Source organism: Lissotriton vulgaris, unplaced genomic scaffold, assembly GCF_964263255.1.
Source record: "Lissotriton vulgaris unplaced genomic scaffold, aLisVul1.2 SCAFFOLD_4287, whole genome shotgun sequence".
Classification (NCBI taxonomy): Eukaryota; Metazoa; Chordata; class Amphibia; order Caudata; family Salamandridae; genus Lissotriton; species Lissotriton vulgaris.
The window spans coordinates 11,406-155,584 of NW_028253656.1; positions in this window are offsets into that span (position 1 = coordinate 11,406).

Genomic DNA, 144,179 nt, shown 5'->3' on the forward strand with positions numbered 1-144,179 from the left:
CTAAAAGAGTACTTGGAGGAGATGCTGGGAATGGGATTTATTCGTCCCTCTTGTTCGCCTGTGTCCTCGGCGATCTTTTTCATTCCGAAGAAGGAAGGGACGTTGAGGGCATGTGTGGACTACAGGGCTCTGAATAAGGCTACCGTGAAGAATAGGTACCCTCTTCCACTTATCCCCGTGTTGTTGGACCAACTCCGCAAGGCAACCATCTTTACCAAACTGGATTTGCGGGGTGCTTACCATCTCATTCGAGTCCGACCCGGGGATGAATGGAAGACGGCGTTTAAGACCAAATTTGGCCTATTCGAGTATTGTGTAATGCCGTTTGGCTTGTGCAACGCGCCAGCGGCATTCCAATACTTTATTAATGAGGTTCTCCGGGAACAACTAGACAGAACTGTCATCGTCTATTTGGACGATATATTGATTTTCTCAGAGACAGAGGCTGAACACCATGAACATGTCTCTAATGTATTGCTAAAATTACAGGAGCATCATCTGTACGCCAAATTGGAGAAATGCCAGTTTGGCGCAGAGAAGGTGGAATTCCTGGGGTTTGTCATTACAGCTGAGGGTATCCGAATGGACCCCAAGAAGATAGAGGCTATTGTTACCTGGCCCATACCATCCACTGTCAAGCAGATCCAGGCTCTTCTGGGGTTCGCCAATTTCTATCGGCGTTTTATCCCTCACTTCTCTGATGTCGTATGCCCACTAACCCGATTGCTAAGAAAGGGGGTTCCTTTTGTCTGGTCCACTGAAGTCCAGGATGCTTTTCAACTTTTGCTGCGATCCTTCACCTCAGCTCCGGTTTTGGTGCATCCCGATACTGCCTTACCATTTTTTGTGGAAACGGATGCCTCATTGTGTGCAGTAGGAGGGGTGTTGTCCCAAAGGGATGCTGAAACGGGTCAGATGCACCCCATTGCCTTTTTTTCTAAGACCTTGTTGCCTGCTGAGCGCAACTACACGGTGGCTGAGAGGGAACTACTGGCGGTGAAATTGTCCTTTGAGGAGTGGCGTCATTACCTCTGGGGCGCCCGACACACAGTCACGATCTATACCGATCATAAGAATCTTGAATTCTTTCGATCTGCTCGGGCGTTAACACCTCGCCAGATGCGGTGGGTCTTGTTTTTTAACGAGTATGACTTCGTCATTACTTATCGACCCGCCGCACAGCAGATAAAATCAGATGCCCTTTCTAGGATCCATGTGGAGTGTAGGGAGGAGGGTCCAGTGAAGGAGGAGAGGCCTATGATCAGTGAAGAGAGGATTATAGGGGCTACACACAGTGAAGACTTTCCCTCTCTTATCAAGGGGAATTTACGACAGTTGGATTTGGCCCCTTGGATGGCTTTACCCCAGGTATTGAAGCAGGATGGGCTGTTGTATCATGGTGATCGGTTGTTTGTTCCCCCAGCCTTGAGGCAGATGGTATTGGAGTGGTGTCATTCCTCCTCCCTGGTAGCACATCCGGGGGTACAAAAGACGAGGGAGATGTGTTTGCGATGGTTTTGGTGGGACTCGCTGATTAAGGATATACAGGGGTATGTGGCAGCGTGTCCCGTGTGTGCCACTAGCAAGCCTACCCATAGTAAGCCATCTGGTCTGTTGCATCCCTTAGCGGTTCCTCCTGCTCCCTGGCACACCATTAGTATGGATTTTGTGACTGATCTGCCCTCTGTGTCTGGACATACCACCATAATGGTGGTAGTAGACCTGTTCACAAAAATGGCACACTTCATTCCGTTACCTAAAGTTCCTACTGCCAGGGAGATGGCTTTGGTTTTTATGTCCTCCATAGTCAGGATCCATGGATTGCCATCTGCGATTGTTTCTGACAGGGGAGCACAATTCGTGTCTCATTTTTGGACGGAATTGTGTTCGGTGCTGAAGATTGATGTACGATTATCATCGGCGTACCACCCGCAATCAGATGGTCAGACCGAAAGGACGAATCAGACTATGGAACAATATTTGAGGTGTCTTGTGTCGTCATTGTCTTGTGATTGGATGGTGGCTCTTCCTATTGCGGAATTTGCCTACAATAACAGTCTGCATTCCGCAGTGGGTATGACTCCCTTCTTTTGTTCATTAGGTTACCATCCTAGGGCATTAGCCATTCAACCTAGTGGGTATGTGCCAGCCATAGACGATATTTGTAGGTCTTTGGGTGGAATTTGGGACAAAGCACGTGAACAGTTGCAGGCAACCAAAGTTACCATGAAGGCCCAGGCAGATAAACATAGGGTTCCTGCTCCTTCTTATAAGGTGGGTGATCAGGTGTGGCTAGCTTCGCGCAACCTTAGGTTGCCGGGGTCTCGTAAATTGCAGCCTAGGTTTGTGGGACCATTTGCTATTTCACAGGTGGTAAACCCTGTGGCTATGAAGCTTGTCTTACCTGATGAGTACAGGGTCCATCCCGTGTTTCATACGTCACTGTTGAAACCCTATATACCAACTACACAGGTTCTGCCACCACCTCCTCCTTTGCTAGTCAATGGGGAAGAAGAGTTTGAGCTTCAGGCTATTATGGATTCTAAGCGGAGGAGAGGGCGCCTCTTTTACCTTGTTGACTGGAAGGGTTATACACCTGAAGACCGGACATGGGAGCCAGCGGGTAGTGTGCATGCGCCGCGGCTAGTTCGTTTGTTCCATAGACAACACCCCTCTAAGCCCCGTCCGGTGGGAAGGACCCTTGGGGGGAGATACTGTTAGGAACGAGGTCTAGTCTCTCTTCTATGGCCATGCTCCACCATCACATGATTGGCTTTGAGGGTATTTAGGAACCGCCCTTACCTTTGCTCAGTGCTTGGTATCTTTTAGCTTTGGGTTCCAGGTTCTGGGTCTTGTTATCCACGTAGTAAGAAAAATTGGTTCACGGGCTTGTGTTCCTATTTAAATTATCCCCTTTGTTTCTTTAGTCCTGGTTTTGCCTTGCCCTTGCCTTGCCCTTGCCTTGCCCTTCCCGTTTTCCTGGTTGTTCCGTTTTTTCACTTCAGTTAGAGGAGATAGGAGAAGCCTTAATCCCACCCCGCCCCCTCCTCCCTCCTTTGCTCCCACTTTCCTTCGTTTTTTGTTTTGGAGCTGTGGTGTTTGGTTTGTAACTCGAGGGACCTGGGGCTCCGGTCCCCTCGTTTCACGGCTCCTCGGAGAGTCAGGGATACTTCCCCTAGGGACGCCGGCCGGCGTGTTTAGCTGCGTGGAGTCTAAGCAGCATCCTCTACTTCCGTGTTTTTTGTAGGCTATTCGCCTCATTGTGTGCTGTTTGGGCGCTTTCAGTCGCGCTGAGAACAGAGGAGCTGCAGTCTCCGGAAGAAGGACCCGATTGTTTGTTGTGTCCCCCGCCTTGATTTTAGAGCTATAGACACTTACAAGGACATCAGCTGGGGTTTTTTATGCCGAAGTTCATGGCTTTTTCCCCTTGACAATTCCGTTTTTGGCAGACATTGTCCTCGAAGTGTAATCCCTTTACCCCCTATCGTTGTATGGAATTGGAGGCTCTCACGTTTATGGAATACTCATCCTATCAGCTGCCAAAGACCTCCCGAGGCTAATCCTGTACAACACTCAAGTAAGGAGGGGTTTTTTCTTATTGTATGGTGGAGTGTGGTTATGGGAAGGAGGGGTACTTCTTGGAGTGGGACACAGTAGTAATTGTGTTTACATTGTCTCGTAGGTACAGAGGCATGGAGGTGGTGGTCGAGTCTCATTGTCCAGTCCATCTCAGGGGTGAAGCTTTATTTGACGTCCCGTTTATTTGAAATCCTGTCCCCTGCCCTGGGCTCGGGTGTCCTCGCATGGTTGTCTACTTCATGGGAGGCATTTGAGTCGGGGTAGTGGATTTGGTCGTACCTCGTTCCTGCAGTGTCTGGGCCCGTGGAATCCAACAGTTATGCCCTCAATCCCTATGTTTTGGGATTCACGCAAGCCATACCTCCCTGAATTCCCCTGGGTGTCTAGTTTTCAGAAATGTCTGGGTTTTGGTAGGTTTTCCTAGTTGGCTGAGGAGCACGAGACCAGAAATGCAGGTGGCCCCCTTGCAAAACCAGCTAATAGTGAGATAGATAATTTTGATGCCTCCAAAATACGTTTTGGGTCCTTCCCTGCCACGGGTACTTGGCCCACCCACACAAATGAGGTATCATGTTTAACAGGAGACATGGGGAAATGCTAGATGGTAGGAAATTTCTGTCAGCCCAGTGATCTCACAAAAATGTGATTTTTATCCAACTATATTTGAGGTTTGCAGGAGATTCTAGGTAGGAAAACATAGGAGAAACACTGCTAGCCACACCTCCCTGGACTCCACAGGGAGTCTAGTTTTCAGAAATGTGTGGGTTTGGCACCTCTACCTTATACTAGCCTTCCCTCAGGGCACCTCAGCCTGGGTGTCCAGACTGAGGATAAAAAGAACTAGGATCACTGGATGCTTGGACATGATCGATACTGGAAGGACCTATGGCAGATATGTTGTCTTTTTCTGTACACATACAAATGAGCCAGAAGACATCCACAACAACATACATGCACAGAACCTCCCAATAAAGACACACCTACCACTCACAAAAGATAATGTCTCTCTAACCGTCCTTTACCAACCAAATCGTATCCAGAACTACAAAACAATCCTACATACCCCTGAACCCCTCCAGCCACATAAGGGTCCACTCTCTTCTACACAAACCACACTTCTGGCCAACACCTAAATGCAAAACAACTACACCTATGATTACACTACCCTACACAGTACACATCCATACTCTCCTTAATGTCACACACCTCCCTTTCTCAAAAACACTTTGCACACCTATGTGCCAACTCCAAATATTGCCCATGCCAACACTCTCAATCATCTTTCATAACTCCTCCTACAAAACCCCTCACTCTTGTTGCGGCCCAACATCCAGGATAACACTCATCCAACACTCCTCTTTAACAGTAAACCCATCTCCCCCCCAGTCACCCAATAACAAAATCTACTAACCGCTGTTTACCTCCCCAGAAACACCATTATACCCCTTACCTTCAACCTCCGTAACACCACACTGCTTCATATTCAACCGTACATCTCAAGTAGCTATAGCCATATCACACAATATTAATCAAACAAAACAAAACACCTGCAGAACCTTTCTCTGTAAAACAACCCTGACATTCCAAAATTCCCACTTATCCCAAAACATTAAACACATCTACTATGCACCTAATGCCAACACAAATAACTAACATTCTCACCAATCTTTACCTGAGAGTTTCCATGCAACAAAGCAGACCCTCATGCTCCACCAACTCCTCTCACCCATACCCCTTCAACGTTTGTAAAATAAACCTCTCCACCACACTTCCCGACTTTGCCTCGCTTTGCTCATCACACAACAAAACCACTATTCAAAGACAACTTCACAGCTTATACCCACAATTTCATCCAATTCCCCCACCAACTACACACCGAGACCCTATTAAATGCCTTTTAAGACTGTTGGCTAAGGATAACGGCAGCCAAAAACTCACTCATGTTATATCCTACTACTGCAAACACAATGCACAATAGCATATCACATTTATTCTCCAGGGAGTATACTCACTTGTCCACAGCACAAAATCACATCACCTCCAAAACACCTTCTTCAAACTACCTACAAATAAATGCCCATTCTATGTCCTAGCTAGAGGAGGTACTTCATCTTTGAACTACTGATAGACACACATCCTTACTTACTCTTTGTAATTGAATCAAGGCTTGGGAAATACATGGTCCCAATATCGAACAAAGTATTATCCAAAATTGTATAGGCAAAAGAGCAGGTGGCTTAGCCATCATATTTAAGAAAACAAAAACTCATTCCAAAGATGAGGATGTTTCCCTGGAAGGCTGTGAGGTCCAGCTTGTCAAATGCAACCTATACCAATCTTTTCCTCTAAATGCCTCCTTCTTTATAGACCACCAAACAATGGGACATTTCCAGTCACCTTTCTAGGACAAGTTTACAAACCTACTTACACAAATACTCAAACCAATGCATCCTTGGTGACCTTACTATGTAGTTTAATAGACCGAATATGCCCTACTCTCACCCCCTCTTCTTTACCATCTACATGAAATAATTTCCAGAACTGATCAATGTTTTTAAGTTGACCGGCTATAACTATGGATGGCATGGAGAAGTCTCAAAATTCAACACCTTCAAAACTAAATACTCACCTGTGGTGACTTCAAAATATATTTTTCACTCAGTGCCTGGCATATTGGTGTAGGAAGGTCTTTGAGTTATTATGAACTTCAAGCTCACTATCAATACCCAATTAGAGAAGCAATCCAGATCAAGATTTCTTACCATGAAAACATTGTGTTGCATCTTCTCGCACCTACGATTTCCCCACAAATAACAATTTCTCTCAGCCTCTCAAACCTAGATTAGGCTAATTATCTATATCATGGCTCACCTTAACAACCATGAGGTGATTAAAGGGAATTCAGACCTCTGCTGCCAAACTATCACTATATGTATAGCCAAAAGCCCATAGCTCCACCCCCTCAGCAGCCCTTCCCTGGTTACCGGTTGCCAATTGATCCCCCTTCAAGCTGCTTTATATCACTGCTATGGCAATGCATGCACATGACCACTTTTCATTCACAAAATACATCCAACAAAGAAACTACACTCTACATTGGCACCCCATCTCAACATCTGAACTTACATGGGTGGAACACTTATATCTGTGCAGGCAACTAAACGTAACCCTGGGAGGAGTTCACGTAGCCGCACTACGCAAGGCTACGTGAAGCGGCACAACAACTCTGCAATGCTACGCAGAGTTACATGACCAAGCGTAGTTGCTTGTTTCCGCATGCTCACGTGTGCTCACGTATGCTCGCGGGATGTTGTTGACGTTCGGCAACGCGGATTGCATGTTCGGGGGGAAATATCGCACAAACTTAGTCGTGGCCATCATGTTTTCCTACTCTTTGCATGGTTCTGGAGCCTGTTTTTCATCCCTCTCTAATCTTTTCAATCCTTTGTTTTCTACACTGTTTTTCTGAACTTCTTTATTTATTTTTTATCCCTCTCTGTCCCTAAGTGTATATTTTGCCTTTTATTTCTACTTTTACTGTGTTTTTTGACTATTTTCTACTATTTTATATTACTTGCTTTTTTACTTTCCTACTTCTTCTCCTGGCTTTATTTTTTACTCCTACATTTTATTTTCCGCCCCGGCACAGCCAGAACCATGGCTAAGGGTATCTCTAGCGCCTCTAAGTCTTAGGGGAAGGGGAAGGCCCCTGTACCCACGAGCCGCCTTCCTTGCGGCAGAGTGCACTTGGAAGAGGTGCAGGCCTGGTTACTTTTTACTGAGGCGGAGGTGGCCGCCCTGTTTTTTTTTGTTTAGCGCCACCTCCCCTTGACCTTGGCAGCAGGCGGCAGGCACACTACCCAGGAGCGACACCGCTGGTGGGCGAGGGTGCACCGGGCAGTGTTTCGCTGCACTGGGGTCCGGCGCTCCCATAACCAGCTGACCCACCGATGGTCAGACATCTTGTACCGGGAGCAGGACCTGCTGGACCTGCTAAGTGTTGAGGTCGTGGGTCTTGGTGAGTAGCTAATACTAGTAGTATTGTGTGTTACTGTTATTGCGAATATAATTGTTTGCTAAATAGCAAGAATGCTGCTGCTTACATTGCAGGTAAATTAAGTTTAAAAATCTTCTGTGAATGTTATCCTTCTAGACACAGGTGCTCAGCGCTACTAACTTTACTTGTTTGCAACTTTGCGCTCTTTTGGGCTGATTATGTAGGAGAGTTTTTACTTTAGTGGACTTAATTTAGGTAATGCTAGAAAGACTCTAGTTCTTTCTTTGTCCTCCTGTCACTAAGATTGTGGTGGATTGATAGGTAGTTTAATTACTTAGTATTATTTAGTTGATAATTTTTTTGCGGTGTGCGGGACGCATCCTCTGTCACGTCACATGCTGCTGAGTGCTTTTTACTCCAGTCCTTACTAGAGCCTTTTGTAGTTTGTTAGTGAGTTAGTAATAGGCTTAGCACAACATCAGCAGCAACCAACAAACAATTTAATGTATGCAAAAATGTATGCATGCGTCCTCCAGCTATGCATTTTGACTTGAGGACTAAAATAAATGGAAATGCAGACTTAGTGAAAAATTGGCCCGTCTGGGATGGGCGAGCTAGGTCAGATGGTGCTTAGGTTTAGGATTCTAGAATAAGAATGGAAAGGGGCGACCACTCGGTCCCCCCGAACGTATGGTGGAGTACCCCGATCCCCCCGGGAAGCCATTTTGGGTAGGAGGCGAGTCTCGGCTGGTATGCCCGAAGCGGCGTAGCCGGGGCGCGCCTTTTCCCGCCCAAGAGTGGGCTGTCCTAGACACTGACGCCGATAGCCACGCCCCGGAGGCGGATTGGAGGTGGGTACACGCCCGCCCGAAGAAGGATAAAAGGAGCGACAAGCCAAGAAAGCATCCTCTTGTTCCTGTGCTCTGAAGCTGCACCTCCCCGTTGCACGTGAGCTCGAGACGGAACGAAGAGCCAATTTTGAAGGATTTAATTTTGTGTTTATTCTTTCAGTGAGTCGGAGTTTCTTGCCTTGGACCTCGAAGATCATACGTGGACGATGCCTGGCAAGAAGATCGGAAAGAGGGTCGGGACTGATCAGATGCTTCGTATGCTGGTAAAGGACATGGCGGAGATGAAGAAGCAGATGACGGCAATGAATGGTGAGGGCGGACCTAAGAGAGTCGTCGGACCAGCATTGCCGGGTGTGGTCCCTAACGGGAGAGGTAGAAGGGCCAAAAAGGGAGCGTCGGGTGGGGAGGCCCCGGTTCCCGAAGCACTCCCGGCGCACCCGGTCACACCGATCGAGGCCCCGACCCCGGTCCCGAACGGGGGGCAACCAATCCCTGTGGTAGTCACTCCCGTGAACGGGGAGGATATGCCTCCTGAGCTGGCTGCCCAGTTGGCGGCATGGTTGGGCAAAGAGAACGAGGGGGCCACGGCTGATGATGCCAGGGCGATAATGAAGCAGTTGCGGCAATCGAAAGATGCTGCGAAGGCACCGTGTCCTCTTGTTTCCCCGCAGGTTCCCGTGGAACAACCAGTATCGGGCGTTGGTTCGGCAGGGACTACGGTCACAGCTACCAGTTCAGGTAAGCAGCCGTTGCCGATGGCGGGGGAGGGATCGGTACCTTCAAGGAGGGAGAAGGTTGTTCAGCATATCCCGATTGAGGTAAAAGAAAGGATATGGGCTGATAAATATGTAAACATGTTTTCCTTACTGACCGATCACTATGAGATTGAGCACATAAAAGGTCAAAAGGAGTTTCTGCACCCTAGTGTTTGGCGCGCCAAGATGGCTGCCTTCAGAGTTGATGAATCGATAGGCAATTGGGGCAGAGCGTTTGGAATGTTTACTGTAATTATGGGGGAACGTAGGCCCGAAATGTTGGTGGAATTAGCTGTGTATCAGACACGTATCATGGAATTTTCTGAGACATATGGTGGTAATCAATGGTTTTGTTACGATAGCATATTTCGTAAGTCCAAGGAGTACGACACATCTCTGACGTGGGATTGTTTCGACTCCATTTCCTGGCAGAAAATGGAGAAGTCAGGCATGGCGAAGTCGCCATCATTGGGGGGAAACGGGGTCGAGTTTTCCCGCCACTCGTCTGGGGCGCCCTTTCGGGCGGGATCAAGCAATGATCAGCACACAAAGAATAATGGCAACACAAGTAAAAAAGGGGCATGCTGGAGCTTTAACAGAGGCAAATGTACTAGGCCCCAGGGGTCATGCAAGTTTAGGCATGAATGTACAGGGTGCGGGCAGTCCTCGCATCCCGAGACCATGTGCAGAGCCAAAACGGGTGACACGGGAAGTAGAGGGGGCGCCAAACAGGTCTGAAATAGTCCGAGGGGCGCCTCTCTCTACCCCTGTTGATACCATGGCAATGATTCCTTGGCTGAACGAATACCCGGATCATAGCTCCGCTGGGGTGTTGCGAGATGGTTTTTCGTATGGTTTCCGCATCCCGGCGGGGGATTTTCAGGGTGAACCACAATGTAGGAATCAACTGTCGGTCCTGCAGAATACGGCAGTAGTACAAGCAAAGATTGGGAAAGAGGTGGCCCGAGGTCGGGTTGCTGGACCATATGACATGCCGCCAGTGGCTAATTTTGTTTGCTCGCCTCTGGGAGTAGTCCCAGGGGAATTCAGGTTGATACATAATTTGTCAGCTCCGAGGGGTCTTTCGGTGAACGATGCGATTGACCCGGGAGTTTGTTCGGTGCGGTACGCATCTTTTGATGAGGCCGTCGCCATGTTGAATCGCCTGGGGCCCGGAGCGCTGATGGCCAAATCAGACATCGAGTCAGCGTTCCGGTTGCTCCCGGTACACCCAGATGATCAGCGTCTCCTTGGTTTCATGTTTCAGGGACGTTATTACATGGATAAATGTATGCCAATGGGTTGCTCCATCTCTTGTGCGTATTTTGAGAAATTCAGTAGTTTACTGCAATGGGCGTTCACAAGAACAACGGGGTTTGCGCATGTTATGCACTATCTGGACGATTTTCTGTTCCTGGAGGCAGCCGGGGACACGGAATGTGCACAGGCTTTGAATGAATTTTGTGATCTCATGACTCGCTTTGGCATGCCATTGGCACCGGGTAAGACAGTGGGGCCGTCTACTTCGCTCGAGTTTCTTGGAATAGAGCTCGATTCCGAAGAGGGGTGCTTCCGGTTGCCCAAGGAAAAGGTAACGAAATTTAAGGCCTTGCTGGAAACATGTATTAGCGAGACGAAGGTAAATTTGCATCAGTTGCAGCAGACTGTGGGTCAGCTGAATTTCGCCCTTAGAGTGATACCAATGGCTCGCCCTTTTTCCCGCTCTATTGCTCAAGCCATGGTTGGCCTTAAAGAGGGGCACCACCGCACAAGGCTCTCGGCAGAGGTTCGCCAGGACATGCGCATATGGTTGGCATTCCTGGCGGATTTCAACGGTCGTGTCGTGTGGAACAAACCAGCGGTTTCCTCCGAGGAGCTGGGGTTGTGGACAGACTCGGCAGGGAGTGTGGGCTTTGGTGCCATATTTGGTAATCACTGGTCAGCACGAACATGGCCGTCATGGTGGCACGTGAGTGGGCTCACAGGTAATATTGGTTTTCTCGAACTGTTCCCTATTCTGGTGGCCTTAAAAACATGGCCTGAGGGGTTTCGTGATCGCTCTGTGGTGTTCTGGTCTGATGATATGACCGTGGTTGAGTGTATCAACAGTCAGGCAGCACGCTGCAAATGGATTTTGAGATTGCTGAAGGAAATTGTTCTGCTGTGTATGAGACTAAACGTCCACTTTAGGGCAAGACATGTGCCAGGGGTGTTAAATCAGGCAGCTGATGCGCTTTCTCGTTCCCGCATGCAGGCCTTCTGGGGTTTTCTGCCCACAGCGGACCCGGTGGCGGCACCATTTCCCGAAGCTCTCTTGTCTCTCGGTGCCCCGGACTACAAGACCTCGTGGGAGAGAGTCTAGCACCCAGGACAAGGAAGGCATATGAAGGGGCGTTCCGTTCCTATTGGTCCTTTTTGGGTTCTGCTAGGGGGGAGCTTTGGGGCCAAGAGGAGTATGTCCTGAAATTTCTGTTATCGTTACATCAGGCAGGCAAATCAGTGGCTACGGCCCATAGGCACCGGGCCGCCATTTCTTTCATGGCACGGGCTCATGGTATCCAGGACCCCACAGCGTCTTTTGTGGTACAGAAAGCGCTGCGTGGGTGGCAACGCCTTGAGGGTCGCAGAGTGGATGAAAGGCACCCGATAGGTCTGGAAAGGTTGGCCCTGTTACTGTCCGTACTCCCTGCAACATGTTCATCTCAATCAGAGACGGTGCTATTCCGGGCCGCTTTTGCATTAGCATTCCATGGGGCTATGCGGGTAAGCGAACTGGTAGCGAGGAACAAGCAGGATACGGGGGGAGGTCTGTGCCAAGAGCACATCCAAATTAAGGGGGAGACGATGGTAGTCTCATTTGCCAGGTCCAAGACCGATCAGGGAGCGATCGGGGACAGTGTAGTAGTCCAGCGGATTCCCGGATCTCCCATGTGCCCGGTTGCATGCTTTGAGGAGTATTTGGCGCAGAGGGCGGCATCATGGGGGGGAACCTTGCTGAGGCACGCCGACGCCACCCCACTGACTAGGTTTCAGTTCCAGCAGGTGCTTGCGATGGCAGTGGTAGCTGCGGGCTTGAACCCGTGCGATTTTGGGACCCATTCCTTCCGGATAGGGGCTGCTACAGAGGCTACAGCCAGGGGTCTGAGTGTTGAAAAAGTGAAACAGTTGGGGCGTTGGTCCTCGAATTGTTATAAAAGGTATGTGCGGTTGCACATGTTGTGAAGCTAATGTCATGCACTCACGCTTCTTGTGTTTGTTTGGTTTTACAGTTTCGCAAGCTTACGAGGCGGGGCAGACTGTGCAGTCGACCCGACACCTGGGAACCAGCGGTCAAAGATCACCGGCTGAGGAGAGAGTGGTGTGGGTCGTGGGCCACTCATACGTGAGGCGTGCCGCAGACGTATTCAAAGCAGGTGACATGATTCACATGGCTGGGGAATACGGGTACAGGGTGACCTTCTACGGAAGGGGCGGGCTCTGTATTGACCAGTTTCAAACTTTTATGGAGGGTTTGTTAGGGCGGACAAGGTCACCGCCATCTGTAATCATAGTGCATCTTGGGGGCAATGATTTGGTGACCACTGGTCGACGAGTACTTCTCGAGTTGATACTATCCACTGTAAGTTGGTTAGCGAGAAGGGTGCCGGGGTGCACGATTGCATGGTCCCATATCATTGCACGGAAGGAGTGGCGGGGGGCTAACTCTGTGTCTGCTGTAAACCATTCGGTGAAGAAAGTGAATAACAAACTTGGTAGACTGTTCCGTACAAGTACATTGCATTCGATTCCTCATGGGTGTATCAGGGGGGACCATATGTATCTAGAAGATGGGGTTCATTTGTCCAGGGTGGGGAATTCTTTACTCATAGGAGACCTCGTAGCCTGGTTAAAGAGTTTGCAGCCATGACCTTTAAGTAGGAGTCTTTGTGGGGGGGTCCGGATAGCCGGTCAACTATCCGGCCTGTGGCGGTAAGGTCATGATCGGTGAGCAGTAATTTATAGATCCCTAGAGGTGGGGCGTCACCCATTATGGATGGGAGCGCCCGGGGGGAGGCGGCCATTGGCCCCTCAAACGGGGAGGCGGTCCCCTCTAAGGATGGGGACGCCGAAAGGGAAGGCGGCCATAGGCCCCTCCCTGGGGAGAAGGGGCTGCGGGCCCCTCCTGGGAATTTCCCGGGGCCAGGACATCTGCGACGGCAGATGTGGTAAGTTGTGTGAGGTGGGAGGGGGGTCTACGCTACCTTCTAGACACCTCACACGAGTCCTCGGACGACCACTAAGATGGCGTCGAGTTAACACGGGGCCCCCGTCAAGACAAGGGAAATTGGAAATAGGCACAAAGGTACAGTCCTCTGTGCGACCGCACCTCACAAGTGAGGGGGAGTTCAGGTTTAGGGATCTGACACCGGTTACGACCTTGCCGTTGGCCCGTAATGTTAGGATGTACAATTTCAATTTTGAGAAATGCATTTGCAGGATGTTTAGTATCGGCTAGGAGAACCTTTGTATTAGAGATGTGTTAAGGTCAGCCAAGAACATCGTAATGTGGAAATGAAATTGTACATGATATGAAACTGTTAATTTTAATGTTTTAATTTTTGTTTCATATTTTAATAAATACGGCCGGGAGGGTAACTCCCTCCCGCCTTCCAAAAGTTCAGAACCGTTTCCGTATTCCCATTCTTGGGGATAGTGTTGAGAGGGGGTGGCGGGTATCTCAGCCATATGGAAAGGGGCGACCACTCGGTCCCCCCGAACGTATGGTGGAGTACCCCGATCCCCCCGGGAAGCCATTTTGGGCGGGAGGCGAGTCTCGGCTGGTATGCCCGAAGCGGCGTAGCCGGGGCGCGCCTTTTCCCGCCCAAGAGTGGGCTGTCCTAGACACTGACGCCGATAGCCACGCCCCGGAGGCGGATTGGAGGTGGGTACACGCCCGCCCGAAGAAGGATAAAAGGAGCAACAAGCCAAGAAAGCATCCTCTTGTTCCTGTGCTCTGAAGCTGCACCTCCCCGTTGCACGTGAGCTCGAGACGGAACGAAGAGCCAATTTTGACCCACCCACCAGCCCCTGATGACAGCGAGTTGTTTTGAATAAAGTCGTGTGACGTGGTATTGTTTTTCTTACAGGTTGTTTTGAATAAAGTTGGTGATTTGGGATGAATTAAAGCTGATAAAATTTCTTTTTCAGCATGTTTTATTCAGCAAAGTAGTTACACCAGAGTTAAACAGTGATGTTCTGTAGAGTTTATACTGTGAATTTCTTAAGTATATTTGTCTTTTTCTCCTCTTTAGTCTTATATTGTCGTATTTATTTTGGTCGGGCGGTAAGGTCATGATCGGTGAGCAGTAATTGGTAGATCCCTAGAGGTGGGGCGTCACCCATTATGGATGGGAGCGCCCGGGGGGAGGCGGCCATTGGCCCCTCAAACGGGGAGGCGGTCCCCTCTAAGGATGGGGACGCCGAAAGGGAAGGCGGCCATAGGCCCCTCCCTGGGGAGGAGGGGCTGCGGGCCCCTCCTGGGAATTTCCCGGGGCCAGGACATCTGCGACGGCAGATGTGGTAAGTTGTGTGGGGTGGGAGGGGGGTCTACGCTACCTTCTAGACACCTCACAGGAGTCCTCGGACGACCACTAAGATGGCGTCGAGTTAACACGGGGCCCCCGTCAAGACAAGGGAAATTGGAAATAGGCACAAAGGTACAGTCCTCTGTGCGACCGCACCTCACAAGTGAGGGGGAGTTCTGGTTTAGGGATCTGACACCGGTTACGACCTTGCCGTTGGCCCGTAATGTTAGGATGTACAATTTCAATTTTGAGAAATGCATTTGCAGGATGTTTAGTATCGGCTAGGAGAACCTTTGTATTAGAGATGTGTTAAGGTCAGCCAAGAACATCGTAATGTGGAAATGAAATTGTACATGATATGAAACTGTTAATTTTAAAGTTTTAATTTTTGTTTCATATTTTAATAAATACGGCCGGGAGGGTAACTCCCTCCCGCCTTCCAAAAGTTCAGAACCGTTTCCGTATTCCCATTCTTGGGGATTGTGTTGAGAGGGGGTGGCGGGTATCTCAGCCATATGGAATACTGGATTAGTGTTCATAAATATATTAATAATTAGTTGGTCACCGAATCCCGCAATACTACTTGTCGATGAGATTAGATAGGTCAAATTTATTGCAAACGTTTTTGGGAGCATTTTTAATTTTTTTTTATTTGTTTCACACCAATCATCAATGTTTGTCTCTTTCTTTCTTACATCTTACATGATCAGCACCCAGGAGCAAGAAGACGGGGTCCGAGTCGGCGATAGCTGGACATGATACCTTCCAGGGGGCAGGACAGCTCCTCTACTGAGGGCTCTGCTGCTGGCCCCAGTAAGTCCTCCTGTTGTTAATATTAATAATTATATTTCCCTAACTTTTACTGGACCTTATTTTTTCCAAACTAATATCTCAGTTTCCTAATTCTATTTTTTACCAAATCTTCTTCGATCTACACTATCTGTTTCTAAATTCTTGTTATCACTGCCTTTAACTGCCTCTGTTCTGACTCTCTGTACTAGTACTACTACTTTAGTCTGTTTGTAGCTAAGCTTGTCCAGTTGACCACTCTTTATTCAAAAGGTTTTAAAACTCAGATTCACCAAAATCTCTAGCCACTAAGTCCAGTCTTTTGGGTTGTCCTCCTCTAGTCTTCTGAATCTTGAGAGGCTTTTCGACAATTCCCAAAAAAGAACTGATCTCCTTGACCAAACAGTATCTTGTTAAAACACAATCACTAATATTGCAACCAATTATTGAATACCATATTCAATTAGTACAGTTTAAAAACATTTTATTACAAAATGGTTTTATGATAAAAACATTAAAAAAAACATATGATATCACAATTATGACCAAATACACAATTTAAAATACAATTCCTATAATGCAGAGGGAAATTAATTAGCTCAAAATACACATATCATTATGACCAGCACAACGGAGACAACAACACAAGTAAGACAGGGCACATTGTCATTTACTGATGCACATCATATGGGACAGAATTTCAAAACACAGCTAATGATACACTGAATTAAACTGTATCTACGCGTCTGTGTTCATCTTTAGATTGTGCCTACATATGCATTGACGCGTTTCGATGGTTTAAAACGTATATTTCCATCTTTTACAAGACACAACATTTATGTTCTCCCACAATATCAGTCCTGGTTTCACTCCCCTTATTTGTTGGATTATATGCATTTTCCTTATTCTTCAATTTCAATCACTCTTACGTGGCAATTCCTTAATCTTTCATGAATTCCAGACGTTCTCATTCCTATCATGCGTTTGTTTTTTGAAAGGTAAACAATTTTAAATTCTTGGGGTGGTCCGTAGATGCAACGTATATATTGTTAAACTTCTGCACTCTCTTTTGGGTCTTAGTACGGTTTATGGTGGCCCCCGTGTTCGACTTTCGGGATTATTTAGACTGCGATAGGTCGTTGTGGCTTTCAATCCTCTTTTTGATCGAACACTCTTTAGGTCTCTAACATTCCACCAGGGATTTGAGTGTCAGGGTTTGTAGTGTGTTCGAGGTTTTCGACAATTCACACCAACAAAATGCCAAACCAGATATTTTACTATTTTTGATAGGATTGGACATATTTCTACTAGTGTCTACCCTACACGCCTCTAGTACCCAATTTGTACTAGTGATGTATGTGGTATATGATGTGTATGTAATTTTACTTTTTTTTTTCAATCTTGCTAGTGAAAATAGGGGGAGGTATATATGGCATCTAAAAAATGTGTACCTGGTAATGTTTTTTTCTAGGCGTAACGTCCACCAGTGCCGGGGCCAGCGGCGAAGGCGATGCCAGTAAGTAGGGAACAGAAGATGCGGCAGCTGCAGGTGGTGAGCCAGCAGCAGTGCGGACGGTGGTAAGTTATATTCTTTACTTATTGACATTACAATTGCTGCAAGGGTGTACACTGTATTGATGAGAGAAACTAACTTGTTGTGAACAACGATTGAAGAAGAAGACACCCTTTACTCAGATTTAGAGCAATAGCATTTGCGGCGGGAGTAGTTCAGTAACTAATAGCTGTGAAAGTTTTATGGAGAAGACTAAGAGTCAGATGACCTTGATGGACGGGTTGAACGAAAAGGGAAAGAAGGATGGAAGGAGGAAGGACAGGCCAAATTTAATATATATGACCGGCAGAGAAGGATACGTGGGATGCATAGGTAGCTGATAGGAATCAGATGCATGGGTGGTTGATGAAAAGAAACGATGCCTGCCTGGGTGGGTGGGTAAAACTGTATGAGTGATAGCAAGAATCCTCCGGGGTGTTTCATGGGTCAAACTCAAAGGTAAGCAAGGAAGGCAGGACGCATGGGTGATGGTTTAAAAAAAATGTTTGTTGTTTGTGAAACAAACTAAGGTTTGCTGAGAGATTAAGATGAATGATAGACATGTTTACTTTGAATGGATGGATTCCTGGATGGTATTCAATCATCATAATATAGGTGGAGACTGAATTAAAAAATATAAGGCTAGAAGAGCAATGCAATGATTGATAAATGGAAAAATCGCTGGAGAAGAGAAACACGTGACTGTTATTTTGCACGTTTTTTCATTCAAAGTTGTATTTTTGGAATACTCCCTTGACTCATAGTAGTTTGCAAGCACAGCATATATATTGTGTATGTATGTTGTTATCAAGCTCCTCCCTCCGAGGCCCAATCCCTACCTATGTTAATTTATTTTCGACTGTGTCAGCCTCCCATGGGTGGCATATCGGCTGCATGGTTGCACAATCAATCAAAACAAACTACCTCATCGTCCCATATATAATCAATGATCATTTGGATCAGATATCATCTGCCTTGTTGTAGTAGTCAGGGCAGGGTGAAAATGAAATTGAGCTGTTGCCCTTGATGTAACAGAGAGTGTGGCCACCCATAATAGAAAAATATGATGATTGTGTAGTCAGTTTTCCGACCTGCTGACAGTAGTAAATAAAAATAATGTGACATGAGTGTGGGTTATGGGTATGTTTGTCTTAGGCGCAAGCTGACTGAGCTGGCATGCCGGCTACAACAAGGTTACTTAATTTAGCTAAACAAGAGAGAAGAAGAAGACTGGTGTTCTTGAGTCCATAGTGCTAGTATGATGCTTGAAACTCCCACAAATGTTGTAGGCCGAGGAAGTGGGAAAATACAACAAATGTTATGTATTGTGCTTGCTAGTGCTACTGTGCCACTATGTGTAGCATTAATTTGTCTTACTGTTTTGCTAAGAGTATATTGGTTACAATAGTCTTTTTTCTTTCTTGATATAGCTACTCTTTCCCAACCAAAAAAAACCAGACCGGAAGGAGTTGGCAGCCATGGCCTGCGCCAGAAGACGGAGGCCATCTGCACTAAATATCGGCGGCTGGTGGCTCTGGCGGAGGAGGAGGAGAAGGCGGCAGCAGCTGCAGTCTCCTCCAATGCCCCGGGCCCCAGCCAGGCCTCTCCAGTGGTACGGCGCTGTGGTCTGGCAGCCGCCCACCACACTTCATTCAACACTGCTGCCCCCTGTGGATGCAATTCTTGAGCGTTCAAGCGCTGCATGCTCCTCCGAATGGCACGCCTAGAGGAACAGATGAAGGAGGTCCTGGCGGGTAACAAGTGATCCCGCCAATAAGAGATCACGTTGGATGGCCCCTTTTTTATTCTTTTTTTGGGGGGTGGGAATTGGGCGTACGTTGGAGGAAAGTGGGGGTTTATTTATATTCATGGACAATTTTTGAATCCAACGGACATTGGTTGGGGTAAGGGAGAGGGGTGGGCCAGGTGTTGTGGGATTTTTTACATTAGTTTATTTTGTTAGGGGATTACATTATATTTATACTTAAACTTTACATACAATGTAAATGTTTTGTGGGGGGGTTATTCTTTTAAATCACACAGTTTCCTTTGCTGCTGCAGTTCTGCAGCCAGTTTTAATTGTTTGTAACAAATATACCATCACTGAGTGACTTGTCCTACTAGTACTATCAGTCTCTTCACCTAGTCTATGCAGTCTGCAACTGGACTCGGAAGGGTGCGGGTGTGTGAATTAATGAGTTAATTTCCATTATTAATTATGCCTCCCCCAAACTTCTTCTCTTAACTGTGATTGATGTTTAAACTTAGGCACAGCGATGGCTGCATGGGGATGACGTTTTGGTTTCCCAAGATGCCATGGTGGTGGTGGTAGGAGTAGGCAGTAGCATTTTCAAAAAAATAAGAAAATGAGACAGTCAGTCGCCTGAGGGAGACTCTGGAAGGAGTAGTAGAACTAAGTACAGTACAAGACACAAGTAGAAGACTGCCAAAAAAGAACCCATAATAATGCTAAAGTAAAATAAAACATAATGGTGGCGGAGATAGCCTAGTACAACAAGTAACAGTTACAAGCTGCAGTTGACTCGAGTCACTCAATAGACATATGCAGTGGACAAGCGTAACCTTTAGTGCTGTATAAGGATGCTGAATCCAATGGATGCCGGCAATTAATTATAATTTATGATGGATTATGTACCTTTGGAAAAATAATTGACTTGCAAAACCTGAGCATGGATGGGCAAGCAGAAGAAGATCCTCATCCTGCCTAGTTGAAATTGAATTAGTGTTGCTTTCACCACATCCGCCCCAGCAAGTGTGTGATCAATTATTGGTGTAACTTTAATTTAATAACACCTCAATGTAAATCACACAGCCCGAGGGAAGAGGTTTAGGGTCTGATGAGTGGTTGAGAAGGGGTATTTGAGGGTAAGGATTGACAAAGACTAACACTACACATGGAAAACACAACACACACAATCTTTGCAGACGACCATCATATTCATAAATCTGTTAAGGGAGAAAAAGGAAATGCATGCATGATGATGACTTGCTGGTTAATGAATCATGATAAGTATTACTTACTAACTAGACCAGTAGACAGTACAGGGCAGCAGTATATTAATATGTATTATTATACAATTTGCCTTACCTGTTGTACCAGGCTTCATTTTAAAGCTAGCAAAGAAAATTAAAAAAAGGCTGTAGGGATCAATTATAAGCAAAGAGCAAACATAATAACAACAACACACAGTCATAATGATTGAAGAGAAACAATGAATCAAATTAATTAAAAAGATGATGAATGATACTAAAGTTACTGTATTATCCTGGTAAATTTGGGAGTTGCATCTCAGCATTCCTCTTGGTCCTCCTTTCCATGGATGCTGCATCCGTCAGTCTTGGGTGCCACTGCCTGCCTGGCAGATGCGGATTGGTAGGTGAGTTGTTTTTCTCTGTTTAGCACAGGGTAAAGGCCGGCCTGTAAGTGTAGATCGAAAAACAAAAGGGATATTGAAAAATCAAGGAGAAAAAAATGCATAAATTACGGATAAGTGCAAGCACTTTCAGAGGCAGCTTGGCTAAATCATTTCTACTCTGTTTCCAGCATTAACCTACAACTGCAACAGGACAGAGCAGGCCCATGGCACCCACCCAACCTCAACTTAGCTTAGATTTTGACTGAAACAGACAGAGCACATATATACAGCAACATAGCATTTTCCAAATTAAATAACTAACTAAATCAATGCACCGCTGTCAGTAATGTCAACCACTACACTCGACTTCACCACTACACAGACATGTAGGTCTGCTGTGGTTGTTGTTGACTTGTTTACCTTTGTTTTATGCCACTTCATGAAATTCGCCGAGTTATTCCTTCAATCATCTCTGATCCTACTGACTGACTGTGAAGAGAACTGGTCATCATCATCATGGTGCAGTGTACTGAGTGAGTCCAGATTCCACATTCAAAAATGCAATGGATCGGCCTGCAGTAGAAGTACAATTTTGTTATTAAACAACCAGAAGGGAAACATTGACTTGAGTCACTTTTAGTGTGCAGATTAAATACTAGTACACTTCATGGACCACAACAACAACAACACAAACACCAATCACTCAGAGTCAGCATCTAATGCTTGCCATCATTCATTACCTTTTCTCGGAAAGGAGGATAGCTATAGTCATGTTCCTCTTCTTTTGGAGTGACTTGATGAGGCAACATTTCTTGTACTATTCTCCATCCAATGACTGGCTTGAGGTAAATGGATTTAGGGGCAAGTCAGGATGGATCAGGAGTCGGAGGAGTAGACTTCTTTAATTAATACACAGAGCTGCAACTCCAATGCCTCAATAAAGACAAGACGGTGGGGATAGATTTGTTGTGAATGTGATTTGAACCAGAAAGACAGAGACACACACAAAAAATAAAAGTAAGAAAGGAAGAATGAAAGTAACAAGCTGAAAGCCTGGTTGTCAGGGAAGTAGAGCTCATCCTCAAACTCTGGTGGGTCAATCAGAAGTAGGTCATCATGTAACACACTACGTATGTCACAAAAGGTGCTGTCCTCATCTTCCTGCTGTGCTTCAAGTATTGTGTAATTCTTTGGTATAAAATGTACCAGTACAGCAATAGCTTTGGTCAATGTAGACCTCTGTTGGGTCATTCAGATAGGCTTGGACCATCCACTCAATGCTCAGGGGTGCTCTGCTTTGCTCGGCCTCTTTTGCCTTTTCATCAGCACTGGGCCTAACAAACCCTTGCTGTAGAAACCATGCCTGTGCCGATTTTACTGGGGCCGATGATCCAGTTCTTGCTGTTGTTGATGGTTCTTTTGACTGATGTGAGCCACACGCACTGCCCTCAGGCTCTGAAGTTAAACTTAATGTCCGCTGCCCTGCAGTACTTGTGGGCTGGAGTAGCGTGTCTCTAGTTCCCAGCCGTTCTTTTTCAAAGTCACTGGCTGCCTCAGCTATCCAAGTTTTTTACTAGGCAACATCCACTTCTGAAAAAGGAATTATTGTCTTAGTGTTCAGTACTGCTTTGTACCGTGGATCCAGAATTGTGGCAGAAATGTAATGTTTGGCTGACACAATCTTAGTTTGCACCCTTGTATTTTCAGCTAAGCAAAGGCCTAAGCTTTGGACCAACTCATATCCTTCCTTTTTTTCCTCCACACATACCTGCGTACATTGCAGACACCACCTTCAGCTGTTGCTCTAGCATGTGCAACAATGGGATAGCTTGGCCCATAGTACAGCCCTCCTTGCTGACTTCATGTGTGAAGAGCTCGAAAGGAAGTAGCATCTCTGTGAGGCATTAAACTAGGATCCATTGGTCCATCTCAACGGTCATGCCTTTCAAAGTAGCATCCTCTAGTCCTTGCATGGCATAGTCATTGATTGGTCTGCACTGCTCAAACAGATGATCAAGCATGTCATAATTTGAGTTCCAAAGTGTTGGTACCTCCGGGATGAGTGCTTTCACTGGCACTCTATGCTAACGTTGAATGATCCTCAGCTGCTTCCGGGCTTTAAAAGAATGGCTGAAATGTGTGCATATTCTTCTGCAGGGGGTCAGTAAAGTTGCTGACTCAGCCTTCTTTTTTCAGAAAGTCTTGAACAAGGATGTTAATGCAGTGCGCCAAAACAGGACCCTGAAATAGCCACCCGTGCACATGGCCTTAATTATATTACTGCCATTGTCCATGGCAACAAACCCAATGTTAAGGTCTCTTGGGTGCAGCCATTCAAAGACCTTGCTGTTAAACTCTTCCAAAATGTTTGCAGCAGTTTGAGATTTCTCAATGGCGAAAATGGCTACCGTTGCATGTTTCCGAGTGACATTAAAATTCTCAGCAGTGTTCACACCTGCAGATATCTTTTCTCTAAGCCCCACAAAAGAGATCCAGTTTGCAGTGAAGTACATGTAATCAGTGGCTTAGCAACTGGTCCACATGACTGTTGCCACATGGATACTGTGAACAGCACACTACTGCAAAGCTTGTCCAAGGAATTCCAGCATGTCGTGGTGTACTGCTGGAACAGCAACTTTTGCAAAATAGGAACGTCTGGGAACGTTCAATTTTGGGCAGATGGCTGTCACAAATTCTAGAAAACTCACCCCTTCCACAAAAGAAAAAGGGAGATAGTCCAACACTAACATTTTAGTCAGCTTTGCATTATACAAAAGTGCCGCTGGGTGGTTGCGTTCATACTTCCCCTCCGGCCTAAACATGCTGAGAATGGTAGGCTGGATATTTTTTCTTTCTGGTGCCACTGATGCAGGTGACTTCTTAAACCCAGATGTTGTACCTGTTAGACTCAACCCCGTACTTTTTGTCACTGTGGTACTCTGTTTCCTTAGTGTCTCAGCTTGACTCTTACTCTTGTGCCACTGAGATTTTGCTGAGGCTGATGAGGATGTGGGTGGTACCACTGCACTGCTGGGGACAGGGCTACTTTGTGTACCAGAGAAAATGTCTCCCTCTTGTTCACCTTCCACCAAACTTGTACCTTCTTCTACTTTTTCATGCCCACCAACAGCAATGGAATGGATGCAGTTTTTTTAGCCGCTAAAGTGCGCCTCTCACTGGATCAAGTTGTGTTTTTTCAGATGGGTTGTTTGACCTCCGGTACCATAGTTTGTACCAAGCCTATCCCGACTAACACCTTGTCCACAAATTGAGCATATAGCAAAGTTCTCCTCCTTACTGCTAACCGAAAAGAAGTCCCAAGCTGGGGAGGTGAACTTTCTGGCACTGCTGGAGGTGCTACTTGCAATGCCGGATAAACTGGAGGATGGGCGTGGAATTTGACTCTGTGGCTGTGCACCACTACCTATACTACCTACGTCTGCCGGGCCTCTGAAAATGCAAATATGGAAGCCGGAGGTAGTGTTGATGTTACCTGCAATTTGGGATGGGGTAATGTCGGTCTCCATCTCCACTGGGGCAGGAGTGATATTCATGAAGACTGGCTCGTCATCATCCTCCGCTGCTACATCTACCTCCATAACCCTAAGGGTTTCTGGAACCTTCCTTTTCCATAGCCTTGTCTCGTTGTGTCTCTCTCACTCTCAGACTGAGGTGGTGGCTTTCAAGTGGCATCTAGATCATCAGAAGGTGGGCTTGCAGAAGAACTCGAAGGACTAACCCCCCATTTCCTTGCTGGGGATCTGGAAGAGAATGAATCTTCTGAAAGAGTGACTTTCTCTTCGTCCTCTGCAGGAAGCTCGATTTCCTGAACTGCCCCTACTTCCGGAAGAACAACTTCTATTGTGGGCGGTGGTTGCGGCGGTTGTTGTCCACTTATCTGAGTTTCCTGCATTTATTGGGTACTACTTTGCTATAAAGATTAGTCAATTTCAACATTGCTGCTCGTTGGCGTTGTCGTGAGAACACAAGCTCCCTCTTCGACAGACATAGGCTTGAGCCTAGGATGGTGAGGTGAGCACACTGATGCGTGGGTGCTGCTCTCAGTTTGATTCCCCAGACTGCAAGCACACTTTTTGTTTCCCAAAAAGATCTTGGTCGAAACACCAGAAGTAATATGTGGCACTTCCTTCTTCTTCTCACTGGCAACTTTCTTGGAACTGGAGGACCTGGTACCTTTCTTTGGGGCCATCTTCCTCAGATGCCAGCAGCATGCAGTGGAACAAGTTGAAGAGATATCTGTGGTCACATGTCACATGACGTCGTGAGCAGCAGGTCTTCTGTCTGGCAGTACAATGGGTGATAACGCCTCCTCTTCTTTTGTGCACCGAAATGCAAAGAAGAACATCAATGAAACATGCCATTTATTGTTGTAGTTCAATTTACTACTGTACATATAAACAAATATAAAATATCATGTAGTGTGTGGTCACACTTGTTAGTGTTATTTAATATTAATAAATTGTATTAACTCAGTTTAGTTATTAGTGGAGAAGCGTGGCTCAGTGGTTAGAGGCGGCAGACCCGGAAGCTGAGATCGGCCGTGGACCAGGGTTCGATTCCCCGCCTCGGCAGGTCTCGGGCTCAAAAATTCCACGGAGTCGACAATTCTCGCTCCGGTGCCTACTCGACTCACGGGGTTACACTCTGCGACTCTGGGCAATAGCTTGCTTAATCTCCACTACGGCCCCTCGCGGCGGGATGCCTGGCTTTCACCTTGTGGATACCCGGCTGGGATATCTCACAGAGGAATACCAGGATGGGTTCCCTAAGCAGGCGCCTTAGGACCCCTGGGTTAAAGTGCGCTATATAAATCAAAACACATTTACATTACAAAAACATAACAGTAGTTTAGCTATTAGTGATACTTTGACAACAAGGGCTTTGTTTCATCACTCAGGAAGGATAGGAAAGAAGAAGAACAAAAACAAAAATACAAATACAAATGTAATGGAACCTGTTTGGCAATGTGAGTGTGATTGTGCACCACGTGGGATGCAGCATCATTCAGGAAGCTGCAGCTGGCAATGGGGATGGAAGCTGTAAGCCAAGAGGAACAAAGGAAAGACATGCATGCCTAAGGCAAAAGCAGCACACTAACTACTACCACAAAAAATTTACAAAATGGCCACCAGCCACATGGTCACTCACACAACAACAAGCAGAAGGCCTGTAAAACAATGAACTCAAGCAGGCCTATATAGCCAGAAAAAGGAGGCATGCTAAACAACAAAGCTTTAATGCAACAATGAAAATCCACAGGACTAAAAAAGGTTTGCAAGTTACACAACTACACTAGACACACACATCCAACAAAGGCATTTATTTAACACACATGAAAAAATTAAAATACCCCAAAAACACATTTTGCAATTCAATCCAATGCCGTAAATGATGTTTAAATTCAACAGACATCACAGAAATAGTTGTTTCATGCACACATGAGTAGCTCTGGACCTGAAAAAGGCCAATTGACGGACTAGGCCACATAGCGAATCAGTACAAATCAGGAATATTGCAAATGTATTAGAAAACGTAGTAAACTGTCCTGCATTTTTTTGCTGGTTAAAAAGAAAAAAATAGCATGCAAAACAACAACAAGAGCAAGGCATGGCCACCACAGAGAAAGCTTGCAGGCCTATGGCAAAAGCACACTGGCTGCCTGTACAAAATCCGCCAGCCACATGGTCAGGCCACCACAACAAGAAGAAAGGGAAGACAGGCAATGCTAGACAATGCAGGCCTATGGCAAAAGCACACTGGCTGGCTGTACTAAATGGCTGCCAAACACAAGGCCAGGCCACCACAACAACAAGAAAGGGAAGACAGACAATGCAGGCCTATGGCAAAATCACACTGGCTGCCTACATAAAATGGCCGCCAGCCACATGATCAGGCCACCACAACAATAAGAAATGGAAGACAGACAATGCTAGACAATGCAGGCCTATAGCAAAGCACACTGGCTGGATTCACAAAATGGACACCAGCCACATGGCCAGAGGCCACCACAACAACAAGAAAGGGAAGACGGACAATGCAGGCCTATGGCAAAAACACACTGGCTGCTGGTACGCAATCCATGATCTGGAATCGCCCAGGGATTCGTGCCGTGCCGTACCCTAAAGGATTTTTCCTGTAAGCGATCCATACCATGTTTTCGGAGAGACAGAGACGAGTCGGAGGTTCTGCAATACTACTGCTCTGCAGCGTGGTACAGTCTGCCTTGCCTGCCCCGCCTCCCCTGCCTGCATTGCCGCTGTGAGGGAGAGAGCGATAACGAGTGATAAGAACGGTGAGGCGAGGTGAGCTGCTGCTCGTTAGGAGGTGCCATGCTATCACCATCGCCGCCGCTCACTGCTTGCTTACCGACGCCTTCTGCTTGTTTGCCAACACCTTCAGGGGTACGGTGCGGCCAGTGGTCTGCGGTTTTCCTGCCTTGCCCTGCCCTGCTTTTCTCTGTCAAGGGTGGAGGTGGAGGCAGAGAGGTGGCGAGGTGAGCTGCTGGGCTCATTAGGCAGTGCCGTGACTGCCACCGCTGTGCCATTACCACTGCTGCTCAGTGGCTGTGGAGTGGAAAGCTACCATCACTAGAAAAACCTGGGAAAAAAACAACAGCTGCACAACCAAAAGCCACGCTATGATACTGTGACCACGACTCTCTGTCATGAGGTTGCAGCTGCAGCTGGAGCTGTAGCTGAGAGCTGTAGCTGAGAGATGAGCACCAGGAAAAAGCAAGTGGCACTTCTACCTGATCTGGGATCTGGGTTCACACCACACATAATACTTCACCCCCACCCGTTGTGTATTATAGACGGCCAGGAGCACTGGGAGAGCAGGCAAGCCGTGAGCCACAGGTGGCAGAAGTGGGTTGAGAGAAGGGACTCAGGAGACACGCGGCATTCCACCCAGTACCACTCAGCGTAACTTCGGGCAGTTGCCTGCTGCCTTTGCAGAAGACCAGCTTGATACCCAGCTGTGAATCTAGCTGAGCCAGTGCAGGTGCTGGTGTGGGGTGGCACTGGGTTGTGCTGCTTTTGCTGGGACTGCTCATCTGCACCCACACTTGGGGAAACCGGGTCTCGCCGTTTTCAAACGACGATTTGAATAAGTTAGAAGAGTGTGCGGCTCAACCTTGTTCAGTTAACTCGCTCGCTCCCTGTCTCGCCCCGTTCCGTTGAATTGGACCCTACTCTGACCCCGCTTGGACCCCGTTGTTCCTTAATAGACTCTTTATAGACTCTCTATCAACCCTATGTTAGCCCTGCCACTTAAACTCCTTGAACTCATCTGAAGTGGTGAAAGTGAGTTAGGAGCTGCAGAACCCCTAAAAAGCAGCTCGCAATCTCATACGTTGCCTGTCAAATTGACTGCCTGCACAATCTACACTAACAAAAATATGGGAATGCAATCAGGCAGGGTGAGGAAGGCTCCAGGAGAGATAGTAGCCACACAAAAAGGCCTTGCGAAAGAGAAAAAAGGCAGCAAGCCAGTAATAGCAACAGCAAAGGGGGGTACTTCTACAACAAAGAGCCCACTAATCTCTCCTATTGCTTCTATGTTTGAAAAATCATTACTAAATAAAAAATGATGCAAAACTCAAGACTTCAATATTTAAAGGATCCTGCTTCATCTCTCTGTGCTAAACCAGGAGAAACATTAGGCCTAATGACCCCTTTAGGCCAGCAAAAAATATCGCAATGGGTAAATCGGGGGGGGGGGGGGCATGGGGAGGATTCAAACAAAAAAAACATCTTAACAAAATTAGCATAAATCCCAAATCAAAATTTCATTGAGACATTAGACTTAAGTAAACTAAAGGAAGTAGAACTTCGAGACAAAAAAAGTCCAATAGGAACTCACCCTTTAAGTAATATCATCTTAACAACGGCAACAGTGCACGCAAACAGAAGTGACACCAGTGATACTAGCATTAATTTGGAACATCTACACTGTGATTCACCATCAGCTTCAATTACAATTTATGGCGAAGCACTCCCTACAGCACAGCTATAAAGACAAGCAATGACCTTACACACACAGCTGAGCATGGTCAAGAAGCTAGCCTATATAAGTTGCACTTAAATATAGATGAATCAGCGCATCAATGGTCGAGAAATGAGCAAGTGATAACCAACCTGGAGGTCTTAAGTTCGAGTACATGTGTGGAAACTACGCACGTCTCAAAACTGGAAATAGACAGGAACGGACAGGACGACGAGATGTTGCCCACCTCATGGGAGAGTATACTGGTGGAGGATTTACATGTGGAAACCGGTGAGGAACAGGGGCGAGAAGAAAGAAATGAGCAGACGACAAGTCCAAATGATGTGGAAGGAAAAGGCAAAATCTCAGACCAGGGATTAAAAACCAAACCAATTGTAGTGGATAAACCGGGACAAACATTAGAAACAGGGACAAGAAACATCGAAAATAACAAAAAAGGACAAACTGAATTAATCTCAATAGCCCTACACGCACTTCAAATGTCTTCAGCAACACTGATAATGCAGTCAGATAAGCTGGATATACAGATAGACCTAATGAATATGATTGTATCGCACCTAGCTGGAAGAAATACAAAACTTGAAGACTTGACAAAATTAATAAAAAGAGTACAATCAGTTTACTCACTGCAGGAATCAAGCAGTACATGTGGACCCAAAATAGATAAATTAGGTTTTTTTACCAAAAATAATGGAACAGATACTCTGTTTAAACAAGCGCTTGGTTTTACCAGCGGAGAACCTGGAACCCACGTTTACACCAACAATTGAGTAAAATACAATTCAAAATAACATGCAGGAACTAGCAGGAATCAACCATGATCACACAAAAGAACCTTAAACTAACACTATTGAGATGGAGAAAGCACAGCAAATTAATCAGAGCGCCATCGCTGAACAACCAGAAAATCCAAGGTCACAATCTAGAAGGCAAAAAAAGAAGAAAAAAAAGGCAAGAAACAGGGTAAACAAATTTAACACCCATGCAGATAAAAAGGTATACCCCATCTTTGTCACAACAACAGCAGATAAACCTCAAAAGGAACAGCCTCTAGAATCAACTCAGGATGCTGATACAAGAGATGAAAACCTTCTCTATAAAGAAACTAAGGATACTATTAAAGACAAAGTGGAAGCCTCTGGGAAATATACCAATAGGATCACCACAAGGGAATCTGGGGATTGCATACCAGAATCATCAAAATGTCCTAAAAAAACGAAGTCAATGGAACAACTTGTAGCTGCAAAAGTAAAGCAAGAAGATAGCAATACATCATATAATGAATTAAACAACGTAGCTAATAGCAATAAGCCAGGGAAGGACAATATGCCTTTATTGATATGGTTACACAAAAATAAAAATAGAACTGAGAAGGAAGCCGGTAAGAGGATGGACAACAAAGAGGACATTCTAAATGTGTCAAAAACTGGAGTTAAAATAAAGCAAGCCACTATGCCCACCACCCAAGAACAGAAGGCTTTAGTGGTAACCTTCAAACCTTCTAACTCTAACGATTGGAACTCTGAAGTAAGGAGAATTGTGGCTCAATGGTTAGAGCGGCAGACCCTGATGCAGAGGTCTGGCATGGGACCAGGTTTTAATTCCCACCTCGGCTGGTCTTGTGCTCAATTTCCCCAGACCTGATAATTCTCGCCTCGGTGTCTATTCTAATCATGGGTCTCATTCTGCAACTCTGGGCAACAGCTTGCTTAATCTCCACAACAGCCCCAACAGTGCTGGGATGCCTGGCCTCACCTTGGGGTTGCCCAGGATTGGACACGTCACAGGTAAAATCCAGGAAGGGTTCCACAGCGGTATGAGTACAGCACCAGGATGCCCCCCTGCTGGGGCAGCAGTGCACTTTACAAGTACAAATTTATTTCATTCATTTCAATTACATATGCTGAGAAAGTAAATTTGAGGTCCTTAACTTGCCATTTAGAAACGGAGAGAACACTCAACGTTCTCTGGCATCTCCTCAAAATCCTATACAAACCAGGCAGCAATGTCTTGAAGGCGGCCAACTTAGTGTCTGCATCCCTAACCAAGTTAAAACTCAGATTAAAAGAATGGAGGATAAAGATACCATAATAGGAAGAACAACCAAAGACCAGGTAGATCATCAGCTGATATGGACTCCGGAATATCAAACGCAGGAAAACTGTGATACTTCAAACAGAGGTAATATCTTGAAGCTCCTGGCAGAAATACAGGAACTAAAGCATATAAATACGTCTGATCTTGTAACAGTGCAATTTCTCCCAGGAGAAATCAACACAACAAAAGAACGAACATTAACAACATGGCAGACACCGGAGTTAGCACCTCTAATACTAAGCAGCTCTAAACAATTCTCAGCCTGGGGCATTCAATTAGAAAAACCTGGAAGACCGCGTTATCCATTCCCATTGAGAGAAATCGAGCAGCAGGGCATACAAAGGATAACAAATCATAAGAAACATGTGGTACAGGTATATTCCATTCTACATAATGCAAAAGGCAGTAGTGATGCAGCTCAGACTCCGGTAATATCAATAAAAAGAGAACATAGGTTAAGTGACTCAAATCAAGATGAATGGAACTGGCTACCCAGCCCACTGAACAAACAATGTGTCTGACATAAGGGAGCTACGGTTTCCACTGCAGATATAAATGTAATACATATGATATCTTGGAATATAGCAGGAGCCAGTCGACTACTTGATGCAGGCCTCCGCTCAAGGAGTGGGCGGACTGTGACATTATAGCCCTGAAAGAAACTTGGTCGCAGAAAGGCATTCCTATAGCAAGCTACGCCTCCTACACAGTAGCTGCGGAAAAAAGCAAGCATTACGGCAGGGCAATAGGAGGATTGACTGTGTATGTATTGACAGCGCTAAAAATATCAACAGAACTGTCAAAATCCCCGGATCCCAGTATACAAATTGTAAAACTTTCAGACCAAAACTCAAAAACAAATAAAACGATAATATTAATCAATTATTATACTCAACCAAAGCCTCAAATAAAAAGGAAGAAAAACGCCTTTCTAATTAAAACAATATCAAGACTATGTTGCGATGACCCGACCTGGAATATAATAGTAACAGGTGACTTTAATTCAAATTTGATATTCACGCCAGACGAAGATGACATTTTAACTGCAGACAACTCATTTTGGTGTGTACCACAGCAACACAATACAGGGATAAATCAGACGGACCGTATTGGTCAGCAACTACTCACAGATATTGAATTTCAAGGTGTGCGGGTCCTCAATGGAAGAAATGACGAAGATCGCCCTCCGGAAAAAAACATATTACGGTTCTAGTGCGCATTCGACGTTAGACTTCACACTTGTAACCCTTCCCTTATTATCAATATCAGCTCGCTTTTATAAAGAGTTTACCCCTTTGAGTGATCATTCAATACAGCATGTCATCTTCAATCTAGACACACCCAGACATCAACCTACTAATTTTCCTGAGGGTGAAATTACCTCAGATAATCTAAGACGCCTGAAATGGACAAACACAAACAAAATAGACTTGTTTTTAACAACAAAGAGCATCTTGGCCATATTAACTTCAGAACCCATTAACAGAATACAAGCTTGGTCGCTATTTCTAAATAAACTAGCAAAAACTATGAAAGTGTCAGAAATTGGGGTCAAAAGCATTGACCAGACAAGAAATCTACCAAAAGATCTGCAAGCGTTAAAGAAAGAACTAAGAAAAGCTCAAAAGGTAACTGCGACATGACAAATCCAAGGGCGTATGCTGGAAAGCATTTCAACAAATGAGAATACAATTAAAAATAGAATATGGGAATTTAATAAAGAGAAAGAAGAGAGTTTGTGGTCTAAACTAATTTACAACTTAAGACATTCAAATCTAAATAGATTCTGGCAGACAATAAACAACTTGTGGTGACCTCGAAACCTCTTAACATTGCACAAACAGGAGCAGGAGTGTGTTAACTTTCTCAGGGATAAATTTAAAGAAGAACAACCCCATGACATGGACAATTACCATTTATCAACTGTGAAGTACATCAGTGAAAATGGAATGAAAATGCAGACCACTGGAGCCAAATACACAACAGAAGAAATAACAATTATAATAAAGAAAGGCAGAAGTGATGGCACGCCCGGCCCAAATGGCATTCCCCAGGCTACTTTTAAACACGACTCGGAGTATTGGAGCCTGATCCTAGGGAAACTCTACACTGATATAGAATTCATTATTCAAATCCCAGAAAGTTGGCAGGAATCAATCATTATCCCTATCTACAAAGGTGGTGACAGGTGGAGTCCAAAAAAATATAGGCTAATCGCATTACAGGGTGTTGAAGCTAAATACTTTGCTTCGAGTGATATGGCTAGCGGTAGTGGTAGCATCGAGGAGGGGAGGTAAAATTTGAGTCACAACACAGGGAGGGAAGAGGCACAGTATGTACCCCATCCGCAATTATTGGGTACCCCAGATGACATAACCTTGAATAGCAGTTTGGGTAGTGTACTTGGTGATAGTAGCCTTGAAGAAACTCCAGATGATCTAGAGGACGAGTATGTGCCACTCATAAGTACTCTATCCCATCTCATGAAGTCTCTACTCTCGCCCCTGGAGAGTAGACTCCAGGGCATAGAACAACAGATTCAAGCTCTTCATCATGTACTAAAATCTCGAGATAGTAACCACATCCAAAGGGCACCCAATGCATCGGTCCCTGCTCGTAATCTTCCACCCACTACCAAGAACCAATCTGCAGGGAAAAACGCTACCCCCAAGACCTGCCCTCCTAAAACTCCTACTGCCAAAAAATCCTACTCCTAAGGGTAATAAAGTTAGTGCTAACAAGCCAGCAACTAACACGCTCATTAAACCTCAGAATGTAGCTGGCCCAACCACCTCTATACCTAAACCCTCTTTACCCCATCCCGAAGAATCTAAGACACCTAGGAACATTAATCTACTACCCGACGCCTGTCCCTATGTGCTAGTTCTAACTGGTGTCCCCGAGCTTGCCCCTGCAACACTTGAATCCTTCTGGGCACTCAAAAACAAAGTCTGTCATTGGCTAAACAGTAATTCTCCCCTCCCTCCTAACATCAATAGCAACATTCTTATGGTGGAGAGAGCACCGTGGGTGGGTGAGAATAAGAAAAGCCTACAGGGGGACTGTGTTGTCATTACATTTGAGGACCCACGCTTGGTGGAGCATATTTGCTCCGGGCCCCCATGTATCAACAACTCCACGATTAGGGTTAAACACTTGTCATACTTTTACATGCGTACGGAACATCATGACAATAGGTGGAGTTGGTTGAGGGTTCCTAACCACACGAGGAGGGGGAGGAGGGGTGAGCCATTGAGAGACTGGAACACAACTAATTGGTAGGGGGCGATGATGGAGGTTGGAACACAGTAGGGAGAAGAGCAGGGAGGTTTTCTCCAGGTGACACCCACTTTATTGGGGAATGGCATGGCCCACAGCTCGACTATCCCCTAATCCCCAGCTATAATCGTTACAGTGGATTGGAAGCAGTCGACTGACTCCCAACCCAGCCTCCTGGACAAATGGGAAAGAGGGTGGTGGCAGTTGCCCTACGGGATGAAACCAAAAGCGGTAGGGAGGGCTTAGCTAGCTTGGGAACTATTAGCTCTAGTCTGGGAGGAAAAGAACCTAGTATCTCAGTTATAACCAAGGATTTATCTGAAACCCCTATTTCCATTAAGATTCTGTCTTGGAACATAGGGCTAAAAAAAAATCTTGCTAACCCAGAATGGTATGATTTTATTAACAAATTCCACATATGTATGTTTCAGGAAACTTGGTCATTGACCCCACAATACAGAAATGGGTATTCTACTTATTTTACGCCAGCAGTCACGGTGGGGAAAGGTCACCCTTCAGGTGGCCTGCACATCTGGGTTAAGGTGAATTTGAACTGCGTTGTTACCACCCACAAAGTCCATTCTAATGACATCTTGCATATTTCCCTAAAAAGTCCATCCGGGGGCACCATTTTCGAACTCTTTTGTGTCTACGCAAGAGGCTTACAGGGGGGTTTAATCTCGCCCACAATAGAGTTGTTGGATGTGAGATTGTCAGATCTTCCTACTAGGTCTAAAATACTAGTGGGAGGGGATTTTAATTGCACATTTGAACCCCTGGATGAAGAAGATAAATTAGGTTTTAGCTCAGAGGACTGGAGGCAGACCATACCCCCCTTAACCCTTCCCCCCATCTAGAAATGGACTGCCAGAGCTATCCAGTTGAATGCTCTGGCTCTAGAACATAATCTACTGGCCCTTAATGGGCGGACTATCTCAGACCGGGATGGGGTAATGACTTATAACAGGATAGGTTGCCCTTCTAGAATTGATTACATCCTCCTGGATATTCAATCTTGGGTAGGTCTAATGGATATGGAGGTTAGGCAGTCCTCAGATAGTGATCACAACCCATTATGTATGGAAATCCACTGGGCAAATAGGATTGGCAAGAGCAGAGGTTCCGTGATGATTACTAAAGAGGTCTTGCCCTCCAATTGTAATCGGAAGCTAAAATGGAACTTGGTCAAGTGTGAAGAGGGGAAACTTAATAGTATTAAAGAGATAGTTTTAGCGGAAACTTGTAGTCTTGCAGCTGTTGCTTCGGCAGCGCCTCATCCTCCTGGATCAGACCTACAAGTTTCGTATAAGAAGCTAACAGATAAAATAGGAGAGTTTTTTCTGAAGAGACCACAGGAGAATTCCAAACCGAAACAAAAACCCCCTAGGGTAATCCCTGGTATACGGCAAACTGCCGAGGTAAGAGGAGGGCCATAACGCAAGCTATAAGAAATAAGGATCCCCTAGCAGTGAGATTAGCAAGAAAAGAGTACCATAGAAGCATTACCGTAGCTAAAAAGGTTGGGAGGAGGAGCATTGGCAGCAGCTTAAGGCTGCAGCTAGGGGAAAAAACGCCATTGAGTTTTGGAAATTGATTGATGTCCTTGATAGAAGGGGGGGCGACCCGATTTTAAATCATATAAACGAACATCAATGGTATTCCCATTTTTTAAAATTATACTGCGAGGAAAGCGTGCAAGGTCATTTAATATCTTCAGTAAAGGATACACTAAGCATTCCTGGTTTGGAGATAGGATGCAAGGAAGAGTCATTCTCTCCATGGGAAGTTCAAGATGCGATCTCGAAAACATTACCAGGGAAGGCGGCCGGCCCAGATGGCCTCCCGGGGGATTTACTATTGCATGACCCCAAAATATGGGCAGATCTTATAGTCTTTCTAATGAACTTAATCCAGCATGGCCATCCTGTCCCTGAATCCTGGAAGGGTGCGGAGGTCATCACCATATATAAGAAATGTGATAGAGACGACCCTGCCAGCTACAGACTGATAAGTTTAATTGACACCATTCAAAAGGTCGTTGGCAGGGTCATCATAAACCGAATTGAGACGTGGCTAACAGATGATGGTATTCTGACTCACTTTCAGGCGGGGTTTAGGCGAAACGTTGGTGCAATGGACCAGGTATTCCGGTTCTGTGCAGTCTATTGGAAGTCAGTGTCTATCTACAATGGTAGCCTGTATCTGGCTTTCATAGACTTGAAAACAGCATTTGATGTCATCCCCGCGCCAAAATTTGGGAGGTTTTATTAGACATGGGTTTCCCTATTTATCTGCTGCAATTTATCATCAAGCTTCATGAAGATCAATATGCAAGGATTCGGTGGGGGAGCCAAGGTCAACTGACAGAGAGGGTACCAGTCAATAGAGGGGTGCGGCAGGGATGTGTGATGGCGCCGACATTGTTCTCCCTCTTCATAAATGGGGTAGTGGACCATTTACGGGAGGACCCTGCAGATGCCCCTGTCCTAGCCGGAGAGAAAACCCCCACACTCCTCTTCGCGGACGATACCCTCCTGATGTCCAAAACCCCTAAGGGTCTTCAAAAATTGCTCGACCGTTTTAGAATCTTTTGTAAAGATCGTGGGTTAACGGTTAACTCCACAAAAGCAAAACTGATGGTATTATCGGCTAAAAGGAATCTGAAGAAAGTTTATCTCTCCCTGAATGGGACCCCCCTAGAAGTGGTGGATGAATTCGACTAACTTGGGGTCAGGCTTTGTAATAATATGAGATGGGACTCCCATATATCCAAAATGGTTCTAAATCTTAAAAGGGTCTCCGGAGCCATATTAAAGAACCAGCGCCTTTCCATCAGTAGACCAGTAGCCCCTGCCTTGGCAGTTTGTGAGGGGAAAGCTTTTGCCTCTGCAGTATATGGCTCTGAACTATGGGGTGCGGAGAATAGTAAGGCACTGGCTATTGCAGAGAATGCGTTCTTGAGAGACCTAGTTTCCCTTCCTTCCTCAACCCCCTTGAAACCACTATTCCATGATATGGGCAAAAGACCAATTCCAGAAATAGTCCAACTACGCCCTTTGCTATTCTGGGTGCGACTTAGAAGGACCCCAGAATTAGCAAAATATGCTCTAGTGCTGGACGAGTTAATTACTTTGAAAGCATCCGGCAAAATAAGGTGGCTCAACAACCTAAAAAAGCTGGTGGAATCTATAGGTCTGGCTGAGTCGTGGGCCTCACAGTCCCCTCCCACTAAACAAATTGTTAAAAAACTATACTGGGAATGGGCAGAGGGCACGGACCTCAACATCTCAAGTTGGGGACCTCTGATGAATAACTGTCTTGATCATAAACCTTCTAGAAAGTTGGAACCATTCCTGGACTTTATCCAGACTCCCCGAGATAGAACTTTGTTCCTGTAACTAACATACGGTACCCTCCCCCTTAAAAAATTTATGGAAGGGTGGAAGGTCAGGAGGATTCATCACCTAAAATGTCGAGGTTGCCCTTGTCCGGAAGAATCCCTTGGCCATTTTTTGTTTGCATGTAATGCCTATAAACAGGTCAATGTAAAATGGCTGAAACCTGTGTGTAGGGAGATGGGAGTTAGAGATCATAGATCAGCTCTGCGCATTATTATAACCAACACTACCTCTATGTACATAGTTTGCGGGGTAGCTTAATATCTGGCCAGTGCTTGGTTTATTCGGTCTAGGCTACTTTTAATGTCTGACCAGATTCACTTTTAAGAATGTATCTCTTTTTTTTAAAATCTCTGTATACTCTTCTCCACATTTTAAATCGTCTGTAGTGATGCTTTCTATTCTTAATGGAACTGTAGTAATACTTGGTAAATTGTTTAATGTGCTTTTATGTCTGTACTTTCATTATATTTTTATCGAATAAAGTATTACAACAGTAAGTACTTTGCCTCACTAATCCTTAAAGATCTAGCTGATTGGTCTAGTGAATGTAAACCTAATACCAATTAATCAAACTGGATTTAGGGGGGGTATTGGACTAACTACAAATATTCTGTTGCTTTCATTGATCGCTGACAGATGCAAAAATAGAAAACAAGATCTCCATCTGTGTTTCATTGACCTAAAAGCTGCCTTTGACAGCGTCGATCGGAAACTCATGTGGTCCAAACTAAAATCCTGGGGCATACCAGACAGAATATTGAAAGGTCTGCTACTATTCTATACAGATACCTTTGTACGCATGAAACTTGGAAATGGAGCTAGATTATCAAGGAAAGTGAATACCTACATGGATCTAAAGCAGGGCTGCGTACTAGCTCCACACCTTTTTAGTTTATTTATCTCAGACCTCTCGAGACAGCTAGATGGAATTAATTCACACTTAACGAAATTAGGAAAACTTCAATTATTGCATCTTGCCTACGCAGATGATATGGGTCTCTTAAGCTTGACTAAGGTAGGCTTGACAAGATTATTAAACAAACTCTCCCAATTTCTGTCGGTAAATAATCTGGAATTAAATTTCTCAAAAACTAAAAACGATGCTTATTACAAATCGAACAGCCTCGACTCAACGTATTAGATTAAAGGGTAATCTCCTGGAGAAAGTGTCATGCTATAAATATTTGGGATTTTTCATTGATGATAAACTTTCATTTTGTGAGCAGAAAAAATACATGAGACAGTGAGAAGGGGCTCTAACATTCGGCCTCAAAACACTTACAAAGAATCTGAAGGGTCCGTCCTTGAAACCATTATTAACGATAATTTCGGCTAAAGCTCTGACAACACTATCATACGCCAGTGCTGCAATGCATGGTAATGATGCAATAACCTTAAACAATCTAATAACGTGCATTTACAAAAAGATTCTTCAACTCCCGAAGACTGCCTCACCAGCACAGATGCGCTTGGAGTTTGGACTAGTGAACGAAACATTGGGCAGGCTATACACATACATTAAAGTATGGTATCAAATAAAACAAAATGTTGAAAAAAACAGCCTTAACGAATCCTTATGGCAGGAAATGGAACAAGAGAAACACTCACCTGCATATACATTTTTGGAACATTCCATAAATATTACATGCACAAGGGAGCTGTGGAGTAAACAAATGTCTTACCAAGCATTCAAATTACCAATAAATAGGGCTGCAAGGTTCCACTCATTACTGGCTAATAAAGACCTTTTTCATACAAGAAGTCACTCGTGGACATTGATCAATACTTATAAAACCCTGAAACAAGCGGCCTACTTGGAGTCCACCTATTCCATTTATGTAAAGAAGAAAAAAATTACATTAAGGTTCAGACAGTTCCCTACCCTTGCGGATGCCCCTCATTGGAAACTAAAGGAAAATGAAAATTGCTGGCATTGTGGTTATAAAAAGGAAGATTTGATTCATCTTGTATGTCACTGTAAGACATTGCAACCAGCACGAACCACAATATTACGGCGAGCATTTCAGGATAGAGGCATAAAGTCGTGCAGGACAGCTATCATAAGTGAATTAGACTCCACTGACCCTCAAATGAACTGTAAATTGATAAAAAATGTACGCATTCACGAACAAAAACTGAAAGTTAAATATGAGTAATGATTAAACATGAAATGTATTTTATAATCACACATTTTAAGATTTGATGTTTTTAAAGACATGTAACTTTTATGCAAAGTGGTTCTTTTAAAATTAGAGTTTGTTATGGTTTTAACTAACTGAACAATAATAATGTCATTTAAAAAAAAAATCTCTGGTTGGCTTCACAAAATGGCCGCCAGCAACATGGCAAGGCCACAACAACAAGAAGCAGTAAGCCAAGAGGAACAAAGGAAAGACATGCAGGCCTAAGGCAAAAGCAGCACACTAACTACCACCACAAAAAGTTTATAAAATGGCCAACAGCCACATGGTTACTCACACAACAACAAGCAGGAGGCCTGTAAAACAATGAACGCAAGGAGGCCTATTTGGCCAGACAAAGGAGGCATGCTAAACAACAGAGTTTTAATGCAACAATACAAAAACCAAAATCCACAGGGCTAAAAAAGGTTTGCAAGTTACACAACAACCACACCAGCCACAAACATCCTCAAAAGCCTTCATGTAACCCACCCAAAAAAAATGAAATACCCCAAAAAACACATTTTGCAATTCAATCCAAAGCCATCTATGCCCTTAATGATGTTTAAATTCAACCAACACCACAGAAACCGCTGCTTCATGCATACATGACTAGCTTTGGGCCAACTGGCTGAAAAAGGCCTATTGGCAGACTAATGGGCTAGTGATTTAAATAAATGTTGCAAATTGATTTCAAAAGTTGGAGAAAATGTAGTGAACATTGCAACATGTTTTCTTTATAAAAGAAAACTAGAAAAGAATTGCATACAAAGAAACAACTAGGCCCCTACTGAAACTATAGGCCACCAACCACAATACCTTGAAAAAAACAATGAAATAGTACAAAGAAATGTAGGTGCAATGTCCCAATCAAACAAAACCAACTCCAACTTTCCAACTTACTTGTGAAAACTCAAATACAAAAGTCCTCCAAATCCAATTATATATGATGCAGCAGACAAAAAAAGGGATCCTTCCAGCTCCAAATCCAAATGAAAAGAGAACAGGAGAGGGACAAAGCACTGGGAGAAGCCTGCTGGACAGGAACAGGAAGTTGGAGACACTGGGGCACGTCCTTCCTCTTCAAAAAATGAAAAAGTTCTCCTTGAACAAAAAAATACAGCCAAATGTCAATCTGAGGAGTTTTTTTTATCCAAATCATCATTTTCAAGAAGGTTTTATGCTGTTCGAGAGATATTCTTCTCCAGCTTGCAAATTCTGCGTGTTCAGCATCACGATCTTCACGAAACTCCACCGGAAGTCTGATGGCGCATCTGAATGACGTGTCCACAATCTTAGACTCTCACGGGACCATGCGGCCATCTAACAAAATCTTGTGGTGCACGCGAACGGATAGGAAATCTCATCGGCAAATGCAGGCCTATTGTAAACGTATTTTGAAAGCGCAAACAAAAAAAAACACCGCTCTGTTGCAGACCGCGGAGTTTTTGGTAACTCCGTGTTCTACACGGAATGCAAAGTTGCCAAAAATCCACAAATTCCGCGAGCGGAATGGATTTTACCGCCTAGGGTTAGCTAAACTATGGAATTCCTTACCACCAAAAAACAAGAACCATTCAGAATTATCGCAGCTTCAGTAGACAAGTCAGAAGCTGGTTCTTCTCTACAAAATAACAATACTCACAACACAACAATGTACAAAAAATGTAATCTCTGCTATATATGTAACAATACATGTGTGTTTATACATGTATTTGTCCATATTTAGAGAAATCAGAATGGTTACATACATATGTGCTGGTACACATGTATAGGTACATTTGTCTGAGCGTATATACATGTATATCTATATATATCTATATCTATATATATATATATATATATTCACTGAAAAAACCATAGGTTATAGACCATATATAGTTAGGGATTAGCATTTAAAAAACCTTATTTTATTTGCACAAAACCATTGAAATTCCATATATAGTTAGTTGCACTAACTATATATCGCGGACCCGCAATCCACTGCTAATGATGTCACATATTACATCATTCATGACATGGTCAGTGACATCACTGATGACATCGCTGATGACATCTCAAATGACATCACTGATGACATCACTGATGACAACACCCAGTGACTGTATGTTTCTGTAAAGTTAAAATATGTCTTACATATTGAAGAATGAGTGGATGTATAAGTGTCTGGATGAAGGATTTAGTAGGTGCATGACTGACTGTATGAGAGAATGATTAAATGTGTCTCACTGAGTGCATGGGTTAGTGATTAAAGTGTCTTAATTTGGCAATCATTATTTATGTTCTTCTGTAAACTGCTGCATGTTTAAATCAGTAGCTATATCAGTAACTATATGGGTTATTGAATGGTTGCCCAAGTATTTGTATGGGAGACTGAGTATGTGTGTGGGTGGCTGGGAGGTGTATAACTCTGTGCATAGATGTGTGAGCAGTTGATTCCCTAGGTGTATGGGTTCAAAAGTGCATGTAGAAACAGCTGTATGGACAGTTGACTGTGTGCATGAGTATATTGGTGAGTGAATGGATATCTCAGTTCTTCATGTCAAAGTAAGTACATATGTAAAACACACTCCATGTGAGAGTTGACATATATAAATAACTGAACATAAGAGCCAGTGAATGTGAGAGTAGCTGTATGAATCATTGTGAACTTGTATCAAGGATTGTATAAGAGAGTAAATATGTGTTAGTATATGTTTGAATAAGTAAGGTGTGTATAACTGTATAGTTGAGGAAATGGAGGTGTGATTGATTCTTTGCATGACTGACTAGGTGTGTGAGTAACTCCATGGATGTGTGACAGTCTGTGAGTGCCTGTTTACACTGAGTGTATCTAAGGTTATATTAGAGTCTGAAGATGTATTATCACATAAATGATATCATCAGTGATGTAATCAGTAATGTCAAATGAGATGTCAGTGATGTCATCAGTGATGTCATTTGAGATGTCATCAGTGATGTCATCAGTGATGTCATTTGAGATGTCATCAGTGATGTCATCAGTGATGTCACTGACCATGCCATGAATGATGTAATATGTGACATCATTAGCAGTGGATTGCGGGTCCGCGATATATAGTTAGTGCAACTAACTATATATGGAATTTCAATGGTTTTGTGCAAATAAAATAAGGTTTTTTAAATGCTAATCCCTAACTATATATGGTCTATAACCTATGGTTTTTTCAGTGAATTTTCAAGGTTTTGTAAATGCAAATTCCTAACTATATATGGTCTATAACCTATGGTTTTTTCTGTGAATTTCATTGGTTTTTTAAAAGCTAATATCTATAGCTGTAAAATATATTCTTTATTAAGTGACGTATCACGTAGCCCGTGAGACGCCTCATGATGCATCGCATAACCGTGACGTATCGTCTCTGCAGCGCAAACCAAACCCAAAACGTAAGTGCGCCAGAACACGCTTAAAGATATATATATATTTTTTTAACCTAAATTAGACAAAATCCACACGTGCACATATCACAAACGTTCAAAAAACACAATATGTCGGACTCCCGTTACGCTGCCGGTTAGCTGCCCGGTTAACGTACCAGGAAGCACCTTTACCGCGAAAAATCGCAATTTTTTTTTTCACCCCCCAGGGAACTTCAATAGCCCCCTCATCAATCCTAGGGGTTCAGGAGGGGTCTGCCTTACCCCTTTCATTCATTTACACCTTTTTTTTTCCACCTCTTGTCTCTCGATCCCACAGAGAGACAAGATGGCGGCCGCTCCAGACTGTTTACAATGATAACAGCCAATCAGCTTCTCCTCAGACTCCCGTTACACTGCCGGTTAGCTTCCCGGTTAGCTGCCCGGTTAGCTGCCCGGTTCGCGTACCAAGACGCGTCTCTACGGCGAAAAAATCGGAATTTTTTTTTTTTTTTTTTTGGGCCCGGCGTGGCTCTATAATATCCCCCTCATCAATCCTAGGGGGTCAGAAGGGGTCTACCTTGCCCCCTTTCCTTCATTTCCCCCTTTGTTTTGGCCTCCTCTTGTCTCTCGATCCTACCGAGAGACAAGATGGCGGCCGCTCCGGACTGTTTAGAATGTTGACAGACAACGGAGAGCCAATCAGCTTCGCTTCGCAAAGTTCCGATACGCGAAAAGTTCGCGAACCGGAGCGCTGCCCGGAGCGCTGTTACAGATATATATCTTGTTTTAAACGTTAATTTCTCAAAATTCACTGAAGCACATATATTGAGACCTAGCAAAGGCACATCGGGCTAACAGTCCCTACAATTTTGCCAAGTTTCGTGGAAATCCATTCAGCCGTTCGGGCTAAAAGTGAGGCCAACTGCCCTATGGAAATTAACATGGGAAAAACGCGTTTTGGGACCCCCCTTTTTTCTCGGCCCCCCCTTGACGAACCCCCCCCAATTTTCCAGGAGCTGCTCAGAAACAAAATGTGCCATTTTCCTGAAAATTTCAGCCGATTCCGTCCACAAACGCCAAAGTTATTAGGCATAGAATTTTCAAAAGTTCCATAGAGAAAAAATCCTAACTATATATACCTACTGGCTATCGCCAGTAGGTAATATATATATATATATATATATATATATATATATATATATATATATATATATATATATATATATATATATATATATATATATATATATATATATATATATATATATATATATATATATATATATATACACACACACATATATATATGTCCTTCACTTCCCGTTATCTTTGTTACATCCCACAAGGGACTAGGCGCAGACACCAGTCAGTTTCTTTTCGTTTATTGATTTCGATCACAGCCGTGACCTTGTTCACATAACGCGATGCGCTTTCGCTGACCTTTAAATACGGTCACATGTTTTTCCTCATCAGGAGGAAAGACTATGCATTTCAAGTGCCCTGTTGGGGACACTTTTTCTTTTCTCTTTTCTTTATTCTTCATTTTTATCTCCCTTGTTTTTATATTCATTTATCTGCATCCTTCTTGCATAGTCCTCATCTATAAGCACGATTTACAATATGCCGCAAGCAAATTTTTTACAATATATCACCTGAACATTTCTGATATCCCATGCCGTTTTATAAAAATTCTTAACTTTTCATGTTATTTCAGATTAGTTATATTTCTTTAAATATAATTACATTCATTCACACAATTATGTTTTGTGCATTAATGTATCAAACCGTAAGATTAAATCAAATAATAGTAAAATGATAATCAATTAAAAAATCTACAAGAATGTTCTCAGAGATAACACTATGCTCCCCTATGTACTAGTATCTTGAGTTTTTGCTTAAATGCATGATTATTGATGAATTATAGACTTCATTGATAGTTCGGCATTATTCCTTAATGAAACTTTAGTTTTTCTTGTGTATTTTTGGCAAAGAAAATGTATATTGTATTAAGGGAAAATAGATCCTAGTGTGCTGCCTGAATGTCGTATGGTTACTGTATGTACTGAGAGAGCAGCTCTTGCTGAACATGGCTGTCCTACCATAAAGTAAGATGAAATGTGATGTCTACTTTTAGAATTAATTTGTACAGCCTTTCGATATATACGGTTTCTTGACACCACATCCTGGTATAAATCCTTATTTTAGTGAGTCACGTTGAATTCTTTATTTTTATATATTCTCTTGTTACCCACCATTTTATTTTGCATCCTTAGGGTTCCCACTACCCCATATGTTGCTCTATCCTATCCTTTTTTTGTAGGCATTACTTTGGAATATGTTGATGTTTGATCTGTCCTTGTGGTAGGGTGTATCTCATAAAAATAGTGTGTGGCTCTAGTAAAGAGATTTGGTTCTTTTCCCTTTGAGATTTTGACTCTTTTTGAAATTTGTAAGGGGAAGCCTATTCTTCTTCTTTCATAAAAATCAATGTAATTTCTCCTCCATGTTTAAATCATTCGGAAATTTCGTGTTCAAATTAACAATGTCTCTACTCTCGATTTTCTCTTCTTATGGAGTTTGGGACAGCATCTTTCACATAATATGATAGAAATTCTGCATCATTGTTGTCAGGGGTCGCACTCCGCAGTATCAGGATGTAGCAAAAATGGTCCACCTCCAGACCTCACTAACACTCTGATAATATATAAATACAGAGTATTTGAGCGATCAGGCGAGGGAAAAGGTAGGAAGGGGACAGCAGGGAAAAAGGACCTGAAACGAAAAGACACACATTAGTATTCACCCACATAGAAATGCTACACTCATATGATCTCGCTAATACATAATAAGCACATAATAAGCACCTTGAGGAATCACCCAGAAGCGTTCTGCTTAATCATCCAACAACATAAACACTCTTGGGTTTCGAAAGACCTATATGTTACTGATGCAGGGACTGGTCAACTCAAGACTAGATTACGGTAACATCCTGTACCTGGGAGCCCCTGCATCAGTCATTCAAAAACTTCAGGTGGCCCAAAACGCTGCAGCTAGAGTCCTCACGGGAACCAAAGCACGGAGCTCGGCGAAACCTGCCCTCAAAAGCCTACACTGACTCCCAGTGAAGGAGCGCATCACATTCAAGACGCTTTGCATAGCGCACAAAATCCTGCATGATAAGGGCCCCCCAATACTCAGATCCCTGATGAAACCACACAAATCTAACAAACACCTAAGATCTGATTCACTTGCCCTGGCCTCCATCCCTAGAATAAAAAAGGCAAGATCTGGCGTCCGCAGGTTCGCCTACAACGCGCCAAAGCTCTGGAACTCCCTCCCACTAGCCATGAGAAGTGATAATAATCTACTATCCTTCCGGAAAAAATTAAAAACCTGGCTCTTTCCCTAAATACCTTCCTGCACTGACCCCTTTTGGAATAAACTAGGTCCTCTTAGCGCTGGGATGCCCAAGGGTAGCTATGCGCTCTATAAATCCACTTCCAAATTCCAAATTCCAAATATATTGCACTTGAGGAATACCTCAGTATTTAAACATAAACCTTTCCCCCTCTCTGGTACCTCTAGCAAAGAATTACTGCTTCCCCACTGTACGTGAAAAGGGCTCCAAAAGAAAAGAACCAACACTAGGATAGTGTTCCCCAAAACCAACGTTGCAATAGTCACAAAAAGGGGAGTACGGTTGCTTCACCTATACCAACAATCCCTCGATAATCGTTGCCTGTTCCTCGTGTCACTATGTTCTCCAAACACGGCAAAATGTAAGTGTTGCCACCGCTTTCCGCTTTGGCACTTATAATCCACAGTCAGATCCATGCAAAGGAAATAACTCTTTCCTGCTTCGTAACGGTAGTGCGTGGTTCCTACCACCGCATTCCGCTCACCTTAACGTACAGCTATATCGTTATTGTTTGTGCCGGTAATACGTGGCTGACCAATACCACCATATTCTGCCACACACACACTAGTCGTATTTCCAACCTTCGTGATGGCAGTAAGTGGAATCACCACAGTACTCCGCCACCTAATCACGGCAATATTGCAGAAACCTCTGCAAAAAGTCTCGAACACAAAACAGAGTTCCGGGAAATATGCTTCCGAAAAGGATAGCGCTGCTCCACTTACTAATCACCTTTTCTCTGGAAAACGATGAGTAGACCCAGACAGCATCTACTGGAATGGCGAGCGTGAGCCCAAGCGCGCCGGTGCTGGAAACTTGCTCGAACGGAATCCCAAAATGAACAAACCGGAAACTTCAAAAATTACGCACGACGTGATGTGCGTCTAACAGGATCATATGAAGGAACCCCGGCCACCAGCATCATGGGAGTTGTAGTGTATGGGGGCCAGGTAGGCGCGGTATGCTAGACCCTGACAATTGTCATGTACATCATGAATGTGTCTCGCTAATGATACAACCAATCTTTATTTTTAACTGCTCTAAAATGTTGCAGTATCCTGCAGTGAACCCGTACAAGTATGCTCCCCACATAAGACAGACCACATCTGCAGGATAGCACATACACTGCAAATTCAGTTTTGCAATTACACACTCCCTTGATTGCTATGGATTTTGTGTTTAGTGGTATGGTGTATTCTCTAGTGTTCGCTCCCTTAGTATATGCCTTGCATTTTTGGCATTTGTAAAACCCATTTTTGTTTGTTCTAACCAGGATCTTGTGTTGTCTACCTCTGGACTGCTGCGTACTAATGCATCATGCATGGATGCTGCTCTTCTGAAGATTTTCTGAAGGGTTTTATGCATAGAGGGACCCACCACTACATGTCCCTCTACCAAATGCCAGTGTCATTGCAGGATTTTCCTAATAGCACCTTCCTGTTCACTGCAGGTAATTATCATCCTTGAAAGACAATAGATTCCCTGTTTTTCAAGTGGACATTGGTTAGGGCTGCTTCTAACACTGTGTTCGAGTATCCTCACTGTTTGAAAATTCTACCATTTCTTCTTTCCCTACATTCCAATCATCTATCATGCTGCTGTTTCTTTTTATTCTCAGAAATTCTCCATAGGGGAACTGACTTTTAGTTGGAATGGATGAAAACTTGCTGCATGAAGGGTTGAATTCCCTGCTGTCGCTTCTCTGAATAATCTAGTTTGCAATTTGCCCTCACTAACAAATATCTGTAAATCTAAGAATTCTATTTGTGTGGTGCTGATATTTCCAGTGAAGTGCAAGTTCAAATTGTAGTGGTTATTGTGTTGAATAAACTCAGTGGCTGATTGATGCAACCCTTACCAAATTACAAATAAATCATCAATAAACCGCCGCCACATTACCACATGTTCATCCCACAATTTTCTGTAGTCCGCCATAAGTACCTGCTCCTCCCACCAGCCCATTTGCAAGCAAGCATAACTGGGGACGAAGCAGGTACCCATTGCCATTCCACTGACTTGCCTGTACACCTGATTTATTAATAGAAAGAAATTGTTGTTGAGACACCACTTGATCATTGAAATGAAAATGTCTGTATGTTTGTAGAGTCTTAGTGGTCTTGTTTGAAGGAAGTGTTCAATCGCTCTGATTCCTTCAGTGTGATTAATGCTTGTGTATTAAGTTGAAATATCTAGTGTCATCAAAATATATTTGTCACTCCATGGCAAGTAATGTATTTTTTTCAAAAAGTACCAAGTCTACTTGATATATAACGGTAATTGTTTTACCTAACTTTGTAGGTGATAGTTAATGCATGTCAAGGATTTTTCACACAGGCTTTCTTTGGCTGAGATGATCGGCCGTCCTGGTGGGGTTCTGGCATCCTTGTGAATTTTCGGTATCAAATATTTTTGGGAAGTCTCCGTTTTAAGATAGCGATATTCACAAGTCATAAGTCTAGTGGCTTAGTGGACTAATGCATCCACTTCAGGGCCTGTGTTCGACCTCATGGTCACAGGTTCAAATCCCGGCAGGTTCATTCAGCCTTTCATCCATCTGAGGTCTATAAAATGATTACCATTAAATTGGGTAGCAATAAACATCTGTTATTAAGCTCCCTGAGATCCATGGGTGATAAGTGCACTTTACAAATACAAGTGTTATGTTATGTTTTATCTTGATTGATTAGTTCCATGTCTCTCCACTCTGTTCGTTTTTCATGATAAGTTAGCTTTGTTCTTTTGATGCGCCCCATATTGCTTTTCTCGTAGCACCTGTATATCCCAATTGTTTTTGGGCCTCTGTGGTGTATAATCTTATGGGCCCAAGGACTATGTTACCTCATTTTTCTGAGTTGCATATCACTATCTTGTTCTGTGCTGTCAGTTTTGTGACCAATTGTGATATGTTCTCATTTGAAAATCCATCTTTCCTTGGTTTTTGTTTGTACTCAGATATCAATGTTTGATTTCTCCCACCACGATGTTATGAAATGCATTTATGGTGTCTCTTGGTAAAGTTGGAACACATGTAGATGCTGGTTTAAAGGATGTTTCTCAGTTGCCGGAAATATCCATATTCGGTTCAGCCATTAAATGTTCAATATTTGGTGGTTGTCTGTTATCAATGTTTTCGTTCCCCAATTCCCGAAGCTCTACTAGTAATCTTGCATTTGTTTCCTGCAAGTTAGATTCCTCTTGATGAGATATCTGTTCCATGGTCAATTTCTTCTTTTTCAACTTATGGTATTTAACTAATTTGAGTTTTCTGATTAGTTTCTATAGAGCTATTCTTGTTTGTGCATAGTTCATTCGGATTGTTGGTCAAAATGATAATCCTAACAAAATAATTAGTTCTTCTTTGATGGTCAGTTTCATGTCTAATAGGTTGATGACCATCGTGGTATTGTTTGACATTACTTTCTCTTCCATTTCTGTTGTTGTTTTGGTTTGGTGCCTCCTGATGCATTTCCTTCCATCTTATCTTCTTTTGCTCCTCCTTTGTCTGTTGTCATTTGGTGTCTTCTTGGTCTCAAGGTTTGTCTTATGTCTCTGTGTAAAAAATCCAATTTGTCTATCAGGGACAAATTGTTCAAGGTTTGCATCCCTCCTGCTGTTCCCTTTCCATCATCGGTGCCTATGTCATACTCCGAGCTCTATTCAGAGCCTTTCTCCACTGTCCTCTTTTCCAGTGATGCTTGATTCTTGCCTTCTGCCATTCTTTGTTTTCTCATGTTGTTGAATCTTCTTGCAAATGTGAAGATCTGTCCTTGTTCGTGGCCCATTTTGTCCCATAAAAATGTGTTTGCTCTATGCTCTTTGATTGTATCCTGTTGTTTCTTTAGCTGATCTCATTTAGTGACACGAGACAAATAAGCCAATTCTCCGGCCATCCTCACTTCTATGGGAGATCATGTTGTAGCAGTACATGAGCCCATCGAGGGCACTATGGTTCAAATATGCTGTAGAAAGTGAATTTTATAAGCCAGTATTTACAAGGCAAAAAGAACATTTGATGGATAAAATGCAGAACAATGTCATACATTCACCCCAGTACAGAGATCTAGGCTTAAATCCATCGTTATTTTGCTCCCCATGCCATTCCAGTTTGGACCTAGTGATATGAAAATCAGTCTTGACCCTGCACCCAATGGGTATAGTCCAGCCGGAACTGCCAGGCCAGGTCCTCCCTGGACTGGAAACAAGCATCCTAGGACCGGTTTTGGGCTTTCATCCCTCATCAGCGAGGATAGCTTGACTCCAGAGGCATGGGTAGCACGGGACCCACATCTGGGCATACTCTTCACACTTAGGGCAACAAATGTCAAAAACAGTTGATGGATGGATTGCTGGACAATACATACATCCACCACCAGTCACAAAGGTCTGGGTTTAATCCATCATTCTTTTGCTTACTACACCACTCCAGTTTGGACCCAGCCATATGCAAAACAGTCTTGACCCTTTCCTTGTGAGAAACAGTCCAGCCTGAACTGTCAAGCCAGGTCCTCCCTATAGTTAGTGTATACAATTGGGTTAATGGTTGAGGGGGGTGAAACCCTACTCAGGTAAAAAACACAGTCTTGTCAGGGTAAAGTCACAAGCAAACCCCAAATTAACCAATGGTATGAAAACCAGGCTTAACTTAGAGGCAATGTATAAAGTTCTTATGCAGCACTTCAAACAGTAATAAAGTGAAACACAACACAAGAAAAATTCCACACCAATTTAGAAACATGGAGTAATAGTTCATAAATAATTTAAGAACAAAATAACAAAAATCCAACTGGTAAAACCAGAGATATTCAATTTTAAAGATTTAAGTGGCAATAGTGCTAAAAAGCACAAAGCGCCAACTGTGGTTATCTGGTCACTGTGGACCAGACAAAGTACCATGTTCAGGCATACCATAATGGAGGGATGTACAGCAACATGGACCAAGGAAAGGTCCACAGAACAAAGTACTTTAAATCCTGATTTATGTTTGTGTTAAGGATGCATCACACATCCTTGATTCCTATGAACTACAAGGCTGCAATGTGAGGTCTTGCATTGTTGTTGAGGATACCATCAATGAGTTGCTTGTGATTTAAAGTCCTGCGTCAAAGATGTATTGTGCACCAGCTGGTTCCAAATAAGCTAAAGGGCGTGTGATGCGGAGTCCTGCATCATCGTCGAGGATGCTGTCAATGAGGAGCTTGCGATGCGAAGGCCTGCATCGAGGATGCATCATGCAACAGGTCTGATGTGGAGTTTCATAAGGTGATGTGGTGCCCAGTGGCTCTGATGCAATGTTTTGGGAGCCGCTGCATCATGCTACATTAGTTCTGCTGGGACTGCAGATGAGCTGGCAGAGCATCTTCAGGCCACTGACAAGGGCCCATCACTTGGGTGCCACCGCTTGTGATGGCAGTGCTCACAGATGGCAGATTCCATGTGATGGGCTCAAGATGGAGGAAGCCTGTTCTGTCTCTGAGGCGTCTGATCAGAAGCCAGCCAACTAGCTCTTGGAGTCACTCTGGTGCTCCTGGGTTCAAGATGCAGGTCCAGTCCTTCTCATTCAAGCAGGTGGGCAGCAGGACAGCATATCAGCGCTGCAGAGTGACAATCTATCTTGTAGAATAGCAGCCCAGTAGTGTTTCTTCTGATTCTTTTGCAGGTCTAGATGTGTACGGAAGAGCTGGGTCTGAGGGTACAATATGTACACTTGGCATCCATTTTGAAGTAGTCGAAGATTCTAGAAACTTCCACCCCCCTGAGATGTCAGGCATACCCCTAACTCCATGCTCTGGCCCGACTTGTCTTATGATGCAAAAGACTGGTGACAAACCCTTTGTGAGGGTGCTCAGACAGTACCTTTGTGGTGCGCAACTGTGGTAGATGACAACTCTTCCTCATTACTCTCAGAGTGGCCCATCCTGCCAACACCTAGCTGCAGTTTATTAAGTATGGGCGAAATTTGCGAATTCGCGGTACGTGAATTTACGCGAAAGCGAATTTGTGGTCCGCAAAATCCACGAATTGTGCGAACTTGCGGATTTTTTCATTTTGGCGTCTTCGCTGGGTTTTTTTTTCAGCGCGGCTACCGCAAACTTACCCATGTGGGTTTTTTTGGGCGTGGCCATCTTGTTCGCGGGAGGAACAACTCGAAAACTCAGAATCAAGGTAAGTCGATGCAGCGCGCATGAGATTGTATTTTTGATGGGCGAACAAGCAAAAGAAAATCACGAACTTGCAAATTGCGGATTGTTTGGCAATTTCGCGCGATTTGCGGATTGCGAAATAGCCAAAAAAACACAAATTTTGAGAGCGGAACAAATTTTCAGCCCATGTTTACAGTTGTCTCGTTGTCCAGGAGCAATATAAAAAGACCAACTGCCAACTACGCTCAGTCATGTGACCGAGGAACTGTCAGCAGGCACCAAATGGTTAGGACCCAAAAATGCCAACTTTCTTAAAGTGGCATTTTAGAATTGTTACTTAAAATCCACCTTTACTATTAAAGAGGGTTTTACCTCATGATTCCGTAGACATCAAACTCTACACTCCTATCTACTCCCGGTTGAAAGTTATCACTTATTAAATTTAATAAGGAAACACAATGCTATCCTAAGGGAGAGGTAGGCCTGAAAGTAATGTAAAATTGATTTTTGAAGTTTTTCACTACCAGATCGTGTAAAACTTAAGGGTACATGTCGAACCTGTTAAATACACTGGATCCTGCCCTCTGGGCTGGCAGGGCCTACTCTAAGGTTGACTTATATGTATTAAAAAGGATTGTTTGGGACTGGCAAAGGGATTACTTTGCCAGTTCGAAGTGTCAGTTTTAAGTTGCACAAACAGGCTCCAATGGCAGGCCTGAAACATGGTTAAAAGGCTACTTAGGTGGTTGATACAAAAAGTGCTGCAGGTTCACCGGAGTCAAACTAGCCTGGCTGATAAGGGGTGATATCGCGGACCACTCCCAGGATGCATGTTTTATGTCCAGGGAGGACCTGGCCTGGCAGTTCTGGCAGGACTGTTCCTGAGGGGAGCCGGGTCAAGACTGATTTGTATATGGCTGGGTCCAAACTGGAATGGCATGGTGAGAAAAAAAACTAAGGATTTAGGCCCAGATCTCTATACTGGGGGTGAATGTTTGACATTGTTCAGCATTCCGTCCATCAATTGCTATTTTTGCAGGCCAACTGGTAGCACTTACTTTACCGGCCCCGGGTACATGTCGTACCACTTTACCGGGGAATTACAACTACATTAACTATGCTATTGGGGTCTAAGCTAATTCTCCCATGAATAAAGAAGACAGCACAAGCACTTCAATACTGGTTAGTATTAAAGTGCACAAAGTACTAAGGACTACAAAAATGAGATAAGCAAAAATTGTAGGGGTGAAGGCAAAACGTTTAGGGGAACACCACCCTAAGACTTAAAGGTCTAACAGTTAGATATGTGTGTGAATGCCTATATAAATATTCATTTGTTTAAATTAAAACATAGAAAAAAATGTATAAATATTTTTATATTATTGCTCTTGTTGCACCTGACGGAAAATCACTCTCGGGCAGGTGCTTTTCTTGTGGCGGTACCCTCCACAATGTATTTTAGCTCACCTTTTCCATATTCAAAAGAGAAATAAGCACTCTCGGATGACGTTGCTCGGGTATTTTATTTGAGTCAAAACAAACGCGTTTCAGCGACCTGCCTTCCTCGGTGTTTGTCAACACACCGGGAAGCCGCCAGGATTTTTAAATGCTCTCAATGTGTCTCACAATACTAAAAGGGGCCAAAACATTATCGACGCCACATGCGCCATTTGGAAATGTGCATTTCTTACATTCCTCAATGTTGCTCACCAATTGTTCATTACAATTCATCGGAGGAAACATTTGTATTCATAAGATATTGTTTCAATTCAGTCTCACACAGTTATTCCAATGCATTATAGTACGCAAATAAATATTTTAAATTTAAAAGTGACAAGATTATTTGTGGTTTGCCGTGTATCGGTCCATACCACTTTCATTCACAGTGCTCCCGGACCGAATGTATACCGGTTTCCTTACACACTGTGAACCTCCCACTTGAGTTTGTGACACTTCTACCCCCGATATGCAGTGAGATGCCCTCGCGATTAGTTTATCCAGCCGTGAATCGGCTTAGGTCCCTCTCAATCTAAGCATGGACACACATTACTTCATTTCGGCATGTTAAATACTCAATTGAAATTATCAGTTCATTAACATTAACATCTCTTTTTTGTTTCATCATTCACAAATTCAAAATTTCAAAATTTAAAATTACAAAGGTCATTGACCAAACCACTCAACTTACACATATTATTCATTTAGAAAACATTCTTATTTTGCCATTAGGCTTTTACTCATCTTTAGAATCTATGTTTTACCCTGAATACTAGCTAATTATTGTCATCCACCATCTTTCATATTCCTAGATGTGATGCCAATTCCTCCCCACTGTTTAAGCCTCTGGGGTACTTTGTCTGGCAATCCACAATATAACGTGATTCAAGCCTTCTCAGCTTCTTCAGCCTGTCTCCCCCTCTCACATTATCTGGCACGTGATCTAATCCATAAAACTGTAACAAGTTTCTGTTGCTGGAGTGTTTCTCTGCATAGTGTCTCACCACCGGATACGATGCATCTTTTTTCACTATCGCCCTCTGGTGCTCTAATATGCTCTAATATTCTTACTTTCAGGGGGTGTACAGTGCTGCCTATATAACATAGGCCGCACGAGCATACCAGGCAGTACACCGCATATGAGGTACTGCAGGTTAAAAATGTATTGATTGTCCTTTTATTTTATTTTCACATCTGGAATACTGTATGAAAAGGACCCTTTTGCTGTTAGAACAGGCCTTACATTTTCCACATGGATAGAAAGCCCTCCTTTACTTCAGTGTTCCTATCTTGGGAAGGTCTTTGTCAAAACGGCTTCTCACTAATTTGTCTGTCAGCGAGCATGCTTTCCTAAAGGTCACCAACAGATATGTTGGAATATCTTCATTTATAACATTGTCTGTCTTTAGGATGTGCCAGTTTTTTTCAGCATGTGTTTCAAATGATTTGCTTCTACTGAGTACGCGGTCACCATTCTACACTTCCCCTCTTGTGTATTTTTTAGTTTTTGTTTGGTTGCTAGATTGTCTTTGAGTACATTTAGAAAAAAATTAATAAATATTTTTACATGTATAAAATATCCTTCCACCACTTTCTTTTGACCCACTTGCTGAACCACCACAAACCTTGCTGTCAACCATAGATTCCCAAACATGCTTTCAAGACTCATCCTTTTTTCTATCCAATGTAATCCCACTAACAGGCAACAATGTACACCACTCCCAACATCCTACATCTTCACTTTATATATCAACTTCAATTAATTTATCTATATTTAAAATGCTAGGGTAAATGTATGAGATCTTAAGTGCCTAAGGGCACAAACCTAACAACCTAATGTAACTAATAATACTAGGAAAAGGAAAGACTTATCACTAACCTATTATTAATTTACTTCTAACCTTCGTTTTCAAATTAGCATACTAGTCACTGCAAAGCTTTTCGACAGCTGTGCTATTTAAATATAATTTACAATTATAATTAATAACAAGATTATTTAATTATCAACTACAGATGTGTTTTGTTTATGCAGTAATGAAACTGTACTTTGTAAGCGTTTCCTTATGGGGGCTTGTTATTTTTTGATCTATAAGAAATATTGGGGCATATTACCAAGCAATAGCGATAATTATCGCTATTGCTTGGTTAGAGACAAAAATTTACCGCCGAGCTGCGGCGATTTTTATCGCAGATAAACCTTGGTATTACCAAGGTTTATCACAAATGCGATAAAAATCGGCTGCAATGCATGAATATCGCTAAAAAGTCAGCGATATTCATGCATTACCGAGCTAATGCTCTTAGCCATGTTATCCACCTACCATTGAATAACATGGCTAAGAACTGCTCAGGGCAGGTGTTAGCTTTTGGAGATATTCGCGCTTAGCGCAAATATCTCCAAAAGTTGGTAATAGGAGATAGCGATGTTAGCAACTGTTTCCAGTCGCTAACATCTTGGCACGCCCACTTTGCATGTCATTAGTGATAAATATCACTGACATGCAAAGTGGGGCCCAAGATGGTCGCTATCTTCTACTAGCTGTCGCTAACTGGTGTTAGCGACAGCTAGGTAATAGGGAGATCATTTTATCTCCGCTTTCTTGGCTTTTAAAGCCAAAAAAGCGGAGATAAACCCCCTTGATAATATGCCCCTTAGTTAGTTTATGTACTGGTGGTATGCATAATTTTCCTCCACTGTGACAGAAAGAACAGCCTTTGTTAACATTTTACCAAGATACTGTATTAAACATAATAATTAATAGAAAGCCGTCGGAACATCTTCTGCCCCAAATGGTATGGATATTCCAGTCTGGAAACAAAGCATAGTCTTGGTATCTCCACTTGTCTGACTCTTAGTAAATGTGTGCAAAGTGTGCGTAATTTGCTTTTTGCATAACTGTGTAAAATTTCAGGATAATTGCATGAAATTCAACGTAATTATGCAAAAACAAAACTGTCATTTAGTGCTATAATTTTACTTGAAATACATCCTAGTGTAAAAAATGTGGTCCTTTTTTCCCGGTTTGTATTAATAATTTGTTTAGAACCTTTCTTGGTTAAATTCTGCTAAACTTAAACATGTAAATATTTTGGTTTGAATCTAATAGAATGAGTGGAGAAGGGTTAAGACTCAAGTATACCGACAACAATCTCTGACCTACTAGTATTTCTGCATTATCATTACCTGTACTCTTTGAAAAAGTTGCTAGATATGCTAGAGTAACCTTTTTAATTTTTGTTTAGAGTTTTATATAGCACAAACTAGACTTGAAGATATCAGGTACCAGAACACTTTACATGAGCACCAGTTTTGTTACATATGGACACATTCATTTTTGTTTGGCACAGGGAGATTAAGTGATTCACAGGATGTTGAGCGTGTTGCTGAGACTCGAACCCGGGTCCCCTGCTTCGAGGTCGACCACTCTAGCTGTAAGACTACATCCTCTCCAAACTGAATATTCTTTAACTATTGGCAAGTCTGGGTACGTCCCCCGAAGAAATATTGTTTTCAAGATATGTTCACAGACTAATATTTAATTTAGAATAAGACAAACATTAAATAGTTAGGAGCATGATTTTCCAACACTGTTAAAGATACAATTAGATTCAATTTAAAATAAATCAGAGAAAAGCTTGAGTCTTTAGTTAGGAAATGGTCTCCTCTTCATCTATCATGAGGATGCTGCTTAGATGTTAAGAGGATGATGCTGGCTTGAATAATATTGTCATTGGTGCCTATATTGCCAGTTAAATCATCTAAACCATTTTTTTTAACTCTTTATAGAATATTGTCTACATATCTGTGAAAAAATAAAAAAATATTAATTTCTGTATCTACATTGGGGACTTCTTAGGCAAGGTTGCATTGGTTAAGATCATTTGAAGCTGCTATAACACTAGTCTGGGTGACATTAGAAAGGGCATTTAATTACCTTTTTTATCTTTAAAATAATATTTATACATATCCCGGAGATCAGCCAAGGACTTCACACTATTTTAAAGAATATGTTTAAATTAATCTCATCTAATGTTTTACATCAATCTTCTTACAGAGATGGATTCATTCAGTCTTCTATTTGATAGTAACATTCATTAAAATTAATAATAGAGTGATAGTCTGGAAAGAATGGAATGATGAAGGTATCCTTGCTGCATCAATATTTGAAAATAATTATTTATATACATTTTGTGAGCTGTCATATAAATGATAAATACCTAATTGATTATCTAGACAATTAGGTAAAGGAAAAGAGGTTATTGAAAATGTATCTAGATTTTCTTTGAATACTGCTAATGTTGGTGTTAAGTAAAGTTTTATTTTTGGTCAGTCAGATGTTTCTACAAAAGCTTCTAATATTTATGGCTTTTTATGTTTTGTCCCTACATTGCATAGTAGTAGTAGGGATAACTATATCATTGAATTAGAATAGGAAATGTATCTTTATACTAGCTGATATCTTCAACTGCTGAAGAATGTTTGGAAAAACAATCAGTTTATTTCTCAATCTGCAAACACTAGTCAAACATTATATTAGATGTATAATAGGTTATTATCACTTCATAAGATCAATGGCTCCATATCTAAAAAGTGTTAGTTGCCCTTTCATGTTGGAAATATAATCTAAATGATTTATGAATGTGCTTGAGTAAATCTATTTTGAACTCAAGTTTGGAGAAATATCAATGCTATTCTACAATGTAATGTTCAGCTCAATTTGGAAATCATCTTTTGGGGAGCCTAATTGAGGGCAGGAGGAACCTGCCATCAGAAAAAATGAAATAGCTAATAAATGTATTACTGTTGTAATGTAATAAAAAATGTCAAATTGGAAAGATAATATAATACTGTCATATATTGCATGGTGGGATAGTATTTGCTTTAATCATAAAGCAGGTAGATTAAATAATGTATCCCTTTTACTAGATATTTAAACAGATATGTAATAATCTCACTTAGCAAATTACCCATCCCTCCCTTGAAGATATGATCCTCAAGAATTGATTAGAGAACAGGAAGTTTACAGACCTCTTTGACCGATGGCTATTGCTATTACTCTTTATTCACTCATTTTCATAGGGCAAAGTATTATTTAAGTTATTGAGACATACATTTTGTTGGTAGATTTTTGTACTCTGTATATTTGAGAATATGTCTGTTACTTAGTGGTGTATTATGCTATGGTACATCATGATCCCGCTTTTTCTTATCCCTATTTTCCTTCTCCTTCATTTATATACAAAACATTCCAGTTCCTATTGATATTGGCCATTTTATTTTTCATTTATTATTTTTCTGAGTCATGAAATATAATAATTGTTGTATACTACTTACATGAATTGTCATATGAAAATATATATTATTTAATTATTAAATAAACATGTAGACACAAAGAAGTGTACAAACTTACAAAATGAATTTCAGAAACACAATTAAAAATCATTTGCTCTCTGGAACCTTTTAGTGATATTGCGATTGCAGTTTGACTTATTTGCAAAAATTGAATTACAAACCAGACTTGTCTTACACAGAGTAGAGATATCTCAAAATGTTGCACAGAAACAAAATAATGCAATGCATTTTGCTTACGTGTGGCTTTTAGTTACAATTCTTCCCATAAAGTTCAAATAGAATTGTGTCGCTTAGATGGTTTTCATATACTGTATTTTATTTATTCATTTGTGACATTTGTAAAGCGTACTGTTACCGTACGGTGTCCTGGCGCTGTCCTGATAGCTCCTAAAGCTATATCACCGGAATTAGTTTACAAAAAGCCATGTTTTTAGCTTTCTCGGAAAGGTCATCAACTCAGGGGACAGACGGAGTGCCACAGGAAGAGCATTCCAGGCAACCGCTGCCCCTCGGCTAAAATTCCTGCCTCCCCAACACACTTTCCTGATGCGTGGGGTCTTGATCAATTCCAAAGTGGCTGACCTCAAAAGTCTACCTGGTTTATACAGGGGGAAATGTTGCCCCAGGAATGCTGGGCCTATACCATGGGTCGCCTTATAGACAATACACATGCTTTTGAATAGGATCCGCTTCCTTACTGGCAGCCAATGTAGTTTCACCAGTTCATGGGAGATAGATGCAAACTTAGGCAAGCCTGTAAGTAGGCGCGCTGCTGCATTCTGCAGTATCTGTAACTTGTCAAGAATTCCCTGCTGGGCTTCGAGGAGCAAACTTAATGAGACTTGGGTGTCTGTAAAGTACATTACATTGCAATATTGCTTGGCCAGTGTCAGTAAAGTAGTTTGCAGTGCAATATTGCTTTATCAGTACCTGTAAAGTATTTTGTAGTGCAATATTGCTTTATCAGTACCTGTAAAGTATTTTGCAGTGCAATATTGCTTTATCAGTATCTGTAAAGTATTTTGCAGTGCAATATTGCTTTGTACACTGCTTCCCACATGACTGACTCAAATAGTTTTAGAAAACCTTAAAAAACGTAAATGCTAATGATGTGCATTATTTTAGTATCATTTTTTCATTTATTTTCCGAAGATCGCCAGCTAATATTAATTGTGAATATTCAATATGTTCAATATGCATTTCTTGAATGTGCGTAACTGCCTCTTATTGAGAATTTGATGATTTTTTACAAGTGGCACTTCACAAATGTAATCAAGTCCTTGTTGGAACTATTTGATGATGGGGAATCTTGAGAAAAACATTAATGTTCATCTTTTCATTACATTCTCCATATGTTTGTGTGATTGTTGTCATTGAATGATCATTGAGAAAATAAATTGACATAATTTACCACATCTGTATGTTCTGACTCGAATGATACCACATCTGGGAACCACGTGTTAGCAAGTGGACATGCACTTGTTAGTTGAATCCTCTAATTCCTGTATAAGTTACTATTACACAGTCCCTTCAAATCACCAGTTCCTGTGTAAAATGTACCACTTACTAATAACTTCAGGTCCTGCTAACAATCGTCAATGCTTACCAAAGGTTTGTTGTGATAAGAAAGATGTGGTCAGATATTTCCTAGTAGCAAAGCATGTGGTTTGTTGTAAGGTATGTATAAAATGTATATGCTTAAGCAATGCAGGTGATGCAAAGCCTGTTCCTCCAGTGCATCTGCGCTGTAATAAAAAGTTGCACCCCTTTAAGCTATAAAAACAGTAAGAATTGAAGGAGAATATGCTATTTTATGTTTAGAAATACACAACTCAAATTCCACACCTTTGGCCAAAGAAATAGGTGTCAGAATTGAACTGTTATTTTCATGAGGCTCTGAAATGGGAAACTAGGCTATGAACACTGCACAACTAACCCACATCCTAAAAGAAAGGTGAACTCGATGTAAATAAGGAAACACCACCCCTGTGAGCATGCAGGAAACTGTCTCCATATCTATTGAAATGATGCAGGTATTTTTAATTATCGATACAACATCTTATTAGAAGGAACTGTAAAGTGTATCTGTGAGGAAATTCTTGAGAGTACCTAAATTCTATTTATTGTGGAAAAAATGTCCCAATGACCTTTTCCAATCAATGCTGAGATGTAAGGGATGGGACACAAGGAACCTCACTGTTGATTGTCAGCATTTGATACCTTAGTTCCTCCCAATAAACAACATCTTGAAATTGGATTTCATCATATTAACATTGGACATACTCCTTGTAGACCAATAAATTAACCTTGCTTTCATAACTGTTCTGTAAATAACCTGGTTCTTCGAATGTTGGCAAATGATGTCCTTGCACCACTTAAACAAGAAACAATGCCAAGATGACTAATGACAGAAAAATATAAGTCTATGGTGGCTCGATGTATTCAATAACTGTGCTGCCCATTTGTATTGCCATTTTAGACTGAGACTCAAATCTAATTCATCTTTTTATGAAAGAAGCATGCTGTATGTGTATTATACCCTACTCTCCCGCATGTGGCACGTCTTTAAAAAAACAACAACATTCTTACAGGTTTGAATCTGAATCCAGTGGGTTTCTGGTGCACTATGGTTCAAATTCTATTTAATTATCAATGTTATGCGTTCCTGGCACAACCGAAGCAGGTGAGTGTGACAGCACTACAGTGGTAAAATCTGCAGCATTCCTTCTCTTTCTTTCAACCTCCACAGTGGTTACTGTTTGTTGAGCTGCAATTTGACTCAGTTTCAGATCACTTGGAAAGTTCTCTGGGTGTGGTGGAGTGTATAGTCCTTCTAGCAGTAGTACTGTATTAATGTGGAGGATGGGCCACATGGAACCAGTCTCTTCTTCTTAGATCCAGGCACTAGTGTAGAATTAGAGTTCTTTTACCTTCTGTAGCTAGTACTGGTACATTTTCAGTTAAATGTTTTTCAACAGTTTCACCAATTCTTGGTAGCCAGTCTGGAGCAGCAGTTGTGGAGGGAGTTAAAACCTGAGCTTCAGACAAACTGTGTCTGGGCTGCTGCAAATCCTGTAACAGACCAACACATGACAGATCATGAGGATTTTCATCTCCCAGGAGATCAAGAATGTAATCTGTATTTCACACAAAATTTCATCAGGCTTATGAGTCAGCAACACATGTCTCAATAAGTTGCTTCACACACTTTGAGTTCGATGTGGGTCATTTAGCCAGGGTGCATCATTATTTAAAACCCTCATGGTGAAGGCTTCTTTACTTATTCTTTTGCGTAGCCGTTCGGATTAGGTTGCAACCGGTTAGGAATCTGAAGGTACACCCACCTGGGTAAGTGCCTCAACTAATATTTTAGAAGTGAGTCCCTTTCACAAGCGAAATGTAGGCATCCAGGTGTTGTTGTGAAGTACAAATCCTTTGTGACTGTGCATGGCATGATTTAAATCCATAACCACCCCCAACCACAAGAATTTACCACTGCCAATATGATATTGTTTACTGGCAGAAAAGGACCAATATAAACCAAGTACATGTTGCCAAGTGATTCAACTACTTTTATAATAGGTTTTTTAATAGCCGTACAATTATCATTGAGTGGCATAGCACATATTGCCGAATTGGCATTAAAATAATGGCCACCAATAACTTCCACATAATATGTGTAGAGCGGGTGACACTCCTGCATCAGCTGCATCTATCCGCTCATGAGCGGTTTTAATTGGTAGGAGGCAAATTGGTAGGTTTGATGGTGTCTACTTTTAGATTCAGGGTAGATAAAGAGGCAGGAACATAGGTGCGACACCAATGGTAAGAGGTTTTGTAGCTGTGAATGGTGGAAGCAGAGAACTTAAAAGTGTAAGATTCAACATTGAAGATATAGCAAGGTTTAGCCTGAGTTTGAAAGAGCCCATCACGTCCTTATAGACAGGGAATAGCTCTTGTCTTCTGCTATTGTTCAGAGATGCCACTTAGAGGGTAGCTTTTATCAGTATGCAAATAGTTACAATGATGTTGCCAAGTAATGTTTGGAACTGATCCAGGAAGAGATTATCAAAAGCTGGAAACATGTCAGAGCCATCCAGAATGTTGTACCTTCGGACTAATGGTGGCAAATGGATGACAATACAAATTGTATTCCACCAATTAGGGACATTTTGAACCAATCTTGAACCTTATCACAGATATCCGAAGGCGTGGAAAGGTGTTAGAAAATCCTTTCAGATCTACTGGGTCTTAAATAGTTCCAGTACAAGATTAAGTTGCAAGCACACCTTGTATTTATAAAGATTGTGCTGCTTTTTATCCAACTCAGGAGCAATTGTCCTACCTATGCTGCTAATTCAGTATAATGAAGGACTTATAAATAGTAGTTATTAGCACTGCCTGTGGCAGTGGTTCACATTATCGCCTTTTCTGTGTCATGCCTATAAGGACCTGGTTGTCATCAACGGCTGAGCATCATCACTGCTTACCTACTACTGTCTCTCTATTGTTATTTGGAAAGTACTGTGTACGACTGAGCATATCTATGGCTCTGTCTCATCATCGTCTGAGGATGCGCCAAGCACTCCCTCATGTTTTACAGTGATTTCCTATTACAGGATGTGAGGTGTAATGCACTGACCCAAGTCTGTCAGTGGTACCCATATTCTATCAGTTGCAACCTACTTGTTTTTAAAGGACTGCTCCCGGTCTGTCAGTCGTACTTGTCTTAACTACTGACAGGATATGACATGACATTCAGTTACTCTGAGAACTTGGTAAGGTCAATAATAGGAGTGAGGAAAACCAAAGGTGGTGATGGACGGAGCGTTGACAATACAAACACTCACCCCCAGGCAACTGATCTGGGTTTAATTCATCACCGTTCTTTAGCTCACTCCGCAATAATAGGAGTGGTCAGGACTCAGGCCGTAGCTATACTGCAGGGTGTGCAGTTGGTGCAGCGGCACTGGGTCTACTGAACCCTATAGTTTAATACTTATGGGCCGTTTTGTCCAATTTCCTTTCCTGCCCAGGGTCATGTTGTCCTCGCAACTCCACTCTCAGCACTGGTTAGTGTGGACTTATGTGGGCACAAGAGAGGCATGGCTGGTGAGACGGTTCGAGCGGGGAGGCACCGAGGCACTGCATTGAGCCTTTCAGGTAACTGTACAATCTTACTAGTCGTTGGGCAACTTTGGTGCCCTTCCTAACATGCCACAAAAACATTTGAATGCATATGCAAATTTCAGCTGGCTACTCTATAATAACAGAAGTATGCCTCCTACTGGGAGGAAGAAGGAATATAGACACCAGGCCTCTTTCATATATTGATGGCACTGAATACCAAGTTGGTTTAAATTTCAAGCAACATAATAAATGTATTGAATTTCACACACAAATCATGAGCGGTACTACATTCTCAATTTGCTGGAGCGCTGGCAAATTTAAATGAGCAATAAGGAGAAAATTATGTATAAGTGAATTTACAAATGTAATTGTTTTATCTTCAGGGACAACGTCCATTCACATATGGGAGCTCTTTTTCATCAAAATGATCGAAACATTTAAAAATGTAAAAATATGGAATTTCTGGTTTACAAAGTACTTACCTTCGATGCAGATTTTACAAAAGAAACCAAAAAATGTATTACAACCTCCCATAAATCTGTAATCATATCACAGCAATTGTATTCATTCGCCACATGTTATGCGTTTGTAATTTAATGGTTTCTTATTCCACTGCTTCAAACCTGCTAATGAGGTAATACCAGCACAACTAATTAGCATTAAAGAACAATGTACTTATTGATTATGGTACTGATTCTGTTTCCTACCACCTCGGTGTTGAGTCTGATATTGCTCTATACCCCACCAGCTGAATAGAGATTTACTCCTGCCTTTGATAGGTGTAGATCACTGACCATTTTCAGGGTAAGAATCCAACAGGAAATTATTTTTTGACTTTTAAAATGTTATGAGTTTTCAGGTTTTTGCCTGTGAAGAACCTACAAGCCATCCCTTTGAGGGGGTTTACTCTATTGCAAACGTGCATCCTTTTTGGTGTAATTTTACTCATTGGTAACTCCAGATACGTCTTCAAATGTACATTTTGTGAATCACAAAGTTGATTTTGTCACACTACAGTGCTGATATTTATGCCTTTACATGTCATCCAGGTACAAAAATAGCTTGGTGAATTCGTCCTAATGTGGCCAGTCAGGTAGTTTGAGGAATTAAGGTACAACAGAGAGGAGTCAACAGAGCTAGCAGACATGCAGTACCAACCTTCTTAACTATGCGGTCATTATCAGCATTCAATTAGCATTATCTATTATTATCAATACGATTGGCTGATTCGTAACTAGAATCTCTGAATTATCAGCCCTTTTAGACTATTTGCAGTCACCCTGAGCCAGTAAAATAGTAACTAGGATTCCTCTAAATCACAGTGGACATTGCACTGAAACAAAGTCCGAAACAGTGTCATTTTAAGGATGTTGGGGAAACAGTGAGCCTCTGTCCGGAGCAAATTTGAATGTTATTACCCATTTGAAGCCCATGAGCTACTAAACAATACTAAATTATATGTTACATTTGATGAAGGTCAGGCAACAGCATATGGAATATGTCTTGGCAGGGACCCTAAAAATCCTTAAGATGACACTAGACATCTCTCGCCAAGCTCACATTACCGGCCACCTGAAAGACCTCCACTGGCTTCCCGTCAACAAGAGAATAGCGTTCCGTCTCCTCACCCACGCACACAAAGCCCTCTACAAAATAGGACCCGAAAGCCTCAACACGCGACTGTCCTTCTACACACCCATCCGCCAACTAAGATCCTCCAATCAAGCTCTCGCCGCAGTTCCGCGCATCCACAAATCCACCATGAGAGGAAGATCCTTCTCCTACCTGGCGGCTAAGACCTGGAATTATCTCCCCACTCACCTCCACCTCACACAGAACCACATTTTATTCAGAAAGGAACTTAAAACCTGGCTATTCGACAAATAATACACCCCCTCCCTCAAGCGCCTTGAGACCCTCTGGGTGAGTAGTGCGCTATACAAATTCCTGAACTTGAACTTGAGAGACAGAGTTAGAGGTGTCAATCAATCAAAAATACTTTATTCAGCATAAAACAATACCATAAAAAGTACAATGTTAAAAGAATATCTCAGACATTTTAAAAACCACGATAAAAATCTATATACAAGGACTACATAAAATATGATTGATTCATCACAGAGAGCGAGCATAGAATGTCCTAGGTTAAAATGGTTCATCCAAGAATATGGTGAAATATTGCATTAGGTGATTACAGAATCAAAACACAGATGAGTAATTCATGTATACGCGAGGGATAACATCCCTTTCTCTGAATGACAGATGTTAAACACAAAGACATTTATCTCTCCCCTCTAAAGGTTCTAAGTTTCATCGCCAGTCTTAGGAAATTTACTGTGCAAAAAAGCGTTAGGGGCTCTGCAGACAATTTCAAAAACAATAGGGCCACCTTAGCTTGTTTAAACTTAGCATTTCTTAAAATATCTTCTAAAAATAATCGCCTAGGGTAAGTATAGAAAGGGCATAATAAAACAAAGTGAAGCGTGTCCTGCGGAGACCGTCGGTCGCAGCCGCATGGAGCCTTCATCTCTAGTTGCGTTGTGTACCCTGCCGGAGCTGCCAGAATGTGGTGGAACAAGTATAGCCTGAAACGAGTCATAAGAAATCTGTCCTGAGGGTTGTGAATGTGGGACAGATAAGGTTCCAAGAAGAGACACGACTTTGTTAGCTGGTGAGTTCTCACCAATAACTTGGTCAGCTCCCTATCTTCCCTATTTGATATTGCTCTATTGGAGGTAACAGTGGGCAGAGAGGGAAAGAGGTTTAGATAGAGAAGTAAAATAGACAGAGGCCAAATAGAGATAAAGTTCAGTTTCCCAGCGGGCCCCTTGTATGGCGTGGCTCTCGGTAATTGCCAACTTATCCCAAGCCTTAAAACTCCTCTAGCCCAAAATATGCACCTTTAATTGTCCAACCCCGTTCCACAATGTAGGAATTCAGAAAAGGTTTTTGGGATATTGTCTGGAAATTTACCAGAGTGCCAGATTTCCCGGCCTACACTTGGAGAACTTTGCAAATGAAGGGGAGGAGTTACAAGAAAGTGACACACCTGTAGAGATGTGTCACTTTCCCTGTGCCACCCTGGGAAACCCTTGTGCCACCATGAATGTAAGGCATTTTCAAAACTGCGCACCATGGCGCAAGGATTGACAGATCCCTAGATGCGTCACGTTGTAAATTGGCCGCATTTTTACAACACCGCTCCGTCACAAAAAGTGACGCAACTGTGGCGCAAAAATGGCGCAAATGCAAGGCGCCAACCCCCTCGGGGAATGGCGTCGTTAGTGGCAGCCAAAGGGCCGACCCGGAGTAGGTTCACTTCCGGGTTAGGTGACCCGGAAGTGGACGCGGCGCCAGGACCAATAGGAGCAAGGGACGGCGGAGCGCCCCGGAAGTAGTGGTAGGGCGCGAGGCATAAAAGCCCGCGACCAGCTTAGAGGCCCCCTCTTTGTCCGCTGACCGCCCAGGAGTCGGACGTCTCCTAGAGAAGACATCGCGGGACCATCGCGTAGGAGTATACAGCGAGAGTTAATCCGACTCGTGATCTAGGTTAGCGGGCCGTGCAGTGTGTTATAGATTAGGTTAAGCGTTTCATGTTTATTTTCTTGAATTACACATTTGTTGTTGGGGGGATCGCAGGCATCGCGAGTCACGCGCACGCAGGATCTAGCCGAGCGGGTGGGTGGCAGTCGCGGTGAGTGGGACCCCGAATTAATTCTGAAGTCAGGGGGGGGGGGGCTCGTGATTGGGCCCTCATGTCCAGGGGGCGGGTGAGCGCTGGCGCATTCAGCTCAATCTGATTCCCTGGGTCCAGGCCCAACCGCGGCGCGGTGGGCCTAAGGCGTGTAGTATCTATGATAAGTTTTAACGTTGTTTTCTTTAAGTGCAGGATGCCGCCGAAGAGGGCACCAAAGGGCAAAGAACCCGCAGCCAAAAATGACGAATACCTCGCCTTTACGGAGCTGCTGGAGTTTACAAGGGAAAAAGGCATGGATTGGGTACTAAAGAATAGGAGAGACGGGGCTAGAGCAGATGCGAATTCTCAGGAAGAAAGGGGGAGAGGCAAAAGAGCGAAGCGTACCCCAGAAAAGCTTAAAAGTGCGGCAAAAGGCAAGCGGCCTAGGCCGGCGGATTCACGACCAGCATCACCAGGTGAGGAGGAGGTGCCAGAGACAATTGACTCGAATTCAGGTGCAGATAAAGACGCAGATGATACTGAAGGGCAGCACGAAGCGGCTAGGCCCACGCAAATAGGAGGGTTCCCCGTCACTTCTGTGGGGGGGTCCGGTCCGCAGGGTATGTTACCGCCAGTGGTGGCTCAAACGGGTAGCGGAGTGTCTCAAGTTTGGGTCCAGCCCGGGGGGGTCGCCCAGTTACCAGGGATGCAATTATATGGGTCGCATGGTCAAGCGATAGGTAACGGCCCCATAAGCCCAATGCTTCCTGCCATGGCCTACCCGACAAATGGGTCCCCCTTAGTGATGAATGCTTACTCTAGTTTGGGGGGGCCCAACACAGGGCTCAATGGCGAACACCGTGGTTGATGTGGCTGGTCCCTCTAATGGCCAGATGCAAGGGGGGGCTGGGGGGCAAACAACAGGTCACCCTTTGCTAGCATTCAGCCCGTTAATGTTTGGTTTGTCCTCAATGACCTTATCGCCATCCGCGGGGATCACTTGGCACGTGCCAGCAGATATGAAGGAAAGAATACTCAGAGGTGAATATGTAGAAGTGTTTGACCTTATCAATGCAGGGGTGGCGGCGGGAAAGCCCAAGGGCGGGAAAGAAGGAGATTACAACCAAAAGAAATTGTGGGTAGAGTGGTCCATGAAGAATTGGATCACGGGATTTGCGATATATGCCGCTGTTATGTTAGAAAAGTATCCGGTGTTAGGCCCACAAATGATGAGCTATATATCCTTGATACATGGCGCGGCAACAGAGTTTCCGGGCCAGGGGTGGCTGAAGTATGATAAAATGTTTAGACAGATGAAAGCAGTTCACCCGGGTATAGCATGGGACCAGCGGGAGATCAATTTGTGGCACACAGTGTTCTATTCCGCCCCTTCAACGCCTACCCCTGCTCCCTCTACTCAGAGTCAGTCCTTTCGGACTGACAAAGGTGTCGGTGAGAAAAAACAGGCCTGCTGGCAGTTTAATAGAAATGAGTGTACCAGGGGGGTCTCGTGTAGATTCAAACACTGCTGTTCGTATTGCGGTGGAACCTCTCATCCCGAGGTTAGATGTTTTAAGAAAACTGGAAACCCCAAAGAACAGTCCAGCCACGTCGCCCCAAAGGGAAAACCAACTAAAACTCCCGACAAAGCTACCAACTCCCATTAAACGGCATGTCCTGACACACCTCCTCAGTAAATACGATCACCTCGAGGAGGCTCAATTCCTACTCCATGGTTTTACAGTTGGCTTCCGTATCCCGTCTTCAGCCCCCCCTTCCAATGTCCCGCCCCGTAATCAAAGCTCAGTGTTACGAAATATGGAGGCAGCGCGAGGCAAAATCATGAAGGAGGTATCATTGGGGTGGGTTGGGGGTCCTTTCAAAGAGCCACCTACCCATAATCTGGTTTGCTCCCCGTTGGGTTTAGTTCCAAAAAAAGAGGAAGGTAAATTCCGTCTGATTCATAATCTATCAAGTCCTCCAGGGTTATCGGTCAATGATAAGCTAGACCCAGACCTTTGCACGGTGAGGTATACCAAGTTTGACACGGCTATTGAGAAATTGCAGGCATTCGGGGAAGGAGCATTAATGGCTAAAGCGCATATTGAATCGGCCTTTAGGTTATTGCCTGTTCACCCTGAAGATACCAGGTTCTTGGGCTTCACATTTGATGGTAGCTACTTTATAGATTTATGCATGCCTATGGGGTGTTCTATTGCCTGTGCAGTCTTCGAGACTTTTGCAAGGTTCCTGGAATGGGCGGTGGAGCAGTTTCTGACCTCGGACAAGTCACATTCAGTAGTGCACTACCTGGATGATTTTCTATTCATGGGTCCTGAGGGTTCCCAGTCGTGCAGGAAGGCCCTTCTGGGCTTCCAGCGCTTGGCTGAGGCGCTTGGGGTACCTCTGGCGGCGGAAAAAAACGAAGGCCCGACCACGTGTTTGACCTTCCTGGGCATAGAAATTGATGCAACGGCAGGGGTGTGCAGGTTGCCAGAGGCTAAGGTAGATGCCTTTAGGGCTGCTATTGATAGCTGCCTGGGAGCAAGGAAGGTAACCTTACATCAGCTGCAAGTTCTTTTGGGTCAACTGAACTTTGCTCTGCGGGTCATACCAATGGGCAGGGCCTTCTCCAGGAGTATAGCGAGGGCAATGTCCGGGCTGCGGGCTAAACACCACAGGGTGAGGCTTTCAGCCGAGGTAAGAGAGGATCTTCTGATTTGGAGAAGTTTTTTGCAAGATTTCAATGGCACGGTGTTGTGGCGAGCAGCCTGCTCCTCTAATACGGATCTTGAGCTTTTCACTGATGCTGCAGGGAGTATTGGCTTCGGAGCTATATTCGGCCAAAAATGGTGCATGCAGCCCTGGCCAGACGACTGGATAGAGCGAGGCCTGACTAATAACATTTCCTTTCTTGAGTTGTTCCCCATAGTGGTAGCCTTGCACTTGTGGGGGGATTTGCTGGCAAACAGGAGTATAGTATTCTGGTCGGACAACATGTCTGTAGTCATGGTAATTAATAACCAGAGGGCGACCTGTACTTGGGTACTCAGGCTGTTGAAAGAGTTAGTTTTGCAGTGCCTGAGCCATAATGTCCAATTCACTGCTAAACATGTTCCAGGCGTAGAAAACAAAGCGGCTGACGCATTGTCTCGTTTTAAGTTAACAGAATTCCGGGAGCATTGGCCCCAAGCGGAGACGTCAATGTCAGCCTTCCCAGCGGAGCTATGGAAGTTTGGTGCCCCACAGCTGCCGAGTTGATATCTGCATCCTTGGCCCCCAAGACTAAGAGTATGTATCAAAAGTCATGGGATTGTTATATGGCATACCTGAGGGGTGTGGGTGTAGTGGACATCTTTGCCCCTCAGAGCGTATTAGGCTTCATTGTACAGCAAAAAGAGAAGGAGAAGTCGGTAGCATTCATGAAAAGACAGTTGTCGGCGTTAGCATTTTATGCAGGTCTACAGGGGGTGTCTGACCCAACCAAGGATCAGAGGGTTAGAAGAGCAATGAGAGGTTGGGAGCGCTTGACACCTGGGGAAAAAGATTCCAGGAGACGATAGACGTAGGGAAATTGATTAAAATCTTAGAGGCTCTACCGCTCGTTTGTTTTTCCCAGTATGAGACGCAATTATTCCGGGTGGCCTATACCTTAGCCTTTTGCGGGGCGTTACGAATCTCAGAATTACTCCCGGCGTCCAGGACGGATAGGGAAGGGGGTCTAAGGTGCTCGGATATAATTGAGTCCAAAGGTGTCCTGAGGCTTAGAGTTCGGAGATCGAAGACGGACCCCTTGGGTAAAGGGACCTGGTTACAACTAGGTAGAGTAGAGGGAGAGCCCTTCTGACCAGTCAACCTGCTGAGGGTATTCCTCCAAGTCAGGCCCCAGGGAGCGGATGATAGATTGTTGATTCACGAGAGTGGGTTACCCCTTACCAGGTTCCGGTTCACACGAGTAGTAAAAATGACCCTGGCAAGGATCGGAGTTGATCCGGCCGATTTTACATCTCATTCGTTCCGAATTGGAGCAGCGACAACGGCTGCTGGCTTGGGCCTACCCGAACAGGTAATCAAGAGATTGGGTCGCTGGAAATCAGCATGTTATGAACGTTATGTCCGCCTGCAATTAGTTTAACAAATCTGTATCATTAGCTTTCCGTCCCCTTCGTTTAGACTCGGGCTCACTGTATCTCTTCATGTTTACTTTAGGTAACTCCCCTAAGAGAACCCAAATCTGTTGGTGTGGCCACTCCTTCATTCGCAGGGCCGGGGCGCACTTCGAAAAGACACTCAGTGACAGAGTGACCATGATGCGAGGTTGTGACCATCATTGGGTGGGGATAGGCGGGCAGCGCCTCGCGGACGTCCCGAGGGATGTTAAAACGGCTTTGGCCAGAGGCATGCCTTGCCCGGACGTATTCGTGTTGCACTGCGGAGGCAACGATATGATTCCGGGCGGAAGGAGAGAAGTGAAGGAGTCCCTGTTCTCCACTCTAGCAGCAGTCAAAAGCATTTTTCCAGAAGCCATAGTACTATGGTCGGAAGTCATTCCGAGGCTCGTGTGGGCACGGGGCGCACCTATGAAAGCAGTGAACAGATCTATTAAAAGGTTGAACCAGTCGGTGGCGGAAATCCTACAGAAATCTAGTATTAAAGCGATTCGTCACAAGTTGATACAGACAGACAGGCCGGAGTTATACGCGGAGGACGGAGTGCACCTGTCGGAGGCGGGTATTGAGATATTTATAGAAACAGTCCTAGGGGCCATCTCCGAAGCCCTTGAGCGCAGGGGGGGGAGGTTGAGTCCGCCAGTAAGCTCCTCGCCCTGTGGCGGGGTTCCGGACAAGAATACCACGGGAACTTCTTGTCTAGTGACAGTTTTTAACTCTGAACAGGTTTGATAAATCATTATGGACTCTGGGCTGGCGGGAGAGTTGGGGCTGACCTGCTGGTGGCCTTGGCTCTTCAGCCCTACCCCGGAGGCCGCTGGTTGCCCAAGTGGGCGCTTTCCTCACCTGCGGCTCTGTTGACCGGAAGGGGGTTAACGTTAAGGGAGCAGGTGATCTGGATTGTGGCCTGCTGGCGCAACCCTGAAGTCAAATGAAAGGCCCATTGGAGAATGGGCGGTAAATGTGTGTATATTGTATATAAGTGCAAGTTTACTCTTAAATACTGTGATGGAATATTTTTACGAATAAATAAAGAGAATGGTGGGTCAATGATGTAATTGACCTGTGAACTTAATTTTAATAAACAAGCACACTGCAGAAAATCAAGCACGACTCCAGAGTTTGATGTTGAATTGGGTCCATGTAAAGCATGCAGTGTGGAGGGGGGAGAATGCACTTTGTCTGCCATCTATGGCTTGTAAATCTGTTCCTAATTATTTTTATTTTTTGCATGTACAAATATAGAACTGAATACAAAAAAAAACAAGAACGTTGAAAACAAACTTGAGAACTTTTTTCTTTTTTTGCCACTGGGAAATTATTTTTCCTCATGAAGAAACCACTTCTCCAACACCCCTATAATTTTTGGGAGTATTTGAGATAAACAAAGCGAGAGAGAGATAGAGATCAAATCAAGGAAAACATTAACTCCTAAGTGAAACCATAAAGGTTGTCTACACACACCACAGAGTTATGGGTTAAAAGGGGCAAGAGGAGAGACAGGCCAAGTGGGTATATGGGGTGAGAGAGAAATAGGGTTGCTCTCTCCAGGGTGCTTGGATCAGAAGGTGCACTGGTCACATACCACTAGTGTTAGTCACTGTTCGTAGTCTAATTGTCACGACCTAGCACCTTCAGTGTAGAGTTCTGATGACTGATCACACCTTGCACCTTGACTAGGTGGTGTGCTATCTGGAGAACACTGCATTTCTATAGAGGTGGAACAGGCTGAACTGTGCATGGGGACCCCTGGGTCACATTTACAAACAGACGCCAATCACTGTACTTTTCTGAGTCAGCAAGTAGCTACAGAGTAAAAAGAGTACATAGGCATGTACTACTTTACATTTTCTACACCAAGGGACACAAAAGGAGATATTTATTAATTGCCGGCCTCTGGATTGAAATGGCTCCATGTTTTGCTCCTTGTCAATAATCAGAGCAACAGCAATTATGCAAATCTGTAGCTCTTTCCTCATAATTATCTGCTGTATTATGCTACATAATTTGTCTTTTCTAGCCACATAATTTGGTCCTCCCATGCAACATAGTTGCAGAAGCACTGCCAATAATAAACCGTTGTGCATTGTGAATGCAATGTTTCACTGACATACAGGTGCCTGTACACAACATACAAACACATACATAGACAGTTACAGGTCAGCAAGCCAGCTAATAACAAAGAGGGACAAGACTTTATCGAGTCAAGGGTTTGGCTCATTCCTAAGAGTCAAATGTCATCAAAAGAGTTGGCATCTCACTCAAGAAACAAATGTTATGTAAAAATATGATAAAAACATTAAAATTCAAAACATTTTAATTTCTTCACCTTTCCAAATGCTTCCGTTTAATGCCATATATTGTATCAGTCATTGGTGCTGGAACAATTTTTAGAGTGGGGGTGCTCACATCAATTTTTCATCACAGAAGTCATAGGGATTGTGAAAAATCCAAGCATAACACAAAGAACATGTGCAGCAAATGAGGCACGCCCATTCAGACGGGGATTGCCAAGGGTGTGGATGTAGCCAATGGTGCATTGCAGAGCAAACTGTTGCCAATATATTACTAAAGCATTGCATGGTATCACAGTGTCATTTACAGACAGCAAGATGTTCATCAAAATGGCTACTGAATTTGCACAGGTGTGCAGTTTCATTAATAAGACTGTATAGTGCAAAAACTAAAGTTTTTGAAAATTATTTCAGTTAATATTTGTAATTTGTACATCACAAAGTAAAGTATCTTGATTTGTTTGATCCTATTAACATCTTTGTTTCCATCACACTTCAGAATTATAAAAAATGTCCTTCATTTGTGATTTCCTGATTTCCTAATTGCTGATATATTTTGAAGTATTTGCAGAGTTCTTACTGGAATTAAGATTTTGTTGTGTGATGTGTGTGTTTATAATTAGTCTGGGGATGAGAGGAAGAGGCCTGCAAAGTATCTGTGAGATAATTGGTACGATATGTCCAGGGTCTGCGCATGGACACATAAAACGGAGAAGGTCCTCGAGGAGTGAAGGCCACATTCCCAACATGGAGCACAAACAAGATAGGGAGGGTATTAATTACGAAAGGTTTGGAGTGGCAGCCCTTGCCGTGAGCAGTTGAGATGGCTCAGTGGGTTGGGATATTGAGAATTGGAAATAGATGCATAGTATATACATAAACAGCTAGATGCATCAAACAAAAATCCGCTCGCAAAGGGGCAGATTCTCAGAAACCTGTCCCTTTGCGACCGGTATTTTTGCATTTGGGTGCATCATCCCAAATGCAAAAATCGCAAATTGAGATTTCGCTAAATTGCGAATATTTGCATTTAAGGAATCTGAAATTGAGATTAAGCCCTTGCGCAGCCTTGTGTCGCCTTGCGTGGCGCAATGGCACGACAAGGGCTTACTAAATATGGGCCTACATGTTTAAAAAAAGTCTAGGAAATAGTGCAATGTTGAGCAAGGAAAGGTAACACACTTTATTTTCAATTTATTATCATTGGCTTTCCTGATTTAACAAGAATTGACTTCTTTTGGGTCTGGCTCAACACCCCAATGGTGGCAGTTAAATAGATGTGGACCCAGAGGAGGATCCACATTACAGCTCTGCTTGATGCATGTTAAGTGCAGCTGGCTCTGAAGATATATTCATTTGCATGTTCTGCATTTAGTTCAAGTGGGAAATCAGATTTTATTTATCCACTCAGTTGTCCTAGGATTGAGAGTTTTTTGTTGCAAACACTGCATAAGATAAATAGTGGAGCAGTGCTTGTCCAGGCACTATTTTGATGTCCTTACACATGGGGCAAGGACTGAACCAGAGCCAGACATTGACTCGACCCACTCTTGAGCCTTGTCGGCTTCCGTAGCTCAACTCACACCATGAACAGATGAACACAGACACACATCCCCCCTCTCTCTCTCTCTTTCTCTCTCACTCTCTCACGCTCTGTCTCTCTCTATCTTTCTATCTTCCTTTCTCTCTTTCTCACTCTCTCTCTTCCTCTCTCTCTCTCTCTCTCTCTCTCTCTCTCTCTCTCTCTCTTCCTCTTTCTCTCTCTCTCTTTGTCTCTTTCTGCAATGGTAGAAACATGGCTTAAACCGACCATGCTTCTCAACTGTTAGCACAAGGGACAGTTTGTGTTATTAAATACGTGTTTTAAATATGTGCCTTACCTAGGTGTATAAAGAACACCTTTCAAATGGCCTATTGGGCATGTGCAAACCACATTTTCATAGGACACACCCTTTACAGACCCGCATAAACGGTCCTTTAGTTATTGTAGTGCTGATTTCCAAGAATGGACTGGGACAAAATGTAGGCCCTGGCACCAAAATAAAAGTGACCCAATTAGGGAGTCAGATAGCCAATTATGCAAATTTAGGCAGTTTTACTTTTGTAAATACAAGCTGTAGAAGTGTTTTGCAAAGTTTGGGAGCCTACATGCGTTTGTGCTTGCACGAAATGTTTGTGGTAATATCAGGGAAATCCATCATTAATAAGCATTGGCAATGCCAATAAGTGCGACTTTTAAGGAATGTTGTATGGTAATGTGAAGCATCACAAGTAAGTATCATGGGAATAGATATGCATTTGTATAGAAGAAAAGGACTGTGGAGTAATATTGGTGTAGGTCAAAAAGGTCAGGTGACATTTGCACTGTCAAGTCAGATCTCAAAATCCATGTAGGCTAATGACTGCCTTCTCCCATCTGTGCTGCTGGCAGAGAAAAACAACATAATGCAGCTATTATCTAAGACATTTTCACAGCATTTAAAATGTCATGTGTGCCCCTGAAAGTTTGAGATTGGGCAGCTGGATAAATAAACAAAATGATCACAACTACATGGAGGGAAAGCACTTTTTTGTGGAAGCACACAACTACTGCCCAATCAAACATGTGCTTCTAGCCCCCAACTTATGGGCAGAGCCAAAGCTACTCTTTAGTGATGCGCACATAATTTTCTAGTGTCAGCTGCGCTCTCAAGCCAGACAATAAAAGCGATCAACCAAACCACAAAGCAGACCGATAAACAGACAAAAATACTAGTCCACACCCTATTTAAGTGGCCCTTGTGGCACTGTCAGATTGCCATGTAGGCCAGGCTGATCCTGAGGATTTCCCCTAATTTGTCCTGTGGGGAATTGATGGCATTCAGAGGCCCCCCCTGTGGGACCCGCTGCACATGTGCAGCGTAGACAGTGTACACACAACACTCCCTCCTTGTGCAATAGAGGAAGTTGTGTGAAGTTGTGTTTTCAGAGCAGGAGGCACCTCTCACAGGTCCTGCACACCCTGAACATTATTGAAAATGGCAGAAAGGACATCATTTTGTTAACCCTCTGCCTCAGACCCTGCAACCCTGGTGCATTTCCAAAAGTGTACAAAGACACCCCACATAGACCTATGCATCCCATGTGGTTTAATACATATGTCCAGCTGGCCGACCTGCAGGTGCCACCCTTCACTGACTACTCAATGACTCCTCCTCACCTTCTACACCTGACCATCCATCATCAGAGGTCGCAGAGGGCAGGAGAAGAGGGAGCCACTTTCCCAAGCTTTATTAATTTGATCAGAACAGTTCCCTTACTTTTTATTAAAAAACACAACCGTCTCTGCGCGCCTGAGTTCCCCCAGGGTGAAAGGGAGAAGGATGCCCTCTTGTACTGTGACGTGAGAGAAGGGACAGGTAAGTGAAGAAGCAGCAGGCCTTCTCTCCAGGCTCCTGCTCCTGAAAGATATTTAAATGTGGTACAATAGTTCATCATCAAATCTGAAGGCTGCCTGGGAGCCAGTGTAGGCTTTAAGTGATAGAATCTGGAAATTGTCCTTTCAATGGTAATCTGTAAAAAGATTTGTTCTAGGTCCAGACAGCATAACTAAAAACATGACACATGAAAGCACTGTAAACACAATCTTTTTGCACTTTTTGTGGCAGTCTATGTATACTGTGCGTAATACATGTTTTAAATGAAGGACATGAATATTAAGATAACTCTCAGTCACATCTTTGGACCTCTTAGCACTATATATATACACACTTCACTATTTATCTGCTCAGTACACTGACCAGTATTCAAATCAGGGAATGTTCAGTCACAACCACAGACATCTGAAGAGATTGCATTAACCAACTGAGCTTTCCTACCGGAAAAATGTTTTTCCCACATGTAAATATAAGTTGCAATTACTTTCATTTAAGGTGTGTGCATTGTATTCTATATGGAGTTATCTGTAGGTAAAAGGTTTACAAAATAGTCACTGATCATTGGATGCTCCGATATCTGGAAGCAGAACTCTCCACTATCGGGCAGGTAGATCTTTAAGGAGTTTCTGCTAAATGCAGAAAGGTCCCTAAACAGAAAATAATTGAGCTATTCTTACAGAGGGCTAGCTTTGTCCACAAGGAAAAGAAGTGTCTCAGAAACCTTTCAGAGCCTATGTCCTCATTCCTTGTAGATCAGGGGAAGCTTACTCTTATCTTTCACATTTTACATTAGCTCACCACAGATTCATTTTGTTACGTTTTTGCTTGAATTTCATTCCATTGATGCTTTGGATTCCAGTGAGGAAGTTCAAGCATGCTGACTTAACCCCTCCCACGCTTGTGACGGTACCGTTCCGTCACGCCCCTCGGGTGGGCTGTGCTGGTGACGGAACAGTTCCGTCACGGCCCGCTCGCCTGCGCGGCGCGTTCTATTGAGCGGGCGGGCTGTGATGGAACTGTTCCGTCACAAGCACAGCTCACCCGAGGGGCGTGACGGAGCTGTTCCCACCGGAATTTTTTTTTCCCCACATATAACTATAAGTTGAATTTATTTTCATTTAAGGTGTGTGAATTGTATTTTATATGAAGTTATCTATGGGTGAAAGGTCACCAAATTAGTCACAGATCATGTTTTTCTTATTAGCCACGTCTCTCGCCCCTCCCCACACTTGCGGACCCAGACCTCATTGTACTCAAAGTTCCCATACATTTCTTTATGCACTTTGTTCCTCATGGAGTCCAAATACAAGCCTTGTGCATGTTGTATTATCACATGTGTGAGTAGAAAACACTCGAGATAGGCCCCTGGAACTAGTTACCTTACCATGGATTGTGCAAGGACTACAATGAATGCCAGATTTAGGACCATCATGTATGCATAATTTCTTGTCTCACAGCTGTGTTACTACTAGGGGGCATAGGGAACAACCCCTTTGTTCCTCCATCTTTACTGAGAGTAACTGTTGTGGTGGCAGCACAATGTCTGGAGGTAATGGACTGCGTGTAAATTCATGGGTAATTCTACATAGAGGTATGGAGAGTGGAGGAAGAGTCTTCACATAGCTAAGTCAGAAATGGGCCAAGGTGAAGTTACTGCTACATAGACAGAATTGAGTAATTCCTGCTATTTCTTGTTACACAAAATCGCCAAAATGATCCTGTTGCGTGATTTTCCAGCACGAGTGACCGGTAAAACACAAACAACCATCATGCTAGCGGATATTGTGTGCAGTGCTTCTGCTTTCTGTGCTATTTTGTAGTACAAAATGCTCACCCTGTTTCCATTTTAAATGTAGTTCTAAATGTTGATTTTGTATTTCACGACGAAGGAGCACATGTTAATTAAAATGAAATAAAATTTGAGCTATTATGGGCAAATCATGTCAACCATTCAGAGGAAAGTGCAATATGAGGTACTAGGACAATTGCTATGTTCCCTGCATGCTGACTGGTTGTTCTAGTGGAGGGATTCTAATAGTATGCGCCAAATTTTAGCTAGCTTTGACAATTCTATTGAAGAACTGTCCAGATGAAAGTAAGTATTAGGTTTAAGCAAACTGGAAAAATGTGGCGTCAGGAAGCTTGCCTCTGCCAGGCTAAAATGTCAGTGTGCAAGATAAAAACAGGAGAAAACAAACTGAACTGGAACGACCTCCACCTCTATCTCTGGCAAAGCCCTGCACTGCTCCAGTTCAGGAAGGACTTCAAGACCTGGCTTTGTGGATGCCCCCGGCACTCAACGAAGCCGCCCCCCACCACCCAGCACCTTGAGACCCTCATGGGTGAGTAGCTGTGCTTCAAAAACCCAACTAATGATTGATTGATTGTATTCACCTAATAATGTATAGTTTTGGAAAAAAAATTATACAGAAGCAAATTAGGCACATTTCGTACACCCCTGGCCAGAATCCACATAAGGAGGAAGCAATAAGTTCTTTATTACAGGTTAAATCTGCATTGCCCCCCAGACAGTTTGGAAGACTGCCGGGAGACACCGATGGAGAGAGCGGTGCTCCTCTAAACCTGAGCTGCAGCCAGGTGGGGTGAAGCGCAACAACCACAACTAATGGTATGTGGTTGAATATACAACCAGGACATTGCAGGTGATATCTTTTATTTTTCACAAAAGCAGTAGTTATTTTACAACGGGTCCTGATGAAGGCATGAAACTATTTCTTAGATATGCTGAAACATTTTGACCACTACTGATCACGAATATTATGTTAAATCTGTGTTTGCACTTGTTTTTTTAGATTTGGAGGACCGGGAGATAATAATAAATCACTAACATCTACCCAGCCCATCCAATTTTAATGTTTTTCACTACTCACTTTTTTTTCACTTTACACTGCTTTTTTCAGTTGCCACATCAACACTGACAATTTTCAATTAAACCTCCCTCCACTGACACATTTCTTTTACATTCACAAACGGTCATGGTAACATCTAACCGGCCCGTTTGTTTTGTTATGCCTCCTGGGCAAGGAGTACCCAAATGATGTGAAAGAGGGCGGTACAGTGTGGCTTCTGATGGGAATTTTTCCCTATGTCCTTGAGTCTTAACTCAATCACTATCACACCTAGTCCGCACTGTCTGTTCCCACTGTGTTATCTGTATGGTGTTGGGGTTAGTATCCACAGTTGAATTACAGATTTGCTCTGACCTCTAGGTACCCTTGGTGTGTTGAATAAATCTGCATTGCCCCACAGCTGAATAGCTCCTGTAAGGTCTCCATCCTCTTCAAGTAACCATTAACTGCCAGACGTACATCAGCACACACACAGCAAGATTCCATTGCACCACCATCACATGCTCTCTTTCGCCCTCACCCCTAAATTTGCCAGCTCACAAATGTCGAAATGAAAATGTGAAAGATACAAAACAAGCTCACTCTTTTTTAGAATGAAGTCGCAAAGGTAAACTGTTATATTAACTTAACGTGTAATCTTATTCTGCTCCAGGTGTCTCTTGTTAAATTTAAGTTCATCTGATAAGCCTTTATCCAGCCTGCAAGGCTGTTTTTGGCATTCTCTGTTGCATATGTGACTAAATTATTCAGCCTTGTGCCATCACCCATATCCATCAAGAGCGATGGTCCTGTTATAATGGTCCATGGCAGCAATGATGGTTTTCATGGACATGTGAATCTCTTACCTGCTGTTCCCCATCATTTGCAGCCTGACTGGTATCCCCTGCCGGCAGCAGCTCTGCAGAGCTTCTGTTTCAGTATTGCTTCATCAGTCCAAATATTTAACAATTTCTCTTACCAAAGGGACCTCTCTATTCAAATCTCCAAGCAGATAACCTATGCTGGATCATTAACTCAGTTGTTTCTCAATATTCCTTTGAGGGGGGACTCCCTGAGACCTAGAGACAACTGGTTAATTACTGTTTACTCTCTATGTTTTAAATGATTCTGACTAAGTTGCTCATGATTGTCCCAATTAACAATTGTGATTACTACAAAAAAAAGTATTGCCTTGCTGTGGATCTGTGCTGCATAAATTCATAAAACTGGTTCTTGGTTGTGAAACTTTCAATAAAATATAATATTCTAAATACAATATTATTTTCACAAATAGCCTGGTTTAGAATTTACATCTAAGCCTTCAAAAATAATATTACATTGAACTTATAATGATACTTGATGTGATTGTATTTAAGACAAACATCTGCCTTTGAAATACACTGTTGGGCGACTGAGAAAGTGTTAGTTCTTGGAGAAGAATAGCAATAAAGGTACAAAAGCTTAATATAACTATTGAAAGTTGGCATACTGTAGATAATCAACCTTTTCTATGTTATACCTTTTTCAGGTCCAATTGTTTGACGGCATTAGGACTCTCTGTGCTTTACCCTGCTAAATAGGAGAACAAATGTGTGTGCTCCCACCTTAAATAGGGTTACATTGGTGTTCCCAATTTGCTTACCTAACTTGCATAAAAGTCGCTAGTATATGGTGTAGAAAATGCATCCATGGCCTGAAATGTAAATGCCACCTGTGACCTGTAGCACTATTGTGCCACCATAAATGCTTGGCTGTACTAAAAGGCTTCAGCTCTACGGTGTAGAGTTACTGCAGCAGCCTAAAAACCAGCTTTTAGACCAGTCAAAATAATTCCTTTTTAATCGTTGAGAAGCCCTCATTTAAAATTTTAATGTCACCCCACCTTTAAATATGAATAGGTCAACCCAAAGTACACATTGTGGCCCACAGGGTAGGGTTTCTGATTTTTGAAAAGTGACTAGCCCCCAGAATCTATTTTTACTAATAGGGATGTAGCTGAATTCACAAAAATATTGAACTATAGATTAGAAACTGCTTTGATCTCTAACTTTTGACAGGAACAATAATTATTGAAATATTGTTTCTCATATTTTATAACTATTCAATTCATTAGTGAAACTATATTTTTAGTGAATATTTAGGAAAGGAGCTTTTAAAGTTACCTTTTCTCCTACTGAAGTTTTAGAGGCTAATTTGCCTGCCAGTAGGTGCCCAACCTCTGCCTTACCTTAAATGAGGAAGGAAAATCAGTCCCAGAGCCGAACACTGGCTTAGGCCTGGAGACAGGATGTACTTTGGGTGGGGAGTATGACATCGAGAAGCTCAGGAAAGGCAGCTCGGAAGGTTCCAGGAGCTTCTTCAACGGGAAAGGTATAGAGGCAAAACCTGACCACTCGTAGGTCAATATAAGGGGAAACCTAAGGAAAAGGCAGTTTTTGCTCTTTAGTCCCATGGTAGCTAGTTGGGCAGCAGCCCCTTAGGAAGTGGATGTCTCCCCAAAACTGTATTAGCAGCAGAGAAGCAGGGAACTGATCAATTCCCTGAGAACATCTTGGACTGGTGGAGGGTTGTTTCCTTGAACTTTTTTGGGAATTGGGTATGAAGTGTCCAGGAGTCACACCCACCTACTGACTAGTGGAAATCATAAACATGTCACTCAAGCAACCATCCACATAAAACGTTCTGGTTCTGTGGAGTATCAAAAGGGAACTGGGCCTTCTGTATATGACCAGAGAGGAGCCCTGAAGGACTGGACCTACTCCCTCTTGTACCTATGACAAAAACGTGGACTCCAGGTGTCCCTTGAATAACCTCCTGTGTGGCTATAGGGAAACAATAAGCTGCAAAACGCCATTTTCCTAAAGTTATCAGTTGACCAGTACTAACTGGACCTTGACTAGGCCTTGCTGGTGGCTTCTGCAGGCATGAGTCCTGGCCCCTAAGGGTTGTCCCTGAGGTCTTGGGAGTCTTATGAGTGGCCAGGATTTACTGCTGTCGAAACCTTGAAAAGCTGGGACTAATTGTTTGGAATTCCAAGAACTCCTGAGATGTCAGCAGTACCTGTCAGCACAGATGTCCAATTTTGCGGCAACTTTATCTGGTACACTTTCAGCAGCGCACTGCATGTGTACTCCATTAAATGGACTAAGCCAGAAGGTAAAATCTTTTACCAGGACATAATCCTGTGGTGTATTTGACCCTTACTCCATCGTAGTAAGCCAAAATTGTGCCTAGGTCCCGATTCATTCTTAAAAACCTTAAAAAAATGGATTACTTTTTGTTTCTTTTGATGTCATTTTGTTTATTAAGTTTTACTCTATTTTTCTAATCTATTTGAGATTTTAATTGTTTAGATTTTAAAGAACAGAAGAAATATCTGACGCAAAGAGCGGGTGCCCTGATATTCGGACTAAGTACATTGACAAAAAAACTTGAAGGTCCATCACTTAAACCTTTAATAATTGTAATGGCCAACAAAGTTCTTCCAACACTGTCCTATGCAAGTGAGGCATTGCATGGAAAGGATATGGTCCTACTTAACAGTTTAACAACAAAAATCTACAAGAAGGTCTTACGATTACCCAGGATGGCGGCGCCAGCCCAAATGCGACTAGAATTTGGAATAAAAAACGAAACTGTGGGCAGATTATACTCCTATATCAAGGTATGGTATCAGATCAAGCAAAAAGCAACTAACAATAACCTTAATACACACCTATAGCAAGAGCTTGAATCCCAAAAAAAATCCAAAGCAAATCAGTTCCTCACGCACGCTTTGGAGGTGACTTGTTCAAAAACCCTATGGGACAAAAATCTGTCATTTGCAGCACTAAAACAGGCATTAAACAAAGCGGCCAAACTCCATTCATTGGTATTGGACAAAGAGATTTTTTCCCATCGCTCGCACTCCTGGGCTGTGATAAACGGCTATAAAACACTAACCCCAGCAGTGTACCTGGAAACAACGTATTCCATTTTCATTAAAAGAAAGCTGATGTTACTGAGATTTGGCAAATTCCCGACATTGGCAGAAGAACCAGCTTGGAAACAGCATGTAGCTGTAAAATGTCGATTGTGTGGTAGCCCCAAAGAAGATTTAATACACATAATCTGCCACTGTAGGAAGCTGTCTAAAGAACGTTCATACTTTTTAAAGCAAAGCTTTCGGATCAAGAAGCTACGAACATGTAGATCTGCTATAATTGGAAGCTTGGATATAACTGCCCCTCGAATGCATTGCAAGTTGGTGAAGTTCTTGCAAGCATTTGAGAAATATCTTAAACAACAGGAAGATCTCAACTGTTAATAATCTGGAAAAACATTGACTCTCAATTCTTGCTCTTATAAAATATTTTTAATCCTTTTTAAATGATAATTTATACATTTTTATAATGTGTGCGAAATATATCAAATTGTTATGGTTTTAATTAACTAAACAATAAAGTTTAAATGTACAAATTTAGTGCTTTGACTTTATTTCTGTTTGATACTTGACTTTGGGATTCTTCCTTGATGTGGGTTACTGCCGTCTCAAATATTAATCCACTTTCTTACACATAACAACTCCGGTATTGGTTTTGGGCAGTCTAGCATCCTGCACTGCCAGATGAGCCACATTGACATTTGGCAAGGAATGTTCGAAATGATACAGTAAGCAGTTAAAGTAAATGGGTTAATTTCATTTTATTTATAAAAAAATGTATACAAAAGATAATAAAAAACATGTTTAAAGCATCATACCTAATACATGGCTATTTTGAAGCAATTCATGTATCATCAAAGCTTACAATTACAGCTTATCCTTTTATGAGAAAACAACTGCTCTACAAATTCAGTTTTATTATTTTTGATTCTGAAAGTGCTTATTACGATCAAAGATAAGCACAACACAAGTAACATCACGATGCATTAAAAGGTTACAGTAGCTAAGTAAATGAATGTGAACATTTGATTATAGTACTTGTACCGTATCCTGTTATATATTGTTAAATTACAAAGGGGTTCAGTTGTATATACAAATAGAGCATGGTTTTAAAACAATTTTGGCATTTTTTTTTTTGTTACATTTATATGCAAATGTATTTTGTAGGAATTCTGGTTTCTTGTGTTTTCCTCATAATCCCTTTCAATAGACCTTCTTACTTCAACCTACATCTATTTCCAAATGTCACAAAAGGGAAACAGGACTTGACTTACAGGAGGGAGGCAACGTGATTTTAGCAATAAAGTTCTAATGAGTTCTCCTCTGTGAGCCCTATCTTATTACATGGTCATTAATGACAGACAACTCCATGGAGTGCAATCCACTTGCTCTACCTTAGTTTCTGGGATTGGATAGTGAAGACGCTGCTGGAGATGTTGTTGAAATGGCTCACCTATTTAGGCTGATCAGTTCGTCATCGCATTTATGTGTACCACATTACTGGAGAACTGCCATGCAAGTCATTGAGATTCTTCAGAGAATGCCGTACCTATGTCTCTAGCTGATGAGGGGTGATACCCAGACACCAATCCTAGGATGCTTGTTTCTGGTCCAGAGAGGACCTGGCTTTGCAGCTTAGGCAGTACTGTTCCCATGAAGAGCAGGTTCAAGACTTATTTGAATACGGCTGGGTCTAAACTGGGGTGACATGGTAAGCAAAAGGTCGATGGATTTAATTCAGATATCTTGACTGAATGTGTGATTTGTTCCACATTCCGCCCATCATTTGTGTGTCTTTTGCTTTCTCATACCTACATCTCTGACATTTTGGAAGAGTACTCCCAGCATCATATATTTACTGGACAGTTTTTTGGATCCCAGACAAGAACCCAAGGCATATGCCGTATGATAAAAAAAATGGCCAATTACATGTGGCAAGCTTAAACACACTTTAAAACAGGTTCCGTGTGCATTATAAAGAGTATAAAGCTGTGGGATCAAACCAGGCAAGAGAAGAAGGTGTGAGGGCACTAGATTGGAGAAATTTAGGCAAGACGATATAATCCTATATCCATTGGAAATTGGTAACGGGTAAGTGTCATGCATGTAGATATGTATATAGGTATGTAAGCAGTAGTTTTGAACAAAAATTGTTGTAGTAAAAGTGATGACTTACCTAACTCAATGGTACTCTTTGTCATGACTTTGGTAAGATGAAACACTAAGTGGATCAGCTAAAGTTCAAACCTGTGCCCATGGGTACAGACACACATCCAGTCTCTGGAATGGAAGGATTAGTTCTTTGAGCCACAAATATAGCTTATTAATACCTGGACCTCAGCCTATAGTGACACTATGACATCACTCTTGGTCAATAAATATACACTATACATCACAACCGATTTGCATATGTTCTACTGTAAGGCTATAAAAAGTTAACACCTTGCCTGCAGTGCAGATTCTCCCCCGGTGCTGAACATTCCATTCGCGGGTGTGGTCGAGACGGAACCATTTCGTCATCCGCACAGCCCAACCGTGAGGCATGACGGAATGGTTCCGTCACAAGCATCGAAGGGGTTAAATAAACTCTCAAATAGTCTTAAAATAGGTAAATACTAATGCTAGGTTGCTAAATTAGAATGTCTAAGTGGCTGCAAAGCAACATTTTGGCATTTCTCCAACACTGAAATGAGTCTAAGGTAGGCCCTAGACAGCCCAAAGGACAGGGTACAGTGTAGTTAAAAAGTTGTATATCAAACAAGGAGGGTAGACTGGGTTCATCCTCCAAACCGAATTTTTGTAAAAAAAAATGGGAACCTAGCTTTGAGAAAAAGGGGGACTAACTCTCCACTTGAAGAAAAAATAATCATTTTTCTTTGACAGGCATCATCGGGTCCATCCTATGCCGCTGCAGAGCGTGTGTGCTATGACCTATGGAATACGCGGGAGCACGTTTGGTTGTATATACCATGATAAAGGAAGTGGTGTTAAAAAAAGGAGTGGGGTTTTGTTGTGCTGGAGTGTATCTTTAAAACTACCTGGCTTGTATGTGTATCCTTTTTATTCTGACCTCTAGTCAGTATGATAAAAACTGGGGAATATTAGGAAACAAAGTTTTTGATGTACCTAATTTCCTAAAAGGTCACGTGTTTCAAGAAATGCCCCTATTTGCTTTTCATCAGGACCTTGAGAACTAACCTCTCTGGTATAACTCCTATAGTACTACTATGGATGCATAGTCATTGCATGCTATTGGAATGGTATATATACATTTACCACTTGTTTGGAGATCATTGTCTCTGTGTATGAATAATGTTTTGATTTTGCATCATGGTTCCTCCGGGAGAGAGGAAAGAATGTAGTCACATTCACTAGAAGTTATTTCTTCTGTGGGTTCACCTACTTGGTACTACCATTAGGGACAGCATATTTTAATCACACTGATTAGAGGTCAGAATAAATAGGATACACCTACTAGCCAGGTATTTGGAATAAATCAAGGCCAATCTATCCCTTAGGATAACATTAGAATTACCTTATTATGTTGTGTAATTTTCGAACGGGAAGAGAAACCCCTTCAAATTTGGTGTCTCTGAAAACTAAATTTAAAATTTTAAATGTGGTGAGGTTGGATTGTGCAATTCTGAAAATGCCACGTTTAGAAAGTTGGCATTTTCTTGCCTTTGCCTTTTGGTGCCTGCAGTCTGCCTCTAGTCACATGACTGGGTGTAGTTGTCAGATGGCCTTTGTGTATTCCTCCTAGACTGCCACACACACTAGGAGCTTAGGTGTGACTGAGTGGGTAATCACTGGCAGGATGGGAGGGAGGAACTAGGCCCAGCCTCACACTTGAATAGGTTGTCTCCACACAAAGGGCTACATACCCCCCTGTAGTTAGTCTGGGGCCAGGGCAGGGAAGGCAGAGTATCTGTGCACCTCAAAGGCATTCCTTTATAAGCTTCTCCCCACTTCAAATACACTATTGTATATAAAAGAAGGTCCTCAGACACAACAAATTCAGCACACTTCTGGACCTGTGGATACTCTGCCGGGAGGAAGGTCTATTGTACTGCTGAAGAACTGTCACTCTGCTGGACTGCTTGTCTGAAGGAACTTCTGCCCTGCTGTGCTGCCATGCTGTCTGCTGCTTTCTTGTCTGGATGAGAAGAACTGGAGCTGCTTCTCTTGAACGCGGAACCCAGAGTGTCTAAAAGAGTTAGTTGGCTGATCTGATGCCTCAGGGACATTACAGGCGGATCTATGACAACATATCGAAACCAGAAAAATCGACATACAAAATTATCGAGTACTAAATATCGATAACAAAAAAATGTTCTTCCTATATATAACTAACAAACAACATAAATATCAAGTAAACAATATTGTTAAACATAAATATCGACCACACAAAAATCGTAAGCACACATTTCGAAATCCAAAATATCGACAATCTTAAATAAACAAAGCACATATCAAAAATATCATAAACAAAAATATAGACAGCAATATTATCGACAATACATAAATATCGACAGCAAAAAAATACAAATAAATTCTTAGTTTACACACTATAATTTAAATATTTAAAATATACACTAATAAAAAATGTAATATACATAGCAAACAAAACCAAAACGAAACTTTCTAAATAAAAATATTAAACTATACCAAAGAAAACATTTTAAACAAACACACTTAATATATAATAAAATTATAAACAATATTATACCTTTGAAAAAACAACATACCTTCAAAATAGCCTAAAAAACAAGCATTTACAATGCAATGGTCTCGGCATCATTAAAGGAAGAGCTATTGGCATTGCTCATGACATTTCTTTTTTTTCCTTTAAATCATAAACAAATGACATTGTCATTTACATTGCCAATACACAGCACTCTGCACTCAACAGCACACAGCACTCTGCACTCAACAGCACACAGCACTCTGCACTCAACAGCACACAGCACTCAACAGCACACACCGCTCTGCACCTGCACTTACTGCTCTGCACCTGCACTCACTACTCTGCACTCACAACTCTGCATTCTGCACTCACTACTCTGCACTCACAACTCTGCATTCTGCACTCACTACTCTGCACTCACAACTCTGCACTCACAACTCTGCACTCACTACTCTGCACTCACTACTCTGCACTCACTACTCTGCACTCACTACTCTGCACTCACTACTCTGCACTCACAACTCTGCACTCACAACTCTGCACTCACAACTCTGCAGTCACAACTCTGCACTCACTACTCTGCACTCACTACTCACTACTCTGCACTCACTACTCACTACTCTGCACTCACTACTCTGCACTCACTACTCTGCACTCACTACTCTGCACTCACTACTCTGCACTCACTACTCTGCACTCTGCACTCACTACTCTGCACTCTGCACTCACTACTCTGCACTCTGCACTCACTACTCTGCGCTCTGCACTCACTACTCTGCGCTCTGCACTCACTACTCTCTGCACTCACTACTCTCTGCACTCACTACTCTCTGCACTCACTACTCTCTGCACTCACTACTCTCTGCACTCACTACTCTGCACTCACTACTCTCTGCACTCACTACTCTGCACTCACTACTCTGCACTCACTACTCTGCACTCACTACTCTGCACTCACTACTCTGCACTCACTACTCACTACTCTGCACTCACTACTCTGCACTCACTACTCTGCACTCACTACTCACTACTCTGCACTCACTACTCACTACTCTGCACTCACTACTCACTACTCTGCACTCACTACTCACTACTCTGCACTCACTACTCTGCACTCACTACTCACTACTCTGCACTCACTACTCTGCACTCACTACTCACTACTCTGCACTCACTACTCTGCACTCACTACTCTGCACTCACTACTCACTACTCTGCACTCACTACCCTGCACTCACTACTCACTACTCTGCACTCACTACTCTGCACTCACTACTCTGCACTCACTACTCTGCACTCACTACTCTGCACTCACTACTCTGCACTCACTACTCTGCACTCTGCACTCACTACTCTGCACTCTGCACTCACTACTCTGCACTCACTACTCTGCACTCACTACTCTGCACTCTGCACTCACTACTCTGCGCTCTGCACTCACTACTCTGCACTCACTACTCTCTGCACTCACTACTCTCTGCACTCACTACTCTCTGCACTCACTACTCTCTGCACTCACTACTCTCTGCACTCACTACTCTGCACTCACTACTCTGCACTCACTACTCTGCACTCACTACCCTGCACACTCATTACCCTGCACACTCACTACCCTGCACACTCACTACTCTGCACTCACTACTCTGCACTCACTACTCTGCACTCACTACTCTGCACTCACTACTCTGCACTCACTACTCTGCACTCTGCACTCACTACTCTGCACTCTGCACTCACTACTCTGCACTCACTACTCTGCACTCACTACTCTGCACTCTGCACTCACTACTCTGCGCTCTGCACTCACTACTCTGCACTCACTACTCTCTGCACTCACTACTCTCTGCACTCACTACTCTCTGCACTCACTACTCTCTGCACTCACTACTCTCTGCACTCACTACTCTGCACTCACTACTCTGCACTCACTACTCTGCACTCACTACCCTGCACACTCATTACCCTGCACACTCACTACCCTGCACACTCACTACTCTGCACTCAATACTCTGCACTCACTACTCTGCACTCACTACTCTGCACTCACTACTCTGCACTCACTACTCTGCACTCACTACTCTCTGCACTCACTACTCTCTGCACTCACTACTCTGCACTCACTACTCTGCACTCACTACTCTGCACTCACTACTCTGCACTCACTACTCTGCACTCACTACTCACTACTCTGCACTCACTACTCTGCACTCACTACTCTGCACTCACTACTCTGCACTCACTACTCACTACTCTGCATTCACTACTCACTACTCTGCACTCACTACTCACTACTCTGCACTCACTACTCACTACTCTGCACTCACTACTCACTACTCTGCACTCACTACTCTGCACTCACTACTCACTACTCTGCACTCACTACTCTGCACTCACTACTCTGCACTCACTACTCTGCACTCACTACTCTGCACTCACTACTCGGCACTCACTACTCTGCACTCACTACTTTGCACTCACTACTCACTACTCTGCACTCACTACTCACTACTCTGCACTCACTACTCACTACTCAGCACTCACTACTCACTACTCTGCACTCACTACTCAGCACTCCCTCCTCACTACTCTGCACTCACTACTCACTACTCTGCACTCACTACTCACTACTCAGCACTCACTACTCACTACTCTGCACTCACTACTCGGCACTCACTACTCGGCACTCACTACTCTGCACTCACTACTTTGCACTCACTACTCACTACTCAGCACTCACTACTCACTACTCACTACTCTGCACTCACTACTCTGCACTCACTACTCTGCACTCACTACTCTGCACTCACTACTCTGCACTCACTACTCACTACTCTGCACTCACTACTCACTACTCAGCACTCACTACTCACTACTCTGCACTCACTACTCAGCACACTCACTACTCTGCACTCACTACTCTGCACTCACTACTCTGCACTCACTACCCTGCACTCACTACCCTGCACTCACTACTCTACACACTCACTACTCTGCACTCACTACTCTGCACTCACTACTCTGCACTCACTACTCTACACACTCACAACTCTGCACTCACTAGTGTGCACACTCAGTAGTCTGCACACTCACTACTCTGCACACTCACTACACTGCACTCACTACTCTGCACTCACTACTCACTACTCTGCACTCACTACTCTGCACTCACTACTCACTACTCTGCACTCACTACTCTGCACTCACTACTCTGCACTCACTACTCTGCACTCACTACTCTGCACTCACTACTCACTACTCACTACTCTGCACTCACTACTCTGCACTCACTACTCTGCACTCACTACTCTGCACTCACTACTCTGCACTCACTACTCACTACTCTGCACTCACTACTCTGAACTCACTACTCACTACTCTGCACTCACTACTCTGCACTCACTACTCACTACTCTGCACTCACTACTCTGCACTCACTACTCTGCACTCACTACTCTGCACTCACTACTCTGCACTCACTACTCTCTGCACTCACTACTCACTACTCTGCACTCACTAATCTGCACTCACTACTCTGCACTCACTACTCTGCACTCACTACTCTGCACTCACTACTCACTACTCACTATTCTGCACTCACTACTCACTACTCACTACTCTGCACTCACTACTCTGCACTCACTACTCACTATTCTGCACTCACTACTCACTACTCTGCACTCACTACTCTGCACTCACTACTCTGCACTCACTACTCACTACTCTGCACTCACTACTCTGCACTCACTACTCACTACTCTGCACTCACTACTCTGCACTCACTACTCTGCACTCACTACTCTGCACTCACTACTCACTACTCTGCACTCACTACTCTGCACTCACTACTCTGCACTCACTACTCTGCACTCACTACTCTCTGCACTCACTACTCTCTGCATTCACTACTCACTACTCTGCACTCACTACTCTGCACTCACTACTCTGCACTCACTACTCTGCACTCACTACTCACTATTCTGCACTCACTACTCACTACTCACTACTCTGCACTCACTACTCTGCACTCACTACTCTGCACTCACTACTCTCTGCACTCACTACTCTCTGCACTCACTACTCTGCACTCACTACTCTGCACTCACTACTCTGCACTCACTACTCGGCACTCACTACTCGGCACTCACTACTCTGCACTCACTACTTTGCACTCACTACTCACTACTCTGCACTCACTACTCACTACTCTGCACTCACTACTCACTACTCAGCACTCACTACTCACTAATCTGCACTCACTACTCAGCACTCACTACTCACTACTCTGCACTCACTACTCACTACTCTGCACTCACTACTCACTACTCTGCACTCACTACTCACTACTCAGCACTCACTACTCACTACTCGGCACTCACTACTCGGCACTCACTACTCGGCACTCACTACTCGGCACTCACTACTCTGCACTCACTACTTTGCACTCACTACTCACTACTCAGCACTCACTACTCACTACTCACTACTCTGCACTCACTACTCTGCACTCACTACTCTGCACTCACTACTCTGCACTCACTACTCTGCACTCACTACTCTGCACTCACTACTCACTACTCAGCACTCACTACTCACTACTCTGCACTCGCTACTCAGCACACTCACTACTCTGCACTCACTACTCTGCACTCACTACTCTGCACTCACTACCCTGCACTCACTACCCTGCACTCACTACTCTACACACTCACTACTCTGCACTCACTACTCTGCACTCACTACTCTGCACTCACTACTCTACACACTCACAACTCTGCACTCACTAGTGTGCACACTCAGTAGTCTGCACACTCACTACTCTGCACACTCACTACACTGCACTCACTACTCTGCACTCACTACTCACTACTCTGCACTCACTACTCTGCACTCACTACTCACTACTCTGCACTCACTACTCTGCACTCACTACTCTGCACTCACTACTCTGCACTCACTACTCTGCACTCACTACTCACTACTCACTACTCTGCACTCACTACTCTGCACTCACTACTCTGCACTCACTACTCTGCACTCACTACTCACTACTCTGCACTCACTACTCTGCACTCACTACTCACTACTCTGCACTCACTACTCTGCACTCACTACTCACTACTCTGCACTCACTACTCACTACTCACTACTCTGCACTCACTACTCTGCACTCACTACTCTGCACTCACTACTCTGCACTCACTACTCACTACTCTGCACTCACTACTCTGCACTCACTACTCTGCACTCACTACTCTGCACTCACTACTCACTACTCTGCACTCACTACTCTGCACTCACTACTCTGCACTCACTACTCTGCACTCACTACTCTCTGCACTCACTACTCACTACTCTGCACTCACTACTCTGCACTCACTACTCTGCACTCACTACTCTGCACTCACTACTCACTACTCACTATTCTGCACTCACTACTCACTACTCACTACTCTGCACTCACTACTCTGCACTCACTACTCTGCACTCACTACTCTGCACTCACTACTCTGCACTCACTACTCACTACTCACTATTCTGCACTCACTACTCACTACTCACTACTCTGCACTCACTACTCTGCACTCACTACTCTGCACTCACTACTCACTACTCTGCACTCACTACTCTGCACTCACTACTCACTACTCTGCACTCACTACTCTGCACTCACTACTCTGCACTCACTACTTTGCACTCACTACTCACTACTCTGCACTCACTACTCTGCACTCACTACTCTGCACTCACTACTCTGCACTCACTACTCTCTGCACTCACTACTCTCTGCACTCACTACTCACTACTCTGCACTCACTACTCTGCACTCACTACTCTGCACTCACTACTCTGCACTCACTACTCTGCACTCACTACTCACTATTCTGCACTCACTACTCTCTGCACTCACTACTCTCTGCACTTACTACTCTGCACTCACTACTCTGCACTCACTACTCTCTGCACTCACTACTCTCTGCACTCACTACTCTCTGCACTCACTACTCTGCACTCACTACTCTGCACTCACTACTCTGCACTCACTACCCTGCACACTCACTACTACACTGGGCAACTCCAGAAATATTTTTCTCAAGCAACCGGACAACCACGCAGACTATACCGCACAGAAGATAAACTATGAAATATGGTTCAAAACTGTATTAAATGTCTAGGAATAAATACGATTGCTCAGTCCTCACTCAGGCTTCTTCTGTTGGTTTGCGGCGGCCAGCTGACAGCATCTGCATCACTTGATGTGAAGTTCACTCACACAAGCAGGACTGACAAACAGCCACAGTGAAACAGCGTTTTGTGACTCCTTTCAGAAATAATTGCTTCTCGTGGGTGGGAATCCCTGCACGTATGGTGCTATGCCTACCGCGATCACAAAAAAAAACTAGCCGTGAGCGTGCACACTCCCGAACTTCCGGTTTCGGGATGTGCACGCACACAGGCCTTCAGAATAAACAACCATTGGACGCTGGGCAACTCCAGAAATATTTTTCTAAAGCAACCGGACAACCACGCAGACTATACCGCACAGAAGATAAACTGTGAAATATGGTTCAAAACTGTATTAAATGTCTAGGAAAAAATACGATTGCTCAGTCCTCACTCAGGCTTCTTCTGTTTGTTTGCGGCGGCCAGCTGACAGCATCTGCATCACTTGATGTGAAGTTCACTCACAAAAGCAGGACTGACAAACAGCCACAGTGAAACAGCGTTTTGTGACTCCTTTCAGAAATAATTGCTTCTCGTGGGTGGGAATCTCTGCACGTATGGTGCTATGCCTAACACGATCACAAAAAAAAACCAAGCCGTAAGCGTGCACACTCCCGAACTTCCGGTTTCGGGATGTGCAAGCTCACGGCTGTCGTGGGGCGGGACTTCCGTCTTTGCGAGAAGCCCACGCCCATGTAGTGGATGGCCCAGAGACTGGTGGCAGCAGAAATCAGGAGTGGCGGCTGATGCGGTAAGTGGGGCTTGGGGGGCTTGGCACGTGTGTGTGTGTGTCTGCGCGCGTGTGTCTGCACGTGTGTGGGTGTGTCTGCGTGTGTGTGTGTGTGTGTGTGAGAGACTGCGCGTGCGTGTGTGTGTGCCTGCCTTCGGCCGGCCTGCATAAGCGCGTTCACAGACCCTGGTCGGCGCGTTCACAGCTCTAGGTCCCTTCAGAGCGAACTCCATGACAATAGGTCTCGATGCCGAGACCTAAAAAGAGACATCGGTTGGCTAGGGGGGAGGAAGATGGCGGCCGGCTGACGGTGGTCGTGAGAGCTCCCTCCTGACTGGGGATGTCTGGTCTCTCGGATTAATGTATTGTCGCCCGTCAGAAGCTCATGCGGTAAGCGAGCGGATTTGCACTCTTCCCTTCTTTTTTTGAGTAGCAAACTAATAGGGGGGTGTCCTATTTTCTTTCTGAGCGACCTCCCCGGGGAACACGGTGGTGCAGAGCCGGAGGCATTAGGACCCGGTGGGAGACCTTCGAGACTGATGGGCATGGACGTGGAGGTTGGAGACGGAAGGGGCGATTGTGCTCGGCGCGGACGAGGCGAGAGAGGTGGTCTCTACGCGGCGAGCAGGTTTGGCTTTTTTTGGAGGAAATTACGAGGGGCTGCCGCTAGAATTTATCCCAGAGGCCAAAGAATATTTGCGGTGAGCGGGTATTGTGGTCGGGGAACAGAGGAGAAGCTGGTTAACGAGTGTGGCATATCTACATTAAAGGCACGGCAGAGATTAAGAGTGAATGACTCTGGAGCACGGAGGGGGGGACTGGCTTCTTATACACTCATAGAGCTTAAGGGAATGGACTCAGTTACTGGCTTGAAGTCCAAGGTCCCTTTGGATACAGCGGAGAGAGCTTGTCTGTAGCAACAGGACTGTAACAAAATAAGCCCTAATCTAGACTTAAATACAAGCGATCTTTTGCAAGGTGCTGCCCCTCCGGTAGTAAGAAGTAGGTACCTCCTCCGTTCTTTGCCGGATAAAAACCCTCATATCCCCCCCCTAAAACGAGATCGTGGGCCGGTTCCTCTAACCCCATTACGGAAAAAAGAGAAGAGAGAAAGGAATAAGAACGTAGAGGGGAAAAAGCAAAAAAAAAAGACATTTGCAGCCTCAAAACAAGCCCCCTCCTTAACCTCATATTTCAAAATCATGGAGAAAACAGCATCCAGCTTAGACCCATCCACCACTGAGCAGGTTTCAACTCCTGTGGCTTTACAAAACTCGGTTGAAGTGGCCTTGCAAAATAGGTATACACCTTTATTGATAGACCCAGAAATGGAGGTAACAGATGAGGTAACAGATGACGTCCCAAGCGTTGATTTACATAGGGATGACTCACAACCTGTGGTTTCCGTAACTGGCAATACATCCCCTGAGGTAGCTGGCTCTCCCACAGGAAGTGGTTTAAGTGAGGATAAACAACATAAAGTAGGAGGTGAAAGTATGGAGCACTTGTTTAGATCTTTACAGGATGATCTTTTGGCAAAACTTTTACCTAAATTTGAAATCTCTGAAGGTAACCAAAAGGAAATCGCTCAGAAATGCACTATCTTGGAAGGAAAACTAGATGATGTATGTACAAGAACCGTAGCATTAGAGGGCGAGGTTGCTGTGCTTTCAAGGGCCTCACAAGCGCAGTCCAAAGCAATATCTGACCTGAAAGCCAAGAATCAGACCCTCCAACAGGATATGGAAAGGTTGGAAATCCACGCAAGACGCAATAATTTGAAATTTTTTAGAATACCAGAGGAGTCCGAGAATGGTGATGTTAAAACCATGATTTGCAAGCTCCTGAGAGAAGGTATCTTAAAAGACAGACCGGATATTGACTTGGAGTGCGAAATACAGAGAGCCCATAGAGATCCCTTTCGTAGACATTCTGATAGAAATGCCCCAAGGAAAATTTTGGTTAACTTCCTATCTTATTCTGTTAAAGAATTAATATTAGGCAGGGCTCTGAGGGACTCTTCACTTCAGATAGGGTCCTCAAAGTACTTAATTCGTTCTGATGTGGGTAGAGCGACGGCCCAAAGACAGTGGGAGTTAGGATCCAGAATGCAGGAATTGAGAGGTCTGGGTGCTCAGGTGATGATGAAATTTCCTGCTTCCCTACGAGTGGTATGGAATAATAAGACTTATAATTTCACATTCCCCCATGAATTAGAGGACTTTGTAATAAGTCTGAAAGAGGCTCGGAAAGTATGAGATAACAGAATGTTTAAATTTGAGACTTTAGTGGATTATATTAATAGAATAATCACCACTTTGTAGAAATACCATTATAAATAGTTACATTAAAGTTGTAGTTTTGGAATATAAGGGGGAGATGAAGGAGAAATAAACCACAAAGAGATGCTTTAAAAAAAAAAAAAACTTTATGTAAAGCACAGGAAAGAAGGGGAAAAAAAAAAAAAGGATTTTTTTTATTTCGTGACTAGATGGGTGAAGGTACATATGATTTGTATAGTATGCATAGATAGGACCAGAATTCCAGTCGGGGGGAAGGGCCTCGAATGGCGATATCTTCGTCAAAGGTAATAAGGGAAGGTTCCTCATGGGGTGGAGGAGGGTGGGGTAGGAAGGGAGGGAGCATTTAAAAAAAAAATCCTCATATAGCTAGAAACTCCGAGAGCACTAAGAGTCAATATGCAACTAAGAGCCACTTCCCCTTAGGTGATAATCAAGGAATATGGAGAATACATTAAAAATAATTAGCTGGAATGTCAATGGACTGAGGGAAAGCAGAAAAATCGGTAGAATTTGTGAATTCCTAAATAAGTCTGGCGCCCATATTCTTCTATTAGAAGAAACCCACCTTAATCCACAGGAGTGTAGATTGGCTTTTAAAAATCAAAAATGGATACAGGACATTCTATGTTCTCAGCAGAGCAATAATACTAGAGGAGTGATGATAATTATCAGAATCAATAGTGGAATAAGGGTTGAGAAATATGAAACAGATAACACAGGCAGATGGCTGACTGCATCATTGGTAGTGAAAAAAATAAAGATAACATGTACTGTATATTATGGCCCAAATCAAGATGCGCCAGAGGCCTTGGTTAGTCTGAAAACTAGCCTTATCGATTTGAATGCCCCCGTCATATTAGGTGGCGATTTTAATTTGGTATTCGATCCTAGATTGGATCGCACTTCTAAGGCTCCTGTACCTCCACTACTTAGATCTAAAAGGGAGCTTGGAAACATAATAAAGGATTTCAATTTGATAGATGTCTGCAGGACTAAGAATCGGAATAACAGAGACTATTCATTTTATAGCCACAGACATAAGCACCACTCACGAATTGATTTTTTTCTTATTGATCAAAGTCTTCTTTCTGAGACCCTTTCCACTGCTTATATCTCGGCAATATTATCAGATCATTCCTTAGTAGAGCTAGTACTTAAGCTCCCACAGAATTTACAAGCTAGGAGATGGACCTTAGATAGATCCTTATTATCACAAGAGAAAATCTAAAGCTTGAACTATTGAAACATATGACAGAATATTTTCAACTAAATAAGAGCACTGTATCGGAGCAAATATTATGGGATGCTTTCAAGCAGGGCCGGTCCTAGGCATGGGCCGTATGGGCAGCTGCCCAGGGCCTCGCGCTCAGGGGGGCCCCTGCAGACCGCAGTGAAAAGTTACAGGGCCGCCGACATGAACTGGGGTGTAACAAAGGCCCCCGCAGTGCGGGGGGGCCTAGCTCTCCTGGGGGGCCCTCACGCTCCCCTGGCAAGCCTCTTCATGAATTAAATGGCTGACTGGCGGCCTCTTAACATAATGGTGCAGCACGCACTCCTCGAGGGGCGGGGGGCGCGCCAGGGGCCCCTTCACACTCGGCAAGCCTCATGAATTAAATGGCCAGCTGGCTGCCTCTTAATATAATGGTGTGCATGCACTCCTCGGGGGCCCCGCTCTAGGTCTCCCTCGCTCAAGGGGCCCCCCTCACACTACTACTCCGCAAGCCACAGAGGGCTCCAGCTCTTAATTAATTAAATGGTCGCAGTTGCAGACGCAAGCAGGGGGGGAGGGGGGGGGGGTCGGTGCGGCCGGGCCTCTGAATCTTTAGGGCCATAATGAGTTATCCAGTGACTAAGGGTGGCAACAAGACAACCTGCAATATATCTGTGCCTTTGCTTTGTTTTAATAATATTATTTATATTGAAAAACGTGTTTGTGTTACACACGCCATCTCTTCACGCGTTATCCTGCGTGATGTGTAAATAGTGAACTGGTGGGGGCGGGCGGGCAATGAAGTGGTTTGCTCAAGCAAGGTCCACACATACACGAAATGGTGCACGGGCCCCGGCCAGGCCGCTGACTGAGGCTCTTTATTAATTAATTTTACACTGTGGTGGGTGGGGGCGCCCATTTGTCTGCTCAGTCTTCAGGGTGGGGCAGGGGCTGATGACCGATGTCATTTGAATTTGTCAGACATGCGCATTGCAATTAAAAGTGCGCTTAGACTTGTGAGCCTGAGGTGAGGGAGGCATCCAGGACCCAGCCACGCCACGCCTACCACCAGAGACTGAAAAGGACCATCACCGGCCCGGGAATTAATTAAAATTCTTACTAGCCCCTGCTGCCCTGCTAGCTTCTTTGCCCTGCCTTTTGTGCTGCCCACTCGCGCCTGCCTCTCAGTCTGAAGCTGCTGGCCAGCCCTCAGGTCAGGTGAGTAAGTCTGTCCGAGGCAGGAGAGGGGCCCCGCGCTCCAGGGCCCCCTCACTCAGCACGCCTCTTTTACTATTCATTATGAATTCAATTGTGTGCACGCCCGCCACTCGGCCGCTTAACATAAATTAAATGGTGCGCACGCACGCCTGGGCCCCGGCACTTCATAAATTAAATGGTGCGCACGCATGGAAGAGGCTGTTCGAGGACGACCCAGGTTGTAAGCACCTCTCAGCACTGCAACTGTGCCCCTGTGTATGTCGTGCGGTCTAACGCGTTGGTAAATATATAGAAATACATATTCCTGAGAAGCAATCGCCATATGTTTGTATGCAGATCTGTTTAAAACGTCGTTTGTTGGAATTAATTGGGACACAAATGTGAAAACAAATGCAGTTGTTTTCAATGACTTAAGAAAGGAGGCAGTTTATTTTACACATTTCTCACCACCTGCATGCAGGTGGTAAACAACTATTGCATTAAATCAGTCACTAGTGTGGAGAGACTACTGTTCATGTAACTCCTTGCCTGCTGAAGCGTCGCCTGTTTGCATTTCTGCTATGTTTTCAAGTGACAGAGACCGAGTCAGTGGAGTGAAATCACGTGTTGTGAAGACCCTATGAAACACTTCGGCCTTGTGTTGTGCCTCTGAAAGACCAATACTAAAAGACTGGGACAGAGTCAGCTGTTCAGCCTGGCAATTAGATTCTCAGCGCCCAACCCCACATCTGGCTATAGAAAACAAACTAAGACAGCTTGTCTGCAGTCACAGTGCAGAGAATAATTCTGACAAATGGGTGCTAACATTTGACTTTGAAAAATAGGGTTTGCAGAGCCACTACACTTTGTTATTAAGATAATGCTGAAGCGTAGTCCATTTGCATTTCTGCCATTTTTTTCATGGCTCGGGCACATTAACTGTTAATTTACTCTCCATATGGCAGGCTCGTGATCGGCAGCTGCCTGCAGCCAGTTGGGTGCCAGTCCGATCATGACTCAGAAGTTCTGCATTGGCATGGCTGCAGGCGTGGCTCCTGGTAGAGGCCCAGGCTGTGACAAGCGTGTGTGTTTACATTCTGGCCACCCTAAGTTAGCAGTTTCTGTCTCAAAACTACATGAGGGTAATTTTAACAGGTTCTGACAATTTCGGATATGTTGTATGGGTGATTATTGAGCCGGCCTCAGCCTGTGAGGATAATGGAAAATGGTGCTCAGCCAGTCTGCCTGCGAGTCAGCTGACTGACACGGTGTGACAGGCAGCTGAGATACCTGGATCCCTGTGTAACTTGTATTTTTCATGTTGAAGCCTCAGACATCCTTCCTGTTAGGCCGCGGGTCCCACGTTACATGGACAGATAGAGGCCCTGGAGTCCTGATATTCTCCTGATTAATTGCTGGCAGGTAGGGGCCATAGGCTGGCAATGATTTCTGGTGCTTTGCTGTAGTTTTAACATTTTGTTGGAGTTTCTTGTTGCTCAAATGGGTATCATTTCAGATATTCTTGTTTCTCTGTCTTCATTGCTTCATTTTGCTCGCGAGAAACTATCACTCATAGTCATTGAAATGTCACTCATAATTACACTGAAATTATGAAAATGTCACACATAGCAATTTTAAATCTTGGCAACTATGCGTAAGACATCACTTTGCGTGCATGTCACAGAAGAGGTACGCAGTAGTCAGTTGTGTGTCCGATGGGTGCTATTGTTCTTTGAGTTGAAAGGCACAAGGTTCGCTATGGTGGCTCCGATAGATAGGGAGCTGAAAAAGGTAACATGCAATTATATAACTCTATATTTTAGTTTCAGGTTCAAATGGCCGAAATTACATTCAATCCTAAGTACCAAGACTGTAGCTTGATCCAGGCACAATATCACTTGTATGTACCTTTATACCCGAACCAAGAAGAGATGCCTGCATATTATAACCAATACTCCAGTTTGCCATACGTAAAACCCAGTGAAGAAGGACACAGGCCATATTATTTGCTAAGCCCTCCCCATCATTCAATCAAAAAGCATCTCCTTGTGCCCCACATGTCTGTATGTATAACTACCCCATGCCCCTCTATTCCCTGTTGTGCCTGAAAGAAGGCACATGACCTAACACTGATGAAGCCATTCATCAGTAACAGCTCTCAGCTACTCACACTCACGCATGTTGGACAGTGTGTAACTGCGCAGTTTTCGCCAGCTATGCCCCTCTGCCTTATAGTTGTGCTGTAACGCTTAAGGGATAGACATGCCTATGTTCCTTGCATCTCTGTTCCGAAGCAGAGAGTCGGTTGCAATCTGGCGTGCAGGTATCCCAGACAAACTTTACTTTATCTTTGCCCGAAGAGCAGCCCTCTGGGCCAAACGTGTTTCTGTTCCTATTCTTGAACAGGACACCTATTTGGTAGAGTAATTTAACTGAGAAGGAGACCATGTTCCTTGGCTTACAAATAGAACATAATGGGGACTTATATGCAGGGCTTTCAGTGGACCAGGTCTTGCCAGTGCATAGCAATGGCAGTTCTTATATGCAGGTGCCAAGACGGGTCCCTAACGGGGTCTCCCTTTTTGCACTCACCATGAAAAAAATACATCTTACCTCTGCAGCAGTACCACCCATTATTGCCTTTGATGTAACTTCACAGAGACTCGTTATAGTTCTTTCCCAGCCCTACTATTTCATAACTGAAACATTTTTAGTAACTTTTGATCCGTTTGAGCTATAAACAATTTATTAGTAAAAATCATCAGATTATGCAGCAGATGATGTATTATGTGGCAAATATGCATACTGGGAGTTGTAGTTTCACACTGTCCAATTAAGGTTGGGCTTTGCAAGAGCTAAAAGGAGGGGGAAAAAGCCACTGTTCAACTCTGGTCCATTTGTGTTAGCAAGCGGCTAATTTCTTGAACAAGTTTATAAATGGTGGACGTATGATCATATGGGCAACTGCTGTTTTCCATGATCAGCCCCTTACCATAACTAACTTTCCATTCCATCTAACTAACAACACTGCCATGAGCAAGCAAAGTATGTCTGTTTGTAATGCACACTTGTATATGGCTAGAAATACAATTGTTAAATGTGGAACCTTATGATATTTTGGACTATTAAACCATATATACTTGGTGGGAGTGATGCCATTTAATAGGACCGCACTCGAGAGGCCAGTGGGGTGGGAATGGTGACAGGTGAACCAGGCCCTAAAGGCTGGCCTGACAGGTCAGTGAATTGGTTGGGTTTTTTTTGGCTGTTTGTAGGCCGATTTTATTTGCTGGTGGGCTGTGCCAATACTTGTCTGTGTGTTTTTTGGCTATTTGCGGACTGATTTTATTGGCTGGTGAGCTGGTTTTTATTGTTAATTTATCTGATATTACTACAAACATTGCTGCAAGTCCAACTAATCATTAAAGCAGCAGGCAAGTGTTACACTCATGGACATTTGCTCACCTGTTTTCCATCCCCTCTACTTTTTGTCCATGTTACTGATATCCACATTAGTTTGCTTCAGTGATGCCAAATAAGATCAATAGTGCTGCGAAGTCACTTTCTGTCATGTCACTTCTTGTGACGCAATATGCAATTAGAGGGGCCTCACATCTTCCCTTTCGCCCAGGGCCTCAGAAGGCCTAGGACCGGCACTGCTTTCAAGCCTTTCTTAAGAGGTATATTTACATCCGAAATGATAAGAAGAAATAAAATTAGAAAAAAGGAAGATGAAGACTCTTTATCTCTTATAAAGCAAAAAGAGCAAGATTTACAGAAAGCTTCCTTAGAACAATGGATGGATGTGACATCCATTCAAAAGGAGTTAGAGAACTTAAAAATTAAATACCGGGCCAACCTAGATAAAATTATTAAATTAAGATGGGATACGAGTAGACTCCAGAATTTTTCTTATGGGGAGAAATGTGGGTGAATACTAGCTTGGAAGGCCAGAGCAGATCGTGTTAGGAACCAGATATCCGGATTGAGGATACAGAGCTTTGGCGATATATCATCAGATAGCGGGGAGATCTTGAGTGAAGTTAAAACCTATATGCAAAATCTATATATGGGGAGCAATGACAAAATATCTTTGGAAGAGGTAGCTCAATGGTTGGAGGGAGTAAGTATACCACGCCTAACATAGACGGATAGCTCTTTTTTAAGCTCACCAATTAAAGAGGGAGAGGTACATGATCAACTTAAGAGGATGGCCAGCGGTAAGGCTGCAGGCCCAGATGGGCTCCCAGCCGAAATCTACCAAATAGGGGTGGAAATTTTAGGTCCCATTTTAACAGCCCTTTATAATGGAATACATTTAGAAGGAGATCCTATACCCCCAACATGGTCAGAGGCCACAGTAACCCTGGTTTTGAAACCTAATAAAGACCCCTCATTGGTTGAGTCGTATAGGCCAATCTCGCTGCTGAACGTGGACTATAAAATCTTTGCAGGGGTTTTGGCAGCGAGATTGGCCAAAGTTATTAAGACTATTGTTCATGAGGACCAGAGGGGCTTTATGCCGGGCAGACAATTAAATGAATTGATCTTTCAGGCCATTGCGGCAATTGACTTTGCTTCAGTGGAGGAGGTACCATTAAGCATAGTAGCCATCGACGCCGCTAAGGCCTTTGACCAAGTAAGTTGGACGTACCTGTGGGAAGCTCTGTCAAAATGTGGCATACCGACCAACTTTATAACATCGATAAAAGAGTTATATTGCCAGCCCAGAGCTAAATTCTTAGTAAATAACTTGCTTACAGATTGGGTTAAAATTACACGTGGCACTAGGCAGGGTTGTCCCCTATCCCCCTTATTATTTAATTTATACTTGGAGCCCTTTGTTATCAAATTACGATCAGATGATCTAATTGAACCTTTTCGCCTGAATGAGCTAAATTTAAAATTTGCCCTATATGCTGATGATCTCCTAATGTTCACATCTAATCCCGATACGTCAATCCCTCAATTATTTCAACAAGCAGAAGCATTTGGAGAAGTTTCGGGGTACAAAGTTAACAAAGAAAAAACTGAGGTCATGCAATGGAACCAGGAGGTTAGGTTTCCTGGTGTAAAGACCCGTATGAGATATCTTGGCATCCAGCTTGTACAAAACATTACAGAAATACCCAAAGTTAATTTGGAGAGGGTACTTAAGGATATCAATACACTTTTACACCGTTGGTCGGGACTGGCGTTAAACATCTTTGGTAGAGTTAATCTGTTGAAGATGATCATCTTACCAAAGATCACCTTCCTTTTTAATTCGATACCTCTTTCATTTAGCCCTAAAGATATTGCCAAAATACAGGGACGGATAGGGTCCTTTATTTGGAACTCCAAATCGCCCAGAATTTCTATGAAAAAACTTAGAAGAAAGATTAAAACAGGCGGGCTTGCTTTGCCAGACATTCTCCACTACTGTCAAGCTTTTCACTTTAAAAACTTTAGGTCAATGGCCGATAAAGCTGACACATCTTGTTTGAGTCAACTATTTCAAGATTTGTTACATAACATTCCTCAAGGTAAAGAATCTTTTTTATTTAAGTTCGGAGACCCGAAGTTCTACAAGAAGGTCAGATTAAAGGTCTTGGGAACAGCTTTGAGAAATTGGGTGTTTATCAGGAAAAAATTGGACATTTCTTACTACACTCCCCTTGCCCCCATATGGGATTCGCCGGGAACACCCGAATGCCTTAGGGATCAATTATCGATTCCTCTTAGAACAGCGGGCATTGGACAGTGGCAAGATCTCATCGTAGACTCTAGACTAATGGTGTGGGATTCATTATCCAGAATAACAAATGGAACCCTTACTAGATTCAAATTTTATCAGTTATCCAGCTGGTGTAGTACTATAACTTGGAATCTTACAACTAATCCTAAATTTGGTCTAGTAAAGAGAAAAGGGAGCTGGAAAAAAGAAGTTTCCTTTTGGTACGAGGCACTAAATGAGAAAGATCAAGTCACGGAACCTGAACTTAATAAATTATGGGGAGAAGTAACAGCTCTACAACATGGCGAATTACAAGGTCTTTGGGTAGATTCTTTTAAATTGTTGCATACGGTTGTTAAATCCGCCCCCTTAAAGCGAAACCACTTGTTCACATTATATAGAGCGTATTTTTCACCCAAGAAGCTGTCCAAGTTTACGAATATTGAATACTCTTGTTTGCGCTGTAAACTTTCCAAGGCAGACGACATACATATGTTCGCTGAGTGCCCTAAATTATCTCTTTTTTGGTCCAAAATAGAGGAATTTATAATAGAAGTGTGCAATATACGGTTTAAAATTACTCCGATGACCATTTTCTTTGGGTTAGAGTTTGGATCTCCGCTTAATGAGATGAGGACTAAATTTATATTCTATGCAATGATTATAGCTAGACGAGAAATATGTAAACTTTGGAAGTCGGAGATTATTCCTACCTTTGCAGATTTTTTAAGCTGTATTATATATATCAGTGAAGCCGATCTTGCATGTGATAATTCTTGCCTTGACAAAACTTGGGCGGCCCTGGTGGCCTGGCGGAACCGATGAGATATATTCCTATGATTTCACCTGGGTCCTGTGGATGCTTGGTATCCTACCCAACTGAGGGCCGTATAGACTACAGGGTATGGAGTGGACCTGGCTCACAGTGGAGGCTGGAGGGGTATCCCACCTCCTCTCCCAATCTGGAGCCAAAATGGTAGTTTTGGTCCAGTTGGACGGAACATCGCACTGAGGAGAGGAGGAGATACCCTTTCTAGAATACCCACTTCTGGTATATGAGGAATAAAAATTAAAAAAAAAAATACCTTCAAAATAGCCTTCATAAAATGAGAAAAACACAGCAAAGGCCGGCATTACAATTTAACATACAGGTAAAATAATTAACAAAGTGAAAACAATTCAAACTAACCAATAGAAACACATTTAAGTATAACTAACCAATAACAAACACCAACTAAGGGCTCCATTAGGATGTCGGGCGGATTTCCTCCGCCAGGGTAGCGGTGGCCACAGCCACCCTGGCAGAGGCAATCCGCCCGACATCCTTCCCTGCATTCCCCCCCGCCATATTACGATGGCGGAGGGGACCGCAGCGGTGGAAAACACCGCCCGCCTGTTTTCCGCCCCGGTCGCCTTGCGGCCGGGGCGGAAAAGGGATAACATGGTGGCGGTGTCTATCAGACACCGCCAGCCATATTAGAATAGGCATTTTTCAATGCCTGTCCGTGGCGGCAATGCCGCCACGGAAAGGCATGCGGTGTTCACTCTGGGAGGCCCCTGTGGGCCCCCAGAGTGACGGCCAAAGGGGGGTGGCACACGGGGGGTTCCTGTGGTACCCCCCTGCATTCGCATAATCGCAGCGGCAGGCACCGTGCGGGTCCTGCCGCTTCGATTATGCAAATGCGTGCATTTGTTATTACCATTGTGGCGGGCGGTGCAGTGAGCAACGCCCGCCACAATGTTAATTTGAGGAATGCGCCCGCCACTGTGGCGGGCGCATCCTAATGCCAATGTCGGGACCCCCGCCCTTTAGGCGGGCGGTCCCGATTTACGATGGGATGACGGGCGGGCAAAGTCCGCCCGTCATCCTAATGGAGCCCTAAGTAACTACTCACTATATAAATAAATACACTGAAAACTCTAACACCTTCAAGGAAAATAATCAAGGAGAAACTCTGCCACATCTGCTACAACTTAAAGACTAATCTGAAAAAAGACAACTACAAATATCAAAAAGTAAGTAAATAAAACTTAAATTAAAAAAATGTCAATTTAAATGTAACCTGCCTTTTATCATCAAAACATAAATATAATTTTATATTTCTATCTCTCTATATAGCCACAACAGATCCAACTACAAAAAGATGAAGAACATTTCTACCTACAAAAACAACAAACCAAACAAGTAAGAATACAACTAAACAGCTAAAATGTTCCAAATGTCAAACAAATGCCATTCTGACTTTTAATATTTTCTAAAAATGTTAACACATTTTTTAAACACAGATAATATAAACCTAGTCTTTCAAACAAGCCAAATGCATATTAAAATAAATTCATAGCATCAAATACACTTTACTTTCTTTCCACAGACAATTTAATAAAGAAAAGCAGCAAAATATTAAAAGAACATCAACATTGAAAACAAAATAAACAACACTTGGTAAGTATAGATTCAAAAACACATATACTATTAATAATGCTTAATATTTAAAACTGTTAAAAGTTAACTTAATAAAACAACTTTTCCATTTTTTACATACTTGTATTAAATGCTTATAAAATAAAGATAATATGCTGGTCATTAAACATTGTATCCTACAAAAAGCTAACACCAAATAAATATTTAAACATGCACTAAAATGTAATTCACTTTATTTCCACAGATCAAAGAAATATAAAGCAACATCAACCAAAAATAAACAAAACTGCATACCAAATCTACTAAAATATAATTGGTAAGTATATATTAAAAATGCATATATTATTACTAATGTCTAAAATATAAAATCATTTGCTTATAATGTTTTATACATTTTTTCTAGAATTAAACAATCCCCAATGACTGAAGATGCAAAATGTATCACATCACAAAAAGGCAAATTTCTGTTGTGCTACATGGGGTATATTTATACTCAAGAGAAACAAAAAGACCTTAAAGTAAACTGGAAATGTTCAAAGTATTACTCTAACAAATGTTATGGGCATGCAACAACCAGGGAAACAAGTGTAATAAATACAACTGAACACAACCATCCACCTAATCTCTCAGAAATAGAGGTTAGATCTACTCTAGAAAATATTAAAGAATTAAGCAGCAACTCAGAACTACCAACAAGTGTAATACTTAAAGAAGTACTTCCTAAAACACCTAGAGAAGCTAGAGGTCAACTACCAACAATAGCTTCTATAACAATAACTAGAACTAGAACTAAAAAAGCTACAAGACCAACAATACCAACACCCAAAACTTTTGAAGAGGTAATAATTCCCCCTGACCTTGCCATAACTCATAATGATGAACCTTTTATCTTCTATGATAACAACAATAAAGATAAAAGAATAATAATGTTTTCTACAGTAAATAATATAAAAAAATTAAAAGAAAGCCAAACATGGATGATGGATGGCCCTTTTAGTATATGTCCTAAACCATTCTACCAATTATATACCATACATGGACAATACCATAACACCTGCATTCCATTTATATATTGTTTGTTACCAAACAAACAAACTTCAACATACACAGAAATTTTAAACAAAAGAAAAGAAGAAACAGCAGAATTCTTCCCCTAAAAATAATCATTGACTTTGAACAAGCCATGATAAATACCATCCTTAAAATATATCCTCACACACCCATACAGGGATGTTACCTCCACTTCAACAAATGTCTATGGAGACATTTACAAAAATCAACACTAAGGGGCCCATTACGATGTCAGGCCGATTGTCTCCGCTAGGCTGGCGGTAGCCACAGCCGGCCTGGTGGAGGCAATCCCCCCGACATCCATTCCCGAATTCCCCCCGCCATATTAGTATGGCGGGGGGAACGCGGCAGACGGAAATACCGTCCGCCGCTTTTCTGCTCCGGTTGCCTTGCGGCCGGGGCGGAAAATGTTTAATATGGCTGGCGTTGTCTCATAGACACCGCCAGACATATTAGTATGGCCTGTCAGTCATGCCTTTCCGTGGCGGCAATGTTGCCACGTAAAGGCATGCGGTCTTCACTCTGGGGGCCCCCTGCGGGCCCCCAGAGTGAAAGAGGGGTGGGTGCTGCACACGGGGGTACCTGTGGTACCCCCCCCCACATTTGCATAAACAAAGTGGTAGGCACCGCATGGTGCCTGCCGTTTTGCTTATGCAAATGCTGAAATGCATTTCTAGCATTGTGGCGGGCGGTGCTGAGAGCACTGCCCGCCACAATGCTAGAAATGTAGGATGTGCCCGCCACTGTGGCGGGCACATCCTAATGCCCCCCATGGGACCCCCGCCCTTATGGCGGGCGGTCCCAATCCCCGCTAGGATGACGGCCGGACAAAGTCCGCCCATCATCCTAATGGACCCCTAAGTGTTGATTATGCAACCAACATGACATTCGCATACCAAATAAAACACCTAATAGCCCTAGCATACGTGCCAGTCACAGACGTAGCTGAGCACTACAACATGTTAATAGAAAGTCCATTCTACACCAAAAATGAACAAAAACTAGCTCCCCTTTTAGACTATTTCGAGGACACCTGGGTGGGGAGACTACACAGATCAGGCCGTAGACGACAACCAAAATTCCAAATCCCTTGGTGGAATGTATATCTATCAACCCTAAACCAAGAAGCCAAAACAAACAACGCAGTTGAGGGTTGGCATAATGCCTTCCTATCTTCAACAGGCCGTACAACTCCTACCCTACACAAACTACTAACAGCTATCCAAAAAGAACAAAGTTTTCAAGAACTAAGAATGGAGCAATCTGTCTTACAATTAAAACCTAAACTATCATGACAAACTACCCAAATGTACCAATATTTTCAACAACTATATCCAACAACAGACTAGAATACTTAAAAATGATTGCCAAAACCCTAATCTAAAAATTAAAACTATATCAACTAAAAACAAGCCAACATATTTCTAAAATATAAACAAACTCTTTTACTTAAAAAAAATAAAACATTTTCGCACCCACAATAAAATATATTTAAAATGACTTACCTTTAGCAGGGATGTAATAGACAATCCAACTTCCTTAAAAATAATCCAGTGAGTTATAAATCCATGTCAAATAAAAATAAACCCCAACAAAATGAAAAAATACAACTGTGCCAAATCCATCGAAAATCCACAAAAAAGCGATAATCCACAATCCATCACAAACCCGAAAACGTAAAAAAAGAATAAAAACCGCTCCAGGAAACCCGAATAATAAAGGAAGTGTAAAAATAACATTAGTTGAAACAACTAAAATACACTACCTTTTAGAAAAAAACGCAAAACTTCTAGAAACGAAAAGGCTTTCTCCAAAAACCTAGAATAGAAAAACAAACATTCCCACCCACATAAAACGTAAAATGACACATTTGCAAACACCATAACATGCATCATTAACATGAAAACAGTAAATCCATACAAACGCAATGATACTAACTAGGCCGTAAATCCAAAATACGCCGAAAAGAATTAAAACCTAAATAAACGCCTACAAACCTTACAACTTCTAAAACATAACTCCACATACCCTAAATATAAAACTACTACCTTCCAAACACACTAAAAATAGTTAAACTATAAAGAAAATATCTCTTACCTTCTCAGACGCGAAGCAGCTTCTAAACGCGAGCTTGATTCTTCCCAAATGACCCAAAAATTGTTAAATAAATGACTAAATAATTTATTTAACAGAAAAGAATAATGTAAAAATGAAAAAAACATTGTTCAAATTTTGTAAAATAGTAAATGATGTATCAAAAAAATTCTTTTCAAATATTGTAAAATAATACAATTAAATATTATCATATTATCATATTTAATATTCTGATAAAAAATATGTTAAACAAATGTGAAAAACAAAATATACATTTGCTTTATTTTCAAAAATACATTTGCTAACATTTAAAAATTATTAATATTAATAAAACAATATTAATATTGATAATATTTCAAAATGTAATTCATATTAGAGTACTAAAATGTTATTATGTGAAAACTGTATAATACAATATTTACAATATATGATTTAATTATTTTTCTTCAAATGTATATTGACATTTATATCAAAATTGTTAAAAAAATTATATGCAAAATGTATCAAAAAATATATAGTAATATAAATTTTGAGAATAAAAATAAAAATGCATGCAACTATATGTACAAAATATATACAAATGTAAAATGTATTTGCATTAACTATACTGTTTCTATGCACCTAAAATGTACTTATCTCAACAACTATACAAATGAAAAATGATTTGTATAAAATAAAAAAATACAAATACTTACATATTTGTTAAACATTCATACTATTATTTGTAATAAATATTTTCTTTGATTTATGTACTCTCTGAATTATATAATAACAATTTTGAAAAAAAAAATTGTAATTTATTTTAATACCTCAAAAATTACTATTACTACCATTGTACAAAAATGTATATCTTTTTTTAATTGATAAATATATGTACATTACAAATGTTTAAATTTAAAAAACAACATTATTTTATAAGCATATACAACTATATTTACAATAATAAATATATTAACACATATTAAAATATAACATTTACAAATTATTATATTAAATATGATTTTGAAAAAAATTTAAATTAAACACTTCACACAATTAAATATAACAATTAATTTATTTTTAAAACATAACTAAAACCTCTATAATATAAATTTCTGGTACAATAAATTAGAATCAATAAAAATACTAATTTTAGGATTCACACTCCAATCTACATTAAAGTAAAGTCGATACTGGACACTGAACCTTATTAATTTACTATTCCCACTCCAATCTACATTTAATTGGGGTAGGTGCTGGACACTGAACCTAATTAATTTACTATTCCCACTCCAGTGTACATTTAATTAGAGTAGGTGCTGGACACCGAGCCTAATTAATTTACTATTCCCACTCCAATTTACATTTAATTGTGGTAGTTGCTGGACACTGAACCTAATTAATTTACGATTCCCACTCCAATCTACATTTAATTAGAGTAGGTGCTGGACACTGAACCTAATTAATTTACTATTCCCACTCCAATCTACATTTAATTAGAGTAGTTGCTTGACACTGAACCTAATTAATTTACTATTCCCACTCCAGTCTACATTTAATTGGAGTAGGTACTGGACACTGAATTGCTCCCTTTCCTCTACTGCTAAAGTGCCATTTACAACAGGATCGATAAACTTGGTTACCCTGGTTTCGAGATTCCCCCCGACGTCCTCTGTATATAGTCTAGAATAGAAGTCACAAAACACCCCAAGTATCTCTGTAGTATTATTAACAGTTTTCCATGAGTCATCCCTTATTTTATCTATACTGGAGAACGCAGCCGTCTGCCTTAATCTCTTAGCCATTCAGAAAAGGGGGTGGTGATGAACAGAGTGTCTGAATTAAGCAGACCACTCTTACCCGGTCCAAAGATCAGGGCTTGATCCATCACCGTTATTTATCTCACTGCACCATCCGAGCTCAGAACCTGGCTATATGCAAATCAGTCTGTCCCTGGCCCAGTGCATCATGGGAACAAGGCAGACCAAACTACCAAGCCAATTCTTCACCAGAAAGGAGACAAGCTACCAGGGACCGGTTTCTGGCATTTCAGCCGTCTTCGGCCCGGCTTGCTTGAATCCTGATGGAGCAGTGAGAAAGGGACTCATGTCTGAGTATACCCTGCCACACCTATAGTGGCCAAAAACGATTCAGAAAAGGGGGTGGTGATGAACAGAGTGTCTGAATTAAGCAGACCACTCTTACCCGGTCCAAAGATCAGGGCTTGATCCATCACCGTTATTTATCTCACTGCACCATCCCAGCTCAGAACCTGGCTATATGCAAATCAGTCTGTCCCTGGCCCAGTGCATCATGGGAACAGGGCAGACTAAACTACCAAGCCAATTCTTCACCAGAAAGGAAACAAACTACCGGGGACTGGTTTCTGGCATTTCAGCCGTCTTCGGCCCGGCTTGCTTGAATCCTGATGGAGCAGTGAGAAAGGGACTCATGTCTGAGTATACCCTGCCACACCTATAGTGGCCAAAAACGATTCAGAAAAGGGGGTGGTGATGAACAGAGTGTCTGAATTAAGCAGACCACTCTTACCCGGTCCAAAGATCAGGGCTTGATCCATCACCGTTATTTATCTCACTGCACCATCCCAGCTCAGAACCTGGCTATATGCAAATCAGTCTGTCCCTGGCCCAGTGCATCATGGGAACAGGGCAGACTAAACTACCAAGCCAATTCTTCACCAGAAAGGAGACAAGCTACCGGGGACCGGTTTCTGGCATTTCAGCCGTCTTCGGCCCGGCTTGCTTGAATACTGATGGAGCAGTGAGAAAGGGACTCATGTCTGAGTATACCCTGCCACACCTATAGTGGCCAAAAACGATTCAGAGAAGGGGGTGGTGATGAACAGAGTGTCTGAATTAAGCAGACCACTCTTACCCGGTCCAAAGATCAGGGCTTGATCCATCACCGTTATTTATCTCACTGCACCATCCCAGCTCAGAACCTGGCTATATGCAAATCAGTCTGTCCCTGGCCCAGTGCATCATGGGGACAGGGCAGACTAAACTACCAAGCCAATTCTTCACCAGAAAGGAGACAAGCTACCGGGGACCGGTTTCTGGCATTTCAGCCGTCTTCGGCCCGGCTTGATTGAATCCTGATGGAGCAGTGAGAAAGGGACTCATGTCTGAGTATACCCTGCCACACCTATAGTGGCCAAAAACGATTCAGAAAAGGGGGTGGTGATGAACAGAGTGTCTGAATTAAGCAGACCACTCTTACCCGGTCCAAAGATCAGGGCTTGATCCATCACCGTTATTTATCTCACTGCACCATCCCAGCTCAGAACCTGGCTATATGCAAATCAGTCTGTCCCTGGCCCAGTGCATCATGGGAACAGGGCAGACTAAACTACCAAGCCAATTCTTCACCAGAAAGGAGACAAGCTACCGGGGACCGGTTTCTGGCATTTCAGCCGTCTTCGGCCCGGCTTGCTTGAATCCTGATGGAGCAGTGAGAAAGGGACTCATGTCTGAGTATACCCTGCCACACCTATAGTGGCCAAAAACGATTCAGAAAAGGGGGTGGTGATGAACAGAGTGTCTGAATTAAGCAGACCACTCTTACCCGGTCCAAAGATCAGGGCTTGATCCATCACCGTTATTTATCTCACTGCACCATCCCAGCTCAGAACCTGGCTATATGCAAATCAGTCTGTCCCTGGCCCAGTGCATCATGGGAACAGGGCAGACTAAACTACCAAGCCAATTCTTCACCAGAAAGGAGACAAGCTACCGGGGACCGGTTTCTGGCATTTCAGCCGTCTTCGGCCCGGCTTGCTTGAATACTGATGGAGCAGTGAGAAAGGGACTCATGTCTGAGTATACCCTGCCACACCTATAGTGGCCAAAAACGATTCAGAGAAGGGGGTGGTGATGAACAGAGTGTCTGAATTAAGCAGACCACTCTTACCCGGTCCAAAGATCAGGGCTTGATCCATCACCGTTATTTATCTCACTGCACCATCCCAGCTCAGAACCTGGCTATATGCAAATCAGTCTGTCCCTGGCCCAGTGCATCATGGGGACAGGGCAGACTAAACTACCAAGCCAATTCTTCACCAGAAAGGAGACAAGCTACCGGGGACCGGTTTCTGGCATTTCAGCCGTCTTCGGCCCGGCTTGATTGAATCCTGATGGAGCAGTGAGAAAGGGACTCATGTCTGAGTATACCCTGCCACACCTATAGTGGCCAAAAACGATTCAGAAAAGGGGGTGGTGATGAACAGAGTGTCTGAATTAAGCAGACCACTCTTACCCGGTCCAAAGATCAGGGCTTGATCCATCACCGTTATTTATCTCACTGCACCATCCCAGCTCAGAACCTGGCTATATGCAAATCAGTCTGTCCCTGGCCCAGTGCATCATGGGAACAGGGCAGACTAAACTACCAAGCCAATTCTTCACCAGAAAGGAGACAAGCTACCGGGGACCGGTTTCTGGCATTTCAGCCGTCTTCGGCCCGGCTTGCTTGAATCCTGATGGAGCAGTGAGAAAGGGACTCATGTCTGAGTATACCCTGCCACACCTATAGTGGCCAAAAACGATTCAGAAAAGGGGGTGGTGATGAACAGAGTGTCTGAATTAAGCAGACCACTCTTACCCGGTCCAAAGATCAGGGCTTGATCCATCACCGTTATTTATCTCACTGCACCATCCCAGCTCAGAACCTGGCTATATGCAAATCAGTCTGTTCCTGGCCCAGTACATCATGGGAACAGGGCAGACTAAACTACAAAGCCAATTCTTCACCAGAAAGGAGACAAGCTACCGGGGACCGGTTTCTGGCATTTCAGCCGTCTTCGGCCCGGCTTGCTTGAATCCTGATGGAGCAGTGAGAAAGGGACTCATGTCTGAGTATACCCTGCCACACCTATAGTGGCCAAAAACGATTCAGAAAAGGGGGTGGTGATGAACAGAGTGTCTGAATTAAGCAGACCACTCTTACCCGGTCCAAAGATCAGGGCTTGATCCATCACCGTTATTTATCTCACTGCACCATCCCAGCTCAGAACCTGGCTATATGCAAATCAGTCTGTCCCTGGCCCAGTGCATCATGGGAACAGGGCAGACTAAACTACCAAGCCAATTCTTCACCAGAAAGGAGACAAGCTACCGGGGACCGGTTTCTGGCATTTCAGCCGTCTTCGGCCCGGCTTGCTTGAATCCTGATGGAGCAGTGAGAAAGGGACTCATGTCTGAGTATACCCTGCCACACCTATAGTGGCCAAAAACGATTCAGAAAAGGGGGTGGTGATGAACAGAGTGTCTGAATTAAGCAGACCACTCTTACCCGGTCCAAAGATCAGGGCTTGATCCATCACCGTTATTTATCTCACTGCACCATCCCAGCTCAGAACCTGGCTATATGCAAATCAGTCTGTCCCTGGCCCAGTGCATCATGGGAACAGGGCAGACTAAAGTACCAAGCCAATTCTTCACCAGAAAGGAGACAAGCTACCGGGGACCGGTTTCTGGCATTTCAGCCGTCTTCGGCCCGGCTTGCTTGAATCCTGATGGAGCAGTGAGAAAGGGACTCATGTCTGAGTATACCCTGCCACACCTATAGTGGCCAAAATGATTCAGAAAAGGGGGTGGTGATGAACAGAGTGTCTGAATTAAGCAGACCACTCTTACCCGGTCCAAAGATCAGGGCTTGATCCATCACCGTTATTTATCTCACTGCACCATCCCAGCTCAGAACCTGGCTATATGCAAATCATTCTGTCCCTGGCCCAGTGCATCATGGGAACAGGGCAGACTAAACTACCAAGCCAGTTCTTTACCAGAAAGGAGACAAGCTACCGGGGACCGGTTTCTGGCATAACACGGCTGAAATGCCAGAAACCGGTCCCCGGTAGCTTGTTTCCTTCCCAGTATAAGAATTGGCTTGGTAGTTTGGTCTGCCCTGTTCCCATGATGCACTGGGCCAGGGTCAGATTAATTTGCATATAGCCAAGTTCTGAGCTGGCATGGTGCAGTGAGCTAAAAAACGGTGATGGATAAAGCCCTGATCTTTGGACTGGGTAAGAGTGGTCTGCTTAATTCAGACACTCTGTTCATCACCACCCCCTTTTCTGAATCATTTTTGTCCACCATAAGCGTGGAAGGGTATACTCAGATGTGAGTCCCTAGCTCATTGCACCATCAGGATTCAAGTAAGCCGGTCCGAAGACGGCTGAAATGCCAGAAACTGGTCCCCGGTAGCTTGTTTCCTTCCCAGTATAAGAATTGGCTTGGTAGTTTGGTCTGCCCTGTTCCCATGATGCACTGGGCCAGGGTCAGATTAATTTGCATATAGCCAAGTTCTGAGCTGGGATGGTGCAGTGAGCTAAAAAACGTGATGGATAAAGCTCTGATCTTTGGACTGGGTAAGAGTGGTCTGCTTAATTCAGACACTCTGTTCATCACCACCCCTTTTCTGAATCATAAATCTCTTAGCCAGGTGTTTTCCTGAATTTTCCCCCACTTCATACACCTCCGATCGAAATGCAGCAAGTTGTTGAACAAGTTTTGTGGCAAACCCCTGATGAATCCAAACCTTCTGAGCCAATAGCTCTTTTGATATATTTTCAATACCCAGTCCCCCATTGCATGCCTGCATAAGTTGTATCTCAAGATCTCGCAGCTTATTCATCTCCGCTTCTTCCTTCTTCCTACTCGCCCTCTGCTTTTTTAATGAGTAGCTCAGAGTTTCGCCCCGTACCCCACACTTGAACTTTTCCCATACTACCTCGATAGAGGCAGATCCCCTATTGTTTTCAAAAAATTCCGGAATCCATTTACTCATATGTTCAATATAGAGTGAATCATGCAAGAGTTTTCGCTCAAAGGACCAGGGTTTCGGATTTTGTGAAAAGTTTACATCGATAGTAAGAGCAATGGGATTGTGATCAGAAATCACTTTGGGGAGGACCTTATACCCTAGAATTACAGAAGTATTATTAAGCCCTGCAGCAACAAAGAAATAATCAAGCCTAAAGTGCTTCTGGTGTGGGGCAGAGAATAAAGTGTACCCAGATGTGCCCCCCAGATCTAAGGTACCCTACATCTACTAATCGGAATTCCTGAACAATACCTTTAACAGCTCTATATACATTTTTCTTCCTGCCAAAGTAGGGGTTACTGCTAAGTATGTCAAATGTCTCCACCAAGTGCAAATTAAAATCCCCACACATTATTAACAAAGTTGGCCATAGGGCTAATTTAATACTTAATTGATCTAGAGCAGAGAGATCATCGGCATTGGACCCATAGACTGAGCAGACGGTCAGAATTACAGCACCAAATTTCAATTTGGCTATTACCCATCGGCCCAATGGGTCCTCTTTAGTTCTTCTGACCTGCCCCAACCCAAATCTTTTCAGAATAGCAACACCTCTTATGGTAGAGCTCTGTCGCGAGCAACCCACAACCTCTAATCCAAGATCCTTAAGCCACCCTCTATTCTTTCAGGGCAGATGAGTTTCTTGAATACATATTATATCCATCCCCATAGTTTTCAGCATCTGTCCCAATATGCCCCTTTTTTGTATCGTTAAGCCCGCACACGTTCCACGAACAAATCGAGACTTTACCCATTTTCCTGTCTGATTAAAAACCTGTCACAAGCCAAAAAAATACTGATAGGTATATGAAATGCATTAAAGCGAAAAAGCAAAAAAACGAACACATTTTGAGTCTTAGTTAACACAGACCATCCACTTACTATTTTTCCTTGCCCCCAGAGCACCACCCCTTCCCCCCTCCACAACCCCCTCCCCATCCCCCCAACCCTCAAAGAACCCACCCAACAGAGGCGTAAGGTCAAAGGTCCTCATTGATGGTGAGTAGTCGTGAATGAAGTCTCCCTACCTGTGCTGCCCAAAACCCGCTTAACACCCTATAGCTGAGTCACCCATCCAAAAAAAAATACATAGTCATTTACTTATTCCTGTAAGTAAGTCCTTCACTTACTAGAGTTACATTGCATCTACAAATTGTTGTGCTTTGATCTCTGAAACAAAGGAAATTGTTTTCCCTTTATAAACAACCTTCAATTTTGCAGGATTTAGTAAAAATACCTGCCCCCCCCTTTGCTTGAATGGGTGGTATTAGCTGCCTGAGCCTCCAGCGTTGTTGCATAGTTACCTGGCAAAAGTCTGGTCGAACAAAAAATTCATGCCCTAAACCCTTCCTAGTTTGTAAAGGTCTGGCTAAATCGTACAAGATTTCTCGAAGTAGATAATTATGCAAGCAAATAAGAATGGCCCTTGGTTTCCCAGCATCCCTTCCCACATCTTGTCTCAGAGTAAAAGGAAAGCAATGCACCCTTATAATCTCTTTATCCCAGTCCCAGTCTTTGAGATCTGGAAAAGCTGCTGTAAACAGATCAACAACAAATCGCTGTGCATCTTTTCCCTCAGAATGTTCTGGTATCCCTAGTATGTGCAGAATTTTTCGACGTGCAGGGTTTTCAAGATCGGTAAGCTTCCAATCAATATCCTGGCCAGTATTTTGCAGCTCGTTAATTGAAGTTTTCTGGATGGAAAGCTCATCCTCAACAGTGGAAATCCGAACTTCTGCTTCCTGATCTCTCGTAGTGGTTTCAGTACAAGACTTGCTAATGGGCGGACCACATTTTGTAATTTACGAACAGCTCCCTGGGTCCGAAGCCCCTCCACTTTAGTCTCCTCTCTATGAGCCATATTGATTTTATACTTCGATATTTGCAGATTGTAAATGGATTTCAGCGTAATTTCGCCTTCTCCTTCAAGATTGTCATGCGCCTCTCCTTGATTCTCTTGCGTTTCTGGCACCCCCTCCCATTGTGGTTGGTCCTTCATGTTTGGGCTATTGATGAAGGGGGGGTTCTGCAGTTCCGGAATCTTCAGAACTGTACCAAGAACCTCTTCATTTATTGGAGAATCTGATGTTAAAATATCCTCATCAAAAGATGGATTGTTATCATTGCCATCGCCGTTCTCTCCTTCTGAAGTTATAGAGACGTCTGACATAGAATAGAATTGCCCCGCTGAGCCAACAGATTCTCCGTCATTTACAACAGTCAGCGGCATATCTCTTTCCTTGTCCTTCTTGTACTTACTTAAGCTGGCGTTAGGATGCAGTTTATCTGCCTGGCAACCTCCATCATTAGCCAGAGGTGAGACTCTGACTTCTCCAACAGCCTGGCAAAGATCCGCCAGCTCATCATCAATATCCTTTTCCGGAGGAGTTCCCAAATCTCCAATTACAGGCATTACAGGCATTGCAGAAGTCTGAGAGGGGTTCAACAATATCCGCTGCTTTGGAACTGCTCCTGAAGGGTCAGCAATACTATGCCCGTTAACTGGGTTTGAAGTGGTATTCCTACTCCAATCTACATTTAATTGGGGTAGGTGCTGGAAACTGAACCTAATCAATTTACTATTCCCACTCCAGTCTACATTTAATTAAGGTAGGTGCTGGACACTAAACAAATTGAATTTACTATTCCCACTCTAATCTACATTTAATCGGGGTAGGTGCTGGACACTGAACCTAATTAATTTACTATTCCCACTCCAATCTACATTTAATTAGGGTAGGTGCTGGACACTGAAACTAATTAATTTACTATTCCCACTCCAGTCTACATTTAATTGGGGTAGGTGCTGGACACTGAACCTACTTAATGTACTATTCCCACTCCAATCTACATTTAAGTAGGGTAGGTGCTGGACACTGAACCTAATTAATTTACTATTCCCACTCCAGTTTACATTTAATTAGGGTAGGTGCTGGACACTGAACCCAATTAATTGACTATTCCCACTCCAATCTATATTTAATTGGGGTAGGTGGACACTAAACCTAATACATTTACTATTCCCACTCCAGTCTACATGTAATTGGAATAGGTGCTGGACACTGAACCTAATTAATTTACTATTCCAAATCCAGTCTACATTTAATTAGGGTAGGTGCTGGACACTGAACCTAATTAATTTTCTATTCCCACTCCAATCTATATTTAATTACAGTAGGTACTGGACACTGAACCTAATTAATGTACTATTCCCACTCCAATCTATATTTAATTGGGGTAGGTGCTGAACACTGAAACTAATTAATTTACTATTCCTACTCCAATCTATATTTAATTGGGGTAGGTGCTGGACACTGAACCTAATTAATGTACTATTCCTACTCCAGTCTACATTAACTTACTATTCACACTCAAATCTAAAATATATAATTTATTTATACATTTTAAAAATAATATTTCCAAATTCCCCCAAAAAATCTACAATATTTAAATTTTTTTGTTTCTAAAAATTCCCACCCTTACCCACTATAAACTCAACACCACACTTGTAAAATTTTCAAACTTTTATAAAAATATACTTTTTAATTTCATTTTTCTTATAAAATTTAATTATAATTAAATAGAAATGTTTAAATCACTCCCCACCTTCATCCCCTGTAAACAAACATTCCACTCCTAAAATTTAAAATTTCCTTAAAAAATCAAAATTTTCATTTGCTATTTCACAAAAATGTTTACTTTTAAAATAAAAAATATTTAAAACACTCCCCACCCTTATCCCCTATAAACACATCCCACAACAAAATTATAAAAAAAATTCAAAAGTCAAAATTTTTGTTTTCCTATTTAAATTAAAATTTTAAAATATATATATATTTTTAAAACACTCCCCACCCTTATCCCCTATAAACCCAACATCCCGCTCCTAAACTTTAAATTAAATTTCGAAATTCTAAATTTTATTTTTCTATTTCAATTAAATTTTAATAAAAATATGTAAATATTTTTAAAATACTCCCCACCCTTATCCCCTATAAACCCAACATCCTGCTCCTAACATTTTTTTAAAATTTGAAATTTCTTTGACAAAAAATTTACAATACATAAAAAAATAAATATTACAATTTACAAAACTTAATACAACTATATGTTTACATTTCGAGATTTTTTATCTCGACATTACCTACTTCGATATTAAACACTAATAAAAAAACGACATATAATACATCGATATTTAAAACATCGATATTTCTTACCTGCGACATTTAGGTGTCGATATTACTGCATTTCGACATCATTGACTCGATATTTTGACTGTGTACCATTACAGGCTTCCAACATTCTTGAACGTGCCCCAGCAATTTGCCATCTTTGAGTCTACCCTGCCAAGTGGTACCACCACAGTCCTGGACCATTGTAAGTGGGTCTAAGGTGTTTAGCATCTGAACTGATTTATGTCTTCTGCTGAGCTGCTGCATGGATTGGACCCATCACAAAAACTTGTATTGCCTCCACATTCCTTGGGTCCAATGCATTGCCCCAACAGTGCAGTGTATCTACAGCCCAGGGCTCTCATCTCTGGTCAATGGCAGACTTAACGACGACGATGGAGTCTGCATCGCTGCCTCACAACTCCTCGGAACTGATGCAACACCAGCTGCACGATGCATCCCCGACATCAGACTTCGCATCACTTAGCCCTGTCAACGGGAACCTCAGTGACAACACATTAGGACCTTGACCTGCAGCCTTGCCGAGTCTAGGAACCGATGCATCACTATGGCGGAGGGGTTCATCTTTGATATGTATCCACGCAATGCTCTGCAACCAGGATTTAAGGAACTTTACTGAGCGGGTCTAACTGAGTCCCTTTAGCCCTTAACTTGAGACTTTGTGCCGTGGTGTTGTGTGTTGATACAAACACTAGTTGAGTATTCTTTATTGTGGTTTGAGTAGTATGCCCAGGTCATTGTCACAGGATAGCTGGGGTTGACATGTCCTCTGCACACCTCATACAGTGAATGTTGCAAAGTCATGTTAGATGTGTACTACGCACAGGACATAGCTGCAGGTCATGATGTTTCTAAACTGCACACACAAACATTATCTGATTAATGCATTTGTGATGCATTTGTTATGTCATCAGTAATGTCATGTGTACAGTTATGAACAGTCCATGTGGGAAAATGATGACTGTGTACTGGTGTGAGCTATTGGGCCTAACTTGTGAAAAACTAAACTAGCTCCACCTTGCCAAAATCATATGAATGCATTGTCACTGCACTAATATCCACTAAAGCTTCACCAACTAATAATTAAAGGCATTTTGCAGAGGTCATCTTCAGAAGGCATGGGAAGATCAGAGAATGAGATGTGATGTTCTCGTTCTGGCATTTGCGAGTGTATCTCATGGTTGTACCCTCAGTTGGAAGAATGCCCTGTTTAACAACTGTTATCATATCTCCCTGAATGGAGCTGTTAACCCTATAATGCATGCCTGTTTGACCTGCCTGAGAACTGAACTGTTGTGTAATCAAAGTTTTTTGCTATTGCCATCTTGAATGCTGATTTTTACTTGTGAAAGGCCTGCACATTTCATACTTGTTTGTTTGTATGTTATGCGTTTTTCCAATGCAGATGCTGCATTTTTCCAGATGACAAATAGTTTATTGTTCTGTATTAGACGACTGATAGTGAGGTTCTCATCGGAAGGAGGGGAAGATGCCAGGATGAGAGGGCAGCACCTGGGAGGAGCTGGCTGTAGCCGACAGTCTGTCCAGTGTACCAATTCAATGACATAGCCATGCATGGATTTATTTATTTTTATTTTATGTAGTTTATAGAGCGAGCAGCTACCCCCGAAGGGGTGTCCCGGCGCTGAAATCCTGAGTCACCAAGGGAAAAGTGGGGAGTAGAACAGGAGAAGCAGTGGAGTGACTAAAGTCCGGAGAAGAGCCAGGTTTTGAGTTTGGCTCGGAAGATGGATTCAGAGGGACAGAATCTCAGCTCAATTGGTAGGGAGTTCCACAATTTGGCAGAAATGACACTGAACCCTCTGCCACCAGTTCTAGATAATCTAAAACGGGGCGAGATCAGGAGGCGGAGGTCATTAGATCTCAGGGATCTGGTAGAGCGGGATATCGAAACCCGTTTTTTCAGATAGTTAGGTCCGCAGTCGTTGACGGCTCGATAGGTGAGGGTGTGGACTTTGAACTGAATGCGGCTAGCCACTGGAAGCCAGTGGAGTTCCCTCCGATAAGCAGAAACAGATTGGCGGTACGGAATGTTACCGATCAGTCTGGCTGCAGCATTCTGGACAATCTGCAGCCGACCTACCAAGTACTGGGGGGCACCAGCATAGAGACTATTGGCATAGTCCAAGTGGGACGTGATGAGGGCTTGGGTGACTGTACGGCGGGAATCCAGGGGAAGATAGGGGAGGATTTTTCTGATCATGCGCAACTTCAGGAAGCAGGCAGAGGTGACTTTATTGACCTGTGTTTTGCATGACAGGGAGTCATCAAACTGGAAACCTAGATTCCGAGCCGAGTGAACGGGAGACGGGGCGGGATCAAGCGCCGTGGGCCACCACCAAGAGGAGGGGATGGAGGTTCCCTGGTTAAAAAACAGTACCTCCGTTTTGTCTGCATTCAGTCTGAGGTGATTCGCGGTCATCCAGATACTGATGTTGTTGAGGCATTGGCGAAAGTTGGCGAATGCGGAGTCCGAGTGGTCTCTGAAGGAGAACACCAACTGTGTGTCGTCAGCGTAAGAGACCACCCTGACTCCGTAGGACTCCACAACGTCGGCCAAGGGGGCAAGATAGACGTTGAAGAACAGGGGGCTGAGGGCGGAGCCTTGCGGCACCCCGCATGACAGAGGTTTTTTCTCTGACTTGAAGGGACGCAACAGTACCCTCTGACTTCTAGACGAGAGGAAGGAGTCGATCCAGCTGAAGGCAGTGCCACCAATACCTATCTGCTTAAGTCGGTCAAGGAGGATAGGGTGAGAGACCGTATCGAAAGCTGCGGACAGGTCGAGGAGGACCAGCATGGCCTCCTCGCCCCTGTCCACGCATTCTCGGATAGTTTCGGATACTTCCAGCAGGGCCGTCTCAGTGCTGAATCCGGCTCTGAATCCGGATTGTGATCCATGCAGCAGGGAATGATTTTCTAGGTATTCCGTGAGTTGCAGTTGCACAGCTTTTTCCAGGACTTTGGCGGGTTTAGGGAGAAGGGAAATGGGACGATAGTTAGCAAAAACAGTGGGATCAGCGTCCGCTTTTTTTAGAATGGGGATCACCAAGGCCTCCTTCCAGGTGGTAGGGAAGAAGCCATGGTGGAGGGAGGCATTCCAGATGGAGAGGAAGGGACAGGCGAGTGAAGGCGCCAGTTCTCCCATGATTTTTGCGGAGACAGGATCGGAGGGGGCGCCGGATTCGCAGTGGATGAGTAGTCTGATAGCATCGTCCTGGTTAAGTTTGTTAAATGAAAGAAAGGACAGTGACTCTGGGGGACTAGTGGGGAAAGGCAAGGTGGCAAGCCCTGTGGGGAAGGAGACACAAAGTTTGTTAATCTTTTCGAGAAAGTAGTCTGAGAGTCCCTCGCAAAGAGCCTGACTCGCCGTGTTCTGAGGAGCCCTGGCCGGAGGGTTAATAAAATCTTTAACAATGCTAAAGAGGGTTTTAGATGAGTTTTTGGCCTTATTAATTTGAGAGGCAAAGTGATCTTTCATCGCGCTTTTTTTTTGTTTAAGGAATTTTTTCAGGGCTGTTCTATATAGGAGTTTGGCTTCAAGGTCGTAGTTTAATCTCCACTTGTGTTCGAGAGCCTTGCATCTGCTTTTCTCCTCACGGAGGGAGGTGGAAAACCAGGGAGCAGAGGGTCGCGATCTAGTGGAGGTGATGATTTTCTGGGGGGCGATAGAATCAATCGCATTAACGAGGGTAACATTCAACCTAGAAACATTTTCATCAATGTCCGGGGAGAGGTACTCCGTCTGAAAGTGGAATAGCGGGTCCAAGGTGGCACATGTAATCTTGTGCCACTTTCTTCCCAGCTCCTTCCTTGGGGCCATAGGGGCAGATTTTTGTCCCAGGGCAAGAGAAAAGGGGATGAGGTAATGATCAGTCCAGGTAAGAGGGAGGGGAGGGAGGACAGTGATAAGCGGGAAATTGGCGAATATGAGGTCCAGAGTGTGACCAGCCACATGAGTGGGACCTACGACCAATTGTTTAAGATTCAGGCTATCCATAGTTTCCAACAGGTTGATTGCCTTCACGCAGAGCGGATTGTCTATGTGGAGGTTAAAATCGCCCAGGACAATGAAATATTGGTTTTTGAGAGATAAGTCAGCCAGTTGGTGGACGAGGGCAGTGAGAGAGGGGGAGGTGGCGGGGGGAGGATTGTAGACTAATGTGCCCGCCAGGATAACTGCCGCAGAGTCGGATATGGAGAAGTACATGGCTTCAATTATACCAATATTAGTGAGTTTGGTAAAAGTCAGCTGGAAAAGGGATTTAAAAATGACGGCTAGACCGCCTCCAGACTTACCACCAGCCCGGTTCAAGCATTTTATATCATATCCTGGGGGAATAGCCAGATAGATATCCGGAGAGGAGGAGTCTGTGATCCAAGACTCAGTGAGGAAGAGAATATCCCATTCATCAGAAGAGATGGACATCCAGATGTCATTGGCATGCCGGGGAAGAGAGCGGCAATTGATCAAACCAGCTTTCAGGGTACGCTGATTAGAGGAGGGTAGCTGTGACGGGGGACGTGGGGAGAAACAAGGTTGGCAGGACGGAAGAGTGAAATTGCATTGCGGGCAATGGAAATGAGCGGTCTCCAGGTGGTTTGGGATGCAGCGAGAGCTGGTCGAGCAAGGGCGAGTATTGAGTAGGTGAAGTTGGGTATTGGTCCAACATGTGCGGACGGGCTAGTGGAAGAGGCAGGGGAACTGGCCCTGGGCCCGGTCCAGGCTCGGACGGGCCCAGACGGGCTTGCCTTTGGCGCGCCTTCGGCGCGCTGACGGCGCGCCCGCTGCGCCCGTCCGCTGCGCTTCCTAGCGAGACACATTTTTTTATGTCGGTGTGAGAGGAATCATGGGGGTGTGGCCAGCTGAGGTGGGCGTGTCCGCCGTGGCGCCTCGCCCTCAGTGATGGCGAAATGGAGTGTTCGTTGCAGCGCTAGGAGCGCTGTTTCAGTGCACAGGGAAGTGGTTTTAAAAGCACAAAGTATCACACAACAATGTTTTTAAAATAAGCAGATTCACTCCCGGCTTCCGCCTCAGGAGACTCACAGATTAAAGTGACGCGCTTTGCAGCTGCGCGCACTTTATAGTGACAAGAAGGGGGCGTGGCCAGCTGAGGTGGGCGTGTCCGCCGTAGCGCCTCGCCCTCAGTGATGGCGAAATGGAGTGTTCGTTGCAGCGCTAGGAGCGCTGTTTCAGTGCACAGGGAAGTGGTTTTAAAAGCACAAAGTATCACAGAACAATGTTTTTAAAATAAGCAGATTCACTCCCGGCTTCCGCCTCAGGAGACTCACAGATTAAAGTGACGCGCTTTCCAGCTGCGCGCACTTTATAGTGACAAGAAGGGGGCGTGGCCAGCTGAGGTGGGCGTGTCCGCCGTGGCGCCTCGCCCTCAGTGGATCATTGTTTAGATAGGAGAAAGTGAGGAGCATACCTGCTCCCAGAGTCTGTTGAAAACTGAATGGTCCCTTAGAGTGGGAACAAGTTGAAGTGGTGCAATTCATGTTTATGCTGAATAACAATAGTGTGTGTTCCTGAGACAAGTTAAGGGAGGGATGCTTGCTGACTTCGAATTGAGAAGGCCCTCCTCATCTCTGCTAATATGATATCCACAGCCTGGGTGCAAATGCTTCATTCCTAAGCATTCTTTTTCTTTTGTTCAGAGACCTTATTTGGGTATCTAACGCTGACACCTTTACTTATTTGCCTAAATAAATGCCCTTTTCCCTAAACCATACAAGCTAATTTAGATTAGTGATTTCCGTTATGGAACATACTTTATGGATATGCTGTAGTTTTTATGTAAAGTTCTGTTTTGACTTATTCTGAAATACGGACTCTTGGAACATAAAAAATTGTAACTAATGATGCTTGGATTAAAATTGTTAATCCATTAATGTCATTACTTTAATCAAAATGTGCTAATAAATCCATTTTGAATTCTTTCAATTCTCCTTGTCTCCTTTGGAGCCTAATGGGTTTGCTGTTTCTGAAAATGTATTTAAAAGCTATCTCCTAATTTCCTCTATTTGACAGGTAACAAGGGTCCATACGATCAGTGGCGAGGTTTGTATGATGATTATATCCATACATTAAGATTCAAGAACCCTGCTCCATCAAGTGGTAGCAGAATGATGGTCATGTCATGGGAGAGAAGGAGCTAAAAAGAGCGTGTCGGGCGTGGCCAAGATGGCGGCGGAGTAGGATGTGTTTTATGGTCCCTCCGGCGCCTGCATACTCTCAGCTTTGTATATCTCCCCTGAAAGCGCCCATCCAAACAAGTGGGGGTGAGCGGAGGTGCTCCCTGCCGGCATTGCAGCAGCGGAGGGGCTTCTTTGTGGACGCCCGGGCTCAAAGGCGCTGCAGCCCAGTGCGGCTTTCCCGACCCAGGCCCAAGCAGACCACGAGGCAGGCCGGGAACAGTGGGTCTCTCCCTGACAGCTGGGGGTAGAGGCAAAAGACACACTCGTAGCCGCCCGGCGCCAAGTGCGGGCCAGCCCGGTGGAGATTTCAGCCTGAGGCGAACCTGGGACGGGTGTAGCGACGGTGGATGGGGCTGCAAGGCTGGACCGGGAGCGGTGAAAGCAGCGAGCTGGTGCATAGTGCTGCCGCAGAGGTTGAGATCCCCACATTGCGGGTGAGTGCTCCCACGCGGTGCCGCGATGCAGATGGCGGCGATAGAGGTGAGAGGAGTGAGGGCGGCCCTCGGGGATACAGCGCTTAGATCCGCGATTTGGCAGGCGGTGCGGCCCAGCGACGGGAGAGGGAGCCGCTGAGGCCTTGAGTGGCTGAGCAACTTTCTTCCAGAACCAAGTGGAGGCGGACATTGGGTCAGTGAGCGGGATTGATTGGGGGAGTGCGTTTCTTTGCTCCCCCCCTCCTTTAGCTAAAGGTGTGCTTCAGCCCTCCATCGGCCCGCAGCTCGGCGGGAGGCATGTGGCTGGCCTCGGTGCGGCTTGCTCCCCCCTCTACGAGTTGTTGAACGGCACTCCCTCGGCCCGCATTTCAGCGGGCAGCGTCGCAGTGCAGAAGCGCTGGTCTTTCTCTGCTGAGCCCGGCTAGTGGGATTGTGTTGTGGTGCTTTAGTCCTGTGATTGCTGAAAAGCCTGAATGGATCTGAGGGACTCATAGTTGAAGCCGGATTCCATGTGTGCAAGCTACAGCCCGGCACTTACACATATATTACCTACTGTGCCAAACAGAGTGGTGGGAAGCAGCAACTGTCATCTCCCGGATCGATTATGGGAATGCCCTGTACCTTGGCCTCCCAAAAATGTCGACAAACAGACTCCAGGTCGTAATGAACGACGCCGCACGGCTAATCTTCAGAGTGCCCAGACGAACAAAGGCCTCCCCTCTTCTCCAAAACCTTCACTGGCTCCCTGTTAAGGAGAGGGTTGAATTCAAGAGCCTCTGTATAGCGCACAAGGCGATCTACGGCCATGCGCCGGCCTATATCAAAGCCCGCCTGGAAGTGTACAACCCGACAAGAACACTCAGATCATCAGACGCTCAGTTACTGGTCTGCCCCCGCTACAAATTAGTGACTAAGGGAGGGAGAGCCTTCTCTGTCCTGGCCCCCCAATTATGGAACAAGCTGCCTGAGGGGCTACGCAGGGAGATGAATCTCCTGCGGTTCAGGAAATCTCTGAAAACCCTGCTGTTTAGAAGAGCCTTGATCACAGTGTAGTTCTGTAGCTGCATCTCTCTCAGGAGTGAACCAAGTTATTGTAATGACATCGATTTCCAAGCGCCTAGAGGCCTGCAGGTGATTGGGCGCGCTATAAATCAAAATTAACAATAACAACAATAACAATAACAAGGTGGACAGTGCCCCCTGCCGGGTTCGAGCTCTGTGGCAGCGCCAGACTACTTCAGCGGCGGCGAGTTACTAAGGGGAAACAGGTCCATCGCTGCCCTGCTTGGGAGCCAACTAAAGTGACAAAATGGCGGCTGCCAGGCTCAAGAAAGATAAACCAGCAAAGGGCAGCGGCCAGAAGGCCCCCCTGCAGTCAGCCTCGCCGGTTGCAGGTAAATCCCCGAGACAGGATGACAATGATGCCCCAGCGACCAAGGCTTTTATGCTGGAGATGTTTACGGCCATTAAAGAGGACATTACAGAACCACACTCCCAGCTTGCATCGGACATGAGAGAACTGCGGCGGGATGTAGATGGTGTGGGGGAGCGAGTTGCAACTTTGGAGGAACATGATCTGGGGACGGCAGAGGATGTTCATCGACTGCAACAGGATATAATCCACCTCACGGAGCAAAACCTGGACCTAAAGGCCTACACCGAGGATCTGGAGAACAGATCTCGGCGCAACAACATCCGGATCAGGGCGGTCCCATGGAAAGGCGAAGGTACGGACCTACAGGAGTATGTGGACGCTCTCCTTAGGCACATCCTAAACGAGGAGGACCTGCATGAGATTAAAATGGACTGAGTGCACTGAGTGGGCCTACTGCGAGGGCCCAAGGCTCCCCCTCCCGACATTCTAGTATGTGTGCATGACTTTCAACTTAAAGAAAGGATCCTGAGAAAGGCATGCAACCTCATCCCCCTCCAATTCCGGGATCACCGCCCTATGCTGTTTCAGGAGACCTAGTAATGAGCAGGTCGCTGAGTAGTTTGCCAGAGCACCCGTGAGGAGTCGATTAAGGAGACTCGTGCTGGAATTTTTTACGAGCCCCGTTTTGCTTATACAATACTCGAACGGAGGCGTCTACATTTAAAGAGCAGGCAAGCCCGGATGGGTGAGCTGCGCCGTATGTGTGGTATAACAATTGGAGCCACATAGAAAATAATTGGAGATAATATTGCTGCCCTAGTCCTGAGGAGGCCTTAAGAAATACAGGCTGAAACGCGTCGACTACCATTTTTTGACATCACAGAAATATTGAACTAAAAAAAAGTGGTTTTGTTAGTAAAAGCCTTATTTTGAAAAGGAAGTATAAAGTATGTTTCTTCCAAGGCTTTTTCTGTAAATATATTGTGATGATCAAGACTAAGGAATAAGGTTGTATAGTTTTATGCCATATCCTTTTCTGTTTCAAAAAAACAACTGGGCACTAGAACCTATTTATTGGTTCATGAGACAAACTGTTATATTATCCTTATACATATTGTTTGTTGTTTTTTGTAGATAAATTGTATATATGTAAAAAGAATGACGTATATATATACATGGTGTAAAAAAATGTAAAAAAAGCAAATGTAAAATAATATAGTAAAGAAAATGAACAAATTCCTTTTTCAACAAAAATTGGTTTACTAAACAAGTTTTCAAAAACCCAAAAATTGTGTTATTTTGAATCATTGAGTAGATAGTGGATGGATGAAGTGAGACAAGGTAATATTTTGATTTATCTAAGAAGTAGGTTAACCAAATCTGAGACAGTTAATTAATGGTACCTGTTTCTGAAAAAGTTCCTCTTTGAATTATTACCATAGGCATCATTTGTGTATAAGATTGGTTTCAGGATTTGGCGGCCTCCACTTTGATCAAATTGAGGGACTTCAAGCCCGTCACTACCTATCTGAGTGTGCAGGGGGTCCCCTACTTGTGGGGACACCCGTTCAGGCTTATCTTGAAATGGAAGTCCAAATTGGTCCAGGTCCGATCGCTGGAAGCGGCCCTTAACATTCTGGGCTTGGAGAGGCCCGCTACCCCCACTGAAACCGGCAGCTCTCCCAGCAGACGACGACGGCGTTCCACAGAATGGCAGATGGTCGGCAGGCAGGCACCAACACTGAAACCAGACCTGTCGTTGAGCTTGAGAGAGAGAAGAGAGGCGGTGGCCTCCGTAGCATTGGTGACGGACGCTCCCGGAGACGCCTGAGACTTCAACCTCTTCCTGGGCCCTTTCGGGGACTGTAGCTGGCGCCGGAGGAGACCGAACGAGGAACAGCTGAGTTACATGAATGTGTCCTTGTTGGGGGAAATGTCCTGTATCCGTAGTTGGGTACAGGGTTGGTGGGCGCCATGTCCCCTTGCCTTTGGGGCCAGTTTAACGGACTATCGTTTGTTCCTTTATCTCGTGTTGCTGTGTTGTGGGACTCTGGGGTTTTCCTTGTTTTGGGGAAGGGAGGGATGGTGGGTGGGGGGGTTGGGAGGTGGGATGGGTGGGGCTCCGCATCAGCTAAGGGAGAACTGGGTAGTGGTAGAAGGGGTTCCGCCTTGAATCCCAAAGTTGATGGGGGAGCACGTTGACAGCTTGTCTCCCCTCGGTGGTGTTCGGTTGGCATCAGTGTGGCATTGGGTGTTAGTTATGTTCCTCTTCCTCATATGAGATGGTTAGGGATCTGGAAGCGGTGAGCCCACAGTTTGGAGGTAATGAAGACAGCTACTGGTGGTCTGTATTGCCTTTGACGTGCATTATTGGCCTAGATGCCGTATGCATATTAGCCCTCTTTTCCTGTCTGCTGTGAGCTGGCTAGAGTTCTGAGAGTGGTGAGCCTTAATGTTCGTTGACTAAATAGCCCAGTGAAGCGTGCTGTAATCCTGTCCCTCTTGGAGAACGCAGATAGCGATGTGTGCCTTTTGCAAGATACACATCTTCTCGCTAAAGATGTCCGACGCATGAAGGATAAACGTTATCCCTTACAGCTCTGGTCCTCGGGCCCGAATAAGAAGCAGGGGTTTGTGCTGCTGTTTAGTAACCGTGTGCATTGTAAAGTTCTGTCCCAGGCGGTAGACATTAGAGGAAGGTTCCTGGCGGTGCGAGTTCAATGGGGCGAGTCAATCTTCACGATAGGGTCTAGATACGCTCCAAATGCCCACCAAGAGCCCTTCCTTCGTGCTGCCCTCGCACAGATCCTGGCATCCCCAGATGCATTGATTTTGGTGGGGGGGGATATCAATCTTGTGATGGAGGGAAGGATGGATAGATCGGAACATCGGTCACACCAAACTGGCGCCTGGTCGCAGGAAGGGAAGCTGTGGCTTGCTGAGGGAGGGTTACATGATGTGTGGTGCGTTCAACACCCCCAAGAGCGCGACTTCACTTAATATTCTGCTGCGCACAAGACATACGCGCGCCTTGATCACTTCCTAGCCACTTCTGCCTTCCTACCTCACTTATCTGAGGCGGACATTACTCCACGCTCTCTTTCCGACCATGCATCATATCAGTAAAGGTTTCGTCCAGTGGCATCCAGCCAAATTCGGCGGTTGGCGGCTTAGAGACTCCATGTTACACTCTGACTCCATTGCAATGAAGATTTGCGACACTATCACTTACTATCTGGCTGAACGTATAGTAGGGACATCTCATTAGCTTCAATCTGGGAAGCCCTGAAGTTAGTGGTCAGGGGAGATTTCATAGCGCTTGCGGCCATATCTGCTAGGTTGCGCAGGGAGAAACGTACGGAGCTGGAGGGGGATGTGCGTGGCCTGGAGGCAATTCACAAGAGAACGGAAGCCCCAAGGGTGTGGAGAGAGCTAGAGACGAAAAGACGCATGCTCAAACACCTGGACCTTGATAGAGCGGCATATGCCTTACTGCGCTCCTTGCGGCACAAATTCTACTTGTGTGGAGATAAAGGGGGTAGGATGCTTGCTCATAGATTACGCGCGCAGGCCTATGCCATCCCAGAGATCAAGGATCGCCAAGCGCAGACCCACACCACGGACGCTGTCATTGTCGACATCTCCGCAGCTTCTATCAATCATTATACATGAGGGAGGGCGCGACACTTGAGAACATAATGGAGTACCTAGCCTCGTCTGGTATTACACCCCTGTATCCGGAAACGGCCGCAGCACTAGATTCAGAGATTCGAATAGAAGAGGTCATATCAGCCATTTCACGACTAAAGTTGGCTAAATCACCTGGGCCAAATGAGTTCTCAGCTATATTTTATAAGATGTACTGTAGGGAGCTGGCTCCTTTTTTGACTTGTCTTTTCAATTCCTTCCTTGATACTGGGGTGGTCACTCCCTCCATGACTGAAGGGGCCACAACGGTCATTATCAAACCTGGGAAGGACCCTACGGATTGCGGCTCCCATAGGTCTATTTCACTTCTCAATATTGATGCTAAATTATTTGCGGGAGTGATGGCTGCGAGGCTTAGCCCCTTAATGGACGGAGTGATTGACCCTGATCAAGCAGGGTTTATACCAACCAGGCAGGGGGGGGGATAACACCAAGAGGCTGCTCCATCTATTGGACCTGGTACACCTCTCAAAGGCACAGGCTTTCCTGCTGTCTATTGACGCAGAGAAAGCCTTTGACCGGGTGGACTGGGGCTATATGTTCGAGGTGTTAAGGGTTTTTGGTATAGGTGAAAACTTTTTGCGATGGGTCTAAGTGCCTCTACGCAACTCCCAAAGCGGTAGTGAGGATGAATTTATGAAGGTCTGCACCCTTTCCTATCACTAGGGGAACGCGACAGGGATGTCCCCTCTCCTGGCTCCTTTTCAGCTTTACATGGAGCCCTTCGCCCAGTGTGTTCGAGCCCACGCCAATATCTCGTGTATCCGCTTTGGGGCCAATGTCCATAAAATCAGTCTTTATGTGGACTATGTCATTTTGGCTTTGACTGACCCCTACTATTCCCTACGGTGTCTGTCCGCGGAACTCCTTGCCTTCCACAAAGCGGCAGGGTTTAAACTTAATTTCTCTAAATCACAAATCCTCACCATCTCGACCCCGGACTCTGAGGTAGTGGACCTGCAGAGGGACTTTGCTGTTCAATGGGTGCACTCAGACATCCCTTACTTAGGTATACAACTAGCCCCGACCCTAACCAAGACCCCTTCCTGCCCTGTTAGCTGAGCAGATTACTAAATCCCTGTCCGACTGGTCCCCCCTTAAATTGACCTGGTTTGGCAGATTGCCCGCAATTAAGATGACAGTGCTTCCCTGCATACTCTACCTTTTTCAGATGCTGCCCCTGACTCCACCGCCGGGCATGTTGAGGAGACTTCAGGGTTTGCTTAACAAATTCCTGTGGTACAACAAAAGGCCACACTTTGCGTTCACAGTGACTACCTCCCCGAAAGCGGCCGGTGGCCTGGGTTTTCCTCTGCTTTCTGCATACTTCCAGGCATCCTGCCTCAGATACATAGTGGATTGGAACAGGCCCATGCCCAGTAAACATTGGCTCTTTATGGACCAGACGGTAGCCAGATGCAATATCTGGCGAGAGCTTTGTCTGCCGCGTAAATGCAGGGCGTGGGGACTGTATTCTTCCCCAGTGACATCCCTGACGCTAAAAGGGTGGGACCAGTTAGCACTACGTAAGGGTGGACTTCCTTCCCCTCCCCAATGACGCCTATAATGGACAATCCTGACTTTCCACCAGGCTGGCGAGAGAAAGGCTGCAAGCGGGTGGGCATGGTCTTCGATTTGGACGGGCTGATCCCGGGTCCCACTCTGCAGTCAGACTACTTTCCGCTGGCCAAAGAGGACGCGTTCTACCATGCGCTAGTGGCGCATTTGGTTACCCTCCCGGCCAACGTAGCCATCATGTTGCGGCCACTGACGGCCTTTGAACGATGGCTAGTTTGCAAAAAGGATGACCGGAGCCTTATTTCAGAACTCTACGTGATGATTTTGCGCTGCCCCCAGAAACAACGTACGAAGGCGCAGGTCCGTTGGGAGACGGAGTTGGGGCGTCCCCTGTCGACCAAAGAATGGGAGCATGGGTTTTAGCGGGCGCACCACACGACCTGTAACACTGCAGGGACTGAATCAGCATACAAAACAACAACCTATTGGTATTATACCTCAGCGCAAATCAAGATGTGGGACAAGGCGAAGTCAAGCCTTGGCTGGAGGGGTTGTGGGATGTCTGGGAATCTGATTCATCTACTGTGGCGCTGCCTGAAATTGGAACGCTATTGGGCAGCAGTCCTTGATGAGTTAAATGCTGCTTTTAAGATCACACAACCCTGGCTACCTGAACACATATTATTAAGGCTACCCCATCCTAAATGTTTTCCCTTGCGCTCCCTCAGTGGCAGACAAATTGCGCTGGTGCAACTAGCTGCGCGGCAAGTCCTTTTAGCGCAGTGGGTCTCCCCGGCGATACCTGATACCCATGGACTGGATTCAGCGATTGCGGCACACCCTTGCTATGTTTAGAAATGTCAACATAATCTTTTTTTTTTTTTCAAAAAGAAAATGCCAAAGTGGTATTTTTTTTTTGCAAGTAAAAAAGTGCCCCGCTCACCATGGGAGATATCTCTCATAGTGTGAAGGGCACTAAACAGTTTCGATTGCCTTTTACTCCAAGGGTTTTCCTGACAGTGAAAATTGACTTATATGTTCCCCCATCTACATTAGATGGGAAGACATAGAGGGCAACCTCCGACAGTCCTTACTCCGTTGGGCTGTCGGAGGGGTGTAACTATGGCAGAGAAGGATTAGTTACTGCCTGTGTTTATACACAGTGCCCATCCTGCATCTAAATTCCATGACCAAGCCATCATATTGGTGGTACGGATACTCCATCACTATGGCAACAGAGTATGCTTACTGCCAATATAGAAATCACACCCTTCAAGCTCTAAATTCAGTTAGAAACAACTTGTAAAGTTTTTACTAACTGATAATAAATCTAAGATGCTTATCTAGGCTAATCAGGATGGTGGGTTTATTTGCAAAGTGATGACTGAGTGGTTAATTTATTTCCTAATGGGTGAATTACAGAATTTCAATTGCATTGGGAGTACATGATCATTATTATATGCGCTCTGCAGAGAAGTCAATGCACTGACAGGCACTTTGCTTTGCCTTCAGCCTCAGGTCCGGGGCTCTCAATCAAAGCCCCTCATAAACACCAGGCACGACTCAAATTATGCCCTACAGAAGAGCATTAAGACGGACGAAAAAAATACAGAAACACAACTGTCTTGTTTGCTAATAATGCACATCCAAATTGATGAAATCGAGGAGGAATGTGTGGTCTTGGAATCAAGTGATGTAATGCTGAAGTACACATCCCATATGGCCGGGATGCCCGTCACCCCCTCCCAACACAATCCCCAAGGACGGGAAGTCGGACGCAGTTCTGAACTTTTGGAAGGCGGGAGGGAGTCACCCTCCCGGCCGTATTTATTAAAATATGAACCAAAATTTAAAACATTAAATAAAAGTTTCATAATCATGTACAATTTTACATTTATTACATTTCGATGAAGACATGTTCTTTGGCTAACCTTAACAAATCTCTAATACAAAGGTTTCCTAGCCGAGTCTAACATCCTGCAAATGCATATATTCTAAATTAAAATTGTACATCCTAGCATTAAGGGCCAACGGCAAGGTCTTAACCGGTGTCAGATCCCGACTACCAAAACTCTCGCCCTCACGGTGTGAGTGGCGGCGCATGCGCAGAGGACTGTACCCTTATTGCCAACTGTAATTTCCCTTGTCTTGTTGGGGGCCCCCCTTTCCGCTCGACGCCATCTTAAAGGTCGTCCGAGCTCCCGTGTGAGGTATCTGTAGGAAGGACAGCGTGGACTCCCCCCCCCATCCCCACACTCTCTATCCGCCGTCGCGGACATCCGGGCCCCGGGAAATTAGTAGGAGGGGCATATAGCCGCCTCCTCCCTTGGAAGGGGCCTATGCCCGTCTTCCCTTAGGCGACCCATCCTTAGTGGGTGCCGCCTCCCAGTGGGAGGGGCCAATGGCCGCCTCCCCCCGGGCGCTCCCATCCATAGTGGGTGGCACCCCCCTCTAGGGACCTTGAAATTACTGCTCACCGATCATGACTTACCGCCCGACCAAAAATAAATACGACAGTTGTTCACCTATTAAGAAAGCAAATATCAGCAAGTCTAATTGTATTAACCTGTTGACTCCTAAAGAAAAAACAGAATCTTACAGACAAAAGGCACATCCTCAACCAAAACATTCATTTACTATTAAACAGAGGAAAAAGAGGCCTATCACCGCAAAACTTTATTGCAAAACAAACATTGCCATAAGGGGCTGGTGGGTGGGTCAAAATTGCTCCTTGTTCCGTCGAGGGCTCACGAGCAACGAGTGGGTGCAGCCTTCAGAGCACAGGAACAAGAGGACGCTTCTTCGGATTCCCGCTCTACTTATTCTTCTTCGGGAGGGCATGTACCCTCCTCCGGTACTCCTACTGGGCGTGGCCATCGGTGTAGGTGTCTAAGACAACCCCTCTTGGGCGGGAAAAGGCGCGCCCCGGCTACGCCGCTTCGGGCATGCCAGCCGAGACACGCCGCCCGCCCAAAATGGTTCCCCGGGAGGATCGGGGCACCCAACCATACGTTCGGGGGGACCGAGTGGTCGCCCCTTTCCATATGGCCGGGATGCCCGTCACCCCCTCCCAACACAATCCCCAAGGACGGGAAGTCGGACGCAGTTCTGAACTTTTGGAAGGCGGGAGGGAGTCACCCTCCCGGCCGTATTTATTAAAATATGAAACAAAATTTAAAACATTAAATAAAAGTTTCATAATCATGTACAATTTTACATTTATTACATTTCGATGAAGACATGTTCTTTGGCTAACCTTAACAAATCTCTAATACAAAGGTTTCCTAGCCGAGTCTAACATCCTGCAAATGCATACATTCTAAATTAAAATTGTACATCCTAGCATTAAGGGCCAACGGCAAGGTCTTAACCGGTGTCAGATCCCGACTACCAAAACTCTCGCCCTCACGGTGTGAGTGGCGGCGCATGCGCAGAGGACTGTACCCTCATTGCCAACTGTAATTTCCCTTGTCTTGTTGGGGGCCCCCCTTTCCGCTCGACGCCATCTTAAAGGTCGTCCGAGCTCCCGTGTGAGGTATCTGTAGGAAGGACAGCGTGGACTCCCCCCCCCATCCCCACACTCTCTATCCGCCGTCGCGGATATCTGGGCCCCGGGAAATTAGTAGGAGGGGCATATAGCTGCCTCCTCCCTTGGAAGGGGCCTATGGCCGTCTCCCCTTAGGCGACCCATCCTTAGTGGGTGCCGCCTCCCAGTGGGAGGGGCCAATGGCTGCCTCCCCCCGGGCGCTCCCATCCATAGTGGATGGCGCCCCCCTCTAGGGACCTTGAAGTTACTGCTCACCGATCATGACCTTACCGCCACAGGCCGGATAGTTGACCGGCTATCCGGCCCCCCCAAACTCCTCCTAAAGGTCATGCTTCCTCAAACCCCTTAGCCATGCTATGAAGTCTCCTATGAGTAAAACATTCCCCTCCCGGGACAGGTGAACCCCATCATTCAGATACATATGATCACCCCGAATACACCCATGAGGGATACTATGCAACTGCGCAGAGCGAAACAATCTACCAATTTTATTGTTAACCTTCTTCACCGAATGGTTCAGTGCTGACACCGAAAGGCCCCCCGCCATACTTTCCTGGGAATCATGTGGGACCAGGCAATCGTACACCCCGGGATTCTTTTTGCCAACCAGCTAACGGCAGACAAAACTTGCTTGAACAATACTCGCCTCCCCAGTGTCACCAAGTCATTGCCCCCCAGGTGTACTATGACTACAGATGGCGGTGACCTTTGCCGCCCTAAGAGATCCTCAACAAAAGATTTGAATTGGTCAATACAGAGCCCGCCCCTTCCGTGGAAGGCCACTCTGTACCCGTATTCCCCAGCTGCGCGAGTCGCGTCACCTGCTTTGAATACGTCCCCGGCACGCCTCACGTATGAGTGGCCCACGACCCATACCACTCTCTCCTCAGACGGTGATCCATGACCGCTGGTCTCCTGGTACTGGGTCGACTGCAAATTCCGCCCCGCATGATATGCTCGCAAAACTGTAATTCAAACAAAAGACAAGAAGCGTGAGTGCATGTCAATTGACTTACAACATGTGCAATCGCACATACCTTTTGAAGCAATTCGAGGACCATCGTCCCAACTGTTTCACTTCATCCGCACTTTGACCCCTGGCTGTAGCCTCAGTAGCCGCCCCTATCCTAAAGTAGTGGGTCCCGAAATCGCTTGAGTCCATGCCTGCGGCAGCGATTGTCAGTGCCAGCACCCTCTGAAACTGAAACCTCGTCAGTGGGGTGCCATCCCTGTGCGTCCGCAAACTCCCCCCCCACGTAGCAGCCCTCAGTGCCAAGTATTCCTCTATACACAGTATCGGGCACGTGGGGGACCCTCGCATGCGCTGCACAATAACACTGTTTCCCGTAGCCCCCTGGTCTGTCTTGGACCTGGCTATCGTCACTATCATTGAATCACCCCTAATTAGGACGTGATTCCTGCACAGGCCTCCCTCAACGTCTTTTTTATTCCTAGCAACCAGTTCGCTCACCTGCATCGCCCCATGGAATGCTAACGCGAAAGCTGCCCGGAACAAAACCGCCTCGAATTGGGAGGAGCATGTCTCGACTAGTTTTGCCATGAGTAGGGACAACCTTTCTAAGCCAATCGTGCGCCTCTCATCCTGCTTGCGACCCTCAAGGCGCTGCCAGCCGCGAAGGACTTTTCTCGCCAAAAAGGAACTTGTTGGGTCTTTTATGCCATGCACCTGCGCCATAAATGAAATGGCCGCCCTGTGCCTACTGGCCGTTGCCGCTGATCGGCCTTCTCGGTGTAGAGCCACCAAGAACCCCAGAAAGGACTCCTCCTGACCCCAGTTCTGACTCCCTGTTGGACCCAAAAATGTGCAATAGGAACGAAACGCTCCTTCGTATGCTTTCCTTGTCCTGGGGGCTAACCTTGCTGCCACGAGGTCTTGTAATCCGGGGCACCGATTAGCCAAAGCGCTTCGGGGAATGGTGCCGCCACTAGGTCCGCTGTAGGTAGATAACCCCTGAACGCCTGCATATGTGAACGAGAGAGTGCATCAGCTGCATGATTCAGTACGCCCGGCACATGTTTCGCCCTGAACTGTACATTCAGTCTCATGCAAAGCAGCACAACTTCCTTCAACAATCTCAAGATCCATTTGCAGCGTGCTGCCTGATTGTTAATGCATTCGACAACAGTCATATTATCAGACCAAAATACCACAGAGCGGTCTCTGAAATCGTCCGGCCATGCCATCAGAGCAACAAAAATAGGGAATAGCTCCAGGAACCCAATGTTACTTGTGAGACCGCAGGAGTGCCACCACGCCAGCCATGTTTGTGCCGACCATCTGTTACCAAAGATGGCGCCAAATCCCACGCTCCCCGTCGAGTCGGTCCACAAACCCAGCTCGTCCGAAGACGCTGGCGGCTTGTTCCACACTACTCGACCGTTGAAGTCCGCCAGAAATGCCAACCAAATGCGCATATCCTGGCGAACCTCTGCAGACAGTCTCGTGCGGTGGTGTCCTTCTTTGAGACCAACCATAGCTTGTGCAATAGAGCGTGAAAAGGGGGCGGGCCATTGGTATAACTCTCAAGGCAAAGTTAAGCTGACCCACTGTTTGCTGTAACTGGTGCAGGGTCACTTTCTCCTTACTAAGGCAAAGTTTCAGGGAAGCCCTAAATTTAGCTACCTTTCCCACCGGCAAACGGAAACAACCCTCCCCAGAATCAAGCTCAATTCCCAGAAACTCCAGTGAAGTAGATGGTCCCACCGTCTTACCTGGTGCCAATGGGACCCCAAACTCCCTCATGAGGATGCAAAAGTCCTGTAGCGCTTGTGCACATTTCGTGTCGCCGGCTGCTCCCAAGAACAGAAAGTCATCTAGATAATGCATAACATGCCTATGCCCTGTGGCCTCGGTGAATGCCCACTCTAAAAAACAGCTGAATTTCTCAAAATAGGCACAAGATATAGAGCAATCCATCAGCATGCATTTATCCATGTAATAACTCCCTTGGAATGCAAAACCTAGGAAACGCTGATCCTGTGGGTGTACCTGTGGGTGTACCGGGAGCAACCGGAACGCTGATTCGATATCTGATTTCGCCATCAGCGCCCCGGGGCCCAGGCGATTTAACATGGTGACGGCATCATCGAATGATGCGTACCGCACCGAACAAACTTCTGGGTCAATAGCATTGTTCACCGAGATTTTATATGGTCAGTGTGTCCCCCCCTTGCACCCTATCCATGTACCCATGCTCTATGTATGTTCATGTAATTCCCTTCCCGTGCCTGTCATACTATTGCCCCTGCATTTCCGTCTAATGTTAGCATGTCAGCTATTAGACCCTCCAGGAATTAAATGTTACTTCTGCACTGAGGCCTACGTTGCCAATGCATTTACACGGTACACGTTTTAATATCGAGAAACACACGTTTTCCTGGCCCAGCCGAGCCAGGCCCTGAATTCAGGCTCCGAGTCTTTTCCGTCTCTGAAAAGCTGCAGTTTAGGTATGCATCCCTGACCTCTCCCTTACTCCCTGCCCAGCCGAGAGGTGCCCGGCTTGGCCTGCCTGCCAAGACGGTATTTTGCCTACAGTTATCTGTTCAGCCTCCGCAAAAACACATTCCAGTCTAGTGAAATAGGTAAACATTTTCCGCCTGCAGAGCATAGGGCCTAGCCTTCCTGTCTCCATGCAAGTGATTTACTGAACCCGTTGCCATAGTAGGCCCCTGGCCCCACGTAATGCACGAAGAAATATATGTGCACATTAACATTCAGTGATGAACAGCCTTTACTCGAGAGACCTTTACTTCAGACTATACATCCTCTAAACACAAGATATCAGATATGCCAAAGGTACAGGTCGCTCTGACACCCCAGACTCCAGACTCCTCTACTAGTGCTAAAGTCACAGCCCCCCAGCTCTCCCCAGTTACACGTCAATGTCATGTCATGTTCAGTTACGCGCACATGTAGGGTAAAGGTTTCTGCTGATCCTGCAGTCCTCCTCTATGCATCCACCCACCTATGACACTCCTATGACTCATCTAGTGCACACT